At 36.1% G+C, this 134,693-nt stretch overlaps 5 protein-coding genes and 1 long non-coding RNA gene across 9 annotated transcripts; 2 read left to right on the top strand and 4 right to left on the bottom strand.

The window, feature by feature from the left end:
- Positions 1-1,391: 1,391 nt before the first annotated feature.
- On the bottom strand, positions 1,392-53,211 carry LOC100266285 (mediator of RNA polymerase II transcription subunit 15a). Of its 3 annotated transcripts, XM_010654630.3 has the most exons (13): positions 52,787-53,211; positions 32,502-32,571; positions 31,943-32,054; positions 31,217-31,337; positions 29,999-30,859; positions 22,533-22,619; positions 17,234-17,295; positions 13,235-13,309; positions 11,817-13,016; positions 11,358-11,696; positions 6,973-7,173; positions 6,771-6,859; positions 1,392-1,989 (listed from the first exon to the last, which is right to left on the bottom strand). In XM_010654630.3, the coding sequence occupies exons 2-13, from the start codon at positions 32,564-32,566 to the stop codon at positions 1,782-1,784; spliced, it is 3,420 nt and encodes a 1,139-aa protein (XP_010652932.1). In that variant the 5' UTR covers positions 32,567-32,571; positions 52,787-53,211; the 3' UTR covers positions 1,392-1,781. The 3 variants fall into 3 exon arrangements, with proteins under 3 accessions (XP_010652932.1, XP_002274141.2, XP_019076686.1); XM_002274105.4 differs by lacking the exon at positions 22,533-22,619 and having other exon boundaries at positions 52,787-53,208; XM_019221141.2 differs by lacking the exons at positions 32,502-32,571; positions 52,787-53,211 and having other exon boundaries at positions 31,217-31,362.
- An 11,523-nt stretch (positions 53,212-64,734) lies between these two features.
- Positions 64,735-67,371, bottom strand: LOC132254109 (uncharacterized). The gene is made up of 2 exons (XR_009466275.1): positions 67,274-67,371; positions 64,735-66,811 (listed from the first exon to the last, which is right to left on the bottom strand). It is a non-coding gene; the product is annotated as an uncharacterized LOC132254109 (long non-coding RNA).
- On the top strand, positions 64,964-79,335 carry LOC100264509 (beta-galactosidase 6). The gene is made up of 18 exons (XM_010654633.3): positions 64,964-65,128; positions 65,432-65,527; positions 65,617-65,729; positions 65,820-65,886; positions 67,095-67,187; positions 67,284-67,427; positions 67,585-67,679; positions 67,987-68,092; positions 68,283-68,367; positions 68,453-68,571; positions 68,672-68,836; positions 74,029-74,210; positions 74,389-74,480; positions 74,834-74,943; positions 75,047-75,154; positions 75,289-75,396; positions 75,606-75,751; positions 78,927-79,335. Exons 1-18 carry the CDS (start codon positions 64,964-64,966, stop codon positions 79,099-79,101), a joined length of 2,169 nt encoding a protein of 722 aa, XP_010652935.1. The 3' UTR covers positions 79,102-79,335.
- An 8,847-nt stretch (positions 79,336-88,182) lies between these two features.
- Positions 88,183-90,248, top strand: LOC100261123 (NAC domain-containing protein 2). The gene is made up of 3 exons (XM_002274141.5): positions 88,183-88,464; positions 88,907-89,181; positions 89,291-90,248. Exons 1-3 carry the CDS (start codon positions 88,299-88,301, stop codon positions 89,732-89,734), a joined length of 885 nt encoding a protein of 294 aa, XP_002274177.2. The 5' UTR covers positions 88,183-88,298; the 3' UTR covers positions 89,735-90,248.
- Positions 90,249-90,730: 482 nt separating this feature from the next.
- LOC100242231 (aspartic proteinase Asp1) lies at positions 90,731-94,843 on the bottom strand. The gene is made up of 8 exons (XM_002273952.3): positions 94,168-94,843; positions 93,146-93,263; positions 92,777-92,997; positions 91,976-92,200; positions 91,732-91,870; positions 91,380-91,580; positions 91,203-91,275; positions 90,731-91,104 (listed from the first exon to the last, which is right to left on the bottom strand). Exons 1-8 carry the CDS (start codon positions 94,359-94,361, stop codon positions 90,995-90,997), a joined length of 1,281 nt encoding a protein of 426 aa, XP_002273988.1. The 5' UTR covers positions 94,362-94,843; the 3' UTR covers positions 90,731-90,994.
- Positions 94,844-115,676: 20,833 nt separating this feature from the next.
- LOC100266331 (aldehyde dehydrogenase family 3 member H1) lies at positions 115,677-121,469 on the bottom strand. Of its 2 annotated transcripts, none has more exons than XM_002273694.5 (12): positions 121,286-121,469; positions 120,623-120,742; positions 120,282-120,522; positions 119,728-119,796; positions 119,509-119,605; positions 118,192-118,398; positions 117,335-117,450; positions 117,134-117,238; positions 116,887-117,059; positions 116,705-116,795; positions 116,287-116,436; positions 115,677-116,044 (listed from the first exon to the last, which is right to left on the bottom strand). In XM_002273694.5, exons 1-12 carry the CDS (start codon positions 121,324-121,326, stop codon positions 115,805-115,807), a joined length of 1,650 nt encoding a protein of 549 aa, XP_002273730.2. In that variant the 5' UTR covers positions 121,327-121,469; the 3' UTR covers positions 115,677-115,804. The 2 variants fall into 2 exon arrangements, with proteins under 2 accessions (XP_002273730.2, XP_019076808.2); XM_019221263.2 differs by having other exon boundaries at positions 121,033-121,420.
- Positions 121,470-134,693: the final 13,224 nt, after the last annotated feature.

Raw genomic sequence — 134,693 nt, forward strand, 5'->3', positions numbered from 1 at the left:
CGTAACCTCTTATATATATACTCTACTTTATAACGCCTATTTCAAATTTATAGAATTAAATTTTTTATTCATTCATTACTCATGTGAACAGAAAGAACTCATCAAAGCCTCAACTATGAGGGTGAACACACTATTTCCTTCTTCAATAATTACAAAACATATTTGACTAATTAATGTTTCTCTATTTTCTTAGACTAACCTTGAAAACATTATGCCCACTCTTGTTTTGAAGTTTTTTTAGGACTTTGAAAACGTTATTCCTATTAGTATTTTTAATGTTTTTAAAAAATAAGTCTAGCAATAGTGTTCCTAAGAAAAAGAACCCACAAAACGTTCATGAGAATAGCCTTTTGTGTCATAGCTTTGTTGGCAATAGCATTTTTGTGATAGGGCTTTTTATGTATAAAGGGTGTAACACCACAAATGTATGTCCTGCTGGAATGGTGAGTAATTGATGGTGGAAAAAGTTGAAGTGGCGGGTAGTGTTTATCGCATGTCCTACACTATAGCCCAAGGCCGTCAACAAACCTCAACTATATCATGAGATGCTTGAAGCCTACACATAAACTAAGGATGCATTTGGTAAATGGAAATATCAATGAAAATATTTGATTTTCATAATAATGAATTTTCGAATCTCAAATCTTCGAAGGAATGTGTGAGAATCTGCAGGGCTGCCTTCCACCTATCCCAGCTCACCACATTTCATTATGGTGATAAAGTAAGACGCATCAATGGCACTTCCTCTTTTGGTCGGATTATTATTCGTGCAGTGGAATCAAAGGGAGCCTGGTTCCTTTACCATCCTTGCATCCAATCCAACTATCACACGGTAAGATATCAATATTCTTAAAAAGGAAAAAATTATGGTAACATACCCCAAACTTTTGATCTGGATTGTAAATATATAATGAAATTTGAATCGCTGAATGGGTATTCAAATATATAAAACTATGTACAAAGAAATGAAATCATGATATAAAATAATAGAATTGAAATATAAAGCAATAAGAGCATATATAAGATACAACATAATCGTACACCAACTACAAAAACAGTAGGACCGAGATAGGACCAAGGCGCTTATGTAACACCCTCTAGTTGGTATTACCTTTTTGTAACATGGAAGAAGTACCTTGTCAGTAACATAGCCAAACCCTCTTAGAAAATTTTCTGTTGAAAAAGATAAACTGAGGCAGCCTGACATTGGGACACCTTCAGTTGCAACACACGCCATTTCGGACAAGAATCCCTGCACCAAATCAATTTTTCATATGCTGCGCTGCCATATCATCATATTCTTAGTTGGCCTTCCTATTTGGAACACCATAATGATTATCAAATCTTTTAAATGTGTCCAGTTCAAAGCTAGGCACAAGATTTTGCCAATATGTTCTAAGATTGTCTTTTATGTAGAGAGAGAGAGAGAGAGAGAGAGAGGAGCTTCATTATACATTTTCAAGTTTCTACCAATATATTTCTAAGATCATCCTTGGATGTACAACAAAACCAAAGAGAATATCCAAGGAAATCCAAGTTGAAACAGTTGGGTATACACACATGAGGCTTGTTCCTTTCATGGATATCAACTCAAATTCATCTTTGCAAATTATGTCACACCCCTTGTTCCATTTTGGAAAAGTAAGAACAAAAATAAAGGTGAAAAGGTAACCCAAAACAGTTCCTAAATCTCAGAAGGATTCTTCTATGGCTACATGGAGCATATCATATGGCTTGGGAATCTGGAAGCAATGAGTTGGCAACGCACTTACACACAATAATCAAGCAGCACTTAGACAGTTCTCCCATGTTCCGTAGGTCGTGCTGAAGCTCCCTCCACCACTCTGCTGTGCATACTCACAAATGACTGCACGTGCACAATCATCCCAAGTCCTTGCTATCTGCTCAAGCGATATTGGTTCCAGAATGTTCTCGAGGGAGGTGCTCAGCTTCAACTTTGCCTTTTCTGACAGATCTTCATACTGCCCACTGTCAAAGTGAATCAGAACAAAATTTTAGAGAGAGCTACACCAAAACAAATTGGGAGAGAAACATACTGCCAAGTTAAATTCTGGAATGATTCAGAAAATTTTCCTCATCCACTAGTAGTGAAAAAATTAAAAGACAATTTTATGAACTGTAGTTCAGAGATAAGTATTTTTATATTGTTTCTCAATTATTTGAAAGAATTCAAAATTACATAAACCATTCAGATGTATAAAAAATGTGATGGGTATTTGAGAATAATTAAACTGTTGATATTTACATGGTCAAACAAAACCAAATGAATGATCCAGATTAGGCACAAGGAGAGAATGAAATTGATGAAGCTTATGGGTACAAATAAATTAAGAAGGAAAATAAGCCACTAAGGAAACTCAAACCACTATAATTTTATTATCAAAAAAGCTAAAAATAAAAAAAAATAAAAAATAAAAAAAAATAAAAAGAAGATAAAGAAAGAAAAGAGAGAAAATCACTTTGGAGTACTTTTTGGACATCAATTTTCATCATCCCTTTGTTCTACTATAATTAAAATTAGATTTCATTTATCTTGTCTAAATCCTAGTTATCCTCAAATCTCCATAGTACTAAAATGAAGTTTACATAACAATATCAACCCTGTTAGCAGTTCATGGCAAACCCAGTTGAATCATCTTACATCTGATGTAAATAGGTTTAGGCTCAAAGCATACTAATACTCCTATATAGACAATTCACTTGTTGGCTTTTCATCTTTCTTGTGCTACTTACGACGCCAACATGCATGACCTTCTCAATACAAATATGGTATTCCTTGTAGATGATGATGATGACAATAAGGAGAAGAAAGGGAGGGAGGGAGGGAGGAAGAGCAGCAACTTCTAAATTGTGTGTGTAAGAAAACCCCCTCTGCAACCTTGTACTAATGAAAAAACCTGAGCAATACTTCATCTTAGCCATTGAATCAAACTAACTCCAACCATTAGTTAAAATTAAAACCTAACCAAAATGGCCAAGATATCCTTATTTAAGCACTTTTATAGTAACTAAACAGTACTGCTAGAGGGAATCATAACATACAGGCAGGCTACAAGAAGAAATTGCATATTGCTGTGCACTTGAGAAGTTCCCATGTTAATTGCCGGAAGAGCAGAAGCAAGTTGGCTGATCTGAACCAGGTTAAAGTAGAAGAGCCAGTTTGTGGGGACTGTCAATTAGATTCAAAATGCCTATCCAATTTGGTAGGGTTATATCATGCCCATTCTCAAATTCAATAGTAGGATTAGTTCAACTTGAGCAATTATTGTGTAGGATATCTCCCATGTAACTTCATGTTCTTCAAGAAATGCATCAAAAGCGTTCTATAGATCATATTAGAGACACCATCTTGCTGTATTAGAACCCTAATGCCTTGAGATCATTGTTTTCATACCAAATTGAGCCCATCATTCTTCAAAGAAAAGAGGCTGCAAAGATCTTTACAACCCCTCTGGTAAACCAACGAAAAAAATAAAGAAAAAACCTTATGAATAAGACATTCAATCAAACTATTTGGACCGTCAATTAAAATTAGAGGAATAAAAGTGGGATGGGAATCCCTCACTCAACCACCTGGAACAGTAGCATTAATAATATATTACAATACCACTGTAGTAAGTTGGAACCCCCCACTCTTTCTTTGTGTGTTTCTTTTTCTTCATTATTTGCCTTAGCTACTTCAAAGGAGGCTTGGATGGGGGACTTGTGGTCTCGCTCTAACAGTAGAGGTGTGTGGACTCCTGGATTCTCTAGGCATCTAAACGATTGAGAGATTGAGAATGTGGAGCACTTCTCGGCAAGACTACTTGTTAAGGGGCTAGTTGAGGGAGGAGGGGACAAGGTGTGCTGGTCGAATGCAAAGAGTGGAACTTTCTCTGTTAGGTCCCTTTACTCTAGCCTGGAGGAGGGGAGATCTAAGTCGTTCCTGTCTGGTATGTGTGGAATGCTTGGGTTCCACCTAATATGAGTTTCTTCACTTGAGAGGTGACTTGGGGAAAAGCTGACTCTTGATCAATTACAACGGAGAGGTTGGTCTTTCGCCAATAAATGTTTTCTTTGTTACACTCACAAAGAGTCAATTGACCACATCCTTCTACATTGTAACTAGGCAAGGGTATTGTGGCAGCTTTTGTTTTCTCTGTTTGGTATCCCATGGGTGATTCACTCCTCTATCAGAGACACTTTGTTAGGTTGGCATGGCTCTTTTGTGGGAAGGATTTTTAGATAATTTGGAAAGAGAAATAAAAGATCGTTTGGGAATGAGGAGCTCTCTGATCATAGACTGGAAGTCCTGTTTCTGTGTAGTTTGTATTCTTTGTCCAAGTTGTTTATAGGTGATAGATCGATATCCTTTTTTTATTTCATTGATTGGTTGGGTTCGGTTTGAGGGAGAGAGTATTTTTTCGTTTTACCCCTTTTTTTGGCACTTTTTTTGCGGCCATTGTATATATTGTGTGTACCTTGGTGTGCTTTTCAATTCAATTGCTTCTTACCTATCCCAAAAAATTAATAATAAAATATAAAAAAATATTAACCCACTCAAAGATGAAGAGCTCAAAAAATGCATACTAAATAATCTAAAGAAAACTTCATGTCGAGTAACAAAGAAAGTTGAGTTGCCCCGCTCAGAGAAGGAACAAAGAATTGGATCTAGGTTGTGTAACTTTGTAATGATGATGCATTTACCCTCTATTGTCAAACCTGTTTTCCACTTGACAAGATGCTCTCTCTAAAAAAAGAGTTTCAGGCTCCAATGTGCCTAGAATTTGTTGAACAAACAAGGCAGGAAGACTACACATGTAAGTGGTTGCGTTTGGAGGAAGGATTTCTCATCCTTCTTTGTATTTACTTATTTTATAGTATAAAAATGCTTCTGATTTAATATATATAATCCATCAGGACCTAGATAGTCATGGAGATCAAAGGTCAAGCATTGAGTGATAATATAACTTGGCAGGTCCAGCTTATAATCATTAAGTTTCACTTTTTGGAGGATCTAGCAATAACAATTCGAGTTAAAATTTGCTGCACAGTTCTAAAATAACCAAGTGGGTAAAGGAATGAATCCCTTGGATGCTATCCCTGAAGCCACCTCAAAAGTAAACAGCCCACCTATATGGTTCAACTGAATATATGTATTTTTTGCTTATGACAACACCTGATCACATCTCTGACCTTGCTCCTTTTCCCAATTCATGACACTCAACCTCTCATGTTTGTTACCATCAGAAGAGAGGTCCCCCAATATTTCAAAGGATAGGAAAGCTTAGTGCTACTTTGACCACATTACCCAATGTCCCTGCAATTAGTAAGTGTAAGTTTCCCTTTAACTTTTTGTAAAAGAACAAAACTTTATTAAACAAAAACACATCAAAGAACAAGAAAACAACACACCATATTTACACATACTATATTAATAATATTTTTTTCCTAAAACAAACTCAACTGATACTTTCCTGTGTTATATTCTCTTTATGCCCACAATTTCCTTGTTCAGATACTTTATCTACGAGCATTCTTATTCATTCATATATTCATTCTTTACGTACAAACCCTTTTCCTAAAGTGGGAACAGAAGGCACAGGCCAAGTTGGACGAGTATTTGCTTCAGGTAGTGGAAAATACAAAAAATGATAAAGGTTTGATGAATCCCTGTCCAGCATAGTATCTTCTGTAGTAGATGTTGAGATTTGAATACAGGAACATATTCATCGTATGCCCAGAATTAGGACAGACAGTGAGAAATTAAATGATCAAGAATTTGGAATATTGTGCATTGTAAAAGAAGATTCAAGAAAATTTGAGCCGAACAAATGCAACCCTTGTTTTCTAAAACATTATTTTTCTCTTCCTCTTTGAAACAGGAACGTGGAACAAGGAAGAGATGGGACTATATTTGCTTTTTGTTCCAAAGCTATTTACAATTTAGGGATTTGCAACTCAGGATGCTTGTGAACAATTTAGGAATTCACAGTTCAGTTGTGAATAATTTGAGAAGTAAACCAGATTACACCATGGGTAAAAGACTTTCCAACAAATCAAGGTCAGCTAGACAAACTAATATTTGATATAGGGATAAGAACAAGTCTATCAATTTTTTAGATAATGTTAGAAACATGTCAAAAGGTTAGGTATTTCTAAATATTTTCATAGTTCTAGAACAATTTGGGAAAAAAAAAGGCCAACATTAAAGGCGAAGGTTTGAAAATTTTTCATATGGACAAGGAAAACTTGAAAACTGTGTCTGGCCAAAAATTGGCAAAATTTGACAGAATGCAGATCAATTTAGATTAGGACACAGCCAACAATGTCACCTGAGAACTTTTGTGGAAAAAAGGGTTCACCATTGGTGTTTGAGCATTCAGAACAATGAGTGAGTTAGGTGCCTGACCCTCATGCACAGCTCAGCTTGCATGCACTTCCACTAAAGAACGGTAGGTCCCATGTTTGAGTACTGTGCTTATCCGGTACATGGTTCTTGGGGAGGGATCATGTTTCAATGGTTTCTCCCTTAGAGGGCTAGTGGGTTTCTTCATTATTGAGAGAGTGAGAGAGAAAGAGAGAGAGTGCAAGTTGCATTAGTTTGTGAGCTTCAAAAAGTTGGGTGTGGAAATGCATAGACACACTATCACAATGATGAAAATATGACTCCTATCCGAAGTGAACAAAGAATTGCTTCAGGTGGTGCATATGGTTTCTCCAGGAATAATCTGCATAAAGCATGAAACTAAAATACCACATTATCTTACCTTACATCCACAGGCAACCTATCCAGTAGCATAGGGGAACAACTGGGATAATTTGTGGGAACAAGCAAATGTAAGGGCAGAATTGGCATCTGCATAACAATACAAAGAAGGAAAAAGAAAAGTAAGACCAAAAATGAGTACAGGAGAAAAGAGTAATGTACATAATTATAGATCATGTTAAAAAAATAGTTTGAAAACACACCACTTTTGCTGAAGCTTGGTGTGACTTTGAGTTTGAATAGGCAACCACAGTACTGAAGGAACACTTGACAATGGTCCCTTCACCACCTTCAGTTGCAGCAATAGCTGCATTTTCTGTGATATCTTCATCACTGAGATCTACCACAGTGTCTACCAGTCGCTGATTGATCTCCCTTATTTCTTCCAAGAGGACATGATTGGCCTGAAACATGTAAAAACTTATTTCTTTTATAAAAACTCAAAGAGACATTCTAACCCAATGTCCAAACAAGTTTAAAGTGGGAGTTAATTTTCATGGTCACATCTGCCTTGTAGACTACTAACAGAAAGAAATTGATGAAAGAAATAATAGTAGTGCAGCACTAATTAAAAATTGCTCAAAAATCAACATTAAGATAGAATGTGATTTCTCCACCTCATAATTATTTCTAATATGAGATAAATCATAGCATGAATACTACCCCCAATCTGATAAATCTATCTAATCATGAAGCCATCATTGCCTGTCAATTATGAACACGTATACTGCCTAAACACAATTATAATAGTTAACGATTGAGATGCCATTTGTACCACAACTATATCTTACTTTCCCATTGTAGATGAAGATGAAAAACTGTCCCACAATCTTGATTTGTTTTCCTTTTTGTAGGTGAAAAGAGCTCCCATACATGCAGGCAATGGGAGAAGAATAAAATTTTGGCAAGATGTTTGATGCAGTGGTTCTCTTGTAAAGGATTCCTTTTCCTCTCTTGCTGCTGTTAAGGAGGCATGAGTAGTAATTTGCAGGAGGTTGTGGGCAGCTAGGTCCTTCAAAACGCATCTTTCTGAAGACATTTCTAAGATCCGAAGTTGGATAGCATCAAGTTATTTAGGAGTCTTCAAGTGTTTAGGAGGTGCAATCAGGACAAAGATAAACTAGTTTGGCAGGCTAGCAAGAAAAAAAATTGTCAGTATTTCCCCAAGAAGATAGTGTAAGGCTCTTGGGTTTCTTCAAAAGCGTCTTCATTTTTTTTTTTTTTTTTTTGATGTGCTGTGTGAGAGGGTGGTTGGCATATTATTGTTCTTTATAAAAGAATGTGGAAGAATCAACTAACCATGTTCCTACTATGAGCAAGCAAGGGGATTGTGACACCTTTTGTCCTCTCTTTTTGCCATCTGTTGGGTCCTCCTCCCTTAAGGGGTTGGCATTAAATTTTCTTGTACAAGAAGAGAAGGAAGGTTTGGAGAAAAACTTCTCTTTGTTTGTTTTGGATGATGTGTCAACACTCAGATCAATCTCTAAGGGACTCCTGTATTTGTACCCTCTTCCATTGGTCTTGCCAGCATCTTCAAGCTGGCCCTTCATCCTTGATCAACTTCATTAAATGGTTGAGCGCTAGGTAGTGGGAATGTTGTGGTTTGTGCTTGTCCTTTCCATACCTTTTATTTTTATTTTATTTTAGTTTTTGTAGGAACTTTCACGATTAGGAGTTGGAGGTGGTGGAATTGTTTCCTTAGCAAATTCAACAATGGGGGTTATAGGGAGGCTTTGGATATTTTGGTGTAAATATGTTCCAAAATAGGCAGCTCTCTGTTAAATCCTTTGGTAAATCACTATCAATGGGTCGCTCGATGGCTCCTTTATACTTCTGCTAATGAAGTATGGGATTCAGGGGCTAGATTGAAAGGCGATTTCTTTGTCCAATTGGTATTTTAAAATATTTTGATGACTGACCTATTAATGAAGAATTGGTCTCAATTAATTGATGCAGCTTGTTTGAGCAACAGGTAAACTGGCCTAACTACATTCTTATATATTGTGGGAAGGCCCATAATTTGTGGCACCTTGTCTTCTCCTTGTTTGGGTGCTCTTGGGTGTTGCCATGGCCAATGAGGGATCTATTGTTTGGTTGGCATGGTAGCTGTCACACCCCTGGTTATCTCACTTAATTTTTCACAAGTGTGCGGTGCTAAGGACCCGTCCTTAGCCAACCTTCCCTTCCCAACGTTTAGAAGAACATAGTAGAATATAGAAATAACAAAGCAACAGGGACACACGAGGTTACAGGAAAATCCTTTCCCAACTTGTATTAATCACTCTTACAAGACAAAATTACTTCTTGAACCAGAGTACAATGCACTCACCTAAGGCATACGAGAAGGAACCCTTTCCCCAAACTCTCTCTCTCTGTTTCAAGGCTGCAGGAGCCCTATTTAAATGACTCAATCTGCAGTTACAAATTTGAATTCCCTCAATTCAAATCTTGGAGCCAACTAGGTGGTCATGCAACTGGCCAGAACTGCTCTCAACTGCCCTGCATAACCACCCACCACCCCAGATAGTGGCCTGCACATGCCACCCACATGCACCAGCCATCATCCTTCAGCCAACTGCAGGTCAATGACGGCTTGACTTGGTCACTGGTTTGTCTGAGCTAGCTGCCACTTGCTAGCTGCACTGCCATCTCCTTCAGGTCTTGCTCGCCAAGCTGCTGGTGAGTCCCCCTAACAAGCCGACCCCTCCCCCTCAAGGCGCCTCTTGTGACCAGGTGCCCATCAGCATGTCTTTGATCAAGTCCCTCTGAGCCAGGCAGCGTGCACCACCCATCTGACCAAGCGTTTGGTGCATCAGTGTGCCTTCCTCACACTGATGAATGAGTCCGTGCCATGTCTAGGTGCCCATGGCTTGGGCTTGTTGCTTGTTTCCCAGCAACGAACCATGGCATTGCGCCCATGGTTAATCCTTCTTGGTGCACAAGGCATTGCGCCCCTGTGCTGTGCGTAGGCATCTCGGTGCGAGTCAGCTACTAGAGCCATCAGACCATGGCATTGCGCCCATGGTTTCATCAGCTGGCTCACCGCACAAGGCTTAGGCGCCCTCGTGCCTGCGCGGGAAGGGGGTAGGCCACACCAGGCCCCATGCCGTTGCGGCCACGGGGTGCACTGCACACATGTTGTGGAGCCCATGTGTGCTTGCTCGAGTTGCGTCGTGTGTCTTTGGCACGCCAAGGCCGTGCCATGGTGCCCCCTTGGTGCGGTCAAGGCTTCTCTTAGTGGCTCCCTCCTTTGAGTCACCTACCCCCCCCTTAAAGAGCAATACGGGCCGTTTTCATTGTTTCTTGAGGAGACATCAATATGTCTGAGGATGCATAATGGAATATAATTTTAATTATAAATTAAAATTCCAAGTCAGCCTTCATCTACACCACCTAAGTCAAGTGCGCGCGCGATGCCCATCTGGTGCGCACACGGTGCATGTCTGGCTCGTCCTCAGTGTGCGCGCGGTGCGTGTCTGGCCCTCTCGCTATGCTTGCTGGCTCGTCCGTGGTGCGCGCGTCTGGCTCGCCCACGGTGCGCGCACGGTGCGTGTCTGGCTCGCCCATGGTGCGCGTCTGGCTCGCCTGCGGCCTCTTCACATGGCTCCTGGAGTTTGAACCACCAAACCTCCAGGATTTCCCTGCTTTCATCCTAGGCTTTCATGGGTGCAAGGCCTACCCATGAGGCCTATTCCTCCATGGTTAAGTCAAGGGTCTAAGGGGCTGACAGTAGCTTTGTAGGAAAGAGATGATCTAAGGTGTAGATAAAGGCTCTTTTGTGCTTGTTTTGTATATTTGGAAGGAGCACAATTGAAGGGTGTTAGGACGCTAAATGCATCAATATGGCTTTAAAAGAGTCTTTCCTTTCTTTTTGACTGGTCTATGATTTTTTAGGGATGATAACTTCCTTTTTTAGGAATTCATTGGTGCTCAAAGAGGGTTTAGGCCATGTGAGGGCCTTTGCCTTTGTTGTTGTCTCATTCAGTTATTTGGCACTCTCTATGGTATATATACACCTTCTGTACCATGGTTTTACTCCTTCTTTTGGGCACCTTTCAACATCTCTCTTATTTGGCTATCAAAATAAATAAGTAAATGAAATAAACAACACCCATAGCAACCAATTGCAGAATCTGCTATACATACATATATATATATATATAAATGTTAGTGATTGAGGAGTACTTTTCCTATCAACACCTTCCAAAATCTCAAAGAAGAACAATGAACTAGCTATTTTATGAAGGCAAATGCATTCGTAAAATAGGCATAGAAAAGATGAATATGTTCAGATCCATAACTAAAAGATCATGTAAAATAAATGCCTACAACTTGGAGAGAACAAAGAATAAAAATCCAAGGTACTAAAATTAAAAGTTCAATTGAGTCTACGGCTCTTTGAATACCATATTTGCAAGACAGGATTTGTTTGGTGATGAATAATTCAGGCAAGAAAAACACAAAATGATGATGATAAAATCAACTTTAAGTGTATTGCTATGTTATATTGACACTGTTATTATTGCATGACATGATATGCTTGCCTAGTGCACCTGATCATGACAAAGTACAACAGCAGTTGCAATACCTCAAGCTTAGGTTTCTTCATGCGAAATGTCACACTCAACTCCATATCAGATGTCTCTGAATCAGTAAATCGCTTAATTCTATCACTTATGCCACCAGATAAAATCCTCAAGGGTGCTGTAGTTATACAGCGATTCACTTTCATTTTTCCAATAGTTCCATCTTGGTTGCCAAAGTCTCTTGCTTCCAAACAAACTTTGGTTGTTGCTGACACATCCTCACCAATTGCAGCTCCAGCCCCATTTCCTGACAACGATCCTGCTGTCCCATCAGTCAGATTAACAACTGACTCAATGTCATTAATAGAAGCACTCAATGCTTCATCTGACATTGATTTCACCTGAAATTTAACAATGATGCCAAGATTTTGTTATAGCTATCAGCAATTACCACCTAACAGAAGCAAAGAAGAGCATGCACCAAAATAATCAAAATGGAAAATGTATCAGCTTAGACTGACCAATTCAATTAAGCGCTGAAGAGGCTCTTCAAGCAAGGATGAAGATGATATCCCAGGAGTGCTGATAACAAGGGATGTTGCTGATCCCATTAGACTAGTTGCTTGTTGACCTCCAATGTCTCCAAGCATAGGATACTGAGAAAAGGGAGTTGAAGGAGAAGGCACATTGGACAGTGAGTCTACAACTTTCAAAGAGGTTTCAGTTTTTTTAGAAGAAACTAATATATTTTTCTGATCAATCTGTGGAGAACTTTGAGGAATCTGATCAGAAACAGGCTGAAGGAGTTGGGGCACAGAAACAAAGGAACCTCTAGACTTCAACTGATGCTGATTATAAGCCAAATGCTGACTTGCTGAGCAATGTTGTAGGACGCCTGGTGCAAAATCCAAAGCTTGCTTGACCTTTAACTCATCTTCTTTATTCATTGTATTCTGTGGCATTTTATGGACACCCAATTGTGCAGGTTGCTGCTGCTGCATGATATCTTCTTTCTTTTTCAACTGCTGCTGCGTCTCATGCTGTTGAAATTGTTTCATCATCTGTTTTGCATCTGCCATTTGCTGTTCTTTTTGTTGTTTAAGATGTATCTGTTGTAGTCTACTAGAATTCAACCTAAGGGGATGAGTATTGTGCTGTGGAATATTCACACTGTTTTGGGATAAAGATGTGTCATTCATTGATTGTTGGGGAGCACTTACAGGAATGTGTGGAGATCCCACAGAATCCTGCTGCAATGGTTTCACTGCATGTAATTGTTGTGACTTTGATTTGGTGCCAGACAGTTGTGGATTCATTATGTTTTTCTGTGCTGTTGCAACCTCAGATAAAGAGGATATAAGATCATTGTGCAAGTTGTCCACATTGTTTTTCTGCATGGATGATACAGTACTCTGTAACTTCATAGGCTGCAAATCAGACTCCACTTGAGGAGTTTGAGATTGTGACCGCACTGGCTGCAAGGAGTGCATATCAGGCATGGGAAGTTCTTCTTGCTGGACAGAAGAATCAGGCTTTCTGGATCCATTTGAATATAGAATACCAATTATACGATTCTCCACCTTCTCCAATTTCTCCTTATAAGCAAGTGAAATCCTACTTTTGGGGACCTGTAAAAATTTTATAAGAAACTCCAATGTTGACATTACGTCTTTTAACTTCCGAGATTGATCTCCCATTGGTTGTTGAGGAAGAGAGACAAGCTGGAGAACATTATGAAAGACATATTAACTCTTAATACCTAAAAAAAATAAAAATAAAAATAAAAATAAAGAAGAAGAAGAAAAGAAAAACCAAAAACAAAGCAAAAAACAAAAAACAAAAAACAAAAAAAAGGAGCAGAGGAAAGAAGAATAATTTTCATAAAAATGTGGCAAAGCATTTACACAGTGAATTGCAAAGGTGTATAGTGGTAGAGTACCTGCTGGTATCTAGCAGCAAACTTCTTATAGATTTGAATCAGTTCTGGTAAGTACATATCATTCATACTCTTAATCTGCAAGATACAGTCATCATCATAGTTAATGATTTAAAGCTGTTGATTCCTTAGGACCAGGATATTGAAAATTTTCCATATTACAAAAGAGCCTTGGATTTAATCAATTTTAGTTTTGAAAGGCTTGTTTCTATAGATGAAACTCTTACAAGTATTACCAATAATATTTTTTTTCTCCTGATCAGAGGAGCTGTCAATAATATTCAAGAGGCAATGAATGCATTTGGAAAGAATGTAAACACTTTATATACTGTGTTTCAAGTGCAGTTTTATTTATATTTGTAATCTTCTCTTTTTCATAGGTAAGTTGTAAATAATATATCATACAAGAGGCACCTATTAAAAAGGAGACACAACTTAATACACAAAGTATACAAGGAGTACCAAAACAACAGAAAAGAAAAAAGTTAAAACAGTTGCAAAGCAATGTCCAATTCCCCGCCCAAACCATCCATGAAATGTAGAAGCAATTGATTTACACCATCCAGAGGATCTTTTGAGATAATAAAAAGAGATTTTTCAAATGAATATTTCATTGTCCAATCAAAATGCTCCACTTCTTCAAAAGTCCTTTCATTTTGCTCTTTCTAAGCAAACCAAAACAGCATAACGCTCCATCCCTTTCTAGCAAAATCCTTTTTCCAACTTGGTAACAGGTCCTCTACAAAGTGCGGCTGGCCAATGCGAGAAATCACCTCCCAATGCAGCCCAAGCCAACAAACAACAACAGAAAAAAAAAAAAAAAAACAAAAAAAAAAAAACACGCGAAACAAAACAGGAAAAAAAAAACAAAAAACACTCTTCTTAGTTGGAAAATAATTTCCTTAAGAAATATTTGTTCTTGGATACAGTGCATATCAGCTTACAAATAGACCCGCAATGAAAAACCACAGAATGAATATGTTACAAAAACATCTCAACCATCCTCAACTCCCAATCTTGAGAACAGCTCAAAAACCTCAGCCACATGTAAGCCTGATGCATATCTTATCCTCACAAGTCAGCCACCCAAAACAATTTCTTTGCATCAAAATGTTAAGGTTCAAAAGCACTCTTTCAAGCAGCGCCCCTGTCCTCCCCCCACACACAACAACCACCCTTTTGAACTTATCCTCAACCTATTACCCTATGAAAAGATAGTTCTTGCTTAAATACATACCAACATATCCTAATAGCTCTCCAAAGCCCCATTCCCTAGGCCTTCCTCTGCTCCTAAGAACAATGACACACCTTAAATTTGACTAATAAACCTCCATAACCATCTTCTCAATAATGCCTTAATAAGCACTAACAATATACAAAAGCCCAGGACACTTTCAACTTGTCAAAACAAAAAGTCATTCATTTAACCAAAAGGATTTTCCTCTCCATTAACTCACCCCAAAAGGAAATTGCTGCCGAGTCTTTTCAAACCTAATTTGAATTGCCTATGGACTATAATAGAAGACATAGTAAATGGATAAACTAGAAAGGGTAATTTAGATGAGCATAACTTTGCTCAGCAGATAAGGCATTTTCCAAGAGGTCAATCTCCTATTAGAACACTCCTCTAAAGGTCCCAAATAACATTGGGCTTAAAAGAAAGCCTTCAATAGCAAGCTCAAATAGGTAGATGGTAAATTCCTTACACTAAATTGAAGCAACAACACCAATCAATATGCATTCATCCACATTTCCCACCATGCTTACTTGTATTCGGGGTTGACTTTAGGTCTAAAGCCTCAAAACATAGAGAAATCCACCTCTAATAAGAAAATTTGTCTTCACTTGGCCTATGGAAGGCAAAAATCGGGGCTTGGAACCATATAGGAGTTGTACCCACTCACATTATGTTTGCACGACTCAACCATGCTAAGTGAGCCCAGCACACATCTGCACACTACGTTCATCTCATTCACCCAAGCATCAACCACTTATGGCCAACCACATTACCCTTTTATGCATGTCATACATGCCTCCTCATCTCCCATTCGCTCTCAAAACAGCACGCGTGCCCCAAACCTCCAACAGGAGTTTCAGTTCCTTCTAAGACTATTGGAGATGTTGTTGACCACCCTCCTTTGGTACAAAGATGCATCACCAACCAAAGAAAGGCAAGTGCCCCATGCATGGCAGCCCATGTCCCTCACCCTTCAACCAATCAACACATGGGGGAGGCATAAAAGCAAGATTGGATAGAAAAGAAGGTAAGTGAACTCTCTCTCATTGCCTTTATCTTTCCTTTCCTTGTGTGAAGCTTGTGTGAAGCTTGACTTAGCCATTAGAGGAGGATTTCTGGGATCCTCCCAGATCTTCTTTTTGTTGTTAGGGGTGTCCTACATTGGAGTCTTGCAAGTTTTGGAAGCAAAGGATTTTACAGTAGCAAGCGGCCAAACTGGGCATATCGGAGCAACACCAACTGAAAAAAAGTATCATCAAATGCAAATGAGAAATCTCCAATCCCCTAGCTTCCTTTATGTCTACCTTAACCCATTGGTGAAACTACCCTCCACTGCCTTGGCAATAAAGCAATTTACAGCCTCCATCACTAGAATGAAAATGTATGAAGAATGAGGTCTCCCACTTCAAACTTCTTGAACTATGAAAAATATTAATCAAGTGTCATGTTTTAAAGAGCTCTAAGATTATAAGCACTTAATAATGTTCTCTTAACACCTTTAATTCTCAAAAGAAACTTTAATTATCAATATAAAAATATGTTATATTTTAAAAAACTTTCAAGATTAAATCTTAAATTATCTATCATCTAGCACTTTTTGTTTCTTCAAGCTTAGAAATAAATAAAAAAGTTATCTGCATATTTTTCACAGTTCAAATCTAGAAATTGTCTTTATAGATTACTGATAAGTTTAATACCATTACATTGGGTTGTAACTTAATTGGGCTAACTAGACCTACAAGCAAACATTGGCGAACCTGTTGTTTGATCAAGTTAAGGTTTGGTTTGAAGAACATATACACATAACAAATAAAAATAAATAAAGAAAAACCAAAGAAGAAGAAGAAGAAGAAAGCAAAAAAGCAAAAACTTGACCTCAATTCAATTAGGGTTTGGTCTAGTGACAAAAGCACTATTAGCCTAACCAATTTAATAATTTATCATCATATTTATGCTTATTATTTAGGGAAATTAGAAATATATTAAATAGGCACCAATGAGAAGAGGGGATGTAACTGATGGAGATAGGAAATGCAGAAGGCACATAAAAGGGAAAGCAACCAAAAAAAATAAGGACCCAAATTCAGCCTCACCCCTAATGAAGCTACTATGAAATCTAAATAGGACATATTTGTATCTCCTAACGACCCCTAGTTCATGGGAACAAGCACCCTGAGTAGGTTTTTCAAAGCTAATTTAGTTAGCTCCAAGTGGTTAAAAATCCTTCTATTACGTTCTTTACATAATGCACTAAAATAAACAAGATGGGTTTCTACTTCAAACTCTCTCATGATCCTTACCCGCAAAACTATGATGTCATCCATGCAACATATCTTTAATTGATTGAAGAAGCACCTAAGATAAGCCAAATAGGAAATGAAAGTGCATTTACGAAAGTGGTTAACTATGTTTTTGATAACGTAAAGGAAAGATTAGGCATTGCACAGTCTTTTTAGAACTTAAAGAGGCATTGTTGTGTAGCTAGTCCTAAACCATGTTTTCCTAAAACACCAGTCGAGCAAAGAGCACAATTGTACAATTGATAGGCATTGCATAGATAATAGCACCTAAAAGACATAATGATTGGATTTGATCTTCATTAACTCACCTTAAGCACAAAATAATTAAATTTGGTAAACATTCAAAACCATCAAAGAAGTATTGACATAATCATGCCACATATGGTATCTATGAAAAAACAAAGGTCACAAAATAAGGTTTAAGAAAATTCGTTGCAATATAATGTGGGGAAAAAAAAATATTACCTTTTGATAGACTTCCTCTTGCCAGTCACCTAAATTTGCATGCCTTTTCTCTGATGTGGGATCTAGTGCCACAAGAAATTAAAAAATATACACACTTTGTTTTGGATAAATTCTCAAACAAGAAATTATTGCAAATTTAATTTCAACTTCTAAAGAAAATGAAAATGTTCAAAATAGGAAGTCCTAATGAATTGATTTCCAACCCAATTAGTACATGATTACTAAATTACAAATTAAAAGAATAGCTAAGGAAGTTCTTTTGGGGTTAACTACTATTTAGGAAAAATTGTGGAGTCAATGAACAATAGAGAAAGATGTTTGTATGTGACATGTCAAGCTTTGCATACTTATGGTAACTTTACTCATCAAACCTTCATACGAATGACACCTTTGATTGTATCAGACTAATGATCCACCCAAAAACTTAAGTAGATAGGGAATGGGTTAAAGCATTTATATTAAACTAACAAAGTGTTTTGGTATAAGTAAACAAATCTGCAACTAAAGATGGAGCAAGTCTATAGAAGTTAAGTTAATTCGCCTAATTTATTCGAGAACTAGAAAGGGAGGCAAACAACCCCAATTTAGCCTATATTAATTGATATGAACAGTAAGAAAGAGAGCACAGAAAGTTGGCATTTTCTGTCAATTATAAAGGGTCTTCAAGCAAAGAAAGGAGTGAAAAGACAAGGAAGGAGGTATTGTTAGCTAATGAAGTTAAAGATTCTTTCTTGGAATGTTAAAGGGGTAAATGGAGAGAAACAAAAATTATAAAATCCCTTATCAGGTCTCAAAGGGTTGATTTGGTGTGCTTGCAAGAAACTAAGGCACAATGTATGTCAATTCAACTAGTAAAACATAGTGGTGGACAAATACTTAGACTGGGGAGCAGTGGGAACCAAAAGTACTGCTAAGGGAGTTGTAGTCGTTTGGGATAATAGGGCCCTTAAGCTTGTAGAGAAGAGGTGGGTGCCTACTCCAACTCCTGTTGCTTCAAGACCTACAAGGATTATTTCATTTGGTTTTCTACTGGGGTATATGGGCATGTGCTTAGTAAGGAGAGGGTGGAGTTTTGGAATGAACTGGCTGACATTCAAGGTCTCTGGAATGACCCTTAGTCAGATTTCCAAATGAAAGGAAGAATTGTTCCAGGAATTCTTCAACAACGAAGCAATTCTTTGAGATAATTAAGGAATAGAATTTGTGTGATTTGCTTCTAATTGGAGGACCATATACATAGTGTGAGGGTTTGAATAATCAGTCCCCATCAAAACAAGATCAGTTTCTTGTCTGAGAGGATTGGGAGAGTCACTTCAATGGCATTATTCAAATCCTGGCTAAGCCAGTCTCCAATCATGCCCCTATTTTGCTAAATGAATGTGAGGTGAGGAGAAAAACTCCTTTCAGGTTTGAAAATATGTGGCTCAAAGCACAAGGCTTCAGAGGGCAGAGTAAAAAGTGATGGACAGGCTATAATGTCAGAGGATCATTGAGTTATGTGATGGCTTGGAAATTGAAAGCTTTGAAGAAAGACATACAAGCTTGGAACAAGGAGGCGCTTGAGAATGTCATAATTAGGAAAGCAGAGGCTTTGAAGCAGATTGGCTATGGGATTTAAGGGAGAGGGAGGCTATCCTCAATGTCAAAGAAGCCAAAGATAGAAGGAGAGTTGTGGAGTGTAACAAATTGATTGTTTTTTAAAAGATTTCTTAGAGGCAAAAATGAAGAGAGTTGTAGCTGAGAGAGATAAGAACACTAGTTTTTTCTTTTTCTATAAAATAACCAATATGCGCAGAAGAAGGAACCATATAGATAGAGTTTGAGTGAACAAAGCATGGCTTCCTGAGGATTCAGAAATTAAGAAGGGGTTGCAAATGCTTTCCGTAGTCTCTTATCAAAGTTTAGGGATTGGAGACCTAGGATCACTAGGATGGATTTTGTGTCTCTTAAGAGTCGGACTCAAAGAGATTCCTTTCTTAGGGGAAGAAGTGTTTTCCGTCTTGTCATGTTTGAGTGGGGACAAATCTCCAGAGCTAGATGGTTTCCCCATGACTTTTTGGCAGAATCGTTAGGACTTTGTCAAGATTGAAGTATTGGGCTTCCTCAAAGAATTTTTCAAGTGGGGCTACTTTGTAAGAAGTTTAGTTGTTACGTTTTTTTGTGTTGATTCCTTAGAAAGTGGGCGTCAAGGATTTGAAAGATTTCAGGTCTATTAGTTTGATGGGAGGGCTATACAAGCTGGTAGTCGCTAATAGGCTGAAAAGAGTTGTGGCTTAAGTAGTACCTAACTTCCAACATGCATTTGTGAAGTGCAGATAAATTCTAGATATCTTACTGTTAGAGCCCATAGATTTAAAGCAAAATGGTAACATTATCAAAGTCATTTGTAAGCTTAAAAAAAAAAAAAGAAGGCTGATGATCATGTTAACCGGGGTTTCCTACTATTCATCATGGAGAAAATGAGATTTGGTCAGAGATGGATGGGATGGATAAGTGGTGCACATCTTCAACAAGTTTTTCAATCTTTGTTAATGGAAAGGCAAGGAGATCTGCTTTCTCCTTATTTATTTGTGTTGGCTATGAAGGCATTCAATCATCTAATTATAAAGGAAAGGGAAAGGGGTTTCATTTCTAAGTTCAAGGTGGGGAGGAGAGGCAAAAGGAGTTGAGGTGACCAATCCATTAAACACTAACGATACCATCATTTTTTGTGAGGTAAGCCAAGAGCAATTGTTGCATTTAAATTGGATTCTCATGTACTTTGAGGCGATTTTAGGGCTGAAAATCAATCTAGAGAAGAGTGAGCTTATCCTAGTTAGGAGGGTAGAGTATTTGAAAGTATTGGTGTTTGAATTAGGTTGTCAGATGGGTAGGCTTCCTTATACTTATATAGGACTTCCTTTGGGGGTTCAAGTTAAATCAATGACAGTGTGGGATGATGTAGTGCAAGAGAGATTTCAAAAAAGATTAGCCACATGAAAGAGGCAGTATTTGTCGAAGGGGGGAGGCTTACTCTAATTAGAAGAACACTTTCTAGCTCACTAATCTATTGCATGTCCTAATTGGTAATTCCAAAAAAGGTAAGCTTAAGGATAGAAAAGATTCAAATAGACTTCCTATGGGAGGGTGGAACTCCAGACAAAAAGCTTCATTTAGTTAAGTGACCAATAGTGTGCAGAACTAAGAAAGAAGGGGGTCTTAGCATCAAGAATCTTTCTATTCTCAACTCTACTCTTTTAGGCAAGTGGAGTTAAAGGTTTTCCTCAAAATGAGAGTCCTCGGAAACAGGTTATTACTAGGAAATTTAGGTAAGAAGAAGGAGAGGTTGGTGTCCCAGAGTCACAAGGGAAGGTTTCGGAGTGGCTTTGTGGTAGGCCACTAGGAGAAATTAAGAGTTTTTAAAAATAATAATTCATTTTATTCTAGGGGGTGTGAGGAGAGTAAGATTTTGGTTGGATAAGAGGTGTGTCAAGTCATTGCTAACAGAATCTTTTCCCACTTTATTCAGCATACCAAGCTTAAAAAGATGTGTGGGTGGCGGATATGTGGGAGCAAGAGGGAGGAGGGGTCATTGGAGCACATGCTTTCTTAAATAGTTTCATGACAAGGGGTTAAAGATGGTGAGGGCCTTTTTACAAAAACTTCAAAAGCAAGTGGTGATTTAGGACTCTAAGGTAGGATGCCTTGGTTAGATAGATTGCGAAGTTCTCAATTAAAGCATACTTTCTGCTAGAGATACTTGGAACTCATGGATTCTAACAAGGGTGAGATTTTTTACATGGGAACCAACCTAGGGAAGAATATTGACCTTAGATTAGTAGAAGAGGAGGAGTGTTTTTAGGGAATAAATGTTATTTGAGTAAAAGGGAAGAAAAATCCATTGATCACATTATTTTACATTGTGCATCAGTTGGAATCTTGCGGCAACTGATTTTTTTCTTTGTTAGGAATTGACCAGCTGATCCACTCTTCTATAAGATCAATGTTGTTCAGCTAGAACAGGCAGCACTTTGTCAGGGAGAGGTGGAAGAAAGCGTGGTTGGATGCCCCTTTGTGCCTTTTTTGAACAATTGGTGGAAAAGAAATGGGAGGGCTTTTGAAAGTATGGAAATTTTAGAATAATCAAATCCTATTTTACATGCAGTTTTTTGGATTATGTTAGGCACTTGATAGGAGAAACATCAATTCTATACTGGATTTTGTTGATTGGTTAAGTACAATGTAGGCATGGGAAAGATCTGTGCTTTTCTTTTTCTACTTTTTCTTGGTGCTCCTCATATAACTCTATATGCTTTGGTGTGCCCTTGTTGTAGTTCCTTTTGTGTCACCTCTTTTTATACATTTTATATATACCTTGTGTTTGTCAAAAAATGAATTAATAAGTGTAGAGAAGGACAAGAAATACTTTCCAAACATACAAATGTTGATCAAAAGTTGAGAAGGTAAATCAGCTCCTCAAAATGAACAGCAAAACAGCTGCATAACTAAGGATGTAACACTCAGGGTAAAACAATTGGCTATAAAAGAAACTTGTTGCTTAGCTCCTTCCTTAGCTAAATCATTTGTTTAACATGAATAGCTAAATGAGGAGCTCATGCGAAAAGCAACAGAAGTTTTTTTGTTAGGCAAGCAAAAAATATAATTTTTTTATAAGCAAGCAAAAAATATAATTTTTTTATAAGCAAGCAAAAATATTTTATAAGAGTTTAACAAAACGCACAACAAATACACAGGTTGTATATAAAAAACACCAACATACAAAATAAAAAGGCAAAAAGCTTAAAAAACAAAAGCCTTTACAAAGTCCCTAACCAATCAATAAAATCTATCATGGTTAGAGGAAAGCCCCTCTATAAACATCCTAACCCACAGCATAAGGTTACCAAGAAAATAGGATTTAAGGGTTTGATCAAACAATTCTTTGCTTCTAAATACTCTCAAGTTCCTTTTCTTCCACAAAGACCAAAAAACACATAATAGTATAATCCTCGATACCCTCTTTCACTTCTTTCCTAGAAAGGAACTGTCATCCCAAGAGGAACTTTTTTACTAAACTTAATATCACCCAAGCAATCCCGAACGAGGAGAACACCAAATTCCATAACACTTTAGCTCTAGCACAACATAGAAGGATGTGATCTATTGACTCTTCATATTCCTTGCAAAGAAAACATCGATTCACCAAAGACCATCCCCTCCTATGCAACCTATCCAACATCAAAACCTTTCCCCAATAGGCTTCCCATACCCTACTTTGGTCGAAGCCATCACATTTAAAATAACTTGACTAAAAGTTTACCTTTTTTTGCATCCATCCAATCCATCTTGTCCTCCTCATCCCTACTCATAGCCTTGGCCAAACAAGCAAAAATAATATTGACAACACCTAGTGAATAGGCACATCAAATTACATAAGGCATATATAAAGGGCACAAGAAAGAAAACATAAAAATGATTAAAAAAAAGAAAAAGAAAAAAAAAGAGGGGGGATAACAAAAATAAAAGCTAATCTTAGCCCATTTTCAACCAATTTACAAAATCAACCATAAAAGTAAAGGTCCCATCATGTAGCACCAAACCGTTCCCATACATCCACCACCCAAGCTTCCTTAGATAAAACAACAAGGGAAAAGATTCATTCAGAGAAAAAGCATCACTAGCAATCCTTCTAGAAGTTCACCATCCTTTCATTTCCCATAACAAAAGAAGTTCTACTATTGATAATACCCCACCTTCTCTTGATTGCCTTCTATAAACCTACCATAAAACCACCCCTCTTCTTCCCCAAAATTTCCTATAACAAGCCACTTCCATAAGGATTCACTCTTACAAGCATAACACCAATTCCACTTGCTGAAAAAAAGTCTTGTTGAGGATAGAAAGATCTCAAATACCCAATCCACCTTTCGTTTTCCCTTGTAGGTAATCAACCATTTCACAAAGTATGGTTTTTTCTCTAGAACTCCCCCTCTCCACAAAAACTCTTTTTAAATCTTCTCAAGCCTCAAACTCACCATCCTTAGAATGCCGAATAAAGATATAAAAATAAATGAGCAAGCTAGATAAGGTGTTATTGATTAGAGCAAACCTCCCACCTTTAGAGAGATATTGTCTTTTTCACATAGCAAGCTTTTTGTGAACTCTCTTTGACCAATCACAAACTAACAGTGATTTAAAGGAGGCAGAAGTAAGTAGTGGGAAGATGCCCTCCTTACAACCCAACAAACAAACTAACTCCTCCATGTTAGCTACCCACTTGACTGGAAATTAACTCACTCTTCTCCAAGATTTTACATAAAATAATCTTGAAGAAGTCAAGAACCAAACTCTTCTAAGACCCAATCTATGAACGCTTTCCAACTTAATGATATTATTTGTTGATTTCTGTGTGATTATCCCTAATTTGTTGGGATTTTGATTTTATATTCAAACCAGGATTTGTTTCACACTCTCTGTTTTGAGTTTTTTTTTCCTTTTCTTAGGCATGTATCTCCTAGATTGTAGCTAGATTTTTATTTGGCAGATTCAATTCTTAGCATATATAGTTTCGATGTTGTACATGCTCAATAGAGAAATATAGAAAGACACCAAGTTTCTACTTGTATTCTCCGGCGTCTGTTTATTTTTTGGGCAACAGGTGACTTGAACCCCCTGCTGCTATCTCGCCATGAATTGTCTTCTCTAATCTAGTCGCAATTTGTCCTAGGTTCATGAGTCCAACCACAATCCAATCCAGATGCGCGCTTCAATCCTATTACAAATTGATCCAGTCCAGACGAATCTTCCGGAATGACTACCAATAGTCAACAATTAGTCTCTGAAGTCAACTCTAGGTTGGAGACTGTCACTTCCAATGACCACGAAAGATTCGATGGCTCTTTTCTTCCCATCACAGGTCACGAGTTGAATGGGAATAATTATCTCCAATGGTCTCAGTCCGTTCATATGTATATTGATGGCAAGGATAAGGATGGCTACCTCACTAGAGAAATCATTCAACCCAAAAGTGATGATCCTAGATTCCGAACTTGGAAGACAGAGAATAATACGGTCAAATCATGGCTTATCAATCCCATGACCAACGAGATCGATGAAAACTTTCTTCTCTACAAGACCACAAAAGAGATGTGGGATGTTGTTAAAGAAACATATTCCACCAAAGAAAATACAGCAAAACAGGTTGATATCGAGACTGTTCTTCATGATCTCCATCAAGGGGATTTAACCGTCACCAATTACTACAATATTCTTGGTCGCCACTAGCAACAATTGGATGTTTATGAGGAGTATGATTGGAATTGCCCTGAAGACACTGCCAAGAATCAAAAGATTGTGGAGAAAAGACGGCTTTTCAAGTTCTTATTGGGCCCCAACAAGGACCTTGATGAGGTCCGTGGGAGTATCCTTGGTACCAAACCCCTTCCAACAATCCGTGAAGCCTTCGCAGAGGTAAAGAGAGAGGAGAGCCGGAAGAAACTCATGTTAGGCAAGCAAACTGCTGCAGCTACTACTGAGAGCTCTGCTCTTGCAGCCCGGGGTCAGTCCAGCAACAATGGAGGAAATCAATAGCAACTAAAGGGAAGACTTTGGTGTGACCATTGCAATAAACATGGTCATACAAAGGATGCATGTTGGGATATCTATGGTAAACCTGCAAATTGGAAACTGCGGTCAAATGGACATGACAATCGAGCGAACAATGCCACCACCTCTTCCACCTCTCAGCCCAAATCAAACCCGTTGAGCAAAGAGCAGTTAGATCTTTTACAGAAACCACTCCAACAGTCACAGCAACCTAAACCACCTCAGCCCCCTTCCATAATTGGTACTGGTTCTGTTGCACAAAAAGGTAATTTCTTGAGTGCTCTAAATGCTAAAAAAAAAAGGACAAGACCATGGATTGTTGACTCTGGTGCATCTGACCACATGACGGGAGATGTAAATGTTTTTGACACATATGATCCTTGCTCTTCAAATTATTTTGTCAGCATTGCTGATGGATTATTGTCCAAGGTTGTTGGTTTCAGTTCAATGGCTGTTTCAAAGGACTTAACTCTTCACTTTGTCTTACTTGTTCCAAATCTAGATTGCAATTTGTTGTCCATTAGTAAACTGACAAAATACCTTAAGTGTGTTACTAAATTTTTTCCTAATCACTATGAATTTCAGATTATGGATTCGGGGATGATGATTGGCAATGCTAAGATGCATGAGGGGCTCTACCTACTTCGAGCTAATGAGTATCCTAATCCCAATCATTCTCAAGCCAACAATTCTCAAGCTCATTCTGTTCAGCCCTCCATTTCTGTTCTTTCCATTCGTAGTGATAATAAAAATGATGTCATACTGTTGTGGCATTATAGATTAGGCCATCCAAATTTTGTGTATCTTGAGAAAATGTTTCCATCATTACTTAATAAAAATTCCAAGTCTTTTTAGTGTGAAATTTTTCAAATGTCTAAACATGTGTGTAATTCTTATCCTAACCAAATTTACAAGACTTCTAATCCTTTTTCAATGATACACAGTGACATTTGGGTCCCATCTAGGATCAAGAACATTTCTGGATCAAGATGGTTTGTCACCTTTATCGATGATCACACTAGACTCACTTGGATATTTCTCATGATGGATAAATCTGAGGTTAGCCAAATCTTCATAAACTTTCATAAAATGATCCCAAATCAATTTTTTGATAGGAAACAACAAAGAGATATATTGATAGAAAAAAGAAGTACAAGAGAAGCATGACGAATCCTCCCACTAAAGAAAATCTAAACTACAAGAATACAAAAACAAGAATATACAAAGAAAAAAAAGGCAAACTCACTAGGTTAGACCAACCCATTGGAGCTACATACTGCTAGCCAATCAAGTTGTAACACATTAAAGGGAATCCCCTTAAAAACCTTGGAACAAAAAACCCAAAGAGAAGCAAGGAAATAAATAGAATCTCAAAGATTCTCTGAATTCCTTGTTTTATCCTCAAATATCCTCGCATTTCTTTCCCACCACACAACCCAAATTAAAGCAATGCACGCAGTTTGCCACAAAACTATCCCTCTCTTAGATAAACTAAAACCCTTATAATTGATGTACATCATGTTGGAGATGCTCCTTGGGGGAACCCAATCCATCTTGGCTATCTGAAATAATCTATGCCACAACCCCATCGTCAAAGAGCAATGTAGAAAAAGATGATCTGCTGATTCTCCATGCATCATGCACAGCTTACAAATGTCAGGACTAAGAGCCTTGTAGGGTCTTCTCAATTGTATCAAGTCATTAGTATTTACCTTCTTGTGTGCCACTAACCAGACAAAGGACTTGACTTTGAAAGGGACTTGAGAATTCCAAACGAACTTAGTAGGGAAAACTGGAGAAGAACCTGAAAATTGGGACAAGGCTAGAAAGAAAGATTTGACTATAAAAAACCCTGAAAAAGATAAAGACCAAGATCTCGCATCTAAAACCAATGGTGATAAATGCAAACAATCAAGTGACCAAATGATCCAAAATCAATTCCAAGCCCAAATTCAAATCCTCAAGACCGATAATGGAAGAGAATACTTCCATTCTGCCCTAGGTACTTATTTGATGAATAATGGAATTGTACACCAAAGTTCATGTGTTGATACTCCTCAACAAAATGAAGTAACTAAGCGGAAAAATAGACATCTACTTAAGGTTTCCCATTCCATCATGTTCACCTCTAATGTTCCTAAGCACTTCTAGGGTGAGGTTGTTCTTACTACCGCTTATCTCATTAATAGAATGTCATCTCGTACTCTCAACTATCAAAGCCCTTGTCAAGTCCTTCTCCAATCCTAATCTCCTTCATTCCCATCAAAGTGTTTGGTTGCACTGCCTTCGTCCATATTCATTCCCAACATCGCTCCAAACTTGACCCAAAAGTTGTCAAATGTCTCTTCCTTGGGTATTCTCCAAGCCAAAAAGGGTATAAATGTTACTCTCCTACTCAACGGAAAATTTACATATCCATGGATGTAACATTCTTTGAAATTCAACCCTTTTACCCCAAAACTTTTGTTCAAGAGGAGAATGGACTTGGAGAATATCAGTTTTTGAACACAAATACTGATTTTCTTGATACAAGTTATGATTCTTCCTATCCTTCTTCATCTTTCCTTCCACCCGAGACCGAGACATCTTCCAATCTTCAATCAGAACCCATATTCGAGACCACACAGCCTTCACAATCTTCAAGTCCTGACCTTCCACCTGACCAAACTCAACATCCTGCCTCACCAGAAACAGAAAAAAAAAAAAAGGGGGGGGGGGGGGGGGGGGGGGGCTTAGAAGGAGGGGGAAATCCAAGTCCATCTGATGCAAAACCAAGAATCTAAATCGGATTTAAAAGATTATGAAAATTCAACAGGTAACACCACTGCTGAACCTCTTTTGGATGAAGTTTCTAATGATCTAGACTTCCCTATTGCTCTAAGAAAAGGGGTGAGGTCCTGCACTAAACATCCTATTCAGAACTTTGTGTCCTATAATGAGCTGTCTCCATCATATAGGGCATTTGCCATGAAGATAACTGAAGTGAAGGTTCCTACAACTATTCACGAGGCTCTCAGTCAATCAGATTGGAGAAAGGCTATTTTTTATGAGATGAGTGCCTTGGAAAAGACAGGTACATGGGAAATTGTTGATCTACCGAAAGATAAGAATACGGTGGGATGTAAGTGGATCTTTACAATCAAACATAGAGCTGATGAAAGTGTTGAAAGGTTGAAGGCACGACTTGTTGCAAAAGGATTCACTCAAGCTTATGGAGTTGATTACTAGGAGACATTTGCCCCAGTTACAAAACCCAATACTATTAGAGTCTTACTCTCTCTTGCTGCTAATATGGACTAGGCACTAAACCAATTAGATGTGAAAAATGCCTTCCTCAATGGTGACTTGGAGGAGGAAGCTTATATGGAGATTCCCCCTAGCTTCGAAGGAAACAATGACTTTAACAAGGTATGTAAACTCTGGAAAGCATTATACGGCCTTAAACAGTCTCCTCGTGCTTGGTTTGACAAATTCACAAAGGTCATCAAGAAGAATGGTTATACTCAACGTCAATCTGATCACACCTTGCTTGTTAAGTTCTCTATAGGAAGAAAAATAGCTATTCTTATTGTGTATGCCGATGACATAATTCTTACTGGAGATTATGATGAAGAGGAAGTTAGTTTGAAAAATCTCCTTGCCAAGGAATTTGAGATAAAAGATTTGGGTGATCTCAAGTATTTCCTAGGAATGGAAGTGGCTTGGTCTAAGAAAGGGATTTGTATTTCCCAAAGAAAGTGCATCCTTGATCTTCTAGAGGAGACTGGTATGCTTGGGTGTAAACCCTTAGACATCCCTATGGACTCTAATGTCAAGCTTGGCTTAGATCAAGACAGTCCTTCAATTGACAAAGGACAATATCAACAGCTCGTAGGGAAGTTGATATATCTTTCCCACACAAGACCAGATATCGAATTCTCTGTTAGTTTGGTTAGTAAATTTATGAATAATCCTACCAAAGAACACTTAGATGTTGTCTATAGAATCCTTCAGTATCTTAAACGGGCTCCTAGAGAAGGGTTATTTTTCAAAAAGAATCCTAACAGAGAAATTATGATCTACCTTGATGCAGATTGGGTTGGCTCTCCTATAGACTGTAGATCTACATCTGGTTATTGTTCATATGTCTGGAGCAATCTTGTTACATGGCAGAGCAAAAAGCAAACTGTTCTTGCTAGGAGTAGTACTGAAGCCAAATTCAGAGCCTTAGCCAATGGAATTTGTGAGGGCATGTGGATTATGAGACTATTGGAAGAACTCAAGTTTTCTATTGATAGTCCTATGAGAATTTTTTGTGACAATCAAGCTGCAATTCGTATTGCTAAAAAACCTGCTCATCACGAAAAGACTAAGCATGTGGAGATTGACTGTCATTTCACTAAAGAGAAGATTGATTAGGGGATTATCACTCTTGGATACATGCCAACAGCTCTTCAAACAGCTGACATCCTCACCAAAGCTCTTCCTAGGGTCAACTTTGAAGAAATGAAGTCCAAGCTAGGCATGCTAAACATCTATAGCCCATCTTGAGGGGGAGTGTTGATTTCCATGAGAATATTCCTAATTTGTTGGGATTTTGATTTTATATTCAAACTAGGATTTGTTTCCCACTTTCTGTTTTGAGTTTTTTTTTCCTTTTCTTAGGCATGTATCTCCTAGATTGTAGCTAGATTTTTATTTGGTAGATTCGATTCTTAGCATATATAGTTTCGATGTTGTACATGCTCAGTAAAGAAATATAGAAAGATACCAAGTTTTCTGCATTATCCTTAACCCTCTCTCTCTCTCTCTCTCTCTCTCTCTCTCTCTCTCTACAGTTTCTCTCGCTGTATGGGTCTCCCTATTCAGCCACTATCCTCTATCTCTCTCTCTGACCTCTCTCTAGGGTCTTTCACTCTCCCCCTCTAAGGGGCATCACTATCTCTTTTGTGATAGGTTTTTTTATGTTTTTATTTGGGGGTGGGGGGTCCCTCTTGGGGCTTGAACTTAGAATTGCCAACTTTCCCACCCCAACCCTTTGCCACTCAAGCGCAGCCACAGGGATCTCTTTGTAGCTCCTTTGAGCCATCCTTTTTCCCTTTCTTTGAGAGAAGGCTTTTGTGCTGACCCATGTAACCTCTACAAACTATATTTTCATGGCTCAAAGCAATTTCTTCTGTCGTGGTAGTCCAGAAACATTACCTAGTCGAACTAACTGCCGCTGCTGTTGCTTTGACTGGTTGTTTTGCTGGCCTGATATCAGCTGCAGCTTCTGCAAGAACGAATGTTTAGTCTGCTGGTCAACCAACCCATCTGGCTGTTCCATTACTGTTCTTTGATGATGAATAACAGGAGCCTGCAGTGGTTGTTGCTGTTGCCTGACAACTGATTGTGGATGTTGCTGAAGCGCAGATTTTGTTTGCTGTTGAACAGAAGACTGCTGACTCTGTGGAAGACCAGAACATGGGGCTGATTGTGTTACAGAAATATCAATGATGGGAGAAGTCTGTATAACAGATTGCTGAGAAGATAATAGCTGATTAGGCTGTAATAAGGTCTGCTGCTGCTGCTGCTGTTGTTGTTGGGCATGAGGAGTTTGAATGGCTGACTCTGTGATACTTTCCTGCTTGAATTTCTGATTCGGAATCTGATGTTGTAATTGCTGCTCACAACAAAATTGTTGTGGATTCTGAAATTGCCGCCAGGTCACAGGCTGCAAAAAATCTTCTTGTTCCTGCACCTGCCTCCAAGAATTTGCAGTATTATTGGAAGATACCCCTTGTCCCACTGACTCCATTACCAAGCTTGGTAAAATGCCAGACATGCTTTGTAATTTGACATCCTGGCCAACAACATTTGGCTTGGGAATCTTAGTTAAACTGGTCATATGAGGCACTACAGATGATAAACTGATAGAACTCTGTGCTCTATAAGATGCAATATTACTGTGAAGGTTCTGGGACAACGGTTCTTGGTGTGCTAGAGACTGATTAGCCAATGGAGCCAATGGAGCCAAAGGTGACTGCTCTTGCTCAAGGACTTCAGAATGAACACTGTGAGAAGCTATTCAAAATAAACAAGCAAAACAGACAAGAAGTTAGAGGAATGAAAATTCAGGTAAACATTAAAACAATGAACATGCAAATAGAGAAGCAATAACTTAGATCACATTGAGAAATTTTGGATTAAAACAAAATTCAATTATGTCATGAGAAAAAAAAAGTGCGAGGATGAATTATCCTTCAAAGGTAATGATACAGTCAAAACAGAAAAGAAGCAAAGTCAATATACAACCAAAAAGCCCAACTACACATCTACGATCAAGTGTAAATATGAAAAACAGATGACATAATCAATCATGAGTTAATGATGTTCCCATCAGCACATTTCTTAGGAACCTTCTATTTTTCATTTCACTACCTGGATCTGTGGAAATTGCATCAGTATCAACTGAGTTTGAAGGCGAAACATTAGCTGCAGTATTCTGAGGCGCTGTATGTATTGACAGCATCTTCACAGATATCCTTCGAAGATAATCCTTCTGAAGAAAGGTCAACAATTTATATCTACGGAAAAATGCACACATCATGAAGTATTAAACATGCGTGTGTAGTCTTTCTTATAAGCATAAAATAAATGAAAGAAAATATACAAACCAAAAAAACATGAATTAGCAACTACAAAACAGTTCAAAATCTTCGCATTTGCTGTAGAACATGTTCATAAAATGAGAATGAGGATGTTGAGAAGGAAGACCGGAAAAACAAAAAGTAAAAACAATAAATAAATTCATTTGTGAGGTAATGGATATAGTAGCATTTGAAATTGAAATTCAAGAAATAGAGTAGAGACCACTTGGCAAGTGCATCAAATACCAATGGTTGCACTAGTTAGAGCTAATATGGTTCAATAACTCAGGTTTTAGGCATGACAATGAAAAGGAGAATCCTGAGACGGTGAAATAAAATAAGGTAATATAACATACTTTGGCCCTGTGTAGATAGGAATTGGAAGCAAGTTCCTTGATGCAAATGCAATAATTAAGGCTTCCTTGAGTTGAGTGTCAGTTAAAAAAAAGATATATAACCAATTATTAAGGCAAATGACGATTACAGAAATGTGACATTGCCCATGTTATGAATGTACCTGGCTTGTAGCAGCGTTATAAATCTTTTCCTCAAACCGCACAGCAATATTCTTAACCTCAGATAACGCCTGTTGCTTAGATGATGGAAAATTCTTTACTAATGTACTCATTCTGCACATGAAAATCTTCAAGTTTTGAGTACGCCACTGGTTGTACTGGCATAGTGAATTAAAAGCAATAGGGTTTTTCTTCTATATTTAAAGAGGTACATAATAACTAAAGGATCTATAAATCTTCAATAGTTCAAAAACCAAGTAATTAAATTGCACAAATAAATACTTATGTGAGACCTTAATTGAAAAATAAAACAGAAATTACCAATATTTAATATAAAGTTTACAAATAAAGTAAAGATTAAAAAATAAAAATATCAGTAGCAAGGGCCAGTAATGAGTTATTATGCACACATGGTATTCTGTCTTTTGGTTGTTCAATGCCAGAAGGTGGGGTAGGAGTTCTCTCTCATAGACACCTTTTCTCAAATTGATGGAGTTGGCCTATGACCTTAGTTGTATTGGGTTATTTGAAAATCACAAAGTTAAGGGAAGAAATACTTACATCCTATTAACAATCCTTTCTCGAGCATCTGGGAGGAGTTGAGTTCTCCAATTGTTGGCATCCATGTTACCTTGAGTAGATCAAAAAAATAAGATGTAACAATTTTCCCAAAGAATTAATAGATGACATACAAATAAAACTTTTGCAAGAAGTATAAGCAATGAAATTTAGGGACTCACCAACAGGAGTACAATGATTACATAAGGGGAAAATGAACCATGAAAGAGCTCCAGGCTTCTAATGAGCAAACAAACAAATGTACAGAAATGGAACTCTTCATTGTGATTATTAGAGCATTCAGCATCCAAACACCTAACAGTACTCAACTTTCCAACAACCTAATAATTTTCAATTCAACTAGAGCTTTTGAATACAAACACATTTCTTGGACAACTACTCAAATTTTTTGAAATATGATAAACAGCTTTCTGATGATGCTAGAAACAAAATTCTCAAGCTCAAGGTTTCAATTTTTTCACAGTAGTACCCTTGTTGACTGCGGCTCTAATAATGACTAAATATTCTTCATTCAAACCCATATGGTGCTTAGCATTTGCTGCTGCAAAGTCAGTATCTGACTAGTAAACTCTAAATATATCAACTTTCCGAAAAGCTTCTAAAAGCTCTCAAGGTCACTAAATAACTTAACATGCTCAAGCTTTAAATCTAATTTCAATCAGCTTGAATATCCAGTACTTCAAATGTGAATATGGCAGTCTCCTCCAAGCAATTAGCAACAGTTTCATTGACAATAAATGAATACTAACAGAAGATTTAGACAATACCATATCTCTACTACTTATAAAAACCCGTAGTGCCTGTCCACTTGCTTTACCCAAAATACCAAATCATCTAAATTATTTCCAGCCCTATCTTCTCCTCCAATAATTAGCCATTTTTCACATTCTCCATGCTTTTATATCCTGCAATTTTTATAACCTACAACTTCTTCTATCCTTCTCCCATCTTCTAATTTTTTATCAAAAACAATAATGTAATAGAACAGAAAAAAACAAGTACATGAGAAGCATGAGAAATCCTCCTTGGATTTACAAAAGCTGATCAAAAAATGGAAGATTAAACCTTCTCTAACATTCTAATAAGACCCATACATCCATATAGAACCATCTAAGAATATTCAATATAAAAACCTTTCATCCCTCCATGAGGATTAACACATCTCCTTCGAATACAAATCAAAAAAAAATCTCTTCTCCTCACTATCCAAAACCTTATGACATGCACACCAAATGCCAGTCAGATTGAATAACATTGAGAAGAATGCCCTTAAGCGCCATGGTACAAGAGACCCAAAAAGACGAATAGAAACAAATTAGAAACTATAGTGTCTCTAAAGTCCTCTACTTGTCCTCGAAAATCATAACATTTCTTTTCCTCCACACAATCCATATCAGCGTGAGACAAGCGATTTGCTACAATGCTTGCCTTTGATGGTGTTCCTCAAACCCTTGTATGAGATAATCATTCATATCACATATGCTCGTAGAAGGAACCCAATCCAAACTGGCAATCTGAATATAGGTTGTGCCAAAGGCCCAAAGGCCCAAAGTCAAAGAGCAATGTAAAAAAAGATGGTCAATTGTTTCTCCACTCCTAATGCACAAAATGCAACAATCAAAGTTAAGGGCTTTGTAAGGTCTTTTTAACTGTAGTATGTCATTAGTGTTTACCCTCTTGTGTGCCACTAGCGAAGGAAAGGCTTTGACCTTAGATGAGACTTTAGATTTCCATAGAACTTTAACTACATAGGAAGGAACTGTGTCTATAGGATTGGACAAGTCAAAGAAAAAAGACTATCAAAAATAATCTAAGGAAGATAATGACCAAGCTCTTACATCTGGAATGGAAGGTGACAAGTACACACAGGTGAGAGGGGACATGAGTCCTTCAAGGCCCTCTATCTCCAAGTCATCAAGGTTAAGACGAAAACTAATTTTCCAAAACAAAGGGGAAGAAAAGTCAAGGATAGCTGAGATAGGAAGATTTCTAATTGTGACAACTCTAAAAGGGCTTGGACCACTTCTTGTAACAATGATGCTCAAATTTTAAAATCCAACCCAGAATTCTTCCTTAACTAACCATTACATCTTCTCCAAACTCTTTCCTCCTCATCTTTTTAATCCCCTAAAAAATACTCTTTCTTCAATTCGAGTGCCATTTTTTCTTCTTCAAATTTTTGTTTATAGACTCCCAAAACCGTATTCTCCCACTTAACTTTTGTAACCCCACATTTATTATCATCCCTGCCTCTTCCATAAAAGAAGTCGCAACTCACTTATTCCTCAAATCTTTGTAACCTCCAAAAAGTATTCTTTCTTAAATTTTTTTCTTTTATTTTTCATTTTCCTTTTGTTTAAAATTTTGTTATGATCATTGCATGGTCGGGATTTAAAGACTTTTAACTTGGACATAACTTTTTCTTTTGAGTTTAAGGATCATATTTTGATTGTTTTTGGCTTTTTTTTTATCAGAAACAAAATATATTGATAATAATAAAGGTATAAGAGAAGGATGAGAGGTCCTTCCCTCAAAATACAGATCCTGATCAAAGTAAGACTAGACACCCCTCTATATAAAAACTATACACAAAGACATCCCCCAACTATCTTAAACTTTTGTATCACAAACCAAAACCCAACTGAGTTAAATAACATTCAATGGAACTCCTTAATAGAACAAGAGGCCCAAAGAGAGAAGTAGAAGTGAAGTAAATCCTACAACATCCCTTCCAATCCCCACTGTTCCTCAAAAGTCCTAACATTTCTCTCTTACCACATAATCCACAATAAAGTGAGCCAAGCAATTTGCCAAAGACTTTTGCCTCTGATTGAATTTCTCAATCCTTTAAAAGAAATAATCATCATATCTCCAATATTCCTAGGTGGAATCCAATCCATCCTCACTAGACCAAAGAGCTTGTGCCATAGCCCCAAAGTTAATGGGCAATGTAGAAAAAGATGGTCAATCAATTCTCCATTTCCTTTGCATAAAATGCACCAATGAGGAGTAAGAGATTGGTAGGGTCTTCTTAACTGTAGCATGTCATTGGTGTTTAACTTCCTATATACTACTAACCAAGCAAAGGCCTTGACCTTTGAAGGGGCTTTTGATTTACACAATAAATTGGCCGAAAGGAACAGGATAGGATTTGAGAAATTGGACAAGGCCAAGAAAAAATATGTTAGTATGAATAAATCTGAAGATGATAAAGACCAAGCTTTTAAATCTACAGCAAAAGAAGAAAAGTGCACTGAATTAAGGAAAGACACGAGTCTTTCAAGAAGTCCAATTTCTATATCAGTGAGATTGCGACAAAAGTTAAAATTCCAAGAGAGCGGATAAGAATTACCAAGGATAACTGAGACGGGGTGATTTTTCACTAAGATAACTCTATAGAGACCTAGGAATTGTGAATACAAAGTTTTTGGCATGTTATGACCACTTTGATTTTGATTATAAAATCAATGCCAACAACAAACAAAATATGATCCTCAAGTGTTGCTATTCAAAAAAAAAAAGTTAAAAATAAAAAATTGATTTTGATTAAAGTAATTGTAGATAAAGAGTCTTAATACCTTTCTCAAATTCAATTACAAAGTCAATCTCATTTGTTCGTCTCTTCTCTTACAAGGTGCAATCTCAAATCTTATTGTTATTTTTGGCTAAATTGAAGATTTTTTTGTTTGGAATTTGATCATTTCATTTCAAATTGAGGTTTATTTTTAAAATAGTTAGTATGGTGTGAGGAAGGGAATCTCTAGTTTCTTCCAACAACATTTTTTTAGTTGAGGATTTGTCATCTTAGGACTAAGACTATGGTTTTCAATCAGATTTATGGCAACTCAGGGAAGATATGGAGAAGGTTTTAGTAAAGATGAGGTTTTGGCTGCAATTTCTGATTTGGGTAAGAATAAAATAAACCCTTGGATCCAAATGGTGTCAAATGGTTTTTTAGCATCACAGTTGGGATTTTGTTCACAGTGAAGCAATGAGTTTCATGCAGGATTTTTGCTCAATTAAATCTCCTAGAATGACTTTGAATGCTACATAATTTGTGCTAACTTCTAAAAAGATGATGTGGAGGATATGCAAAAACTTTAGGCCCATTAATTTGGGGGTGGGGGTGTGAATTCACATAAGCTTCTGGAGAAAATCTGGCAAAGAGACTTAAAAAAGTCATTAGAAAAGGTGGTCCAAAAGTTTCATGTGCTTTCATAGAGGGGAGATGGATTATGGATACAAAATTTTATAGCCACTAAAGCCATAGAATCTAGATCAAAAGCTCAAGCCCTTGTACACAAGATGGATATTTAGAAAGTGCACCACCATGAAATTCAGAGTTTTTTTGCTTTCAGCAAGCAGTAGGGGTTTGGGGCATAAATTGGTTGGTAGGATTAGATTTTTTATCTTTGTAGTTAGCTTTCTGACATTGGTTAATGGGAATCCCAATATTTGTATTTAGGGCTCAAAAGCTTTGAGATATTTTTTTATTTTTTTTTATAAGCAAATGATATATAAGAGCGGCCAATAGCCTCAAGGCATACAGGAAGTATACAAAGCTACCAACCCTCAAAACAAAAAACAAAACGAACCAAACCCTAATTGGAGGCTAACCACTCCAAGAAACCTATTAGGGAATTCGACTCCATTTCAATGTACACTTTAGCCCAACCCCAAATAATGTAAATAAGTGACGTTTTTAATTTCTGATAAGCCAACACCCCCCCTTTAAAAGCTAGCCTGTTTCTCTCCTTCCATATAGTCCAAAAAATGAATAACGGGATGGCCTTCCACACTTCTTTTCTTTTCCTCCCCACAAAAGAGCCTTTCCAACTACTAAGGACCTCATTTACAGAATTTGGAAAGACCCACTGTACACCACACAACGCAAGAATGATGTTCCATAACCCTTTTGCCACTGTACAATGAATTAATATATGGTTGATCGTTTCCTCTTCACACCCACACAAAAAACACCGATTAGGTAAATGTCACCCTCTTCTTTGCAGCCTATCCAAAGTGAGGACTTTCCCCCAAGTAGCTTCCCAAGCAAAAAAGGCAATTTTGGTTGGGACTTTGCCCACCCAAACATTGCTATGAGGGAAATCCAGCCCTTGAGAATTTGCCAACACATTATACGCATACTTGACTTTAAACAGCCCGTCCTCACCCTTCTTCCAGCAAACCGAATAGTCTTCCACAGTAACACTATAATCCCTCAACACAGCTAGAATATTGCCCACCAAGCCCACCTCCCAATCATTCAAGTCCCTTAACAACCCTAAGATCCACCCTCCTTGACCCGTATTCTGATCCCAGCATTCCTCCACTGTGACATTCCTATGGGCAGCCATGGAGAAAAGGTTCGGAAAGCCTTGGGACAGCACATTGTTCCCACACCAAAGGTCAGTCCAAAACCTTATTCTGTTACCTTTTCCCACCTTAAACCCCATATTTTCCCAGCACCAAGTGGATTCCTTCAAGATCTCCTTCCATACTCCAACACCGAACGCCCCATTTGCCTTCCTTGTCCTCCACCCAAACTCCTCTTTCCCATACTTAGCCTCAAGCACTTTTTTCCAAAACTCCTCCTTAGCACACGCGAATCTCCAAATCCATTTGCCTAGGAGAGCTTTGTTCAAAAGAGTAATTTTCCGTAGCCCCAATCCTCCCTTCTCTTTATCCGCGCACACCGCCTCCCATTTAACCAAATGACTCTTACTCCCCCCATTGGCTCCGCCCCACAAGAAGTCTCTTTGAAGCTTTTCGATCCTTCTTGCCACTGATTTAGGCATACGGAAAACCGACATTTGATACACGGGGATGCTGGACAGCGTACTCTTTATAAGAGTGAGTCTACCACCTTTGGATAGGTATTGACGTTTCCAAAGGGCGAGCCTTCTCCTCATTCTCTCCTCCACCCCATCCCAAACGGAAGCAGCCCTATTTGGAGCCCCAAGGGGCAGTCCCAAATAAACAGTAGGGAGCTGCCCTACCCTGCACCCAATTTCAGCCGCCATATCCAACACCCCATCCACCTCCCCTACCGGAATTACCATGCTTTTGTCCAAGTTAATCTTCAGCCCAGAGGCGGCTTCAAACCAAAAAAGGACCCAGCCCAAATGCAAGAGAGCCTCTTTCTTGGCTTCGCAAAAAACAATTGTGTCGTCCGCAAAAAGGAGGTGAGTAACTTTAACAGCCTGCTCTCTACCTCTCCAAATTCTGCAGCCCTTGATGAAGCCCCCTTCAGCAGCCCTAGTGATAAGCACACTTAGTACTTCCATGCCCATGATAAATAAGTAGGGGGAAAGGGGGTCCCCTTGCCTTAATCCTTTTGTGCTTGAGAAAAAGCCAGCTGGGACCCCGTTCACCAGCACTGAGTATTTGACAGTGGAGATACAATTCCACATCCATCCTATCCATTTTGACCCAAAGCCCATCTTTTGCATGACCTTTAGCAAGAATTGCCAATTGATGCTATCATACGCCTTCTCAATATCCAATTTACAAACTATACCTTTCTCACCCCTCTTTTGCCAAGAATCTATCACCTCGTTTGCGATTAGGGAACCATCAAGGATCTGTCTCCCTTTGACGAACGCGTTCTGATCAGGAGATATGACTTTGCCTATAACTTTTTTGAGCCTATTGGCCAGCACCTTAGCCAATAGTTTATAAAGGCCCCCAAGCAAGCTAATTGGCCTATAATCACCTAAATCCTCCACCCCCCCCCCTTTCTTTGGGATCAACACCAAAAAAGTATGATTCAGACTCTTGATGAAAGAGTTCTGATCATGGAACTCCTTGAATAACCCCAGCAAGTCCTCCTTGACAGTCTCCCAACTATTTTGCCAAAAGGCTATTGTGAAACCGTCCGGGCCCGGGGCTTTATCCCCATTCATCCCCATCAAGGCTGTGAAGATTTCAGTCTCAGAGAACGGAACCTCAATACCATCCGCTTCTGAGGGACTGATCTGGTTCAAAAGAAGGCCCCCTATATCCGCTTTCCAGCCCGGACTTTCCGAGAGGAGCTGCTGATACGCATTTGCTATTCCTTCCCTCATATCTTGATCCTCTGTGAGTCTCACCCCATTTATCATAATTTTGGACATGGCATTGATTCTCCTGTGGGCATTGGCCATACGGTGGAAGAACCCCGTGTTCCTATCCCCTTCCCTTAGCCATAATTCCCTAGACAGTTGCCTCCAGTGCACTTCTTCCATTGACACCCACTTTGCATAATTCTCCTTAGCTTCCTTCTTTTGGTTTAGCTCCACCTCTGTTAAACTCCTCTCTTCTTCCACAGAATCCCAGGACTCCACTTGCTGAAGGGCATCGGCTTTGTTTTTCTCCAATCTTCCAAAAACCTCCTTATTCCATGTTTTTAGCTGATGTTTCATCCCCTTCAGCTTAGTCGCCAATCTGTAACTTGGTCTGCCACTAGCCACTATCCATCACCACCACCCCTTTATCAGCTCTTGGAACCCATCAGCTTTGAGCCACATATTTTCAAACTTGAAAGGAGACGGACCTCTCCTTACCCCTCCCCCCTCTAACAGAATCGGGTAATGATCCGATGTTGGACGAGGCAGCCTTCTGAGCAGAACCCTACTAAATTGATCTAACCAGCAAGGGGTCTCTAGGAATCTGTCCAGTCTAGCCCTCGTTTGGTTGTTGAGCCCCCCACTCCAAGTGAAGGAGCCCCCTTGCAAGGGAATATCAACGAGCCCTAACTCGTCAATTATCTGGGCAAACCTCCTCATAGCTGAGGTAATTCTCCCAGTTCTATTTCTATCATCTAGGTACAACGTTATGTTGAAATCTCCTCCCAAGCACCACGGCTCCTCCCACAATCCTCTGATTGCCCCAAGTTCCTCCCATAAGCCCTCCCTATCATCTCTGGAAAAAGGTCCATAAACCCCCGTGAAAACCCAAATTGCACCATCACCCTCATTCCTGAATCTACAGGAAATAGAGAACTGACCCTCTTCCACCCCCAGAATCTCCAAGACCTTTTATCCCAACAAATTATGACACCTCCTGCTGTCCCCTTAGCATTCAAAACCTTCCAATCAAGGAATCTCCCCGGCCCTAGACTCCTCACTATCTCATCAGACATCACTTGCACCTTCGTTTCTTGAAGACAGAATAAATCCACCTTCTGGCTCCTGATCACTGACTTAATAATTTTCCTCTTGGGCCTATCATTCACGCCCCTCACATTCCAGCTCAAGATTCTTAAATTCATTGGACACCTACTTTCTGGTTCCCTCTACCCTTCATAGGGCCTTTCTTCTTGGCTTCACTCTCATAGTTAACAGAACATTCCAATCTCTTAAGCTCCCTCTCAAATCTTGAGGCCTCCAGTAGACCTTTACCTATGATCTTCTCCTTTCTTTTTCTGATTTTGTCCAAGAAGGTCAGGATTTCCACCTCCAATCCTTCCGTGGAGAAACCTAGGAATTGGCTGAATCTAAACAGACTACTCTCCTCCCAATTCAATTGGACCTCCTTACTACCCTCTTGTGGCTCCGTCTGGTCTGCCATCCACCCCGAATTTCTTCCCAAAGGCTCAACACTGTTTATTTCAACCAGATCCCAACAACCATTCCTTTTCTCTATTCGGTCCTCTACATTTGGATTACGGGCCTCACTTCCAATCACAACCCCCTCCCTTTGCACCCCAGAATGGTCATAACCCTCCTTTACCGGAGACCGACCAAAACAAAAGGAATTAAAGGAAGAAACCCCTTGTACCCTGAGACCCCCCAAATTTACATCAAGTCCATACCTTGCAGCTTCTTCCTCCAGCATCCTCTCTGTACCCTGGCATGGTGGGACCGTCTGCTGTCTTCTCCCCATCTCTTCTACTCTGTAATTGATGAACTCATGCTCCATGAAGGCGTTTCTGTTCTTAACGGTGAGACCAGGGGAAAAGGTCTTTAGGAGAGGCCCATTGTCCACTAAGTGGGCCTGATTGAGAATGGATTTACCTTTCTGAAGATGGCCCAGTCCATCTACTACAGCCCGCCCCAACTTTGAGGCTTGCCGCAACCCAAGCTGGTCCCCCATTGGGTTTAGAGATGGCCCAACAGCCTGGTCCATCAAACTGCTAGGACCCGCGGACCCAGCCCACGAATCGGTCCCCCGCAGCTGGCCCACATGCGAAGAGACCCTTTCTGCTGTACCTTCTCTCTGCATCAGACGGCACGTCCCATCTCCCACCTGCCTCTGCACCTCGATCCCCACACCCACCTTCTCCTTCACTCTCAGTCCCGCGCGTGGAGTTACATCACCACTAACCTCCTCACGTAGACGATCGTTCAGGCCGCGATTCCACCCCTCTTCATGCCTTAGCACCGGCACCGTCTCCCACCATAATGATAGGGAATAAGAAATCTCTTCAATCCCTATCACCAGCGATCCCGGTGTGTTCGCACCGTCCGATTTAATTAGGATCCTTGCCCATTGTAGCTCCTCCATCCTCTCCGTCTTTGGATCCACATCTAAGAATCCACCACATGCGTCTCCCACCCTTCTCAACACCGAAGGAGCCCAAAGCGAGACTGGAAGCCCCAAAATCCTCACCCACACTTCCCTTCTTATCTCTCCCTCTTCCATACACCCCGATCTTGGGTTCCACCTCTCTAGCCCCAGCCGAATACCTCCCACCACCTTGTCACCAGAAAGATGAACTCTTCTTGCTTCTTCCGCGAGCTCAAATTCCAGAAGAGCTCGCCCTTTACCCATGCTCGCAATCCCCATTTTACCTTTCAACCCCCAAGCCTTTGCCATTTTCCAACCCAGATTTTCCAAATCTTCCCCTCTTTCGCTGCTAGGGTTCCAGGTTCCAATCAAGCAGTGCTCCAACCTGCTAAGGTTTCTGCTAATCTCCTCGCGTCCCACCTCCACTCGAATGGGGCTGGGTTCCTTATCCCCCCAAGTTTTCACCATGTCCGCGAACGACCTTCCCTTCACCTTTTCCGGGCTCGGCCTTTCCGGAATCCTCATTCCTTCCTGAAGTACCTTTCTACCAGCGATGACACCCAACTGGCACAACGCTTCCACCATCGCCGTCCAACCCCCTTTACTCCCTTTGCCCTTCGGGATACAAATGCTGTATCTCTTCGATACCTCATCAACAACCCCTACCCGCAGGAAGCAGCCTGCCCTATTATATACGCGCACCATGGAGAACCTTCGGCCCTTCTCCTTCCATCTCTTCTCCCAGTTTCCATCCCTCCTATCCTCGATGCACTGTTGGAGGCCTTCCATGAGCATCCCTACACTGTTCAAGCCCATACGCACCCAAGACGATACTCCCTTCTTGCTTTCCCTTATGGTTAGGATTGTTCCTCCCTTTTCCACCATTTCCAACTCGAATGCCTTAGATTCCACTCCGAAGCTGATTGTCTTCCGTTTCCGCCTATTCTCCGCGCGATGCATCTTCCCATCGCTGTCGATCTCTGTCGTTCCCTCACTCGCAGACTCTCTCGATCTCTCTCTCTCGCTCACAAGCATTTTTAAGAATTCAAAAGCTTTGAGATATGGAGATCCACTAATGCCCTATCTACTCATTCTAGTGATGGAGCAATTGAGCTATTTTATGTCAAGGGCAATGAAAGGAGGTTTCATTAAGGACTTTAAGGTGGAAGGTACAGGGGTTTGTTTTGAAATGCCCCATCTTCAATTTAAAAATGATGTTCTAAAGTTCTATGAGGCCAACATATTCTATATTTGCCTACCATAAAAAAAAAAACACTTTGCAACCCAAATTCACAACCAAATACATTCATTAGGATGGAACTAGGGTGATCAATAGCTTCGTGGTAAATTTTGGGAACAAAGACAAAAGACAAAACTAGAGCATAGGATTTGAACAAGAAGAAAATCTATCACAAGATAAAAATTGAGCAATAAGGTATTGAAGCACAAGTACACTTATCTAATATTTACCTTTCTGAAGAGCAATTGGATGGTCAGTCTTCAGGCATTGAAGAAACTAGAACATGTTAGAGACTCTAAATTAAGTATTAAGGTTGAGATTGACCTAGCCCACTACTTTTAGGTGCTTTCCTTTGCTAATGGACTTGCTAGAGTTTGAGTTGTAATGTATCTGAAACAGTATTGATAGGGACAGGGATTGGAGAAGAAAATAACAGAATTTATCATCTAAAAAGGAAACTGCATTAAAGAAATAAGAAGTGCTTTCAAAGAAAGTAACAGCAATGCTCACAAAGAACCTTTAGGTAATGGGATCAAAGCATTTATAACTTTTTTATGTTAAAAAATACCAAGAAGATACATTTAATAGAATGAGAAGAGAAATCCTCTGAATGTGGATGAAAATTATGGATGAAGCAAACACAACCAAAAGTTCTTGATGGAGGTGAAAATAATGGAAGGTTCGAAAGTAAAATATAGGGTCTGGTTCTTCAAAACCATGGATGGCAATCAATTCATTAAGTAACAAGCAGTGAGAATGCCATCCCCGATAAGGTTTCAGCACCTTCATATGAACATAAATGTATAGACAATTTCTACTAAGTAACAATTCTTCCACTTGATAATACCATTTTGTTAGGGTGTATGTGTGGATTAAGTTGATCAACAAAATCCCCTATATGAGGGCCCATACCCACACATGGATTGGCAAATCATAGATCATAGGTTACAAATAAATAAATAGGAAATAAACAAACAGAAATACTTAAACTCAAGACCTCTAATTACTAGAGCTCTAACACCATACTAAAAGGGAAAAAATGTAAGAGAGAGAGAGAGAAGAAAAGAATGGAGATAAACAAATATGAAACATTACCTATTACTAGATGGTTCTCTCCTTATATATTAATAAAATTCAATTTATAAAGTTAAACCTTTAACTAACATAAGATATAGATATCCTTAATCTAACACTTAAGATTTTGAAAGGGGAAACTATTTTCTTCTAAGCGAGATTGGTTAAGAACCCTAAGTATGATTGCCTATGAACCTTGGTATGATTACCAAAGACTTCTTTTTCTTTTGCTTTCTTGACCTCTTTCATCTTATTCTACCATTCAAAAGAACTTTTATAATGCCAGGTATTAACATCTCACATCACATAGAGATGGTAGTGATAATGATAGTGGCAATGTGGCAACAGTATAGAAATACAGCAAAGTAATTTGCATTAATGGCAATATGGCAATGTGATGATGGGCTTCAAAGAGAGGATTTGAAAAATGGAATTAAAAAACATACAAACCACTTTATTGCATGAGATGGGAGAAGATGGAGCTATCAAGGGTGGAAGAAGTCAGTTTGTAGTGGAGTCCAAATCCTTTGAGATTTTGGTTAAGGATTTGGGAGGGAAGCTGAAAGGCTGCATTTGGGAGAAAAGCAGAGGTGTTTCCTCTTGGATTAGATTTGGGGAGGCTAGTTTATGTTGCTTACTAGAAGGAGTTGAAGCCTGTTGTAGAGAGGTTGATAACCGAAGTTGGATCATTGGTTGGATGGATGGGAACAGGAAGTATAGATTAGAGTGTCGTTTGAATAAGGCAGAAAGATTCATTCTTTGCTATGTTCATGATATTGAAGCAAAAAAATACAGCATTATTTTTCCAAAAGGGAAGGGACAGTCTAGTGGATGGAATTCTCTGGCCGAGAGGTTGAGAGGCCTTGGTGTGGCCCCAACAGGAGGTTTAAAGGTTACCAGTGGTCCTGAGGATTCGTTGAGGATGAGGGGGGGCTCGAAGGTTCTCTGGAGGGAGAAGGGGGTGGAGGTGAAGTCATTTGCAGATGCTGTTAAGTCAACCCCGGGAAGGGTAGGCAAGTCAGTTTGATTAGAGGTGGGGGAAAGAGAAGTGCGAGGAAGGTTAGATCAAATGAGACAGTGTCTGGTAGGTTGGTGGGGTATTAATTCAGCTTCATTACCTGAGCTGGAATACGTAAGGAGTTGGACTCTTCAGCATTGGGCTTTAAAGGGGAATCTGAGGGTTGTTGTGTTAGGCAAAGGTCTCTTGCTATTTGATTTTGAGTTTCCACATGAGGCTAAGCGTGTTCTAGCCAGAGGCAAAAGAAGTATTAAAGAAAATTTTATTATCTTGGATATATGGAACCCAGAGGTGGGGTGCCTTTGCAAGAACTCCAATGCTAATGAGGCTTGGGTAAGGGTGGTTGGGCTCCCACATCTCCATTTGTGGAGTCTTGAGGTGTTTAAAAGAATCGGAGATGGGTGTGGAGGTTTTGTTGCAATGGATGAAGATACCAGATCTTTGTCTAAGCTGCAGTGGGCTCGGATCCTAATGAAGCGCGCAGAAATGGAGTTTCCTAATTATGCTCATATTGTGTTGGGGTCGGGTTGCTATTCTTTTCAGCTTTGGTGGGAGTCTCCACCTTGGTTCACATAGGTGGTGCTAGCGGGAAGTTCCTACGAGGAGGGCAGTCCAAGGGTAGGAGATGTGAAGTTGGTAGAACTTCACGCATTGTCTGCTTTGGGAGTCAAAGGGAGAAGGTGGAGTAGTTGAGGTTGCAGCTGGGCGTACAGGACGTGTCGCTTGCTGGAGGTAACCCATCCACCCCTCCTGTTGAGGTCTCTGGCATAGAGAGTGATGTGAGGGGTAAGGTAGGTGTTTCTGTTGGTCTAGTGAGAAGGGGCAGGGAGTCCTCGTTTAACAATCTAGACGACTTTGTTTTAGGGCCAGAAGGACTTTATTGTGGGCCTAGTTGTGAGCCTAATGGTTTAGAACTTGGGGAGGTCCAAGGTCCTTTTAATGAGCTCCAAGTGGACTTGGGCCGAGTTTCCAAGCCCATTGATCTAAATGGATTGAAAGGTTGCAGCGAGGGGGTGACAGGTGTGGGCTTTGGGCCTGTTAGTGTTGACGCAACGGGAGAAGGGGCTTTAGATGGGGACAAGCCTCCAGTCACTCTTTCTAGGGCACAAAGTGAGCCTTCGATCAGCAAAGAAAGAGGCGTAAGTGGAGGCGCAAGTGGAGACGACGACCCTCTTGTCAGGTTGTCGAGGGATGCGTTGCCAACGGAGGCCTTTGAGACGACGGAAAGGGGATCGATGACAGTCGAAGCACTGCGCGAGGAAGCAGCCAGGTACATCGAATCTCTTTCTTTCCCTGTGGGAGGTCAGGAGCTCTCTTCCTCAACTCCTTCTTCTGGTTTCGGTCGAGCTATGTTGAACGAGGGGTCTTTCGGTGGTTTGGCCTCCGTGACTGACAGAGAGGAGCAGATTCCTCTGACTATCATTCTGGCTTATGGCAGCAATGGGGAGATGGCCTCTGAGGGGGAGAAGTCTGTGGTTGGAAAAGGTGTGGGGGGTGAGTTTGAGGAGTTGTTACAGGATCTGGAAGGGAAAGGTTGTCGATGGGACAACAGCTGCCTGGCGAGGTTCAGCAAGTTCCTGGGTTTTTCTACGGAAGGCTTTGAAGGTGAAATTTTGAATTTGCTTCTAAGGACCAAGAGAAGAAGAAAGCAAAATAATAAGAAGGGAACGTTAGGGTCCATTAAGTTTGACTGTGAATTGAAAAAATTAGAGTGGTCCATTAATTATAATGGTACGAGGAAGGAGCAAAGAGTGGATTTGGTGTGTCTGCAAGAGACTAATATTCAAGATATGTCCTAGGGGGTAGTTCACAGTCTTGGTGTGGGAAGATTCTTGGGTTGGGGTGCAGTGAGTGCAAGGAAGGCAACTAGTGGGGTGGTAGTTTTCTGGGATAATAGAGTTTTGGAGTTAGTAGGTATGGAGATGGGTCTCTTCTCAATTTTGTGCCATTTTAAAAACTGCAAGGATGGATTCTTGTGGATCTTTACGGGGGTCTACGGACCTACATTGAAAAGATACAGAGAACTATTTTGGGAAGAGTTAGGTGTCATTCGAGGGTTGTGGTCTGATCCTTGGTGTATTGGAGGGGACTTTAATGTGATTAGATTTCCCAACGAGCGTAGTAGAGTAGGAAGATTGTTTAGGTCCATGAGAAGGTTTTCGAAGGTGATTGATGAGTTGGCTTTAAGAGATTTGCCTCTTCAGGGGGAGCCTTTTACGTGGAGTGGAGGGTTGAATGGTCAATCCAGGTCAAGACTGGATCGTTTTCTGATTTCGGAGGATTGGGAGAATCATTTTAGCTGGGTGACTCAGTGTACTCTCCCAAGGCCGGTGTCTGATCACTTCCCAATTCTGTTAGATGGGGGTGGTGTGAGGAGAGGTCCAATTCCGTTTCGTTTTGAGAATATGTGGTTGAAGGAGGAGGGGTTTAAGGAGCTGCTAAAGGGCTAGTGGCAAGGTTTCAACTATAGTGGGTCTTATAGTTTTATTAAAAATTAAAGGCTTTAAAAATCAAGTTGAAGAATTGGAACAAGGAAGTTTTTGGAAAAATGGGGGAAAACAAGAGGTTGGCTCTGGACAAAGTGTCTTTTTGGGATGATCAGGAGCGGCTAAGAGTTTTAAACGAGCAGGAGTTAGAGGCTAGAAAGGAGGCCAGGGAGGATTTCAAGAAGTGGGCACTTATGGAGGAAATTTCATGGAGACAAAAATCAAGAGAAACGTGGTTGAAGGAAGGAGATAAGAACACAGGATTCTTTCATAAGATGGCAAATTCTAACAGAAGAAGAAATTGCCTGAAAAAGATTAAAGTTAATGGCATTTGGCTATTAGAAGATCAAGAAATTCAGAGGGGTGTGATGAGGGCCTATCAAAATTTGTTATCAGATCCTGGTGGTTGGCACCCTAGTATGAACAGTCTGGAGTTTGACAGAATTGGGGTTGAGGAGGCAGCTAGGTTGGAGGAGATGTTTTCTGTGGAAGAGGTGTTTTTGGCCCTTTCAAAGTTGAATGGGGACAAGGCTCTTGGTTCGGACGGGTTTCCCCTTGCCTTCTGGCAGTTCTGCTGGGACTTTGCCAAAAATGAGATAATGGGTTTTTTCAAAGACTTTTTTGAGAGGGGAAAATTTGTCAAAAGCCTGAATACCACATTCTTGGTTTTAGTCCTTAAGAAAGGCGGGGTTGATGATTTGTGTGATTTTAGACCCATCAGTTTGGTGGGAGGTCTATACAAACTGCTTGCAAAGGTCCTAGCTAATAGGTTAAAGAAGGTAGTGAGTAAGGTGACGTCTTCTACCCAAAATGCTTTTGTTGAAGGAAGGCAAATCCTCGATGCTGCATTAATTGCTAATAAGGCCATATACTCTCTGTTGAAAAGGGATGAAACTGGTGTGTTGTGTAAATTGGACTTAGAGAAGGCTTACGATCATATTAATTGGGATTTTCTGCTAACAGTGATGCAAAAAATGGGTTTTGGGGAGAAATGGGCTAGATGGATTAGGTGGTGTATTTTCATTGCTTCTTTTTCAGTTTTGATTAACAGATCGCCAATGGGTTTTTTCCAGAGCACTAGGGGGTTAAGGCAAGGGGATCCCCTCTCCCTTTACTTATTTGTTTTAGGGATGGAGGCTTTAAGTTGCCTCATTAACAGAGCAGTAAGGAGGGGTTTCCTTACAGGCTGCAAGATAAGGGGAAGGGGTGGCAATGGGATCCAAGTTTCTCACCTGTTGTTTGCTGATGACACGTTGGTTTTTTATGAGGATTCCCAAGAGCAAATGGCTTTTTTAAGTTGGCTGTTAATGTGGTTTGAAGTCATTTCTAGGCTAAGTATCAATTTCAATAAGAGTGAAATTCTGCCAGTGGGAAGAGTAGAGAATGTAGAGGTCTTGGCTTCTGAACTGGGCTGCAAAGTGGGAACTCTTCCTTCCACTTATCTGGGGCTCCCTTTAGGTGCTCCGCACAAGTCAATGGTGGTGTGGGATGGCGTGGAAGAGAGGATGCGGAAGAGACTTGCCTTGTGGAAGAGGCAGTTTATTTCCAAGGGAGGGAGAATCACTCTCATTCAGAGCACTCTAGTTAGCATGCCTATCTATCTCATCTCATGTCCTTGATGCGTATGCCAAGAGTTGTTAAATTGAGACTTGAGAAAATCCAAAGGGATTTCCTTTGGGGCAGGGGAGCGTTGGAGAAAAGGCCCATGTTCTCATAAAAAGAAGGGCGGATTGGGGATTAGAAATCTTTCTATCCTCAATAGGGCCCTTTTGTGCAAATGGAGTTGGCGTTTTACGGTTGAAAGGGAGTCCTTTTGGAAGCTTATAATTAGTAGGAAGTTTGGGGAAGAAGGTGGAGGGTGGAACTCCTGTGAGGTTAGGGAGGGCTATGGGGTGGGGTTTTGGAAGGAAATTAGAAAGGAAGGTTCTCTGTTGCTTAAAATTGTTTCCTTCTCTGTGGGGGATGGCAGAAGGGTGAGATTTTGGAAGGACATTTGGTGCGGGAACAATTCCATTTGTGAGACTTATCCATCTTTGTTTGCCTTAGCGGTCTCTAAAGATGCGTGGGTAGCAGATTATTGGGATTCTTTGGGGGAAGTGGGGGGTTGGATTCCCCGTTTCTCTAGACCTTTCAATGATTGGGAGGTAGAGGCGGTGGAAAGGCTCCTTTCGACCCTTCAAGGAAAGAGGCTAGCTGCTAGTTTGGAGGACAGAGTGGTGTGGAAAGTGTCAAAGAATGGGATTTTTTCTGTAAAATCCCTTTACAATTCTCTTAATCCTAGCTATGCAGTCCCGTTTCCGTGGAGCATCATTTGGAGCCCTTGTGTTCCTACAAAGGTGGGTTTTTTTGCTTGGGAAGCTTCTTGGGGGAAGGTTCTAACCCAAGATCAACTCAAGAGGAGGGGTTGGATTTTAGCTAACAGGTGCTTCTTGTGTTGTGTTGAAGAGGAGACGATAAATAACATCCTTGTTCATTGCCCCAAGGCGAGGGTTATGTGGGATCTTGTGTTTTCTTTGTTTGATGTTACTTGGGTTCTTCCGCTTACGATTAGAGACACTCTCTTAGGTTGGTTCGCTTCCTTTGTGGACAAGAAGCGTGGAAAGACTTGGCAGGCAGCTCCTCTCTATTTATTTTGGACGGTTTGGAAGGAAAGAAACAATGTTTGTAATCTCTTCTCTTGGGCTAAGGCTTGTTTAGAAGTAGGACCCCTTTCTTTAATTAACTTTGTTGATTGGTTGGGTTCTTGTTGAGGGCTGGTGAGTGCTTACCTTTTTGTCTTTCGTCTTTTGGTAACTCTTGTATACTCCCTGTATGCTTCGGGTTGCCGTTTAAGCACCCTTTTTCTAATATATCTTCTGTGGGTTTATCTATCAAAAAAAAAATGGAATTTAAATAAGGTATTTGAAAACTCTAAATGCTCTCAAGAATTTGAAAACACCTTCCCTATTGGGCAAACAACAAAATTTGCTTCAAAATGATTTAAAACTCCTTCATCCAAGGATTCCCTTTATTTATTTATTTTTCCCTCTTCCATCTTTCTTATTTTCCATTTCTTCAATTGATTAAACAAGGAGGATGAGGAGAGAGAGGTCAATACACATAAATTCACTTTGGTTCTTAATCCTCAAAAAGTTTGTCATTCCTACCAAGCCAGATCAGACAAAAGGTACCTAAGATTGTTCACCTAAGCAAACCTCTCCCCTATTGGCACCTCACGAAGCCTAAAAAGCAAGCAAAAAACATATCTGCAACCCTTAAGCACTAAAAAAAAAAACCCAAAAAGGCATCTAGAAAAATATCTAAAACTACACAAGTACTCAACCTAAAATTTAAGGAAAAAATTAACAAAAATCAACAATTTTATAAATTGGGAAAAACATTTTTTTTTTACCCATTTTTTGGGGGAAAAATCCAAAATTCTGACCCTAGATAAGGATCAAAAATGGCCAAAATATAAGCAATGCTTTCGGTTCCTTCTAGTATAAAATAGGCAAAATATTTCATTTTTTTATGAAAAATCCAAAATTTCACTCAACCACCAAAAGGTTGAAACAAAAAATCCAAATATCAACAATGTTTTTAAACCCCTTCTAGCATAAAATGGGAAAAGCGTTTTGTTTTGTCCTTTGAGGTGAAAAATCCAAAACTTCACCAATACTCAAGGAGTAAAAATAGGTCAAATATCAGCCATTATCATCCTCTTTTTTGGTGGAAATCTGATAATTCACTCATAATTGGACAAAAACAGTTAGTATTCTCAATTTTTTAAGCAAAAAACAAAATATCCACCAACACAACCAATAAATCAAAAGAAAAATTACCCAAAATACCAGAAATTATTTGATCTCTTCTCATAAAAAATGGATAAAACATTTTATTTTGCTCTTTCTTTGGCAAAATTTTGAGTGGAAACTTGCTTCCTCCATTACAAATTTTGCCAAAATACCGCAATATCTTACCACATTTAAGAATATCCTGTGGTGTATCCAATCGATAGGAAAAAAAATGAAGAATAAAACCTTAAACACCTCAAAAAGAAAAGTTTCAACAATTTCTTTTCAATTTAATCAAAACCCTAGAAAGACTAACATATCTTCAATAATCAAGGACCAAAAATATAGATAAATAAATAAAAGCCAAAATATTGGCAACTTTTTTCATTTGCTTTCCAATATAAAATGGGTAAAACATTTCATTTTGGCCATTTTTAAGAAAATCTTTTCAAAGCAGATTTTGGAGAAATCTTGATGGCATGCCCCCCACTCCACTCCCATTTTTCCAAAATATTACAAGATATTCCCAACTTTCCAGTGATATTTGTGAAGACAGAAAAAGAAAGTGTTGCTTTGAATGAAAACAAAAACCTGAATTCCATCAAACTTCGAATAGTTTATCATTCAAATTTCATGAGCTCCAAAGCCTACAAAAACGGAGCATCTCCAGAATACTCAATGACCAAAAGAATCAAAAACAGAAATATCAGCCAGTCCATACAAAATGGGCCATATCTACAGAAAAGGGCCCGATGCACCCCCATTTTGGCCCAAAAACACCCTCTAATGAATGAATAGCTGAAGAATTCCTCATTCCATTTCTCCAAATCAAAATCCAAGAAAGATAAAATCCAAAATTTCTACATTGCTGAAGTAACAAAAAAATTAAAATCGAAAAAAAACAAAATATCTGAAACATCGACAACTAGTCAATCCCTTTGCTCATATTCGGTCAAACATACGAATTCTCGCCAATTTTTCCAGCGTAAGCTCGCTGAAGCCCGCCCCAAATTACCCCATTTCCGCCTAGATATCATGATATTTGGCAGTATTTGAAAAAGAAAAAAAAAACAATTCGTTATCTTCAAACATAGAACCACGTATCCACTAGAGTTAAACAACTTGTGATTCAATTTCATCGGAATTATCAAAACAAACGGAGAGATTATCAAATGGCGAAACCGTACCTGAAAAAGCGATCACAATTTACTCGAAGCAGAAGAAAGAAAGAGAGAGATATGACGAAGACGAATCGTGGAGAAGTCCAGTGAAGGGAACCAGGGCAAGTACTCGATGACTCCAGCCAGCTTTGCTTCTTTTTTCTTTCTTTTTTTCCTTTTTTTCTTCTTTTTTCTCTTTTTTTTTTCTTTCATTTTGATTTTTCCAATTAAAACCAAAATTAAAAATTAAAACCCAATTAGAAGACGCCTAAATTCATCACACACAGCTTCAGTTATGACTCATTCCAAAACTGAGCACACTTGGGCTGCTTAATTTATAGAGAAAATTATGAAAATTTACTTAACAAAAAAAATAAATTAATTAGAAAACTAACCAACTTATAAAAATGTGAGATATTTGTCAATTGTTTTTCCTAAATAACTAAAACCCTTTCAAAGCCCAATAACCTAGCCCCCCATTGTCGATCTTATATGAGTCCCACTAACCCAATTCATACTGTATTTCATAAATACTATTGAATTATTTTATCTTTTTATTTGTTTATCAATTGTTCATAAATTGGTAGGTTTTGTTTATTTTTTTGTAATATTGTTAGTTAATTGTATATCAATTGGTTGATGAAATTTGACTCTTTGTGTACATTTTTCTCTCTATTTGTGAAACATGATGATATGTAGTTAAAATGTAATTTGAGCTCAAAATCCTTTTCAATTTCACATAAAAATCCTTACCAAGAAATAAAAGGAAAAAATTTTTGGATTTGGAAATAATTCCTAACAAAAAAAATGAGTTCATATAAATATATCGATCTATAAGTTCCTATTTTCGAAACAACCTCTTCACGAATCATTCCTGACATATGCTTTCCAAAAATTACAAAAAGTTCATTCTTAAAATGAACCTTTGATATGCAAAATCAAGATTTTGATAGTCTTGTAATTTAAATTGTTATATTTTGATTCTAAATTATTTTTAGATCAAGTTGGCCTTGGATTTGATTTGAATTGAGGGCATGTGGCTGTTGGGCTTACTTAGTGAGGCAAAAAGAAGTGTTAATGTTAAAAGGGGTTTTTGGCTGTTAGGAAAATAGAAGAAAATGAAAAGAAAATATGCATGTTATATTGGTTATTGAAGAAAAAATATATTACTAATTGTTGTATATATATATATATATATATATATATATATATGAGGTTAATAGGGAAAGTTGATCATTTGTACTTGTGTTCATGTCACTAAGGAGTTGTGTTTTTTCACAATTTTAGGTGTTTAGTGCGGTCAGTACAAAAGTTACATGAAGGATGGCATGGAAGGACAATAAGAGGGAGGTTGAAAGGACAATAGGAGGGAGGCTTGGAATGCAATAAACCAGTGGATGATGAAACACAAATAGGCAATCCTTTGATAGAGAATAAATTTCAATTAGAAGATAGTGACCCATTGGTCATCATTCTTTGTTTTTTAAGGTACAACTTATGAAAATAAAAGGGTAAATATGAAATTATAGTTTTCATAGATGATTAGAGTCATAGGTAGGTTTTCTTCTCTTTTGTTCTTTTGCTCTTTTGTAGGCTTAGCATAAGAGTGGACCGATAAAAACACATCTACCTTAAAAGCCTTTTTTTATATCTTAATATATTAAACTTGTTAGGACATTAAGAGGGTGTTTGTTTTTTTGGCTTTTTGCTCAAAGCAATTTGTTTTTAGAATTTAGGTTATTTGTTTTTCTACTTTTTTATGACTTATTATAAACTTTTTACTGAATAGAAAAAGTCAAAATATTTAGCTTTTTCTAAATAGAAAAAATAACATATTGATTTTTTTTTACTTTTTAATACTTAATAGAAATAAAATACTACAAAAACAAAGAACCTAATATTTAATACTATTAAGCATTAAGGTTCTATTTAAAATTAAGTAAAAAAAACAAACACCACCTAAATCTTGTTTTTATGTTGGCAATTTTGGTCCTATTTATGTTTAGCAATAGAAGTCTTTTTAGATAATGACTTGCTTTCCATTGAAAATTAGGGGTTGTTGTTCGTCTAATTGGGAAGTCATGGTATGTCTAAAGAGGTTTGACTTGTGGCAAATTAGGCTATATTGAGGTATTTAGAGGATTGATTTTGTTTTAAACTTAAAAGGTTTCAAAATTGACTTTTTGTAACATGGTAGGACAGCTCAAATGGCCTGGAGTGCTCAAGCGCTCAAGACCGCTCAAGCGAGCCATACCGCTCAAGTGCCCGAGGCGTTCAAACGGTGGGTGAGTTGGCTCGAGTGGTCATGCAGATTTTGTTGAGATTTTCATGTAAACATGATTTAGAACTCTTTCAAAACCAAAACTCTTAGGGTTTTTGCCTATAAATACCTCTCCATTAACTCCTTGAGGGTTAGAGATCGTTAAATGATTGAAAGAAGATCACATATTCTCTAAAGAGAAAGCCTAAAGTGTCACACCATTTCTAATCTCTCATTCAATAATTAGATCATTAAATATTGGTTTGAAGACTTTCCTTCCTTTGGCTAGGTTGAAGTGATCCACTAGAGCAACCAAGGGTTACTGCATCACAAACATGAATCAAGTTGTAAGTATTGGAGAGTAAGTCTTTAAGGTAAAATAGCTAGGTAAATTTGTGCAACTTGATTTCGTATAATGGATTTAGATTAGTAGGTCTTAGACCTCGTGGTTTTTTATCTCTACAGTTTGTATAGGGGTTTTCTACGTAAAAAATCTTATATCTCATTGTTTATATATTTTATATTTTATATTTTATATTTTGTTTGAATTGCCTATAATTGATAAAAATAAATCATCCCTAACATCTTGTAAGGTAAAAGAATTGAGTATAACATATAAATTTTTATTAAAAAATTTTAAATCACCCATTCATCCCATCTCTAAGTGTTTCCTATTGGACTTTTGGTTTTTTAATTGGTATCAGAGCGAGATAACAAATTGATTATTTATCCTATTGCTTAAAAAACTAATTTTTATTGATTATATTGTTCAATAATCAAATTTTTATTGATCTTGTAAGTTTGATATGGAACAATCTAAAAGTGGTGCTCCTTTGAATAGTCTATCCTACTTTGATGGGAAAACTACTCCCATTTGAAAGCAAGAAAGATGTTTTTCCTTACAATGCAAGGTGAAAGAGTATGAAATTCAGTTGAATATGGATGGGGACCCCCATTGATTCTTGATGCTCAAGGAAGATCAACAAGAGAATTGAAACCTAAACACAAATGGGACAAAGTCGACAATAAAGAGAGTGAAGTCAATGTTAGGGCTTTATTTAGTATTTTTAATGGAGTTTGTATAGATGAGTTTTGTAGGATAGAAAATTGTAAACGTGCAAAGGAAACATAGGATTTTCTTCAAGTCACTCATGAAGGTATGACTAGTGTAAAAATCTCTAAATTGCAAATGTTTGCCACTAAATTTGAGAATATTAGGATGCATGAAAATAAAAACTTTTCTTCATTTTATTTTGAATTAAGTAGCATTGTTAATTGTTTTTTTAACCTTGGAGAACCTATTCCAAATTCAAAGGTAGTTAGAAAAAATATTTAAATCTCTACTAGAGAGATTTAGACCTAAAATAACTGCCATAGAGAAGAGCAAGTACATCGATTCCATGAGAGTTGATGAACTTCTAGACTCCATACAAACTTATGAGATGACCCTACCTAGTTCTCAAAAGCCTAAAGATTCTACTTTTAAGGCCTCTAAGAATGAGGATAAAGATATTTAAATGTCATATGATATCACTAGGGATGAATTGGCATGTATGGCTAAAGAATAAATAAAGGTCATGAAATTTAACATAAGGTTTTACAAAAACCAAGAATCTGGAAAAGGAAAGAGAACAAATGAACAAACATTGAAAAGTCTTTGAATGACAAAGGACAAGGTTCCTCCAAAGGTAAGAAAATTTGCTACTTTAACTACGGAGGTTTGGGACACTTTGCTAATGATCGTCATAGCCCCAAAGATATCAAAATGTCTATACAAGAAACATGAAGTGACACAGACTTTGAAAAGAGTGTTTTCACAACTTCTGAAGATGAAATGTACAATCCTAATGACTTCTTAGCTTTTATTGCATTTGTGGAATTTGTGTATGATAGTGATTGTGATAGTGATGATGAGTTTATTGATGAAGAGGGATGAATTCTTAAGGAATCTTGTTGTTGAGTATGAAAAGCTAATTGAGAGTTATTTAAAATATCATGATATTCTTGAAGCTCATAAAAACAAGATTGATATGCTTAATGTAGAAAAAACTAATTTACTTGAGAAAATTAGATTTCTTGAGCTTGATCGTCATTTTTTCCTTGAAAAGAATAATGCTCTAACTTAAGAGATCAAAAGTAATAAGCCTTCTTCATCTGTGAATGAAATTTTTCATCTTAGAACTAAAGTGATTAATGAAATACTTGATAAATGCAAAACCCATGGTGATAAAAGATGTTTAGGGTATATCAACAAAGATGAAACTCCCTCTCATGGAGAAATTGTGTTTGTTAGAGGTAAAGATGAAACCCCTAACCAAACAACATCTCCTAAAAAGACAATACTATGCACACACTATAAGAAACCTGTACACTCTTAGTTTAGATGCTATACTAAATTCCTAGAAAGGTTTGAATCTCAAATGAATAGGCTAATAAAATGTTTTAACTCTCTTAAAAATAACATATTGAACAATAGGAAAGGGAATAAAACTAATCAAGAGCCTAGAAGTTAGCCTAGTTCCTTTAAGTCACCACTTAGGATAAACAAGTCTAGTTGAGAAATGATAGGGCTAAATGTCAAGTTGTGTTTAATGTTTTTAAAGTTAAATCTTCTAGTGAGTGGTGCTTTGATAGTGGCTACTTAAGACATGTGATTGGAGACAAAATCTTTTTCACATTCTTGAGAATTATAATGGTGAGACAGTTGTTTTTGGGGATGGGAGCTTAGTTCGTGTGCAAGCAAGGGAAGTATATCTATCCCTGGTTATCCTAAATTAGATGGAGTTCCCTATGTAGATAGACTCAAAGCAAACCTCCTTAGCGTTAGTCAAATATGTAACAAGGACCATAGGGTGAATTTTTTCTCCAAGACTTATGCGAGGTAGTCAATAAAGTAGGAAAAGCAGTTATCATAGGACATGGGACAATTGATAATTGTTATGCTATAAACCCTAAATCTAGAATGCCTTTTGTGTGTAATAGGGCAAAGCTAGATCCTATTAAGCTTTGGCATAAAAGGCTAGATCATATAAACTATAGGGACCTTGTACACTTAGTGTACACTAAAAAATTTAGAGGTATTATTAGACTTAGTGGTGAACCTAAACCCATTTGTGGAGAGTGCATAAAAGATAAACAAACTAAGAGTTCACTTAAAAATGTTAAGGGGATAAGGACCACTAGATTGTTAAACTTGCTTCACATGGATCTTATGAGTTCAATGTAGCTTGAAAGTAGAGGTGGCAAAAGATATGTCCTTGTGGTTGTGGGTGATTTTTCAAGATACTTCTTTGTGAGTTTTCTTAAGGAGAAATCAAAGGCCATGGAGAACTTAAAGTATTTATTCAATAGAAAACAAGTGGAAATAGGTCATCCAATTGTAAAGATTAGGAGTGATAAGGGGAGAGAGTTTGACAATATGGATGTTGACCTCTTTTCCAAGTCTAAAGAGATCAAACATGAGTTTTCAACCCCTAGAACTCCTCAACATAATGAAGTGGTTGAAAAAAAGAACATAATGTTACAAAAAATGGCTAGGGTAATGATTCATATGCATAACACCCTTATGCAATTTTGGGTAGAAGTTATAAATACAACATGCTATACTGCCAATAGGGTTTTTCTTAGGCTTAGAACAAAGAACATCTTGTGAATTGTGGACAGGGAAAAAACCTAATCTTAAATACTTTAGGACTTTTGGCATTGAGTGCTATATACTTAGGGATAGGAAAAACCTTAGAAAGTTTGATGTAAAATCTAATGTAGGTATCTTTCTAGGCAATTCTTCTACTAGTAAGGCTTATAAGGTTTATAATCAAAGTTCACAAGTCATCCAAAAATCCTCTAATGTGGTCATAAATGATACTTGGTATGATCAAGATATAATTGAGAGTCAAAGTTTAATCCAGGATTCAATTGAGGATAACCCTAAAGATTTGGAGATCACAAAAGATAATCCTAATGATATCCTTGAAAGAGACATGGATCCTAATAAGGATGATATTGTACCTCTAGATGACACTTTTGAAGAAATGAGGAAAAAACATAGATTTAGATTGCCTAAGAACCACCCAATCTCAAATGTAATAGGTAATGTTAATGAACTTGTAGTTACTAGGAGACAATCAAGGCTAAATGAGATGGGTCTTATATGCTACACCTCCCAATTGGAGCCAAAGAATGTGGAGGGAGCTGTAGGTGTTGAATCTTGGACTACCACATTCCAAGAAGAGTTAAATCAATTCACTAAGAATGATGTGTGGTACTTAGTCTCTAGGCCTAAAGAAAAACATGTTATAGGTAAAAAACAAATGGATTTTAAAGAACAAATAAGAGGAAAATGGGGTCATTGTGAGAAATAAAGCAAAATTGGTTGCCCAAGGACACTCATGGATAGAGGAGATTGATTATGAAGAAAAATTTGTGTTTGTAGCAAGATTAGAATCAATTAGGATACTTTTGGCAATAGCATACTCCTTGAGGATAAAACTTTACCAAATGAATGTCAAAAATGCATTTCTAAATGGGATTCTAAGTAAAGAGGTTTATGTTGAGCAACCTAAGGGTTTTGAGGATTCAAAATTCCTCACTCATGTCTATAGGTTAAATAAATCTCTTTATGGATTAAAGTAAGCTCCTAGAGTTTGGTATGAGAGGCTCATGACCTATCTTTTGGAGAAAAAGTTTGAGAGATGGGGGTTGATAAAACCTTGTTTATTGATAGGTCAAATGATGAGTTGTTAGTGACTTAGATTTATGTTGATGATATAGTTTTTGGAGTTACCTCTAGTGACCTTGCCCTTGATTTTGTTGAAGAGATGAAGACTAAATTTGAAAAGAGCATGGTTGGTGAACTAACCTTCTTCCTAGGATTTTAGATTAGACAACTAAAAGATGAAATCTTTCTTTCTCAATCCAAATATGATAGGGAGTTAGTGAACAAATTTAGTCCAAATCCACCAAACACTCTAGGACACCTATGAGCACTACCACTAAGCTTAGTAAGGATGCATTTGGAAAAGATGTTGAGAAAAAACTCTATCGGGATATGATAGGAAGCTTACTATACTCATAATGAGTCGTCTTGATATATCCTTTAGTGTTGGAGCCTGTGCTAGGTACCAAGCAAATCCCAAAAAGTCACACTTAACAACTGTTCAAAGGATTATTCAATATATAAATGGGATTCTTGATTATGGTTTGTGGTATCCCTATGATTTTTCTCTTGTGATTGTTGGATATTCCGATGTTGATTGAGCCAAAAATATTGAGGATAAAAAAAGCACATTCGATGCTTGTTTTTTCATTGGTGATTGCTTTGTGGTTTGGCTTCGTAAGAAATAAACTCAAAATTGGGACTACCTCCCAATAGTTTCTTAGGGCAAGCCACATGGTTTTAAATCTTCGGAATTCAAGAATCCAAAACTTCAAACGGATCACTATTTAGAGTTGAAACGAGAGTGATATGGTTGATTAAAACAAGGCTATGCAAAGTGCATGATAGCATAGTGACATAAACTTTGAGTCAAAATTGGGACTATTTGAAGTGAGTTTATTGGGGCAAGTCACACAGGAGGTTTTGAATATTAGGAAATTAGGAATCCAAAGCTTCAAACGGATTGCAATTCGGAGTTGAAACGAGGGAGTTATGGCTAATTGAATCAATGTCGCGTAAAAAATCATGCTATTACAAGATTACATATGGGTCCAATTGCCTTTAGTTGTTTGGGCTCATTTTTTTGGGCCTCTTCTTAGGCTCATTTTTTGTGGCAATCAGGTCTTTTAGGGTTTTTCAATTTTTACTAACCCTAATATTTGGTTGTAGTGCTATTTTGGTAATTTGGATTTTATCCATATTTAATTACCAAATATGCAACTGGATCCCTAAAGGCCCTATGAATTTTTTCTTTTATTATTCCCTTGTTTTTATTATATGTTATCTTGATTAATTGCATATGTGGCCTTACGATATTTTGGTATTCTTAATTGGAAATAAATTTTTATGCATTTTTTAAAATTGGAAAACTTATTTAAGTTAGAATGTGCATGGTTATAAAATTTTATTTTAAGAAAAAATAAATTGGAAAATGATTAAGAGTTTTCTTTTCTTTTTTAAATAAATTTTTATATATTTTAATTTTATTTAAAATCTTCTCAAATATTTGAGATCTCTAAGAATAAAATATTTCCTTTAAGGAAAAACTCTTATTTTTTTAAATCTTTATAAAGTAACATTTTTCATATTTTGCATAAAATTCTTACTTAAAGAAAATAAGTTAATTTTGGAAATCATGATAGATAATTTATAATTAAGAAAGTTACCAAAATAAGTGTTAAAACCTAAAGAAAAGTATTTTGGTATTCTTAGTAAATTTTTATGAGAAAATTTTTTCAAGACTATTTATTTAAATTGGTTGTTGCTAATAAGAATGTTAAATTAGTATTCAAAATTTTCATAAATTTTGAATAATTTTCACCTTAGCGATATTTTTTTCAAAATATCTACCGATATTTCAGATATATCTGTAAAATCGAAGTACCGATATATCCGTATTTACCCATATTTCAAACCATAGATATAATGCAATTTCTTTTAAAATTATTATTTTTAAGTTATTTTTCATTATCCTCTTTTAAAAGAATAAACTTGGCCTTCTGATCAATTTAAGATGATAAATACTAATCCTCATACTGCTATATCGCACATATATTCTCTGAGTGTGTTTGACAGTGATTTTAGGAAACGGTTTTAGTTTTTCTAACACTTAAATATAAAAAATTTCAAGTGTTAAAAAAATTATAATAGCTTCCTAAAATCACTACCAAACTTAGAGCTCGTTTGATAATGATTCTATAAAACACTTTTAATATTTCTAATATTTAAAAAATTTTATCATTCAAATGTTAAAAATGCTAGAAACGTTTTTGAGAATCACTCCTAAACGCACTTTTACTCTTGATTGTAACCATATGCATATAAAATGACAATAATGGTATGAGAATCTTGAAGGTTTATGTGTGAAGTCTCTGTTATTTGATTTCTTTCTTTCTTTTTTTTGTAAATGGATATTATTTATAATATTAATATAGAAAAAAAATGGCAATAAATGGAAAGAGAAGGCTTCTTTCTCCCAACACCTATGGACTTCATCTAAGATTTCCTGGTTGATGGATGGAGTGGGGTATAGTATACACATGGCACATAACTTTTTTTTTTTAAAAAAAAGGAAGAATCAAATTACTTCTTGGCCTTTGAAAATTGGGTTAGGTGCGAAGAACATGTGACTCATTGGTTGTTTCTTTGTAAGGTTGTATTTCTTGGTAATTATTCTTGAAAATGGCTCTCTAATTTAAATCATATTTGACAAATTTTTAATATAACTTAAAGGTATTTTCAATTTTTTTTTTGCAAATGTTTTTAAAGAATATTATATAAAAATAGAATAAGTTGAAAAAAACTATTTTTATATTTAAATTTTAAAGTAAAACACTATTAAAAAATGAATAGGGTTTATTTGGTAACTATTTTTTTTAAAAAAAATTTAAATGATTTTTTATTTATATTATCATTTTTCAAAACAATCCTTAGAAAACAAATTAATACAGTAGAAAATAATTAAAAGATAATATATAAAAAAAAATCATATTTTTTATTTTTTAAATGCAAAAAAAAAACAGTTTTTGATCATCTAACTTGTGATTTCCTAATTTTTTGTTATGAAGAATATAAAACTGTTCTTAACAACAACGGCCAAACAGGCCACCCTTAAGTGATATTTTTTAGGACAATTTTTAAAAACTTGACCAAACTTAAATAAGACCTTTTATTTTCCCATTTTTAAGTAAGTATTATGTGGTCTCTCTTTCAAAGACAATCTTGTTTGGAAAGTTTATAAAATTAAAATGAATACCGTAGATAGTGGGAGAAGCTTGGCACCTCAGCCACGCCAAGATGATGTCTTGCTGTTCAACCATCACCATCTCATGGAAAACAAGGCTCTGATTTTTATTTGATTTTTATTTTCATTCAAAGCCTACCTATTTTCAATGCATGTTCTATAAAAATAATATTGAAATTTTATGTCATTTTGACCTTTCTATTTTCTTGTAATTGTACTATTTTCTAAAATAAAATTCAAATGCTTCAATATATGACTACAAGAAACCGAGAAAATTGGATTTTGACTCACTAATTTGAAAAAATATTTAAAAAAGAATTCAAATATTTATAAATCAGTTTTATCATTATCTATTTAAAAATATTTTAAAATACATTAATTTTTTCATAAGTTATATAATTATTTTATGAAATACCGTTTTACTTGATAATATTAAATAAGTTTATCAAAAAAATAATTTATCATTTTAATTTGATAAAATTAACTTACAAATAAATATATTATAAATTTTTTATTATATAATATGAAATACAAATCATTATAGAAAAATTCTCCCTTAAGTAATAAATAAAATCTTCTAGTTTCCTAATTAATAATGATTTTATATCCTATATTATATAAATCTACTTATCTTCTCATTCTTTTAATAAAATTAAATAAAAATTTTATCATCTGAAATCAATAATAAAATTAGAATTTTAAAATTTTAAAATTACAATTATAACTAAAATATGTAAAAATTAAATACAAGTAAAACCAAAAAACTTAAAAATAAAACCAAAAACTTAAAAATTAAATACAATTAAAACTAAAATATTTAAAAATAAAATAAAATAAAACCAAATACTTAAAAATTAAATAAAATAAAACCAAATACTTAAAAATTAAATACAATTAAAACCCAAAAAAATTAAAATTTTAAAATATAAAATATTGATTCTTCTTGTATTTCGAGCTATTTCTCTCACTATCTATATATTTAACTTTAATTTTTTTTTTTTTTTAGTTTTAATTGTATTTTCAATTTTTAAAATTTCTTATTTTATTCTTCTCAAATTAATTCTCGCTGCACATTTTTTTTTCCATTGGTGTAATTAATGAAGCAAGTTAAAAAGCCATTTTAGAAAATGATTATCTGATTTATAAAAAAGTGTATCTATTTTAAAATGTTTTTAAATTGACAAAGATAAAACTATTTTGAATTGTTTTTTCTATATTTTTTAAATTAGTGAGTCAAAATCCACTTTTTCCTAAAAAATTTGATTAATGCATATGGAGTAAAAATAATTCATAAAGTTTTTGACATTTTTCTAAAACTATTCTAATTGCTTATAAGACCTATTGAGTAATGTTTTCAAAAACGGTTTTATAATAATTTTTAAAAACAATTTTTCAAGACCCCTATATAAAAATAAGTTTTTTCCACTTAATCTCTATAAACATTTTTATAAAAAAAAAAATTCAAAAACACCTTAAATTTGTTTTCAAAACAAATTCTCAACAAAAAAAAGGAAAAATTTTGTCAAATATCATTATTATAAATATTCATGTCTTCCTAAGCCTTTTTTTTTTTTAATTATATCAACCATAATCTATATCTAAATGCCAAATATATCATTTGTTGAAATTTTTCTTCAAAATTGATGAAAAATCCTATGTGACAAGCACACATAATCAGTATATATGGTGAATTTGAACATGCTCAATTTATCTTCATATTTATCACATAACTTTTTCTATCCATTTCTCATTGAAACTCTTGATAAAATGCTCTATTTGGCATTTAATTTAGGCATAATTTACAATTGATATTTAGGCATAATTAAAAAGTGACATTGCTTCAAAAAAAAAAAAAAAAAAAAAAAAGAACCAATAGAGGAAAAACAGGTATCCCAAAAGGAGTCAATCACATTATCTACCCATGTCTACCAGCAAAGCAAAACCTCAATCCCATTACCCTCTCTACCAACCTTGAGAGCATAAGATATATAACCATCTCCCTCTCCCTCTTCTTCTGATATCTCACAAGCTACATATAGGACATCCATGTTGCATTGGGTGTATTGGGTGGTGGTGGTGGTGGTAGCCGGGGTGGCGACATTCAAGGCTAGGGGAGCACAAGTCACGTATGATGGAAGGTCACTTATCATAGATGGCCACAGAAAAATTCTCTTTTCTGGTTCTATTCACTATCCTCGCAGCACTCCCCAGGTATTTACAGCTTTTCTTTCTCAATTCATAACTTTGTTTTTTCCTACTACTTTTGGGTGCCACTGTTTTGTTGCTTTCACCCAGCTAACAACATAGCATTTGATGGAAAGATGGCCACTGTTTTGTAAGATGTAGCATTAGAAATTTAATGGACCAAGCACACGCATGCAGCTTCTCAAGGGTCAAGACTCCCCCAAAGGATAAACAGATAGAGAAGTCTTTGCCCAATCTGAAAATACACTAGCCAAATCTAGGTCTTGTACGTTGTCTTTTATCAGTTAAAAATGCGGAAATGGTGTGCAGATGTGGGCGTCACTAATAGCCAAAGCCAAGGAAGGAGGGGTAGATGTGATTCAGACCTATGTGTTTTGGAACCGTCATGAGCCACAACCTGGTCAGGTCAGTAACTGCTAAGTACCAACACGCACCCACCCCTGCCCATCTCTCCCATATATATTAATGCTTCTGAATTGATGTTAAACCCGCAGTATGATTTCAATGGAAGATATGATCTGGCGAAGTTCATCAAGGAAATCCAAGCTCAGGGACTCTACGCTTGTCTTAGGATAGGACCCTTCATTGAGAGTGAATGGAGTTATGGGTGGGTATGAGACCGTTATCATATAGGCCCACCACTCCACACTTAAATAAAAAAGTGACTGAATTTTTTGTTCGATTTCTGGTTATGCAGTGGGCTTCCATTTTGGTTACATGATGTTCATGGCATTGTTTATAGGACTGATAATGAACCCTTCAAGGTATGAATATTTCTTCATTACAACATTACATGATGCTTTTGACATTGTCCATAGAACCCTCACACCATTATAACTCTCTCTTTATCAATGTAAAAATTAATAGACACTAAATACAACTATCAACTTTCATGCCATAATGTTCTAGAATATAAGGCACACAGTAGTAAGTGTTTGACCAATAAATTACATGACAGATCCAGATAACTAGATTAAATCCTGTATTGTTGGAACTTAAGCCCTTTTTTATTGCATCGATCAAGTGGGTGATGGCTAGTTAATGGATTGATATCAAACCTAGATTTGATGTTCTCGATGATCCATTTATTAGTGTGTATTTCCAAGCCATTCTTTGCATGAACTCATCAAATAATTGTACAAGTCCTGTTCACAAAAGGTCTTGGCAATATCTTCTAGTTACTTAAGAGACTTAATGCAATTGAGGTTTTTTGATATCAAACCTAAATTTGATGTTCTCGATGATCCATTTATTAGTGTATTATCAAGCCATTCTTTACATGAACTTATCAAATAATTATACAAGTCCTGTTCACAAAAGGTCTTGGCAATATCTTCTAGTTACTTAAGAGACTTAATGCAATTGAGGTTTTTTCCCTACAATTGTTGTGTTGTGTGTGCGCTTTGTTGCTTGTGCATCTCATGGGGCTTAGAAGGCTTGTAAACAATGCAGTGTGAAAAAACTTGGGGTGACATATAGATAGATGGATAAATTCATTAAAATTTTTCGCTGGTGGTTCATCCTACAAAAGTTCAAACATTATATTGTGTTCTTGATTTTAATAACAAGGACTTGAGGTTAACCTGTGTAAGAGGAACCAATTTGGGTACTTAATTTTAATAAGAGGGACTTGAGGCTAACCTAGGTAAGAGGAACCAATTCTTGGTTCACCTACTTTAACCACCTTGACTGCAAAACAAAAAATATTGTAGAAATTATTAATTAGAAAAAGGAAAAAACAGGAAAAAAAAAAAAAAAAACAAGTAGGTGGACTACACAAGATTTATTTGTATGAAGGTAACGAGTTGACAATAGATTTTTTCGTTTTTTTTCTTTCTGTTTCTTTTTGCTTCATATTTTATTTATGAATAGCCTAGATAAGCAAGCCGCAATGCAGTAAAAATCCAAGCATTTCTTTTGATTTCAGACTCAGGGATGCTAGTCATTTATTTTTATTTTTTATTTTTTGTAGTTTTACATGCAAAATTTTACCACAAAAATAGTGAACTTGATGAAATCAGAAGGTTTATATGCATCACAAGGAGGACCAATAATATTGTCACAGGTAAGGAAATGACCTTAGTAATATCATCAGTTCTCTTAAAGGAATATTCAACCCAATGAAGTGGTAATAAGACTTTACAACTTTACCTTCTTATAGATTGAGAATGAATATCAAAATATTGAAGCAGCATTTAATGAGAAAGGACCTTCATATGTCCGTTGGGCGGCTAAAATGGCAGTTGAGCTCCAAACTGGTGTACCATGGGTGATGTGCAAGCAAAGCGATGCTCCTGATCCTGTGGTTAGTTCACTCTGCTAGCAAAAGGAATCAAGGTTTCAGCACAAGTTAGGAATGTAGTTCACCACTTATTTTAGACCTTTTCATTTCATGTGTTGTGAAATGGCATCAATCTTTCAATGGCCTAAAGATTTCAGTTTGTCAAATTTTCAATTTGCAGATCAATACATGCAATGGGATGAGATGTGGACAAACTTTCACAGGACCCAACTCTCCAAATAAGCCATCTATGTGGACAGAGAATTGGACATCTTTGTATGCTTTAATTTTATCTTTACATTCTGTTTTTGGAAAGAAGAGACACAATTACTACAACATAAAGGAAATTACACCAACATAAAGGAAAAGAAAACAGTGAGAGAGAGAGAGAGAGAGAGAGAGAGAGAATTTTCTCCTTACTAATCTTCCAACAATCAAAACTAACTAAATTTCTTTACTAAACTAATTCTTGCTATTTATGTTGCATCTTACTTTACTCGTCTTGAAATATATTTTTATTTTTGCTACAAAATCTTGAAAGTTCACTTGCCTTAATTGAACTAACTGTGCAACTCTTTTAAAGCTATGAGGTGTTCGGGGGAGAAACATACCTAAGATCTGCTGAAGACATAGCATTTCATGTTGCACTTTTTATTGCAAGAAATGGAAGCTATGTAAATTATTACATGGTAAGTTTATCTAGCAGTAAGACCTACTTTATGAGAAACTTCATTATGTGTTGAAAGGGATTGTAATTTATATTGTCAGTTTCCATATGAATTCTCCACTATTATAACATAACTTCCACATATCATTTTGATTATGGAAAGAATTGTTTTAACAAACCATTATAGCATGAGTAACATTTTTATTCTATAGTATCATGGAGGAACTAATTTTGGAAGAGCAAGCTCAGCATATATCAAAACAAGTTATTATGATCAAGCTCCTCTTGATGAATATGGTGAGTGGAGATCATTTTTATCAAATCCTGCATTTTTTGGACAACCAAAATAAAAAGTAAACCATTTAATTAAACACAAATGTAGGTTTAATTAGACAACCAAAATGGGGCCATCTCAAGGAGTTGCATGCAGCAATAACACTTTGCTCTACACCTTTGTTAAATGGAGTGCAAAGCAATATCTCATTAGGTCAACTTCAAGAGGTGATTTCTTATATTTACTAATTTTTATAACTATTAAAAGTGTTATTGATCTAACATATAATGTGTAAGTAGAGAAAATTATCTGTTTATTCCAATACAGGCATATGTTTTTCAAGAAGAAATGGGAGGATGTGTTGCATTTCTAGTAAACAACGACGAAGGAAATAACTCTACTGTCCTATTTCAGAATGTATCAATTGAACTGCTTCCAAAGTCGATAAGTATCCTACCAGACTGTAAAAACGTGATTTTTAACACTGCAAAGGTATGTTCTAGTGTAATAGTTTCTACCTCTAAATACGAGTAACAGTTAAACCATGAAATAGAGAATTAAGGTCCATTGGGTAAAGTAATAATCAATGTTTAGGATCTCTGCATTTTTGTTTCTTAATCACTTTCCCATGATTTAGAATCAAGGCCAAACAGGCCAAAAGTAAAAGATCTAAAAGCAGTCAACTATGGAACTACCAGAACCTGTTTTGACCTTTTTGCCTTCTTTTAGTCTTTTTCTTCAATCATGTATGACAGATTTTTTTATATGCATTTGACTGCTGCTGGTTTGATTTTATAACTTTGGGATTTGCATCTTTTGTAACCAAGGCTAAACTATCTATCGATTAAGGCTCCATCATAACCCCTCTTTGTCCTTCCCCATGAATTATGGCAATTGTTTCATTGAGTGAAGGAACTTCTTCCTTTCCTAACACTTGTACTTGAACAGGATCGAACTCAATGTTCAATCTAGCAAGAAAGGTGTAAATCCTCTCTTTTTCCATAAAATTTTTAAGAAGGGTTGCATCATCACTGCACTTCATCTCAATATACTGATAATGGTCCAACTCTTGCCATAAGTTTTGTAGAATTTGGGCATATTCAATGATCGAGCAATTACCTTGTTTGGTTAATGAGATCCTTGTCTTAATCTCATAGATTTATGCAGCATCTCAGACTTTAGAATAGGTCTACTGCAGGAGTCCCAAATTTCCTTTATTGTTGTAAAAAACGTGCAAGTATCACTAACTTCTAGCATCATCAAATTTCATAATTAGGACATCATCATGGAATCTTCTTCATCCCATGCAACAAACTTTGAGTCCTTTGGTTTCAGTCTTCTCCTAAGAAGATGACTCAGTTTCCCTTCCCTTTCAAAAAGGTTTGAACAAACAAAGACCACTTCAAATAATTTTTGCCATTGAGATGTAAACCTAGTTGAATATTCTGCAATTCTCCTGTTGTAGTGTTGATGACATCATATGTTGATGTTGGACTAGAAACATGCTGATTAGCAGATTCTAAAATCTCAGACATTTTTTTTGGCTAAAGTGGAAGAAATCAAATAAGAGGTTGAGAAATGATTGCAGCAATGAAGGCCACAACAAGAAAATGAAGCAGAAGTTCTGCCAAAAAAACCAAAATTCTCCAGGTTTTTGAAAAAAACCAGCAATGAAGGCTGGAAAATCAATGATGAAGGCTGAAAAAATTAGAAACCCTGAGCAGCTTAATTTGGCTCTGATACCATGTGAAGAAAAATTGTATTTCTTACTCATATCTTGAAAGTATACAACCAATGAAATATACACACAACAACAGAAAAGAAAGAATAAAGAAGAAAGAATAAGGAGGAATCCCTACAAATCAAGGATTATATACATACATATACACATAACTATATATATATACACAGCTGCACACACAACCGTACAACTTATACGGTTGTATATTACAGCTATATATCTTCTACAGCTGCATATTACAACTATGATAATATTCGATAACTGTAATGATCTTCAACATTGATCATTTATGCTTTCTTTTATAGTCTAGTCAAAATTCAGTTAGATCCAATTTTCATGGGTCCCGCCATTGTTTTGGATTTTTTGGTGCTTCTTCAAGAACAATTCTCCATTTCAAGATCTATTAGGTTGAGATCAAGTTCACCGTCAAATTCATATGTCATACTCGTGATTTTATCCTCAAGATCATAGTTGAAGTAAAGGGTTTTACCAGAAAGGAGAAGAAAAAGATGGGAAACAGCTTGGAGCCTTAACACATGGCTGCTCATAGCCTACTTTTCTGATAAGTTCAGAAATTCCACAGCCATTCATCCATAATTTTTTGCCTATAGCCCATATAACTATGAACCGCATTAAACCTCACTGAGAAAACTTGGGATTCTAGATCAGGTTGTTTTTTTGGGAACATTAACCACACACGTGAACTGAAAAGCATGACAATAGCTACCAGCAATTCTAGTCTACATCAATTTATGATTAGCCAAAGAGTGATGGCTAGCCAGAAGTACCACTAGCAGAGTCCACTAAGTAAAATATGCAATTAAACAACGTAGGCCAAAAGGGACTGCTCTAGCTAAATTGATTCAAGGAGGTCAAGGAGGTCCAGGAAAAAACTCAACAATGGATAGGATATTCAATACTTGGAACATGAAATCATAACTATAATATCTAGCTTTGATATGTCAAAAGCTCTTAATATCATTCATTTGGGTGCCTGTGGCATTTGTCCACTCCCAATCTCTCCAATGTTCCAAGAACAAGCATGAGGATTGAACAATGGGTTATGAGCAATGATCATGCCTTTACATTTTAACTGTAATATGTCCAACCCATCTTGTAAGAGTCTTTTGCCTATTAAAAGGTCATCAGTCTAGACAGTCTGCCTACAAGATTCAGGAACTCTCCAGGAGTTGTATGTGGGAACATTTTCTTTGTTGAGAATCTTCTGCAGTGACAATCTATGTATTTCTAATAATTGAATTCTTTGACCACAAAGCACTCACTTCGATTGATTGTAAGTTAGAAACTCAGATCCCTCCTCATAACTGACCCCTTCTTATTCTTCTTCTGTCCTATTCTTCCATTTTTCTCTCTCTCTTTTTCTTTATTCAACTCCTCCATTTCATAGCATTCTGGTTCAGGTAATCTTCCCTCCTGTATCTACCTCATCAGCCTGACCAACCCTAGTAAATGACCTTAGTACCACAATTATGTGGGAATTCTTTGTATCCACCTCAATCACAAGGAACTCTCACTTGACATGAATGAAAAGACGAGTCAGTTTGGGTTTCTAAAGGAGGACAATGTCTTTGTTTTTCTTCTATTTCCAGAGGAAAGGATGTGATGACTTTACAAGGCAGGAAATTCCCCGTTGACTTACTGCATGTGCAGTTGGGGCTCTGCCGTACCTGTTTCCTAGGCACCCTGTAAGGGATATTTATCACATTAGCTTACGATTTTTGTTTAAGTATAATCTTGCTTTAGTGCTTAGTGGCATTACAAGTTAGGATGTCTTTAACCTTCTAAGGAGTCCCAAAGGTTTGGACTCAAATAGGCTGCCAAAAGACATACAAACTTAGCATTTCCATGGAAAGAGTCATGCTCCATTCCTGACCAGAATCACACTCACGTGAGATCTATCTCTAGTCTCACTAGTCCAATGCAGTGTCACAAGGACACTTCAAAGTCTATCTCTAGAGTTGAACATATGTCATGAAAAAGGTTTAGGAATGGGATGTACAGAACAAGCCTATTATTAGTAAGATAAATAACCCACATCTATGTCCAGAAAAAGAAAAAGAACAAATTATTGATTTTCTATTTCATTGTAGCAGATTTAGACTCATGTTGGACATAGTTTTATATCCTTGAGCTTGAATTAGGGGTTATAAGAGGAAAGGAAAATTATATCATTTGGATGAAATCCTCAATTTTACTCTTATATTGGTTCCCCAGCCCATTATTGATGCTTTCTCTTTTTTACTCATTAGAATATAGCATATAAAATAGAAAGTGTAAACATTTGAAACAGAAGAAAACCTCAAATTCAGAAAGTACCAACAGAAGTTAACAAATTGTACAATTAAGAACTTTCTATACTAAAAATAATTCCAGAATAACTATTTTACAAGTTAAAATATTATCTTCCTCCAAGATTTACTACAAGCAAATCAGAATTGCAATTGTGCTATTCATTTATTTACATATAGGACTTGGCAAAACATGTAGCATAAATGGTTTACTAACATGCAAAGTTAATTGTAAAAGCCTCGTTCAAATTGAAGTACATGTTATATCAACTTTTGATGAATGGGCTAGTCAGATGTTAAGGGAGGTTTTGATTAAAAATAGTAAAATAACTTGACTATAATCTAATCAACGGTCGAAATCCTTACTTAGATCGGTCGTTCATTATTATTTACCTACTTTGTAGAACCACAGAATAGTCTTTCTTAAACATTTTTTGGATTTAATATGGTAGATTTTACTTTATTAGGCTTACCACAGAGACCTCTACCAATTTATTAGTTAACAAAGATCATTAAACAATTTACTTTGAAGCAAATCATAGAGCACCCACTTATTTTTTAGATTTATAAATTGTACTTGGGTAGAATGCTTTAAATTTTCTGATTAGTTGTTACATGGTCCTTGGTTGGTTCCCCTTTCTTTAATTAAGCTTTCCTTTCCTTGGAAAATTAAATCAGAAAATTGAGCATCAAGACAGAGTTCTAATGTGTTAAGAAATATGTTCATAAAAGAATATTTAATATCAATACTCAAATTCATTTTTTGAAATGGTAGATGGTAGAATGTGTGTGTAAGGTTGGCAAATATAAAGGACATTGCTCTGATATTTTGGGCCCATTTATAGTGCAGATTAGCTCACCCTTTGGATAGTCAACATGAAACTCAAGCCACAGAGTCTTTTTTTCCTTTTTTTTTTTTTTTTTTGGATAGTTATACATGCATCACAGTCGTTCATCCAAGCCTCTTTGTTCTTAAATCATGAAGCATCATAGTACACACTGGAGCATTTTTATATATCATTATACTAATGGAAGGAAAAAGAAAGCCACCAAACTGACTATTGTGAAACAGGTTGATCACATTCACTGCAAGACTACAAGTTGAAGACCACATGTCCATAGATTGTGTCATGTTCCTTTAGCTTTAAAATTATTAAATATCAAGGTATGTGAACTAAAAGAAAAAAAATGCACTAACAAAAACCTTGAATTCATATCCGTTTCATAATACTGTTTGACAATATATATCTTAATGCAAACGTGCACTAGCATGACAGATGATCCTATGAAGCCTTTCCCAGTAGCAAGGGAGTTGCAAACAACCCAAGTTAGAGACCAATTTCACAAAGGCATAAGCAATTCACATGATGAATTAATTATAATTCAATATAAAAGTAATGTGAAATTCATTTGGTTAAATTTAGGTTTTCCCACTAAATTTTGTGCTGCATGCAAGGGCATGTGGGATAGTTTTAAATTTTTAATCTAATAACTAAAGCTTGTTCGAAAAACTTATATATATATATATAGTTTTTTACAAGTTTGTTATTATAGTAAAAATCAAGTGAATATTTCATACCTTTTTTCATATCAGAATGTTTCATGTAAAGCATTTTCTTTCGTCTTATGCACAGATAAATACAGGATATAACGAGAGAATTGCAACATCAAGCCAATCATTTGATGCAGTTGATAGATGGGAAGAATACAAAGATGCCATCCCAAACTTCTTGGATACATCACTAAAATCAAATATGATACTAGAGCACATGAATATGACTAAAGATGAATCTGATTATCTATGGTATACTTTTAGGTATGCTCCTCTCTTTGGCTGCATTTTATGCAAGAGTTAAACATACAGACACACATTAGGATACAGTAAAGTTCATCTTCTTTAAATCAATAAAATTAATTTTACAATCAGTAACTGTATTTACTACTAGTAAGAGTCCGTTTACTATTTCTGTTTCTAACATCACTTGGAAGTGTAGATTTCAACCAAATTCATCTTGCACTGAACCCCTACTTCATATTGAGTCTCTTGCACATGCCGTGCACGCTTTTGTCAACAACATATATGTGGGTAAGCTTCAATTATTCTTATTAATCCATGGGATTTGGGAAAACAGCATTACAAACCTAATGTAATGTTATAAGAATGTCATCTACCCAATATATCTAGCATATGTTAATTAAGGCTTAACCATAGAGTTGGGAAAATGATAATAATACATATGAAAGGATGTGTACAGACCAAAGAAACTTCAATTAGAAAACTTATAAAGAAGAAGATAGGTACTTATAATTTATTGGGGTTTGTATATGTACTTTAGTTTTTATCATAAGATGTTTAAATTTACTAAAATAGTTCAGACAAATGACAAATTCAACTCCCCATTTTAGCACTTTTGACAATCAAATATGTTGTGTCCTTAGGAGCTACGCACGGAAGTCATGATATGAAGGGTTTCACCTTCAAGAGTCCAATTTCATTAAACAATGAGATGAACAACATTTCCATACTCAGCGTAATGGTTGGATTTCCGGTAACATCTTCATGTCATACCTTTCTATTTTCAATTTCTTTTTTTGTAGATTACATTTACTTATAACATTAATTGAAACTTCTGTGTCCATGGTTGCATGAAGGATTCGGGAGCTTATCTTGAGAGTAGGTTTGCAGGATTGACAAGAGTTGAAATTCAGTGCACTGAGAAAGGGATTTATGATTTTGCTAACTACACATGGGGATATCAGGTTGAAGTCTTCTATCTAGAAGTATTTATATACCAATTCAACACTTTGCCATTATTGGGCTGTCTCTAAAAGGAAATGCATTGAAGGATGAAAAATAAAAACTAAGTTGTACGATTTGAATTGATTCATTGCAGGTTGGACTATCAGGGGAGAAGTTGCATATATACAAAGAAGAAAATTTGAGTAATGTTGAGTGGAGGAAAACTGAAATCTCCACCAATCAACCCCTCACTTGGTATAAGGTATACAAGTTGGCTCTTCACAAATAATGAGCAATGACTTCTGAAACAAAAGTAATTCTTAAAAAGTTGGGTCAGGTCTCATGGTTTTTTTTTTTTTTTTTTCTTTATGTTACTTTTCTAATCAAATTGTTTTAATGTAAGTCTCTATCGGTGTTTTTTGTTGTTTGATTATTCATATCCTCAAGCTCATAAAAAGATAAATTTGACAGATTGTATTTAATACACCTTCGGGAGATGACCCAGTTGCCTTAAATCTTAGCACAATGGGGAAAGGTGAAGCCTGGGTAAACGGACAAAGCATTGGTCGCTATTGGGTGTCGTTCCACAACTCTAAAGGGGATCCTTCACAAACACTGTAAGTAACTATTTTTTCTAGTCAGTATCATTTTTTTGGAAACCAAAATTAACTACGAGAATGAGAAAAGTAAGGAGAATAACTCAAGGGGAAAAAGAAACAAATAATTAGACAAAAAAAAAAAAAAAAATGCTCCCTCAAGCTACACAAGCTTTGGAGGGGTATAAAATTCATTCATCCTCTCTATGACAATAAATCACCTTTTGGGATTACCACCAAAAAATCTACTGGTCTCTGATTTAAAATGTCAAGCCGCTTTAAAAAAATTTAGTTTCCCTCAAACCCATCAAAACAGCTCCTAAGTCTACTCCTCAATTTGTTCTCAGCGCCGTCTCCTTTCAGATGGAACTGAAGATATTTGTAGCATCAGGTCTCAGAATTTTGTCCCTTTTTTGACCAAGTTCTTCACCATGAGAGCAAAGCCCCTTAATTGAATAAGCATCTAAGCAATACACTACCAACAAGGCCCAAACTACAAAGCAAAGATAATTCAAAAAGGAACATCAAAGCACTCAAATAAGCTAACAACAAACTGCAGAAGCTTGCACCCCAAATCCATGACCAAATCCACCAAGTTACACATTTTCCAACTCCCAATCATTTTCCTAGGTGTAAGCTTCAGTTTTAAAGGAGCCTCAATTCATTGATGAAAAGTTCCAGTCTAGAAGGAGCCTTAATTCATTGATGAATGCATCTGAAATCATTGAGTTCTAAAAAAAAAAAAGGCCCTAAAAAAATTAGAAATATAGAACATTGAAAACAGGAGATAAGAAATTGAAGGTCCTCTTAGCCACAATACGCTACAAGTTGACCTAACTTTCTGCACCTTTGCAAATAGCCTTTTAAAAGCTTTGCTTAGGATTACCAAGAGAAAAGAAAACTATGGATTCCCATACTTAATATTCCTCATGCTAGCTCCTGTTAAAAACTCAAAATTCCTTTTTTTTTTTCTGATAAGTAAAACAGGTGTTGTATTAAAGAAAAGGTATACAGGACGTATACATATACAAAAACCAATAGGAGCAATAACACAAACGCACCCTAAGGGGAACCTAACCAATCCACAAAATCTATCAAAGAAGTAATACTATCCTCCATGTAAACTCTAACCCAATCCCAAAATAAGTACAAAAAAGAACTTTTAAAAGTTTGATCTAAGCATTCCTTATCCTCAAAAGCTCTCCTATTTCATTCCCTCCAAATGGACCAAAAATGCAAAGAGGAGCACTTTTCCAAACCTTTTTCCTTTTCTTGCCAATCGGGACACCATTCCAACTTAGAATCACCCTCCTCATGGAAGAGTGCATCACCCATTGAATATGAAAAAGGGCACAAACCAACTGCCACAATGTACTTGCTTTTAGACAATGCAAAAGTAAATGATCTCCCGTATCCTCTTCAGCCTTGCATATGTAGCATCTGTTTGGCATCCTCCAAACCTTCCTTCTAAGTTGATCCTATGTCAAAATCTTAGCCCAAGTTGCCTCCCAAGCAAAAAAAAAAAAACTAGCTCTAATAGGGCCAAAGAGTTCCACACTGTACCGTGCAGGAAAGGCTCCACTCTCCTACTTGCCAGAGAGGAGTAAAAGGACAGAATTGAAAAACCACCATCCTTAGTCTCCAACCAAACCATGGCATCAAAAGTATCCAAAATGATGGAGTAGTAGCTATGCAACCTCCTGAATAAGGCATCTACCTCCTCTAACTCCCAATCATTGAATTGTCTAATAAACCTCGGTCCCTAACTACCCCCATCTCAAACATCTACCAATCAAGCATCCTTAAAGGAAGCCATAGCATAAAGACCCGAGAACTCATCCCTCAATGACATATCACCACACTATCCATCTTTCCAGAATTTTACCCAATTCCCTAAACCAACCTGAAGTCTTGTTTTATCTTTGAAGTCCTCCCAACCATGTCTAATTGCCTTCCATACTCCTACACCATACCTCCCTCTCACCTCATTTGTGCACCACTCCCCCTCCTAAATCCCATACTTACCAACAATTACCTGTTTCCAAGAAGGTTTCTTTCCATCACAAATCTCCAAAACCATTTACCCAAAAGTGCCTTATTGAAGAGAGAGAGGTTTTTAAAACCCAAACCCCCATTGTGCTTCTCCAAACACACAATAGACCAATTAACCAAATGAGACTCTTTCTCCAACTCCCCTCCTCCCCACAGGAAATCTCTTTGAATTTTTTCCAATTTAGCCGCCACTCTTTTAGGGATAACAAATAGGGACATAAAGTAAATGGCTAAACTAGATAAAGTGCTCTTAATCAACGTTTGTCTTCCACCTTTTAATAGATAATGTCTTTTCCACAAAGCAAGCCATTTTTTGAACCGTTCCTCCACACCTTCCCATACCCTACTAGACTTGTAAGGAGCACCCAAGGGGAGGCCTAAGTAAGTGGATGGAAGAGAACCCATCTTACAACCTAACACCTCAGCAAACTCCTCCAAATTTGGAACCTCTCCAACGGGAATCAATTCACTTTTCTCCAAATTAATCTTGAGACCCGAACAAGCGTTGAACCACATAAAAACCTAGCTCAAGTACTCCAAGTTTTCCTTGCTTGCATCACAAAAAATGAGAGTATCATTTGCAAATAACAAATGGGATACCTCGACCCCCACATCATTCCTCTTTTTAACCCAGAAGCCCTCAATAAAATTATGCGAATTTTCCACATGAAGGTATGCACTTCAATTGTCAACTCAGCCTCTACCAGCCAAATCACACCTTCAAGTCCTTTTAAAAACTGTATCTGTCAGTGTCTCTAATGCGAATTTTCTTGATTTGAAATTTTCAAAAACACTATTATCTTGCTTGCAGTTCTCCCATTTTCCATGTTAAGTAAAGGATTCGAAATTTTGCTTATCTAAGATTAAATTCATATGTTCACTCAAATGTGAGTAGAATTTTGTTTTTTGCTTTTTTTTTACCCACCATATGCCCAGAAAAAAGTACAAATAAGTTTGGAAACTGATAAAAATAAGTTATCTCTAATACACACACAAACACTATGTGTTTGTATCTCTATGTGGGTATTAGAGAGAGATATTATTATATACATGCATATAGACACACACACATATAGTGAATATGATTGAGAATAACAAAACTTCATCTTATTTTATTACTTACTGTAGCCACTTTTTTTCTTAGGTACCATGTGCCTCGTGCCTTCCTCAAAACATCTGAAAACCTTTTAGTTTTGCTTGAAGAAGCCAACGGAGATCCTCTTCACATTTCCTTAGAAACTATTTCACGTACTGATTTACCTGATCATGTTTTATACCATCACCTTCCTCAAGAAAAACAAAGGGTGCAAAGTGAATAATATGCATGCACAAAGTTGAGATTTAGTTTCATCCTAAAAGGATCGTCTTTAAATTTCTTTTACAAGCCTTGGAGCTAGTTATTGGGAAGCAGTCAACCCATTGACCAAGGAATAATAATTGATAATGTGAGTATCTATCTTGCTACTTGCTTATTCTAAATATATCAATAAAGACCGGTAACATGTATTTAATGTTATTTATTATCGTACATTTATAAAGAAAAAATAGTTCTATACAGGGTCTCATAATGAACATTTTGCACTTTCTTTTCACTGCATGTTAATAACATGTCCTGTACCAAAAGGAAATAATGTTTTCACAAGACTTGATTTATGTGCAACCTCACGCTTTGAATGATAATCAATATAATCACCTTGATTACTTCCTAATAAAAGTTTAAGATATTCAACAATTACTCTCTCAAGCCCAAAAAACTGAGAAAAAGCCATATAAAAAAACACCACTTTGAAACATGGAATAAGACTACCATGAGAGCATAACCATTATCTTGCAACAAGCTCCACCCCCTCCCCATCCAATTGCTACACTATTCAGCACATTTTCTTATATAAGAAACACATCATCATGTAAAGGACACAACTCCACACCAATAAAATTTGAACTTCAAAAATATCACCATACATGTCAACCATAATGGATTGTTGGACCCTAGTTAGAACAATTTAAATGAGATAATACAAATTTTCAGGATCCATGCAGCCATGCAGGGTTCACCACCAATGAGTTTTTTATTACAATTTTGAGGGTGGATCGGAAATGAACCTTCAAGTGATAAGGTGGCATGTGAACAAAATATATTTATAAAATTAAATTTGAGAAGATTTCATGAAGCCTGCAAGGAGGGATTGTTAGATTTAAATACAAACATAGAACATTGTGTTAGCTATCATGTTCTAACTCTCTTGGACAATATATGAGAAACCAAGACCATTTCAAGCTTTCATCATGCATGCATTTAGGAATTTATGAGTGATTTAGGGTTCTTTTGAATAAAACCCAGACCTTGCTAGGAATCCAGACCAGACATTTGATGGAGTGCCAAATGGGCCCCACTTTAGTAGCCCTTACTCATCAAAGGCTTGTTGTTATGGATGTACCAAGCTTCTAAGAAATTCAAAAGTTCAAGTTTTCCTCATACTGAGATTTCTTGATTGATATTTTTCCAAGAAAGAATAAACTGTAAACTAATGATCTTATATTCACATTTTTCTTCAATTTTAGGTATGAAATGTGCAAGATTACCAAATACACATAGAAGCACCACCACAACCATATCTATCTAACATATATGATAGTATATAAAGATAGTACGTACAGACATAACCAAACATTTGTTGATAGTATATAAAAATAGCATACATAGAAAGTTAGAATGCACTTACTTGTATGATGATTGCTCATCAATCTCAACCAAGTCTTCATATATTGCAAGACCACGTACATAAACCAAATTGCTTTTAAAATGTCAACTCCAAAATTGAAAACCATCAACCATAAAAAGTGAAAGACAATTATAGTGTCTTTATCTTTTTCTACATTTTCCAAACAACTGAATTAAGTGCACTATAATAAAGTGATCAATCCAGTCACCTTAACAAAACAAAGAGACTGAATTCACAACTAAAGGCAATGTAAATACACTATCTTTTAACAGATCTATTGATTCTTATATTAGCTACTCTAAGTGATGAACTTAAAACTTACGAGAAGATTGTCTTTGACATTAAAGGCAAGTTTGTCAACAAGAAGTGGATTGACATGTATCTTCATCTGTATACATTACTTAATTTTATATCAGTCAAAAAAGGTGTCTATAGCACTAAATTTCTTAGTTCAAAGATCAGTTTATTTTACACGACAACTCTTCACATCCAAAAAGCTTGAAACTCACAATTGATGGTAATTTCCAAGAACCAAGGAACAATATCCCACACTGTAATAAACCTTTACATGTTCTCCAGATCTGAACATACAAAAGAATAAAAATTTCTCATTTCCCTATTTTACATGCTGAGAAAATAATCATCTTTTGGACCTACCATAAGGCACTCACAGTTAAAGAGTTAATGATCAAAGATTCTAATCTAGAGCCAATCCACAAGTTGGCATGCTACCAATAGTATTAGCGCTAACAAAACGATGCCTTAGGTGTTGTTTGATTTATAACAAAACGTAGGAAAATTTAAAATATTAAACTTCAAACCACATGAAAAGATCTATAAAATGTTAAGACTATAATGAATGAAGTTCAATTTAAAGAAAGTATAAATCAAGACCAATCCCAGCCCAAAAACAGAGCAAAAGTACATGCGCAAAAACCAATTCCCACTTTCCAATAGAAACCCACATTCTGATAATTATTTCCATCATCACATCCAAAATGATCTGTATTTTATGCCATCCCTAAGCTCACCAACAAAACCAATCACAACATCATTCACATATCACCAAGTAATAGGAATAGAAACAATCGAGAGAAACAGATTAAGACCAATAGTGAGAATTCCCATTTATATAGTCCTTAAACACCTTATGCAAATCACAGCAGAAAGTAAGTCTTACGCACCATAACACGATTCACACAGTTACCACCAAAAACCCAACAATAAACTAAAACTAGAAGATGACCCATTAAAATAAAAATAAAAATAAAAATCTCCTAAAGAAGAACCCTTCTACGACCCCATTTGTAGAAAATCAAACTAAATACATTCAGACCCCTAATCAACCAAAAGCTAACCCAATGACCAAAAATCATAAGATCCATTTGGCACTGCAAAGAATACCCATAACTCCCATTCATGACAATTCAAAGGAGTTAAATTCTCATTCCTCAAACTAACTCCATGACCAAATTGTAGAACTCAACTGCCGGTTAAATAATCCCACAACCCCTTTCACTGAAGAGCAAACAAAACATATTCCATTCTTCATAAACCAAAATGAAATCTAAGACAAAATTGTAAAACACATTTTCCACTCAAATAATACCCACAAAACCCATCTGCAGAAAATCAAACAAACTATGCTCCAATCCCAAATTATATAAATACAAGCCCCACGACCACAACCCCAATCACAAACAATTCAGAACTACCAAATTCCCATTCCTCAACAACAAAAGCCCGATCTTCCCATTAACCAAACCTAATACCATTCTACCAAAATCCTAATTCAGCCTGACCTCCACTAACTGGTCATACCCAAAGCCAAGACAGTCACTAATAACCAACTAATCAGAAAGGAATAATTTTGGCTTCCAACTTTTTCAAAGTGTTTTTCTCATCTTTTAATCTGCTTTCAAGTCTAAAACTAAAAAATAACAAATGAAAATCCATATGCTAGCAAAACTTTTTCTTTATGTGATTTCTTTCCTCTTTCCTCATTTTTCTCATCAAGCGAATGGGATAATTTTAGCAAAGATGTTAATCCAAAGCCTTCTGGGGGTGGGGGGGCTACAGTGGGGTTTAGAATTTTGTAAAAATTCCATTCAATTTCTTTCTCTTTCTACACTTTCTCATTAAACAAACAGCATAAATTTTGGCAAATATATCAATACAACGCACATAAAAAGACTAATTAATACTAATTATTAGTTCATCAAATAAGAATCAAAGTTTGAGAAACAAAGGCCAACCCATAAGAGAAGCCATCGAAATTGATGTGTTTGGTTGGCAAGAAAAATTCAAGAAAAGTAAAGAATTTTGCGTTTCTGCTCTAATATCAAATAAGAGACCCACATATATTGTTTTCTTTGTAAAAATACACAAAAAGAAAAGAAAAGAAAAATGAATACAAACGAGCTTCTCCGCTCCATTTTCATTTCATTTCCTCTCTCATGAGTCTCATCCTCGGATTTTTCTGGCAACCAAATAGAGGCAAAAGCAAATGATCCCATATGACGAAAATAACCCTGGTCTATTTTTATTTTGTAGGTTAAAACCTAAAGGTACTGTTTGGCCACGAGAAAGTATTAAGAAATGAAAAGCATGTTAAAGGGAAATTTTTTTCATATTTAATTATCTTATAAAAAATATAAAGAAAATAAAAAATAATTAAAATTTTATTTATTTTTAAATGATTTAATTTTTATATAAAAATTTTAAAATAAATAAAATAATTTATTAACTTTAATTTTTTTTTTCTCTTGCCTTTTTTTTTTCCCTACTTTTCTACTTTTTTTTTTTCTTTTCTCCACATTTTCCCCCAAAATTCTCTACAACCAAACATGGCCAAAAGGTCACTAATATGGTAATACCCATATTTATACAACAAAATACCCATATTTATACAACAATACTTCTTCTTTCAACCGATTAAATCAGCATGGAAAATAAAATGGGTTATGGGAAAGTGTGAAAATTTTCCTATTTTATCTCATAATCCTATTTTAAAAAATTACCATCACTTGACTTTTAAATTTTTTTTATCTTTATCTTTTGGTAAAATATAAAAAAAAAATAATAAAGTTCTAATATTTTATAAATTAAAATTAATTTGATAAGATAAATTATTAATATAATTTTTAAATAATTTTAATTATTTAAATAAATTAATATCAATAGCAAAAAGTTGTCATCACAAATTTGCAATAAAATTTAAAAATTAAATCTCAAATAAAAATATTTTATATAAATCTGATAAATGATTTATTTTTTTATTTAAAATATAATAAAACATATTTTAATAAAATTAGTTTTAAAATTTTAAAATAAATGAGTATAAATATATTAAAGGAATTTAAGATAGTTTTTTCTATAAAAAAATTGATAAATATTATCTTTGATTATGTCTATGTCAATTATATTTAAAAAAATAACTTTAATATGTGTATTCTTATTTATTTTATCATTTTTTTAAAGTTTTTTTATGAATTTTGAATAATTTTAGTCTCATCGATATTTTTGTCAAAATATTCATTGATATATTTTTTCGATATATCAAGTAGATTCTATTTTTTTTCAAGTGTTGATATATTTGTATTTACTGATTTATTATCCATGTCTATACAAATAAAAAAAGTCGATTTGATCCAAAATTCATTAATTCAAATTTGTTGGAAATTTTTCAAGTGTTGATATATTAGAAATTTGTTGGAAAGAGATGGGTTTCAAATTTCAATATTAAAGTAATGATAGGCAGACCGCCACATAATTAGACTCCACCATTGGGTCCATCATCCATGCTTGATTGTGATATCAAATACTCTAGAACCAACCTAAAGACAAAAGGAATAGTTCCAATATTATCATTTTTTAATCATATGATGGGATAATTTGACACATTCAACTCTAATATAATCAATTTAAACTCAACCCGTCCTTAAAAATTGGATTTAGGTTGAATGTCTCAAAGTAGACACTGACTTAGGTGATGTTTGTCTTTTTTAATTAATTTTAAATAGAACTGAAAACTAAATAGTATTTAATAATATTAAGTATTATGTTGTTTGTTTTTATAATATTTTATTTTTTTTTAATTTAAAAAATAAAAGATTTGTTAGAAGTCATTAAAAAAAATAGAAAAACAAACAACCTCTTATATTTAACTTGAACCGATTATTATTTAATTTGGATTAAGTTCAGATTAATTATCTACTCATTTAGACTATAGTTTTAGATGGTGATTGAAATTTTTTAAATTAATTATAAATATAATTTAAAACTAAATAGTACTTAATAATATTAAGTTTTAAATTGTTTATTTTTTAATATTTTATTTCTATTAAATATTAAGAAGTAAAAAAAATTAATTGGTTATTTTTTAGAAATAAAAAAATTAAATATTTTGATTTTTTTACTTAATAAAAAAATTAAATAAATAAATAATAATAAAAATACCGTAATAATGTATATCCATTCATTTTCCACATTCTAGAATCATGGATTGGATTGCACTTGCAGCTTTGACTGGTTGGTGGGAGTGAGCCTCCGCATTTGGAGATACTAAATTTACCCCTTTTGGATGACAGGTTGCTTTGATACAAAAATATTTAAAATAAATAAATAATAATTATAAATAAATAAGTGGGGCTGAAGTGGGCAACATTAGATAGATGGAACGGAAGGTTAGGGGTAACCCCAAAAGTGGGCCCCTCCCACAGGCCACAAGTGGAGCAGAGTGGTCAAAAATGGCAGGCCCGCAGAAGCTTCCCATGAAGGAGACATTCACTTGATTCATTTCACTTGGACCTCCTTCTCCTTCCTCTTTTATCTTTTACTATAAAAAGCAATTATCTTCGTGATGTGATGTTTCAAACGTCAAACCCAACATTCATATTAGATATTACACATGGACCCCACGTCACTACCTCCCACCCAATCACAATTTGCCATCTCATACGCCTTGTCCTCCACTTAGGAAATGTATCGACTCATGTTTTCGACATGATCATCGATTCATCATATTCAAATATTTTGACAGGTATTATAGTAAATTTTAGTATAATAGAAACGAATGGAGATTAGTATTTCTAAGATAAATAAAATAATTATGAAATAAAAAAATATTATTAAAATCAAAGATTTTCCAGAAAAAATTAGAATATATTTTTTTATAAGAATTTAAAGATATTTTGTTGGTTTTTTTTTTTACAATATTCTAAGAACAAGAATGTTACGCTAGACTACAAATTAACTTCGAAAATTGTTTTTAAAATTTGAAAAAACCAGAAGAAAACGGAAGGTCACAACTCACAAGACGAGGTGGATAGGAATGGGCCCACAAAAGATGGATATGGTCTAGAAAATCCCTTCCCAAGTTGCTGAAATTCGTGAGAACTTTCCACATCCTTATCCACGTAGGTCATTGCCCGCGTCACCACACCCTAAACCGGTCACGTCATATGGGCCCCAACATATGCCACGCCACCATGGTCATCTTCTTCTTTGACTGTTACCAACCTCTCAATGCTTCTCGGCCGAAAGTCCAACCCACCTGTGTTCTCAATCCTTCCTCAGCCGATCTTGACCAAACTTTCAATTAGCTTTTTGGATAAATATTAAAAATTACATTAATAATAACATAACATAAGATGCCATAAAAAATATTATTTTCTCGTTTTTAATTATATTATATAAAATATTTTAAAAAATCAAATACAATTAAAATTAATTAAAAATTTAAATAATTTATTTTTTAATTTTTCTTCTTATTTTTTTTATTTACATTTTTCCAAACCAAACATAACATAAAACTATATTACATGCATGAAGTTTTCTTAAATATTAGTTCTAAAACGAGTGGGCATATACTTTGTGCCAATTCAGACATATCATTAGATAGATATTGACTCACTTTAGAATCCGAATCTTTCACATTAAAAACAATTTAAAAAAAAAAATATTCCAGCTGGAAAAAAAGAAAAAAGGATAAGGATGGCGAATTAAGGGAACCTTGATGAGCAAGAAAGATGAGAGATGACGTCATTCCTCGTACGTAGACGATGAGGAGCTGACGTGTAATTTAAAGTAGCTGTTAACCAAAAAAAAAGTTCAGATTCTCTGCATCCAACTTTCACGTAAGTTTCTACAATCGCCACCTACCTCTTAATTTTCTAGTCAAAGTCAGCAACCTCTTTTCCTAGAGAAAATAGAAGTATTTACCCTAATTCATAGCAAATATTTTCATTTTCATTAAGTGCACAAAATAATTGAGCTATATGATTAATAAATCACAATATTGAATATGAAAGTGTTAAAATGCTAAATTATTTAATTGAAAAAGAAGCTTTTGAAATTCCTTCTTTTTCCGTAATTAAACATTTTCTTTCAACATTTTAAAATCTAATTAATTTTTTCTTTTTCATTAATTTTTAGGCTATGTTCGGTTTCAAAATATATTAGAAAAAGAAAAAAAAAGGATGGTTTTTTCATGTTTGATTTATTATAGAAAATATAAAAATAAATAAAATTAAGTTGAAATTTATATATTTTTAAATGATTTAATTTTATTGTAATAGAGAAAAGTTTGAAGAAATGTATATAAATAATCTATTAAATTTAAATTTTTTTCCTTTTATTTTTTATTTTTTATTTTTTTTCTTCGTTTTTTCCTCCAAATATTTCAAAACCAAATATACCTTTAGGTTTCATGAAAAAATATGAATAGGTATTTATATCATATAAGAGTTATCATATACTTTTTTTTAGAAAACTTTTATAATATTTGAAATATATCACTTAAAGAAAACTTTATGTATATAATAGAGTTTTAGTATTTGTTTGATAATTGTCTTTTTAAAATAATTTCTATTTTTCAATGTTTTGAAAAATAGAAAAAACATGTATGATAATTAAAAATAATTGTTTATTTAAAAACAAAAAAATTATATTTTTAGAAAATATATTTTAATTATTTTGTTGTTTCACTCCTTTTCTATGATTATTTAAAAAAATAATTATATAAATATATAAAATGATTAAAAATAAAATATTAAATATAAAGTTTATTTTTTAAATATATTTAAAAATATTAAAAACATTTCAAAATTTTAAACAAATTTTTATTTTATAAAATATAATAAAACAATTTTTTTTAACTATTATTAAAATTTATTTTTTAAAACTATTTTTCAAAATAGTTCCAAACGTTTCCTTATATTTTATTTTATTATTTTATATTTTGATACCATATATTTGATCATAAACTTGCATGTCACGAATCAAAAGTTTGAGAATTCAAATGGGATAATGATAAAATCAGAAATAGAGATTTTCCTTGGTAAAAGGACCATGGACTCCAATCACATCAAAACCGCCAAACTTGATTGGCTGCAGAGAATCCCAAACCTATCCCTAAAAGAAAAACAACACGTGAGAAACAGCCGACTTACAACGCCGGCCCCTCACCCCCACAGCGGTCAACCATCCCCAAATTAGCCGTCAAATGCAGCCGACATCCCAGATGCCTCCAACTAGCTGACGCAAGCACTGACACAATCGTCCGCGCGTGACTCCCACACGTGTCAAGGGCTGCGGTCAGCTCGAGAACTCCCGAGTCTCACCCCCACGTGTCGAATTCATCCATCACCCTATAAAAATCCCCTCACCCAACCCTCAATCTCGGTTCAGCATTCGGAGATATCTTAGCATCCAGGAAAAGGGGGAGAGAAAAGAGAAAAGAGAAAGAGAAAAAGGGAAAGTAAATTTTAAGAATTTTCAAGAGGAAGAAGTGAATGATGAGCGGAGATCAGTTGCAGTTGCCGGCTGGTTTCAGATTTCATCCGACGGACGAGGAGCTCGTGGTGCATTATCTGGTTCGTAAATGCGCATCACAGAGCATCTCCGTTCCGATTATTGCCGAGGTTGATCTCTACAAGTACGATCCATGGCAGCTTCCAGGTATTTTTTTTATTCTCTTTTCTCTTTCTTTTTCAGATTTGGAAACCTTAAGTGTGAGAAATCCTGATTTGATGATTCGAATTCGATTCTCTGAAATGGGTCAGTTGAAATTTGAAATTAACTGTATTTATCAGAAATGAATTGGATTTATTTTTTAAAAACTATTTTCACGAATGATTTGGATTTTGATCCATTGGTTGGATTTAACTGGTTGAGTTGAGTTTCTTTTGAGAAATGATAAGATTTTTGCAAGTTTCTCTTCAATTTAGAAAATATTTTCAGTTTTCAATTTTTATTTTGTGACTTAATTTTTTTTTGAGATCGGTCGTTCCAATTTGCCTCAATTTTTGACAAATATGATCGAAACTCTGTAAATCGTCTCTCTAGTTCAGCAAATTTTCAGAAACTGAATTTGGATATTTTTGGAATTGGGTTTCTGCAGGAATGGCTCTGTACGGTGAAAAGGAGTGGTACTTCTTCTCTCCAAGGGACCGCAAATATCCCAACGGTTCAAGGCCTAACCGGGCGGCCGGATCCGGCTACTGGAAGGCCACCGGCGCCGATAAGCCCATCGGCCGACCCAAGACGGTCGGAATTAAAAAGGCACTCGTATTTTATGCCGGCAAAGCTCCCAGAGGTGTCAAAACCAATTGGATCATGCACGAGTATCGCCTCGCCAATGTTGATCGATCCGCCGGCAAGAAAAACAACTTAAGGGTACGATTGTAATTCTATACTACATTAAAGATATTTATTTATTATTTAAAAAAAAAAGAAAAAGAGTGATGGTTCTTTTTATTGATATATATTATTATTGACTTTGCAGCTTGACGATTGGGTCTTATGTCGAATATACAACAAGAAAGGCAGCGCCGAGAAACAGCACACCTTTGATCAAAAGTCAATGAAATATCCAGAACTTGAAGACCAGAAGCCAAAAATAATATCAACGGTTCAAAATAAAGTAGTACCCTCTTCATTGCCGTCCCTACCTCCAATGCCTGCGCCGCCAACAACCAATGACTACCTATACTTCGAGACATCTGATTCAGTGCCGAGGTTACACACTCACACAGATTCTAGTGGATCCGAACAAGTAATGTCACCGGAGAAGGAGGTTCAAAGCGAGCCTAAGTGGAATGACTTTGATTTTAGCCTCTATATGGATGGTTTTGCCAACGACCCTTTTGCCTCTCAAGCACAGTTTTCGGGAGACTTATTAACATCGTCGTGGCAGGACATGTTGATGTTCTCGAACAAGTCATTTTGATAAATATTCCGATTAGGAAAATTTGATCATCGTACGTCAAACCTAGAATATGAAGATGGTAGCTATATTGGTCTCATGATTCATGAAGTTGCTAACATGAGTTTCATTCATGGAAGATATGGGGATGATGGGATGAGAATGTGTTGGATTGGTCGTTGTTAATATGTACCATTGTAGGAAATTCTCACCTTTGTAGAATATAGAATAATAGTAAAATATTCTTTTTTTTTCATTTTACCAAATTTAATTGATGATGATGATGATGATTATAAAAAATGAGGGTGAAGGGTATATTGGGGATGGGATGGGGGGGATTAACGAGGGAGAAAATGACAAAAGTCAATATCTACCTTTGGTTGGTGTTGAAAGAGAAGGGTGCATTTGTTCTTCTTCAACAATGTTGATTCGAACAACTTGTTGAAAGATTAATTTTTTTTTTCTTTCTCATTTGTTGTAACACATCTCTTCATCTAATCAAATATAATATGAGGTCTGTGGACCACCCATTGCTCTCTCTCTCTCTCTCATGTGAAAAGCTTGAATTTGTGTCAAAGTCTTGCAATCTGGTCTAGTTAGAGGTAAGTTTCACGAAGTTTCGACTAGGTACGCAAAGAAATGTTTAAAAAAAAATTATATAAGAAAATATTTTAAAAACTTTTATCTACATGGGTTTATCCAAGACTTTGGTGGTATTTTTTTTAAAAAAAATTATTGAATAAAAAAAATTAAAATATTTGACTTTTTCTATTAAGTTAAAAATAACTTATTGATATTGATCAAAATATAACTAAAGTGAATTTATTATTAATAAGTTCAATTTAATTTAATTATATTTATTGATATGTTATTTTTAATTGAATAAAAAAAATCAAATATTTTGATAATTTTTATTAAATTAAAAACCAAACACACTACCTTCGTGAGCAATTAAATAATATAGTTTTTCCATCCAAAAACCCTCCCTGCCCTTGACAAGCTGAGCCAGGTTTCAAGGACTAATGCAAAAACCAGTACATATGCAGAAATAGATCCAAAGTAGTACTACATGGTTTATTGTTATTGTAAAACATCCACTATATTTATATATATATTTCCAGGACTATGATTCAGGGTATACCCCTTTACATCTTTTACCTAGTACCAGTGAATTTACACATACCATACAACAGCAATTCCCCTCCTTTATTTTACAGCATGAGAGCTTTTCTGCAGGAGAATCAAGAATGGATCCACAAGAATGATTCAACCCATGGGTGATTCTCATAAGATTGCAGCTTTAAACTTGGGAAGCCGATCACAATTTGTGGGCGCCCATCCAATCTGGTTCTTTTCATTGTCGTAAACCACCATTTTATCTTGCATTGATATGTCTAAAAAATGACAGAAAAAAAGGAAGGCCAAAGTGTGGGAATCAGAGTTCTAGCTTTCAGGTTATGGTGAGTAACTCCATACATACACAATTTCTTACCTCCTATGAGATTGAAATCTTGAAGTCCTGCTTCAGTGCCATTTAGAATTCCCAAACAAACATTTCCCTTCAACTGGGAAAATGGATTTTGTTAATTTTCTTAATATCAGGTGTATCTTCTACTCATAAGAGCAACAAATGAATAAAAGCGTATAGGGAATAGTGCAAGGTACTTACTGAGATTATAAGATATGATTCAAGGGGAATGTCGTACTGGGTTTTAGTTCTCCCACCACCTGGAAAGCTCAATGCTAAGGGCTTGAAGAATTTCTTGACATCACGAACGCTTTTGAACGGTCTCTTGCCTCTCCAGCAGAGTGGGAGTGTTTGATCATCTAGTGCCTCTCTTACAGGCTTTTCTGATAATTCTTTCCTTACCTAGAAGCATGAATGTTACAAGTATCATATGAATGAATCCAAGTGAAAGAAAAAAGAAACATCTGCTCTTCTGCATTTCCAGATGAGTAATGAGTGTAATATTCATGACTATATGACAACTACGGGAAATTTGTGAAAATCTGCAACTCACCAAATGGACTAAAGCTTGATAAGCCAGGGAATTGAGGTAGGTGTAAGAGCTTCCACTGTCAAAAGTTACTAGAAGATTCTTAAACACGGTTGTTTTTCCACCCAAAATAAGTTCCGCATATCCAGATGAATAATGAGTGCTGAATAAAACACAAAGTAACAGATTTGCCATTGTAAGTAGAAAGTGTGAGCTACAACCAAGAAAGAATTAAAATGGACAATAGGGGCCTGGGAGTGATTCTTACTGTTGGTCACGTAACATTGGTGTCCAAACTACACGTGATGAGTCATAGAGGTCATCCCCAAAAAAGAGAAATCCTCCACCACGGCTACTTACACAGTGGCCAACCACATTTCGTATTACACCCTGACTATGGAGCTGTGACACAATGCTAGATTTTCCCTTGCCAAGGCCAAGTACTCCATCTAGAGGATGATATGATTGACCTGGAATTTGATCATATCCACATCTGTAGACAAGAGAATCAGAATGCAGCATATGGCTAAGGCCAATTTTGTAACCAACTTTCCAAAAGCGTGATTTCTCTACCTTATTTCTTACATTTTAAGTGGCTTGCTGTCTCCCTATTTGTAAGAATCAGGACAGAATTCATTAATGGAAGGAACTATTTAAGGAAGAAACAGGTACCACGAGTTCATTGCTGTAGATTATTACAATCAAGCTCTATGGTCTTAGATCTTATCCCATCTAAAGTGGCTTCAAGAAATTTCATCACAGAAATGATTCATAGAAACAGTGGGAACCTATCTTTGATGAAAAGAGTTCTAAAAGCCTGAATTAGTCTGTTGGAAATCATCCTAGCCACTACTAAAGGCCACTCTTCTTAAGATGCCTCCCAGACTTTTCAAATTGCAACATGACCTAGAAACTTGTATCAAAATTCAGTATAACAGCTTATCTTAACTGTTTTATTTGAAAGAATTATTCATTGGGATCGGTTCTAGAAAGCCACAATTTAACGAGAGTGAAGACAGGAGTTCCATGACAAACAATTCAGATCAAGAAGGCAAGCAAAGATACCAACCCAAGGGCTAGACGAGGAGCAAGTCGGAGTCCATTAGTGAAATTGAGTGGAAAGACATCTTTCACAAGGACACCCAATGACGAACCACCATCTGCATACTCAACTTCGTAGTCACATTGCTCTGGATGCTCACATTTGTAGCCAGGAGGGTGAAGTGAAGCACACATGGGGTCCTTACAGATCACTAGATTATTGTTGGGCCGGTAAAGTGGGTGAGGCGCCTGAAAAAGAGAAGAAACAAAAATGAGGAATTCAGTAAGTTATCGATCAGAACACATCAAGTTGAGTTTGTGTAGCCTAAATAATGACATGTATAATTATGTTAAAAAAATAATAAGAAAACTGAAGAATTTTGTCAGGATGTTTTACCTTAGTGCAACGGACACAGGGAGCATCGCATTGGAGCCAAGAAAGGTCGCTACCGGTGTCTGGATCAAGAAAGTAGGGCTTCGGTGGTTGACCTATGCTGAGAGAAACATAGTAATACCTGCAGAAGAGAAAATGATTTCAGAATCATGCAACAGAGTTAAACAAAATTAGGGTTTCGAATGTGCAGAGGCCAATAGATGAGGCAACACAGTTCACACAAAATCTGTCATCAAATTCGGGCAGAAATGATGTCTAATATTAAAAGCACAAGCAAATGAATCTAACAGAGCATGAAGAATGTAAAGAAGATAAAAAGGGAAGATAGAGCTCTTCAGAGTAGGTATCCTAGTCCCAAAATTCCACCTCCAATTTTCATTTTAAGACCAAAATTTTTCATTTTTCCATTAGGGAAAAGGGTGGAATAGCCTTGACACCATCACCAACATCACACCTGCCTCTAAATGCGACATCATATCAAGACCACTTCCAAACTGCCATTAACTCTACCAATATAAGCACCACCAGCACTACTACCATCAACATCTTCCCCTATCCCAACCAAGCTCCTCAAAAATTACCATCATCGGTACCTTCATCATCATCTCCACTACCCCCTAAACCATGGTCACTGCCTCCACCTCCTCTTAGATGTACAGTAGTGCTGTGTTTTTCTCAAACAGAGTCAATAACTGCATTATAAGATTCTTTACATGGAAAGCTGACATTGGGTCAAGAAATTTCCAAGAAAATGCATGAAGGTTTCTAAGAATATGCAAAGCTTGAAACAATTCTTCTTCCAGTTTTTTTTTTTTTTTTTTTTTTTGGTACAACCACCATCGCCACAAAATTCTCTACCTCCACTTATACATACACAAAGATTAAAATTTTCAGAGACAAAGTCAATTGAGAACTTAAAACAACCATATAAACTGCGGTATAAGATTTGACACATGGGAAAATGACATGCAGGTCATGAAATTTTCCAAGAAAATGCAAGCTTGAGGTGAATTTTCTGCACATACCCCAAAGGGTAAACATTCCCATAAAGTGGAAACACAACTGAAGACTGAATAATATTGATCAACGATGATGATGCTGCTGGTTCAGGAAAAACTGCTTTCTTCCTCTTGTGCTGGTGATCAGAAGCAGATGACCAGCCAGACAAACCCACAAGCACCACGAGAACCACCAACACCCCCACCTTCCCAATCTCCATAATTCACTCCAGATGAATGAATTTGTGCTAACACCTAGACTTTTTCAAACACAAAAAACAAGCAAAAACGTCTCTATCTTGGGCTTGTCAGCTTGTGGCACATAGACTACAAGCTGTTTGACAAAATGCCTTAAAGAAAATGAAGATTGATGCATAGTATTATATCCATCTTCTTGTTGGCCAATGAGGCAACAATTGGATGTTGTCATGGAATATTGAGGAGGGTATTTACTTGGGAAGCAAGAATTAGATTGGTATATGTGTTTGCTTTGGTTAATTGTCTTGCATGGTACTGGGGTTTTACAGAACCCTTAGTTAACAAACTTGAAAGGGGATTTCTTCTACTGCATGGTATGGTAATGGGTTTCTATTCCTTTCCTCCTGTAGGATTGGAGGATTTTGCATATGGTGTGAATCCATTTCCTACTGATGAGGGAATCAATTAGTTGCCCTTTCAAAGAGCAACCTTAAGAACGGGGAAATGATGCTTTTCCCATTTGATTCCTCAATTGACTTTTTAGATATAAAAAGATCAATTTAGTTCAAACTGTTTTTAAAAATGAATGTACAACTTATATTACTAACTTGTTTTTAGTTTGTTTTAGAAGTTTAATATTATAAATCAAAATAATAAAAAATATGAAATATTTTTAAATCGGTTTTGAAAGTGAGAAATTAAGGCGATGTTTATATATATATACTTTTGTCATTTAAAAAAAGTCAAAATATTTAATGAAAAAATTGTAATAAATTATAAAAAATAAAAAAAAATGTTCGACCTTTTAGGGCTAGACACCATGGGTTGCAAATTTTTTCTCTATTTATATCACTTTTTTTTTTTCATGATTTTTCATTTTTAAATCACATCTATATTCTTTAAAATTGTTTTTCCACCATTTTTACAACAAGTCTTTTTTTTTAACCAAAATTTATATATTAATAAACTCTAAAAGATTTTTATATTCTATGTTATAAGGATTCAAACAAAATATATAAAAAAAATTCAAATTAGCTATTAATATGCCTATAATAGTCTTATGATATCAAATAAGATAATTTATTGCTAAGATTTGTAATTGGGAAGACATTAATTAAGAGAAAAAAATAAAAAGAAAATGAGTTTAGGGAGAGCCTAATGGAAGAATATTTTCAAATACACCAACTATCATTCTTTTACATAAAAATTACCACATTTTATATAAAAAATTTTATTTTTAAAAACAAAAAAGGTATCCAAACACTATATACTCTTTCATTTTATAAATTCAATATTAGGTCCCCTATTTTTTATTTTTAACAACAAAAAATAACAATATCTCCTATATAAAATGTGACAATTCTTAAAGACTTATTTTAAAAAGATATTAAAAATTATTTAAATAATTAAGATATTAAAATTTTTATATTAACTTAAACTTTATAAATTTTAAAAGTAATTTTTTTTAAGAATATAATGTAAATCCATAATTTTTATAAGTTTTGTTTATAAAAATGCTTTTAATCTCGTGATATTTGTTTTTGACTTAATAGAAAAATTCATAATATTTAACTTTTTTTATTCAACTAAAAATAACCATTTCATTTATAATTAAATTAAAGATAATAACTTTACTTAAATTATATTAATCGATATCAGTAAATTACTTTCAATTGAATAAAAAAAATTAAATTTGTAATATAATTTAATTGTAAATTTCTAATAAGATAGTAAACAAATAAAATTATACGATAATTTTGGAATTATACCTATTTCTATTTCTAGTTCTCATATAAATTTCCTTGAAATGACAATTGCATTATCCCATCATTGAAAATGACCAAATGTTTTGTCAAAGAGTATATCCATGAAAAGTTGACCACTTTACTTGAAAAGTTGATAATATTGGTATTGACAAATTGGGTTTATCAAAAGAAAATTCACCAATTCAACGCTAGAAATTTCCAAGAACTATCTGCATCAAGTCTCATTCACTGATTCAATCGTAGAAATTTCCGAGCAATTTCTTGGCGTCAACATCAGGCTTGTTTGGTTGCTGAGAATGTAGCTTCTCAAACATAAAAGCTTAAGTCAGTCATATCATAACATTTTTTATTCTTTTTTTTTTTCTTTGGTGTCAAAATCACTTTTTAGCTCTTTATCAATTCCATTAGATTCAATTCACATTGCATGAAGTGCTACAAGGAGGTCCTTTTAATCTCTGTCAAGAAAAGTGAAGAAAATTGAGGAAGTTGACAAGTGAGTTGATTTGAGGTAATGAAGGGTTCTAAAATCTCAATAAAGAGATTTATATTATTGAGATTATATGTTTGATTGGTTTCTTTTGATTTATTATTATTATTTTTTTAAATAAAAAAATTATATTGTATTTTATTTTGTAATGTTTAAATTAAAAAATATATTCAAATTTCATATTTTGAAAATAATTGAAAGTTCTTTTTTAACCTTGATAAAAATTGTTATACATGTTTAGATAGTCTAAAATTTTATGCAAAGAAAGAGATTAAAAATTAATAGATTAATTTTACTATTTATTTTTAATATTTGACATTAGAATTAAAAAACCAAGGAATAAAAAAATTACTAACTTTTACAAAATTTTTGCTTGAATTTTTAAATGGAACCTTAGGGTTTATTTAGTAATTGTTTTCGGAGGTTCTAACAAAACAGTTTTTGAAAACTATTATTTGATGTTTTGTAAAACAAAAATCTGTTTAAAAAGTTATAATGTTTTGAACTTATTTTTAATATTTTTAAATATGTATTAAAAATAATTTTTATCTCTAGTATTTTATTTTTAATTATTCTATATGTTTGTATAATTATTTTTTAAAATAGCTTTTAGAAAATAAGGGAAAACAACTAAAAGAATATCTCTAAAAACACCTTATTTGAAAATAATTTTTGGTTGTTAAACGTGTTTTCTTAATTTTTTTTTTGTTCTAAAGAACAGAAAACTGTTCTAAAAAATAGTTGCCACACATGCCCATATTTTTCTTTGTTAAACCAACCATGTGAATATTTCATCCATTCATATCATAAAATCACAACTAAAAAAAGAAAATCATGAATTTTTCACTTCTAGTTATATAATTATAAAATATGTATATATATGTAAAAAAAAAAAAGAATCAAAACTTTCAAATATATATAATATTTATAAAATTAAAAAAACAATTGATTTTTTTTATATACAATGCAAGTGATATGAGTATGAATGCTTAAACAATTCATTAACGCAAATGGGTTAATATAAGGGAACTAGAATCATATATTAATGATTCTAAATTCATTATATTATGTCATGACTTCTAGGGCTCTATAGCAATAATAGAAACGATGAAAGATTATGCAACCATGTTGAAGATGAATTAGAGTAAATTCAAGACAATTAAACAAAATTACTAATGCTTTGATACAATACTCTTGATTTTGAATTGAATTTTAGGCCAGTTCCTCAGAGTTTTTTAAGACAAGCCGCATATGATTTCAAAGCTTAAGACATCATAAATCTAATACTTCGAACAATGTGTGAAACAAGAGTTAGAACAAGGGAAATATGGTCTTTCGGAGTTAGGTTGCATTGGGTATAAGTCCTATTTCGAAACCCGTTTGGAAGAAGTGATTTTCATTTGGAACAGGAGCTTAAAAACTTCAACTGGCATAATAAGAATTCGAAATTCCAAGGGTTGTTTGCAATTGACTTCAAATAAGGCGAAAAAAAGGTCAAATTGGTAGAAGATGAGTTTGAAATTTAATGGGAGTTTCGAATAACTTCATTTCATTTCAATAGGGAATTTTGACTCCCAATAACACAAATTCATTTTGAACAACTGCACGATTGTTCCTCTTAACCATGCGCCTATCAAGTACTGCTATGAGTTCTAGTTGCACTCTTCCATCTTGTTGAATCGAGGGCAACTCAGTTTGATGTACATTTGTAGCTCCCAACTTCTTTTTGAGGCAAGACACATGGAAAACGGGATGGATCTTGGAATATGCTGGAAGTTTTAACTTGTAGGCCACCTGTGTCCCACCTTTTCTATCACCTTATAAGGACCATAAAATTGAGATGCAAGCTTCCTATTAGTGTGTATAGACAAGGAAGTCTGCTTGAAAGGTTGCAGCATGAGATATACCCAATCACCAGCTTCGAAATTCCTATCTGTCCTATGCTCGTTTGTTGCCTTCCTCATTTTGTTTTGAGCGTGCTGCAAGTTCTCTGAAGAAGATATACTGTTGTCGCCTCGCGTATCCAGTGGTCCACGTTGCTGCCAGATGGATGGACACGTGATTCTCAACACACAAGGGGTTCTTGATTCAGCGGTTGCACCTGCAAAAGGCATCCGGACAGGGTGTCCGGACGCACCCTCCGATGGTCTTGTTAGCCATGGTGAAAGAGAGATATATGAATCGGTTGGCCTTTTTCTAGGTATCAAGAGGTTACCAGAGGGGGGGGGGGGGGGGATCCTTTCTTCTTCGTGTGAAGGCATATATATACAGCTTTAGGGATACTGCTCCTTTCATTAATGGTGAGAAGATATTTTATGTTGTGATGATGATAATAGGTGTCAGTAGGAGCACTATCATCCTACGAATGGCTGTCAGAGACCATGGTAGGTGATGCGGCTGTCAGAGATCGTGGGAAGCGATTATGTAGAATGGTCGTGGGAAGTGACTTGCTGTCACTTCCTCTTGTCTTCTTATTCTGCAGGTGATGGGACGTGGGCCATGGCTGCTTGTTGTGATTGCGTGTAAGACTCGCTTTACTTTAATTGACCATCCAGACGATTTATATCCGGATGGCTCATGCTGATTATCCGGATGTGTTGTGGAGACTATCCGGATGTCTACGCTCTGCCAGCGTCGTTTGCTCTTCCTTGGATAGGAGAATCTGAAACATCGTTTGCCTTTTCTTGAGGGGGTCCGGATAGGATAACTGCACCATGCATATCTTTAGGGGAATCCGGATGATGATGGTCCGGCTGATAATACGTGCCACGCGTTACCATGAGCTGCGTGCCACGTGTTTCCCAAGGGGAGGGGTCCCTACATTGCCCCCCTTTTTAACTTGCCTATTTTGCCCGAAAAAATGGGCGGGTTAAAAATAACTGGCTTTTGAAAATTGAAGAGGTCCCTTCGTTTGACTGGGCCACGTGGCGAGTGGGGGTGCGGAAGCCAAAAAAGGCATTTATGACGAGCCGCCGACCCTGTGTATCCCCAGGCAATATGTCGTTTCAATGATAACATGGCTGTTGGTTTGGCTTTCCGAGGGGCTGTCCTGCTATAAATAGGGCACTGTACCTCTTTTTGCATTTTTCCTACTGCATTCTTTTGAGAGCCTTTCTTCTTCTTGCTTCTTTCTGCGTCCTTTACTTTTCTGAGAAAAACTTCGAACGGCCTCGTTTGTTTGCTGCTGGTGATTTTATACCGAGAGAGTAACCGTTCTTCTTCTTCAGAGCTTTATTTGGTACGTACCTCTTTGTTACTGTCATTCCTTTGGTTGCATTCGCTGGTTCTTTAAACTTGGTTTCTGGCTTGCTTGGGCATTATTTTGGACAAGTCGCTTGTAATTGTTGTTGCATGTTGGTATTTTGTTGGTGCTCGGGGGGGTTTTTGAGGGGTTTTTCTGACTGCTTTGGGTTAGGGTTTGTGTATTTTCTGACTGTTTGGTTTGAACCGTTTGCGTTGGTTTTGTATGTAGATTTTGGTTTGGCTTTGTGGTAAGAAATGGCTCCAAAAAAGACTGTTTCATTTGCCCGGGTCAACGAGGCTGGCGAAAAGGCGATAGACAAATTAGATGCGAAGGAGTTTCGGGAGCGGTTCTGCATCCCAAATGACGTATCGATAGGCTTGGTGAACGAGGAGGCGGCTATGCCTACTGAGAAGGGTGAAGAAAACGTTATCCTCTTCACAAAGGAACAATTCAACGCGGGGCTCCGGTTCCCTCTGCCGGCGTTGTTCAAGGAATTCCTCCACTTCTCTCAGATTCCACCCATCTTTATTCATCCCAACGTTGTCCGGGTGCTGATGGGATGCAGCATCATCAACATGCTGTACAGTCTCGACCTGACGCTACTGGAAGTGTTCTTTGTCTATTCCCTGAAGAAAGCAAAGACTGATATCTTCAGTGTGTCCGCGCACCTGCCCTCCCTTCAAATGGTGACAGAACTGCCAGATTCGACAAAGGGAGGGGCGAAGGGGCTGGTGGCGGTCGGGGGTGTATGGGCGGGGCTATCGCAGCATGCGTCGAGGCCTTTTTCTCCAAATTATACTTTAAAAATTCCGGGTAATCTTGTTTTGCGATTCTCTGTCCGGTTTTTACTTTGCTGATTTTTTTGTTGATTTTTCCGGACGGAATTCTCACCCTTTGTTGCTGACAATGCAGGTTTGGAATTGAGGGGCCACCTTGTGGATTGGGTGGAAAAGGGGTCCTTCGCCTGTGTCTGTAAATTATTCGAGATAGATCCCAAGGAGAGGGCCTACAAGACATTGCTTTCCGCGCGGAATTTGATAGCGGTCGTCCGGGAGCCTCAGGAATATGTTATCAATATTCTCCCCAGGAAACTGGCAAAGGATGAGATAGTGCCTGGGGAGCATTATACTGTGAAGGAGCTCCCCCTCTATCAGGAAGCTAAAGAGGCTGATGCTGAAAGACGGCGAAAGCTCTTGGAGGATAGAGATCAGAAAAAAACTGAAGGCACTATCCGAAAGGCTCCCGGACAGAAGCGTGGTCCGGACTCTCCTTCAAAGAAAACTCCAGGAAAGAGGAGGAAGCTGGTGAAGAAGCATGGGAAGGATGTGAAGGAACCCACTCCTCCCAAGGAGTTTCCCCCTCCACAAACTACCTATGAGGGGGAAGTAATGATAGAGGAGCCAGTAAACGCTGCTCCGCACTCTATCTCAAGCGGCCCCGGACGCATGTCGGGGTTGAATCATTCGGGCCCCTCCTTAGCCGCGGCTGCGCGTCTGGCTAACGTGGCTGAGGAAGCTGCATCTATCAACCGTCCGGGCAACCTTAATCCGGATGCTGATGCAGCTGAAACAACCCCGTTGGAGGAAGCGGGGGCAGAGAGCCAAAGTCAGCCTTTCGATGACCCGGATCGCTTGGCCATAGTCCCGGTGAAAGGACCTCCTTCAAAGAAGCCGCGTTCGACGCGCGATCTACGGTCTGGACTCCTTGGGCGGCTTGAAAAGCGGCAGCAAGAGATTGAAGTTAGCTGCGCTTCTGCCCATGACGCTCATCCGGATGGAGGCGAGGTGGAAATGGCAACTGAGACCTCGGCCGCCCCGGTAATAATTCCGGCTGAAGATGTATCCGGACATATGCGTCCGGACGAAGATGTGGAGGTCCCGGATCCGGGACAAGAATTACCTTCTGTTTCCTCATCTGAGGAGGAATCTGCTGATGATGCAGCTCCTGCTAGCCCTTTCAGCTACGCGGAGTTGGAAGTTAAGCTAAAGCATATTACACCTGACTGGAAAGCCATCAAGCCTTCCGCTAAGATGTTTGATATGATAGAAACGGTATATCGTTGTCTTGTGCTTTTGCTTTTTGACTCTTTGTTGCACTAATGTGTTTGTTGTAGTACGATTTATGTCTTTGCTTTTTTTGTTTGCGTGTCAGCTGGTGAGGGGCCTCCGCGGCATGGCTCAACAACACGATCTTTTTACTCAGATGCTGCAGACTGCAGACTAATGAGGACCTTCTCCTCTCGGCGCCAAGAGATTGAAAATCAGCTGCGTCTGAAAATGGAGGAGGCTGAGGCCAATCTAACCGCCATGCGAGAGGAAAATGAAGCCCTCCGGGTGGAGTTGGCTGAGGCGAAGAGTCGAGAAGAATCAACTGCGGGCCGCCTACATGAGGCGGAAAGTGAGGCAGCCCGGCTGAGGGATGAAGTGAGTCAACTCCGGACCGAAGTTTCGATTGAAAAGAAACAGAAGGAAGATTTGCAGCTGCGCCTGGATGTGCAAAAAGAAGAACTTGAACGGGAGTTTGCTGTGGAAAGGGAGGAACTTGCAGCGGATTACCAGCAACAAGTTGATGATATGTTTATCTTTGGGTATCGCTGCTGCATGAAGAAGAATGGTATCAAGCGAGATACCCCTTCGATTCCTCCGGGTGAAGAAAAGAAGCTCCACGAGAAGCCCGCTCCCTGATAGTTTATCTCTTTTTGCAATTTTTCTGCTGTAATTTTTCCTTCTGTATTTTTGTGGTCCGGAGGTCTCTTTGTAATTACATTTATTCATATCAATAAAAACACACTTCTTTCTCATTTGTACTTGTGTCTACTTTTTATTGATAGTACTGCTTTAAATTGGACACATTCCATGGTCTGAGTAACGGAGTGCCATCTAGCTTTTGTAAATGATAGGCTCCATTTTCGTTTGCCTTAGACACTATGTAGGGTCCTTCCCAATTGGCTTGGAACTTTCCTGCGCCTACTTCAGCAGTATTTTCAAAAACTTTTCTAAGTACTAGCGTACCATTTTTGAAGTTTCTGGGCCTGACTTTTCGATTGTAATGCGCTGATGCCCTTTGTTGATAATCTGCTATCCGGATGGCCGCGCTTTCTCTGACTTCGTCTGCCCAGTCCAAATTCCTTCCTAGTTCCGTGTTGGCATCTTCTTGTTTTGCTGCATCGGTCCGGATAGTAGGAAGACCTATTTCAGTGGGAATAACTGCATCCATTCCATATGTGAGGGCGAAAGGAGTGTTTCCTGTTGGCCGTCCGGGTGTGGTTCGATAGGCCCACAGGACGCCGGGTAGCTCCTCCACCCACTTCCCTTTGGCTTGTTCAAGCCTTTTCTTTAAGGCATTGATTAGAGTTTTGTTTGTGGCTTCCGCCTGCCCATTGCTTTGAGGATAACGCGGCGTGGAGTATGAATTCCGGATATTCAGTTCCGAACAGAAATTCCTGAATGCAATGCTGTCAAATTGTGGACCATTGTCAGCTATGATGATTTGGGGAATTCCAAAGCGGCAAACAATGTTCTTCCATACGAATTTGGTGACATCTTTATCTTTGATGCTTGCATATGCTTCAGCTTCTACCCATTTACTGAAGTAATCAGTGGCGACAAGGAGGAATTTCTTCTGGGCAGGTGCTGCTGGGAGGGGTCCCACTATGTCCATGCCCCACTGCGCGAAAGGCCATGGGTCTGAGACCGATTTCAATGCTGCTGATGGCATATGTGGAATGGGAGCGTATCTTTGACATTTATCACACTTTTGTACATATGCTGCTACGTCTTTCTTCATTGTTGGCCAATAGTATCCCTGTGAATGAGCTCTATGTGCCAGGGATCGTCCTCCCGTATGATTTCCGCATACTCCTTCATGTAATTCAGCTAGCACATACTGGGCTTCTGAATGCCCAAGACAGCGAAGATAAGGCCCTGTGAAGGATCGCTTGTACAGGTGCCCCCCGATCAGGGTGAAATGGGCAGCTTGCACCCGGTTTTTGTGCGCTTGTTTAGGATCTTCGGGTAAAGTGCCTGCCCGGAGATATTCTGCAATATTATGCGTCCATTCTTGATCATCCGTTTGGTTTGCCTTAATGGTGTTGCAAGTGGAATCTTCTGCGACAGAGGGATTGGCTTGCACATGTATGGGCAGTAGAATGACTTCTTTGATAGGAAGGGAGGCAGCTATGCCGGCCAAAGCGTCAGCGTGCCTATTGTCAGCTCGCCTAATTTTTTCGATTGTCCACTCGGTGAATTGCTGTAAGGTGCTTCTTACTTTGGCCAAGTATCGCGCCATGCGTGCGTCCTTAGCCTCATATTCTTTCTGGACATGTCTTACCACTAGCTGTGAGTCGCTGTAGATCCGGAGTTTGGAGACGGATAGAGCAAGGGCAAGGTCCAATCCGGACAGGATGGCCTCGTATTCTGCTTCATTGTTAGACGCGGAGAATCCCAGCCGGATGGCTTGCTCCAGATGTTCCCCAGTTGGGGACTGTAGTACGAGCCCAACTCCAGAGCCTGATGAGCGTGAGGCTCCGTCAACTCGTAGTGTCCACCACTCCTGTTCACTTGATTCGTGGTGCTGGTTGGGTCTTCGTGAATATTCGAGCACAAAGTCGGCCATTACTTGGCCTTTTTTGGATAGTCTGGGTTGGAATTCGATTCCAAATTCGCTCAATTCAATGGCCCATTGTAGCATTCGCCCAGTTAAATCTGGTTTGTGCAGAATGCTACGAAGGGGTTGGTCGGTCAGTACAATCACTGGGTGGGCTTGAAAATAGGGTCGGAGTTTTTGGGCAGCGCTTCGAAGAGCTAAGGCTGTTAGCTCCATTTTTGAATACCTGGTTTCTACATCTGCCAATGCCCTGCTGACATAGTAGACAGGTTTCTGCTCCTTTGGTGAAGGGCAGCGGAATAGAACGGTGCTGATTGCCTATTCTGAGACAGCCAGATACATGTATAACTTCTCCTTTGGGATGGGGCTGCTCAAGATGGGTGGATGCATAAGACAATGTTTAATTCTTTCCAACGCGTTTTGGCAATTGTCCGTCCACCCATGCGTTCCAGCTTTTCGTATCGCCAAGAAGAAGGGTCGCAACTCATCAGTGAAGCGGGCTATGAAACGCCCTAACGCAACGAGCTTGCCTGTGAGGCGTTGTAACTCTTTTTTGTTCCTGGGAGGAGGTGTCTCCATGACTGCTTTGACTTGATCCGGGCTGACTTCTATGCCTCTTTGGCTGACCATAAATCCCAGAAATTTGCCAGCACTCACGCCAAAGGCGCATTTAGAAGGATTTAGCTTCATGCCATACCTTCGTAAGAGATGAAAAACTTCTTGTAAGTGAAGATCATGCTGCTCTCGGGTTTTGCTTTTAACCACAATGTCATCAATATACGCTTCTACCGTGTGGCCTATTAGAGGTTTGAAGATTTTAGTCATCAATCTTTGATACGTGGCGCCAGCGTTTTTGAGTCCGAATGGCATGACTTTGTAGCAATAGAGGCCGTGTGGTGTTATGAATGCTGTCTTTTCTTCGTCATCCGGAGACATGGGAATCTGGTGATATCCGGAGAAGGCATCCAAGAAAGAGAGCATCCCTTGCCCGGAAGTGGAATCCACAATTTGATCTATTCGTGGTAATGGAAAACTGTCTTTTGGACATGCGTTATTGAGATTGGTGTAATCTACACAAACTCGCCATTTTCCTTCTTTTTTGGGTACTATGACTACGTTTGCCAGCCAATCCGGATAAGAAACTTCTCTGATGAATCCGGCTTCGAGCAATTTATCGATCTCGTTCCGGATGATTCTTTGTCTATCCGGGTGGAAACGCCTAATCCTCTGCCGGACGGGTCTGGCAGTTAAAAAGATGTTAAGCCTGTGAGATGCAATGGAGGGATGAATTCCCTTCATGTCAGAATGTGCCCACGCGAAGATGTCGTGGTTCTGTCTGAGGATTTTTTGCATGCCCTGAGTTTCTTCTTGTGTCATGAGGGAACTGATGTTTGTGAGGTGATCGCTTTCCTCCGAAATTTGGATTGTTTGTAAGGGATCTGCTACCGGGGGATCTTTGTCCGCCGGACCCAATAATTGCTATTGGTCGTGTGCAATGCTAGGTTTAGGGGGAGATGCATCCTCCTGGTTAGCGACTGCTTCACGTGCTATTTGATAGCACTGGCGAGCGGCTAACTGGCTGCCATACAAGTCAGTTTGCCCTTCGTTGGTGAGGAAACTCACCATTTGATGATATGTGGAAGGGATGGCCTTCATGTAGTGAAGCCATGTGCGTCCCAAGATGACATTGAAGGGTGATAACTCTTGTACCACTGAGAATTGCACGTTGAGAGTGACTGGGCCAGCTTGGATCGGCAGTATAATGTCTCCTAAGGACGTGGTTGATGATCCGTTGAATCCGGATAAGATTCGTCCGGGGTTTTCGAGACCCGCGAGACTATGTCCCATATGGCCAATGACTAATGCTTGCACCAGATCGGCTGAACTACCTGGGTCAACCAAGATACGTCTTACATCGAAATCTCCTATTTCTAGGGAGAGGATGAGGGCGTCGCGATGTGGCTGTAGCGTCCGGGTGGGATCTACTGGTGGGAAAATGATTGTCCCATCTATGGGGCGAGGGCCCTCTCCAGTAAGACCCGGCCGGATGGAATTAATGCGTTCGCGTATTGACGCGGCCCGCAGCAATTTCTGCCTTTTCCGCCTGGAATCGTATTCCTCGTCAGATGGGCCCCCGTTGATATAGTTTATGACAGCCTTGGGGGCGACTGGGGCCCTCGGGGCCCCAGAGTTATGATGTTGAGATACGTCCCTTCCTCCAGTATCTGAGCGGATGTACTGTTTTAAATGTCCTGCTTTGATGAGCCTTTCAACTAGATACTGGAGGGATCGACATGTCTCTGTTGTATGACCATGGTCTTTGTGGAAGACGCATTTCTTGCTGCGGTCTCTTATGGATGGGTCCGTTTCGAGGGGTCTAGGCCACCTGAAGTCGGACAAGTCTTGGATCATTGGGAGAAGTTTTTCGTATGACACGGATAGGGGTGTGATGGGTGGCCTATCCGGACGACTCGGCCCGTCCTGCCTCCGGTCAACTGGTTTTGACCGGTCCGGAGGTTTGGCATGTCTGTCCGCGTCATTTCTAGAAGCCCGTCCGGCAACCAAAACTTGCTGAGTGGCTGCACGTACGTCATCTTCGAGCATTGAATATTTGTTAGCACGTCTGAACAAATCGTCCATCGTTGTAGGAGGCTTTTTGGCCAGCGATTCGAAAAATGGAGTGCCTGGACAGATGCTTCTTTTGAAGATCTGTAGGACAGCATCCATGCTGCAAGCCTCTATTTGAAGTACGGCTTGGCCAAATCGTTTCACAAATTCCCTCAAGGATTCGTTGTCTTTCATTTTTATGTTGTGGAGGGTGCTGATATTCTGCTTGTGTCGAGCAGAGCACAAGTACTGTCCCACGAAAGCTTCAGAGAGGTCCCTGAAATTGTCAACAGAGTTAAGAGGTAGGTGATGGAACCATGAGAGGGCCTGCCCTTGAAGGCTGGCGGGGAATACTTTGCATAGCAATGCATCATTGCCAATATCGAGCGTCATAAGCTGTCGATAGTGCATGATGTGATCGAAGGGATCGTTGTTCCCATCGTATGTGGAAAACTTTGGGACTAGGAATCCCCTTGGGGGCTCGTAATGGGTGATACGAGAGCAAAAGGGCGTGGAGAGCATGTCATCCAGCCTTTTGCTGATGGAGCCAATGGGTGGCTTGTTTGGGAGGTTTCTCCCAGCTGGTCGTTCCACCAGGTGTGAGTGAACGTTCCGCATCGCTGGGGTGACCATGGGGTCACGATGCGGAGGTACGTTCTGCACCATGGGAGCGATCATAGGATCGGGGCGTGGCGCCCGGGTTGTGGCTACTGGTGGCCTTGATCTTCCAGGCTCTTGTGGGCCTAGTCTTGCGCGCATAGAACTTGACAACTGTGATTTTCTATCACGTTGTCTTTTTGCTGAAAAATGAGTGGAATCTGAGCTTTCCTCACGGGGAGCTCGAGGCATAGGTGTACGTGGCTCATGGGGCCCTGCGTTGCATGCTCCTGGGACAACTCCTGTTGACCCAGGATATATTGATTCTGGCTCTGGCCTTGAGTTTGCCACCTGGCCTCTTGAACGCTGACGACGAGGAGGACCTGATGTTGAGGCTTGAATGCGTAACACAGCGTTTTCTTCCCTTAACTTCTCCGTCTCCTGGAGGAGAGCTCTTAGCTGTTTTTCACTTGCCAACTGTCTTTTTTCGATGGCCTGACGCCATTCGAGATTATCCTCCTCCCCTCTACCAGATGATCGACTTTGGGAAGGTGTGGCCATCTTTGCTAGTAACTGAATAAAAAATAAAGTTTCCCACAGACGGCACCAATGTTGTCGCCTCGCGTATCCAGTGGTCCACGTTGCTGCCAGATGGATGGACACGTGATTCTCAACACACAAGGGGTTCTTGATTCAGCGGTTGCACCTGCAAAAGGCATCCGGACAGGGTGTCCGGACGCACCCTCCGATGGTCTTGTTAGCCATGGTGAAAGAGAGATATATGAATCAGTTGGCCTTTTTCTAGGTATCAAGAGGTTACCAGAGGGGGGGGATCCTTTCTTCTTCGTGTGAAGGCATATATATACAGCTTCAGGGATACTGCTCCTTTCATTAATAGTGAGAAGATATTTTATGTTGTGATGATGATAATAGGTGTCAGTAGGAGCACTATCATCCTACGAATGGCTGTCAGAGACCATGGTAGGTGATGCAGCTGTCAGAGATCGTGGGAAGTGACTTGCTGTCACTTCCTCTTGTCTTCTTATTCTGCAGGTGATGGGACGTGGGCCATGGCTGCTTGTTGTGATTGCGTGTAAGACTCGCTTTACTTTAATTGACCATCCAGACGATTTATATCCGGATGGCTCATGCTGATTATCCGGATGTGTTGTGGAGACTATCCGGATGTCTACGCTCTGCCAGCGTCGTTTGCTCTTCCTTGGATAGGAGAATCTGAAACGTCGTTTGCCTTTTCTTGAGGGGGTCTGGATAGGATAACTGCACCATGCATATCTTTAGGGGAATCCGGATGATGATGGTCCGGCTGATAATGCGTGCCACGCGTTACCATGAGCTGTGTGCCACGTGTTTCCCAAGGGGAGGGGTCCCTACATATACCATTGTATCTTTATCTTTCAAGGCCTGGTCCATAGCTGCCACTGAAGTTTCCCCCGGAATGTAGGTGGTATAGGTAGGGGGCTGCCTACCATAAACTACGTCAAATGGGGTCATTTTAGAAGAAAAATGAAACGAAGTGTTATACCACCATTTTGCGAGTGGTAACCACTTGCTCCATTCTTTAGGCTTATCTCCACACATACACCTTAAATATTGTTCCACATACTAACTATTTCTGTTTGGCTATCAGTTTGCGGATGATGTGAACTACTCATTAGTAGTTGAGTCCCCTGTAGTGTAAAGAGATGCTGCAAAAAGTGACTTGTAAAAATTCGGTCTCGATCGCTTACAATAGTCTTTGGCAGCCCATGTAACTTGAAGATGTTATCCATGAATAATTGTGCTACATCTTTAGCTGTATAAGGGTGCGCAATGGCCAGGAAGCGAGCATACTTAATCTATCCATGATCACCAGTATGACGTCCTTACCATGTGATTTTGGAAGCCCTTCTATAAAATCCATAGAGATATCTGACCAGATTTGATCTGGTATTGGTAGTGGTTGCAACAATCCAAGGCAAGCTATATTTTCAGCCTTATTTCTCTGGCATATATCACATTCAGCTACAAACTTACAAGTTTCTTGCTTCATCTTTTGCCAATAAAAAGCCCTCTTTATCATTTCTAAAGTTTTTTTTTAACTCTGGATTGCCCTCCAGCTGCTCCACTATGAGCTTCTTGTAGTATCTTCATTTTAAGCTCAGTTGTCTCCCTAACCAAAGTCTCCCCTTCTACCTCAATTGCTCATTTTCCTAAGTAAATTTGGAATGCAATGTCGGACATGCTTGTATTTTTTGAATGAGTTGTTGTATCTCTTCATCTTCCTTTCACTCATTTTGTAACACCTAAAGCCATTCTGCTACTGGGAATGATATGGCTATAAGGAATGCTTCACCTTCTTTATCATGCATGAACTGCCTCCTTCTCCTTGCCACTCCTATAGATAATCTCATAGTCGTATCCCATCAACTTAGTAAGCCATTTATGCTGCATTGATGTAGAGATTCGTTGCTCCAATAAATACTTCAGGCTTGAGTGATCGACGACTATCTTGAAGTGTTTTCCAATTAAGCAAGGCCTCCACTTTTGTACAGCTACAACAACAGCCAACATCTCTTTTTCATATGTTGAAGGGCCAAGATTTTTTGGTGATAAAGCTTTACTCATGCAGGCTATGGGCATGCCTTCTTATAGTAACACTGCTCCTACCCCATTCCCAGATACATCGTACTCTTATCACAAAACTTCTTTAGACGTTTGGCATGGTTAACACCGAAGCGGCACACATAATATTTTTGAGTTGTTTAAATGAGTCTTCAGCTTCACTAGTCCACTGAAAGTTATCTTTCTTCAACAAGGAGGTGAGTGGTTGACTAACCTTGCCATAATCCTTGATGAATCTGCGATAGTACCCTGTTTGTCCCAAAAATCCCCTCAAGGATTTGAGTGAGTTAGGTTGGGGCCACTGTAACATGCTCTGAATTTTGGTCGAATCTGTGGCTACTCCTGCTTCAGAAACGATATGCCCTAAAGGTTGTTTTATGGACATCGGACTCATGTACTCTTATTTGGTGATATCCTGATCTGAGATCCAACTTGGAAAAATACCTTGTCCCAAACAATTCATCCAACAACTCATCAATAATAGGGATAGGGAACTTATCTTTAATAGTAATTCGGTTAAGAGCCCTATAGTCGACACACATTCTCCATGTATTGTCCTTCTTCTTGACCAAAAAGCACAGGCGAAGGAAAAGGGCTCACGCTTCTTCGTATAGTACCAACTTCAAGCATTTCATGTACTACCTTTTCAATCTCGTTTTTCTACACATAGGGGTACCTGTACAGTCTAATATTGGGTAGAGACATACCTAGTTCCAATGGAATTTTATGGTTGTGTGCTCTTCAAGGTGGTAGACCTTGAGGTTCTAAAAATACCATCATGTATTGTTGCAATAGTTGAGCTAATCCCTCAGGCTCTTTTCCTTGCTCTTTGACTATTTTTTCCTCCTCTACTTGTATAGAAAAAATTTGAGTTGTAGATGCATAAGATATTTGCCTTAAATCCTTTTGAATCTGTTTTCCTGAAACTAACTTAATGGGGCTTGTGGTTGCACCCCTCAACACGAATTTTCTTCCCTTAACCATAAATTCCATTCTCAAATTCTTGAAATCCCATAGTATGGGTCCCAATTCAACTAGCCATTGAATTCCCAATACCATATTGCACCCGACCAAAGGTATGAGCCTTAAATCTGCTTGAAATTCCTTCTCTTGCATGTTCCAAGTCAATTGCCTACAAATTGCATCACTGGTGATTTTAGTTCCGTCTGTAACTGCTACCTTCAAGGGGTTGGTAGTTTGTATTAAGCATCCTGTTCTTTTGGCCACTATAGGATCAAGGAAATTATGGGTGCTTCCGGAGTCAATTAGTATGGTGAGGGCTTTCCTTTTTATGTTGCCACGGATCCTCATGGTTTGGTGAGATGTGGAACCAGATATAGCATTGAGTGACACCACTAGATCATCCTCCTTAATATCGTTTTCAACTTCACATGTCGCTTTTTCTTCACTTTCATCACCATCTAGCAAAAAAATCTGCTTCCTTTTACACTTATGGTCAGGCTTATACTTCTCATTGCAATAATAACAAAGTCTTTTTTTTTTTTTTTTCTCTTTTCTCTTGCATTTCTACAGTTGAGATCCTCTTGATGGGAGGTAATTGACCATTCTGGTTCCCATAGTGTTCCTTGTAATTCCTCCATTTCTATTAGAGCCCTTGACTTTTTTGAGGATTGCCTCCATTGTCCCTTCTTGTAGCAAGGCTAACCCAATGATTTGGGATAGTGTGCTTGGGTGAAGCATGGTGACTTGATTTTTTATTGCCTCTTCCAAGCCACTAATGAAACATTGAACAAAAAACTCCTCTGATAACCCACTAGTTATGGCCATCAACGCCTCAAATTGCTTTTGATATGCCCTAACCGTAGAAACTTATTTTAGTTTGGTTATTTGTCCAATAGGATTATCATAAGTACTAGGGCCGAACCTAGAAATCACATCTATAGAAAACTGTTGCCAATGGATCTCTTTGTCACTAACTTCATACCCTTGAAACCATTCTAAGGCTCTTCCCTTTAAATGTAAGGAAGCTAATCCTACCTTTTCATGATCTCCAATTCCATTAATTTTAAAAAATCTATCACATTTGTAAATCCACCCACTTGGATTCTCATATTCAAAAGTTGGAAAATTGAGTTTGGAAAACTTGGTTTGAAGGAAATTCATGCCTTATGAGTGACAGCCCATCCCATTTCGGTTGATTCAAGCACCACCCCCACTACCTAACTCCTCCTTTCTAGAAGTCATATGTTCGATTTTTAGGTTTATTGCTACAACATTTTTTGATAATTATGATAAAGTAGCTGCTTGTTTATCCGATGAGTCCTGCAACTGCTTAACAGTATCTTCAAGTCTTCATTGTCCTTACAATCTAATCCCTTTCGCCATGATTGGTGCCAAGATCGTGCTCTAATACCAATTCTTGTAGCCCAAGAAGAAGATTGCAAAATTGAGAGAATGGAGAGAACAAATTTTTTATTAAAAATAATTCATTATGCCTTTTTCCCATTACATTCCCCCTGTTTATATAGGCTACGAAATAGAAAGCAAATAGAAACTCATCCTAAAAGAAACTACTATTCCTAAGGATTCCCTATACCAAATAGAAACTAATTAAAATAGGAATTAGGGACCTAATAGAAGTCAACTCAAAATAGAATTATTTTGGTCATAACAAAATCATGCACTTCCAAGCACCCAAACTCCGATCTTTGGACCTCCCAAGCACCAAGCAAACTTGAGAAGAGTTAAAATGGTTTAGGATATATGATGTCCTTTAAGGGAAATTCGTGTGATTTTGGAAAAAAATTTCACTAGTACATTTTTTTTAGTAATTTAAATTCAATTGTTTTAAGGAGAGAGAAAGAAAGACTAGACAAAAGGAAAGTGATTGGACTCTTGTTTTTCAATTCTTTCTTCACTAAAGTTTAGTTTTGTTTATATTTATTTCCTTTTCTATTTTATTTTTTTGGTAATCGAGTGTTGTGAGAAGAAATCCTCCACCATGTTTAACTAACTTAATATAAATTGGAGAAGGTAGTATGAAGGTGAAGAATTCAAAGGAGTAACAAAAACACAATAATGTATTGATTTTTTATTTTTATGTTTGGATTAGGAAGAATAAATCCTCTATGTTTGTTTGCGTTAGATAAGGTGTTGGGATAGGGCTCTTAAAAGCATGACATGATGTAATAATAAGTGAATTAATTTTTTTTTAATCCCATTTATGCATTATATATGTTGAGTTTAGACCCAATATTTCTTATATTGTATATGCTTTGGTTGCATTAAAAGTTACATGAAAGATCCAAGTTATGGGTTTATTCCAAGTAGATTGATGATTTGTTCACAATTGATTCATAGATTTAGACAATCCATTTAAGGTTGTAGTGCACCACCTCCTAATTGGAGAGGTAACTGGTATTGATTATTGGAATAAGTTTTCCATGATGAGTGTACTAGAGTGTATGGTTACATATTGAATAGGACCTATAGTGAGTTATGACATTGACTACCAAGTAGTCAAGACCTAACCAAGCTACTATATTGTATAAGCTCTCAAACTTAAGAGGGTATCGAGCTTATACTAAAGTCTTCAATGTCTTTGACCTACGGGTGAGACCCTAAGATGATCATATATTCCCTATAGATTAGGTTATTGTTGATGAAGACTAGTGACAATGAGTATTTTCAATAGAAACATAATGATATCTCATGAAATTGAGATAGTGTATCCCTTTGGATGACCTTAAGGACATTTGATTATGAGATCTTTGACTGTAGTAAATTCTTTAGTGAAATGTGACATATGCTCTTTATGAATTATAGTATTTTAGTTGATCACATAATAAAAGGATTTATGGTTCAGGGATTCAAGAGGTAATCTTAAAAGGTTAACACATACCTCATTAGATTATAGACACTAATTTATGATAAGTCTACATACAATGGATAGTAGGTCACAAACTCGAGTTCTTGCATTTCATTATAATATACATAGGATATTGGAGTGCAATTGACTATTTGTAGTGCGATGTTAAATCAATTTCATAATTGAATTTTGAGGGAGCTAGTATTTTCCTATGAGCTCTAGCGATCCCTATTCAAGCTCATATTCCTTGATTGGTTTATAAGGGTTGTATGAATTTTTAATTCACTTGTGTGCATAAGAGCATTTTGGTAAATACGTAAGATTGCAAAGGAGTTTGTGAATAGTCTCTCTAGACTAAGCTAAATAATTAATTGAAGTCTAATTGGACTAAATGATCAATTATGATCATTTTTGGACTAGATTAACTAACTCAAGTCCAAGGTGGGTTCGAAACATTAGCCTATGGGAAACTTATACTCTCTCAAGGGTTAGGGCTTCAATCTTGCTTCCTATCCACTTTGAGAAAGAGAAACTTAACTTCCATCTTTTTTAAGATCTCTACCATCTCAGTGTTTGGATTCAAGGAGGAGTTATTGGGCGGAAGACTCTATGTTTATGAGATCTTCTATGGATTTAACACTTTTTAAACCAACAAAAATTGATCTAAGAACATTTAAATCTTAGTTATGATATTTAATTTCTAGATCTATGGTTATTGAGAGTTTTGATTTAAGCAAATAACTAATCTTTTTAACCTCAAACAATTAAACACATTAGTGTTAATCCCAGAGAATTATTATAACCTAGATACTACAAGTTGTAGTAATCCTATCTCTAGTGTTTCTTAACTTGGGTTATAATTTAGGTTTTAGTATTTTAATTATAACAAATTTGTAGTGAATAAGATTCTTTTATTTATTTAAAGTCATAATTGCTTTGACTATATCTGAAATAAAAATAAAAATTGATGCAATAGGAAGTCTATTAAGACTTGAGTAAAAAATATGGCCAAAACCAACTCCATTAAAACAATTAGAAGAGAACTAGAGGTAGTAAATTATCCTAATTTGATTTTGGTTTCTTACTAGCATTTGGTTGTTTTCTCAAGGGTACTAGTTATAAAGGAATCCGCATGAACTTTTACTATTTAATATGCAATATCTCAATTATCCCTTGTTATGTGTTCACTATATATATATATATATATATATATATATATATATATATCCAATATGGAATATTACAATCCCTTTTATCCAGACAGTCGCTATATCCTACTAGATTGTTGGGCCAAATAGTTACAAGCATCTCTTATGGGGTTGAAGAAATGTAATCTCACTTTGAGTTAAATGATTGACTTTGATATTTTTTGTAATGATTCACTCGTCATATAGATATTATTTGCTTTGGAACCAATGAACCCTCATGATTGAAATACATCTACACAACTACAAATTATCCACCACAATACAGCGTTAGGAACTTAATGATATATCACAGGGCAAGTTAACCTACTAGATATTCATTGTTGACTCCTTAGCTTAAACTTTTGATCAGGTTGATTGCTAAACAACCGAATAATTCCATGAACCATAGCATAAGAACTTCACATTCAAATATGTAAACCCTTTACTTCTCTTCAAACAGTACTTAAAATACCAAGAAATTAGGAAATTTTCCATTCAATATTATACCCTCTTCCTAACTACTCAATCTTTGGAGAATCCAAGCAAGGCAAGAAGAATGGAGACTATGTTGCCACTGGTCAGAGTCTTCAATAGTTTTAGCTTTCCAGGTGTGTATGGTGGGTACCTTGCTGGTGATTCTCCAGTGAAGCCCCTGTAGAGAACTGCCTTCTTGTGGCTAAATGCATCAAAGGAGAACTTGCCATGGTATGAGCCCATTCCGCTCTCCCCAACTCCTCCAAATGGTAAACTCGAAACAGTCAGCTGCATCATGAAATTTGCAGGGAAAAGAAAACCAAATCACAAACTGGGAACAATGAAGAAAAATCAGGTGCTAATGAGTCTGCATGAATGTCATAGCGTATTCATGAATGCCGGCAAGTATCTATGCATGCATAGAAGTGTACCAAGATTAATGTATGCTAATATGGACATGTTAACTTCATGTATAGACTAAAGATATGGGGGATATTCCATGTGAATTCGAGGGAAAGTGTGGTCATCACATGTAGAATGGTGTCATTGATGAGCATTCCTCCTGCAGATATGTTGTTCACAAAATCCTTCTGCAGCTGTTTGTTTTCAGAGAAGAGATATGCAGCAAGAGGCTTTGATTTTGAGTTAATCACGTCAAAACTCTCTTCTAGATTTTCCACCTGTTACAAAGGGAAGGAAATTAAAGATTGAATTTGTTTTCAACATTTCATATAGATTGCGATTATTCAAGGCAGAATGAATGACTGCAATAGACATTTTTTTGTAACGCTGGGCTAGCACATTTTTCTTTATGCTTGCATCATTTAAAGTATTGAATCAAATTTATTCTGCACCAAACACATACAAAAATGATCGCCCAAAACCACGTCTTTGGAAAAATTAACCTCAGTAAAAAATTGGTTTTCTAAAGAAGGTTTCAGTTCTCACAGTGAGGATGGGAAGTAATGGCCCGAATATCTCCTCCTTCATGATCTCAGTGTCTTCAGGAACATCCACCAAGATGGTTGGAGCTATCTTTCTGCAAAGAATAGCAAGAATGGAAGTTTGGGAAACTTATGTTAGGATGGATAAAAAGTTGAATACCTCATGGGGACAGACATTGAACTCACAGTTGGTTCTCATCACTTTGTCCACCAATGATGATCTTATCAGAGACCTCATCCTCATCTAAGAGCCTTGTCAGGCGTTTGAAGTGCTGTACACTCACAATGCGGGACATGTCTTCTGATTCAATTGGATTTTTCCCGAAGAATTCCTCTAGCTCATGTCTCAAAACATCTATCTATTTAACCGACATGAATCAAGAAATGACCCAAGAAAAAAGGAACATTTTGTTATGCATTAAGCAAAACATACCAACTTTGGAGCAAAATCTTTTGTCGTGATAATATAATCAGGAGAAATGCAAGCTTGTCCGTTATTGCATGCCCACTTTCCTGCTATTAATCTCCTCGCAGCAACCTTAAGATCACAAAGATAAAACTGTTACAGCTCAAAAATGAAGTACAAATTAGAAACATAAGTTGACGATGGCCACTGAAAAGCAAAGCTTCTCACTTGTAAGTTGACATTGGAGTCGACAACAACAGGGCACTTTCCTCCAAGTTCCAAAGTTACGGGTGTAAGGTGCTTTGCTGCCGCAGCCATTACTATGCGTCCAACTCTTGGACTACCTGCACAAATTGAGGAATTATTTGATAAAATCATATTAGCATTACTAAGAATCAAACTAGATGCATTACTTTATGTGTTTGGGAGACTGGAAAGAACATAAAACTGAGGACTAATTCTTTGACACACTCTGCAGTAGAAAATCAGAAGGTGGTCCAGGTGAGAAAAGATTAGGGGATTGGACTCATACAATGGTCTTAAAGCATCTAGAGAGTTTGATAACTAGAGTTGCCTTGTTGTGGCTCAAATGGATGCATCTGATGGTTCTCAAAACCTGAAGTGCATGGACCATTAGACCTCCAAACAAGTGCAGCTAGTGCTGGAGGAAAATACTCAAGATAAGGGGCAATGCTTAAAGCAGAATAGTGGTGTTGAAAGAGAGAGAGAAAACCTTAATTCTCATTCATATTGTTAACTTCTTACAATAGGGAAATATGTATACAAGGCTAGGTTGACCTAACTACCATATATGTGACCTATATTAAGAAAGGAAAGAAACTTGTACACTTTAAATACATTATATTCAACAAGTGGCAATGACATACATTGTCTTTTCTTTCAATAATTGGCTTCCATTTTCTAACATTCATTAACACTATAAGATATCACAGGATTGAATGAAATTGGGATATATTCAAAAGGAGTTTAGTGACATTATTTAAACATTAAACTTTGAACATGTTCACAATCTCTGGAATTATATCAGGTAAAAGATTATGAAAAATTGGTGAAAGGGTATAAACCTGTGTAGAATATTTTGTCCCACTTCTGCTCCAATAAGGCAGTTGTTTCAGCCACAGCCCCCTCAACAACTCGTATGGAGGAGTTGTCTAGATATTCCTCTAATAATTTTGAAAGCAAAGTCGATGTTGCTGGAGCTATTTCTGAAGGTTTTAGAACTACAGCATTGCCAGCTGCTATAGCTCCAATCACTGGGTCAATAGATAGCACTGGAAAGTAGAAAGATCATATCCTATTCTTGTCAGAAGGAGTTCGATTCCAATACCAGAAGTTAAGACAATGTGAGTTCAGATAAAATAATTCAAGAAACAGATTGGTATTTCATGGCAGTAGAAAAGAAAACCATACATTGGCTTTTTGCAGTGACTAACGTATGCTTTAAGGGTTGTTACTTTTCCGGAGATACAAACAATGGAAATGTAACAAACTATGTATTTTGGAAAATGCAAACAACTATTATAGAAGTTGTAGTACCTTATTGTAATACTCTGCAATTCAATCTTTTCCTATATTATAGAAGTTGCTTTGGGGAAACTAGTGGGTGCAAAGATCTGTAAGCAGAAAATGAGTGTGACTAGAAGGCTTAGTGTTCCAATAGTCCAATGAAAAGGTGAGAGATTACAAATGGAATGTATGCACTCTGAAGTCTGAACCATTTGCTGATTATTGGGATCAACTTGATAAACAGAAAGACTCAGGTTGTGCATGTGATTGTAACTGAGCTTGTTATGTATTCTCACAGTTGGAAAGATTGTTAGAAAGTTAGTAAGTTGTTAAAAGGTTTGTTGCATTAGTTAAATGGTTACTATATCTACCATATAAATATAGTGCAGCTGTAACTTACACTGATGAATAAATATAAAAGTTCATTTTCTGGACCAGTTTCTTAGATCTCAAATCTTTCATAACTGCATATCATGGCAGCTGCATCGGGAAATTGACAAGTTCAAAGATCTATAAGCAGAAGCCAGATCATTACAGGCTTTAAGAATATCTGATGCTCTAAATTACCAACTAAAAGGTGACAGCCTAGCAAAATGGGTTCTATGCACTCCCAAGATGTTTTCAGAAAAAAGATTGTCTTGTAATTAGGCATCATTGGGATAGTCTAACAGCTAAAAAGAAAAATCAATTTAGAAATACAAGGCACACAAACATCAGCATTGACCATGGTAGAGGATGCATAATACTAAAAAAAAATGCATTAAGAGTATTTTTCTCAGAGCTATATGAACTATTCAAATATAGCTTGCAACATGCTAGATATGATTGGTTTTCCTAGATATGAAGTTGTGTGATACCAGGGTTGCCTTACATACACAAAGGATAATTCCATGTTGAGATGACCAACACGACACCAAGAGGTTCTGACACAATTTCTGCTGATGATGGATATGTTGTCATTGAAGTTTTGGCCTGAAAATGCGAGGAAGTTTGCATAAATTATACTAAGACATAAAATTACAGTTTACAAGGGCAGCTGAAACCACACTACTTGTTATTATTCCTGGCTAAAATAGTGGTTTGACACTAATTACCTTCTCTGGCTTCATCCAATGACCCAATTCTTTGAGAGCCAACTTACACGCGCCTTTTGACATTGAAATCTGCAGTAGATGCCATATTAGAAACTACCCAATTCATAAGTCCACAATATTTAATATAAGCCATATATTTAAGAACAAAAACTATTTATTTGAGTCATAGGAGCAAAAGATCTTGGAGAATATTTGTCTCCACAAGAAAAGAACACGAGGAAGATCTTCACCACCTCCTCCACAACATGATGAATTATTAATTAGGATCTATTGCTTTCCTCTCAAATTTGTTTTGCTGCATATCCCTTAGCTGGAAATTTCTTTGCTTATTTGGTACTGGTGATCAAGAAGATCCACAACAAGGATGACTAAATTATCTTTTTGTAGGTTAATTATGTCTGTTTGATTGCCTAGAAAACATAGGAAGAGAGAAGACTTGGAAAATCTTTGAATCCTAAATTCAGCAAAATCAAACATCTGCAAATTTGCATAACAATAGAGAGCAGTTATATGATAAAATCTAATGAAAGTAAAAACAGGAGAGGGTGCAATACCTCAGACACAAAAGCCTCAAGTTCGGGTTTGGAAAGATCCTCATGAAGAGCCTCAATGATATCTTTCTCCCGCTCATCAATCATCTTCTCGATTCCCTTCAACTGTGCAATTCTCCATTCATAGCTCTTTGTCTTACCAGCATTGAAGCTCCCTCTGAGCTCCTTCACCAATGAAGCAGCACTTTCAACATCGAACACTTTCTTTTTTTCATCTGCCATCACTGCTAGAGTTGCTGAGCAACTGCAACCAAAAGTACAAACCATAAAATTAAGACCAAAATCAATACTTGGATATCATGTCGAACAACCTAATTCACTCAAAAGTCAAAGTTGAGACTTACATGAAAGAAGAGTGTGTAAATCGAAGGCGTTTCCGTTTTTTGAGAACTGGTATTGGTAATGGGGGGTTTCTCTGTTTTGGAAACTGGTTTCTCAAGCTTCTTGTGTAGCCACCATCAACACTGTTTCAAAGGAAAAGTGCAAGAAAAATCAGAGTAATGCTTTTCCCTGGTTCTTCTTCTTCTTCATCATCATCATCATCATTATTAATATAAATAGTTTATCATCTACAATATATGTTCTTAATTAAGAAAATGACAATAATACCCAATTAACAATGATTGACGTTGTACACGAATCTTATATTTCAAAATAAATATTCATAAATATACTAGTTCACGGGCCTGCAGAAAAGGCACCAAACAAACAACAAATTTGCCAAGCATCTTTTTTGAAACATCTAAAAAGATACCAAGTATCGAAAGTTCTGAGCTCTATCATTTGTGCCAGACAGACAATACAGGATACACACACTTGAAAGTTGAACCTTCCAAACCAAAATCAAGTGAAGAGGAGTTTAATTAGGAGAAAGGGCATGTGGGTTTTCTCATCCAAATCCAGAAACATTAGAAATCAATGGAAAACAGGAAATACTGATGTGGGTCAGGAGCAGATTTCGTGGGAAGAAGGAGGAAGCAATACAACTGCATCAAAAGAAGAAGTACCTGCAGACGTGGAAAAGCTCAGGGGAAAGGCTTCTCATCATTGTGAGTTGCAGAAAGCAGATGCACCCTCCTCCGCCTTTGAAGAGAATGGGTGGGTGGATTGCATGGAGGAAACCACTGTGATTTTACAAACATGGGAAAGCGGATGGGCTGCTTTTATTAGTGTGCACGTTTAAAAGAGATAATGTTAATGGTTTTGGTTGGCTGTTAAGATTTCATACATCAAATGCCTTTTCTTTTTTTTGAAAATAGAAAAGACAAGACGTTTAGTCTTGTCACGATTCAATGAATATAAAACGTGGCCCTCCGGAAATACCAATTCCACTATTTGGTTTCAGACTGTCGTTTCTTATGTCAATTTTAACATCCCATATTAAAAGTATGCTTTGTTATATTTTTACAGGTCTCTTAATTTGGTTCCTATTTTTTTTTCTTAATATTTTGTTTTTAGAATTTTTGCTAAGAATTTGACAAAAAATTATTTTAAAAAAAATTGGTTTAGCATAAAAAAATATTTTTAAAAATATTTTTTTTATTTTTATAAAAAGGAAGAAATAAGTGTATTGGGTTTGAAAAAAAAATACATAAAAATAATTAATTAATATTAAATTCATTTTTCCATTTTAACTTTTTCTTTTAGATTTTCCAACAGCCAAACATAATGCAAAAGAATAAATTCAGTCATAGCCCATGTCATTTTCAAAAGATAACTTTATTTTGTAATTTATAATAATTTCAAAATTTGTTAATTTTAGGGAAGGCTAGCAAGATGTTTAAAAAAGAAACAGATTGCGTGAGAAAAAGGGCAAGTCAGGTTCATTTTTCGGCCAAGACAAGAACAGGTACTTGTAAATGGGCAAGTGAGGCTTTCCATCGCCCAACATGACAAGTACTTGTATCGGAAAAAATGGGTAAGTAGGGCTTTCCATGGCCAAGACATGAAGAGGGCTTGTATGGGAAAAATGGGCGAGCCGGGCTTTCCATTGTATTTAGAAGATTAAAGGCATGTAACAAAAATAAAAATAAAAAAATTATCAATGTTTTTACTATCATACATATCATTGATGAAAAAAGTTATCGACTCGTGATTTATTGATAAATCTATAGTTGAACTGGTGACATCATAAATAAATTATTAGATATTTTTAAAATTAAAAAAAATAATAAAATTTTAAAATATATATAAATAAATTAAAAATCAATAATATTTAATTTTTATCTTATAAATGTATAAATATTTTAAATTTTATTAAATCAAATTTGTATAATATTTAAATGTGAATATATTGAAATGAGAGAAAATTTAATTATTTAATTTTAAATAATTATAAAATTTTAAGAAAGATTATATTATTTTTATTTAATATTATAATTTTTTTAGTAAAAAATATATTTATTTTGTTTGCTATGTGAAACAATAATTTGGATATAACTTAGTGGTGTCTCGACTCATTTAATGAGCTTAGGCCTCGAGGTGGGATTTTAAGGTGAAAGGAGGAGATGGGCGGGGCCCACTTGAATGAATAAAAATGTATTAATTTAGTGTTAGTTTGAATATATTTTTTATTCTCTATTTTTAAAAATAGAAAGTGATGATTAATTTTATATAAAAAATAGAAGCTCTTATTCAAAAATATAATTTTACCTTATTATTTGTAAAATTTTAGAAATTTGATACAGTCAATTTTTAAAAATAGTTTTTAAAACCATTACTTTTTTATTTTTATTTTTTAGTGTAAGCTTCTAAAAGTTTTTGTATCTTATATAAAAATTAATATTATTTTCTAATTTTAAATATAAAAAAAAATAGAAATGTATCCTAATGGATACTTACTTATATAAGATGATTGTGTTAATACAAGGGTTTTTTAAATGATACAAGTCTAATTTTGTGGATGGTGAATGGAAAAATTACAAAGATCATAGAAAAATAACAATAAATTATGGATAGCAAATCTTATTAAGAGTAGATTTTTTAACTCCTTAAATTGATAACTTGATGTTTATTTACAGGGAATTTTAAATAAAAATCAACTTAACCACATGGCATGAGTGTATAACCCACCCTTACAAACACCATTAGGGATGACAATAGGATGGGTTTGGGACGGGTCACCTCCATCCCAACCCCGTCCTATTTATTTAAAATAATTCTCATCCACGTCTCATTTAAAAAATTAAACGGTCTCATACCCGTCCTATTTATTTAAAATTGGTTTAGCATAAAAAAAATTTAAAAAAATATATATTTTTTATTTTTATAAGGAAGAAATAAGTGTATTGGGTTTGAAAAAAATACATAAAAATAATTAATTAATATTAAATTTATTTTTCTTTTTCTATTTTTACTTTTTCTTTTAGATTTTCCAACAGCCAAACATAATGCAAAAGAATAAATTCAGGCATAGCCCATGTCATTTTCAAAAGATAACTTTATTTTGTAATTTATAATAATTTCAAAATTTGTTAATTTTAGGGGAGGCTAGCAAGATGTTTTAAAAAGAAACAGATTGCGTGAGAAAAAGGGCAAGTAAGGTTCATTTTTCGGCCAAGACAAGAACAAGGCCTTGTAAATGGGCAAGTGAGGCTTTCCATTGCCCAACATGACAAGTACTTGTATTGGAAAAATGGGTAAGTAGGGCCTTCCATCGCCAAGACATATGGGAAAAATGGGCAAGTAGGGCTTTCCATTGTATTTAGAAGATTAAAGGCATGTAAAAAAAAAAAAAAAGGTTTTATCAATGTTTTTACAATAGTACATATCATTGGATTGAAAAAATTATCGATTCATGATTTATTGATAAAATCTATGGTTGAACTGATGATATTATAAATAAATTATTATATACTTTTAAAAATAAAAATAAAAACAAAAATTTTAAAATATATATAAATAAATTAAAAATCAATAATATTTAATTTTTATCTTATAAATGTATAAATGTTTTAAATTTTATTAAATCAAATTTATATAATAATTAAATGTGAATATATTGAAAATGAGAGAAAATTTAATTATTTAATTTTAAATAATTATAAAATTTTAAAAAAGATTATATTTATTTCGTTTGCTATGTGAACCAAAAATTTGGATATAGCTTAGTGGTGTCTCAACTCATTAAATGAGTTTGGGTCCTGAGGTGGGATTTAAAGGTGAAAGGAGGGAGATGGGCGGGGGCCCACTTGAATGAATAAAAAATTATTAATTTAGTGTTAGTTTGAATATATTTTTTATTTTCTATTTTTAAAAATAGAAAGTGATGATAAATTTTATATAAAAAATAGAAGCTCTTATTCAAAAATATAATTTTACCTTATTATTTTAAAATTTTAGAAATTTGATACGGTCAATTTTTAAAAATAGTTTTTAAAACCATTACCTTTTTAGTTTTATTTTTTAATGTAGGCTTCTAAAAGTTTTTGTATCTGATATAAAAATTATTATTAGTTTCTAATTTGAAATTAAAAAAAATAGAAATGCATTTGTAGACCCCATATTTTGGCTCATGCATTTCCACTCGATGACAAACTCAATTTTTTATTTGAAAATAATTTTATTTATTAGAAAATGACTTGAAGTCGCCACTTATTTTTGTTTTATTTTTAAGAGGGTAAACAAAATAAGAAAAAAAACTCTCAGTGTGACTCCTTATTTTGGAAAAGGTGGTCTATGAAAAACCGGATCGGGCTCGGGAGTCAGGTTACTTATCAGGAAGGTACGGTAAAGACCGTAACACCCCTCTAGGTCCCTAAAGTCGGGTCTTTACTAATAAAATGAAGCTGACGTGGCAATTAATAGGAAAATCAATGGATACTTAAATCTATCATGCACATACAGGAATCAAAACATGCATAGAGAATGACTAGAATGGGAGTAGATGCGTACTTAGGCCATGAACGAGCAATACGCTATCATAAAAATGGGGTCAGTGTACAATAAAGAGCACAAAACATATCACATGCATCACCAAACAGAAATTAAAATTGTTCGAGGGAAAACTGAATTTTTGAAATTCATTTGAAAATTGGATTTTTAAGAATTAAATGTAAGAATAAAAATTTTAGAAATTAAATTTGAAATAAATTGAAATTTTGAAGAATTACTTAGAGACGGAATTTTACACAAATGAATAAGTGAATAAATAAATGAATTGAATAATAACAATGATGAAATAATAATGATTGGATAAATAATTGTGAAAGTTAGAGTTTTAGAAATTGGAAATTGAATTTAGAGATTGGAAATTCGAAAGATTATTTAGAGATGAGATTTTAAATATATGAATAAGTGAATGAGTGAATGAATGAAATAACAATAATAATAACGGTTGGATAAATAATTGCGAAAATTATAATTTTAGAAATTGAAAATTAAATTTAGAGATTGGAAATTCGAAGGATTATTTAGAGATAGGATTTTAAATATATGAATAAGTGAATAAGTAAATGAATGGAATAATAATAATAACGAAAATAACCATTAAGCAAATGAATGTGAATAGTGGGATTTTTGAGATTGAAAATTAGATTTAGAAGTCAGATTTTTTAAGAGTTGAACTTTAATGATTTGAAATTTTAAAATAAATAAATAAATAAATAAATATGGAATAATAATAATAATAATAATAAATAATATTTAAACGGATGAAAGTGAATAGCGGAATTTTTGAGATTGAAAATTAAATTAGGAAGTCAGATTTTTGAATAATTGAACTTTTTCGGAATTTTTAAAAGGAATGAACAAATAAGTAAATGGAATTATAATAATAATGACCAAAATAATATTTAAATGAACGAAAGTGAATAGTATAATTTTTTAGATTGAAAATTAATTTTGGAAGTAAGATTTTTGAAGAATTGAACTTTAATGATTGGAATTTTTAAAAGAAACGAATAAATAAATTTGGAATAATAATAATAGTGATGAAAATAATAATTAAGCGAATGAACGTGAATAGTGGAATTTTAGAGATTGGAAATTTGAAGAACTATTTAGAGATGAAATTTTAAATAAATGGATAAGTGAATAAGTGAATGGAATGACGAAAATAATAAAGATTGGATAAATAAGTGCAAAAAGTTGAAATTTAGAGATTGGAGATTGAATTTAAAGATTGAAAATTTGATAAATTATTTAGAGACGAGATTTTAAATATATGAATAAGTGAATAAATAACTGAACGGGATAATGATAATAGCGAAAGTAATCATTAAACAACTGAATGTGAATAGTGGAATTTTTTAGATTGGAAATTAAAATTGGAAAATGGTTATTTGAAAAATTGAACTTTAATTATTGAAAATTTTAAAATAAATTAATGGAATAATAATAATAATAATAAAAATAATATTTAAATGAATGAACGTGAATAGTGGAATTTTTTAGATTGAAAATTAAATTTGGAAGTCAAATTTTTGAAGAATTGGACTATAATGATTAGAATTTTTAAAGGAAATAAATAAATAAATATGGAATAATAATAATAATAACAAAAATACCGTTTAAACGAATGAACGTGAATAGTAGAATTTTTTAGATTGAAAATTAAATTTGGAAATCAGATTTTTGAAGAATTGGACTTTAATGATTGAAAATTTTTAAAATAAATAAATAAATAAATAAATAAATAAATAAATAAAATAATAATAATGAAAATAATATTTAAACGAATGAACATGAATGATGGAATTTTTTAGATCGAAAATTAAATTCGAAAGTCAGATTTTTTAAGAATTGAACCTTAATGATTTGAATTTTTAAAAGAAATGAATAAATAAATATGAAATAATAATAATAATAACAAAAATAATGTTTAAACGAATGAACGTGAATAGTGGAATTTTTGAGATTGAAAATTTGAAGAGTAATTTAGAGATGGGATTTTAAATAGATGGAGTAAATAAATAAATGAATGAAATAATAAAAATAATAATGATGGGATGAATAGTTATGAAAATAGGAATTTTGGAAGTTACGAGGATTTGCTCCAGGAAGTCACCGGCGTAACCTTCAGACAGGTTGGTGGCCATGGCTGATGAATGGATGGGAACGGAAAATAGATTTTCCGACGAGAAGTAAAGAAGAGATAAGGATGGTTTTCGGGTTTAGCAGAAAGGTTAAATGATTGGAGAAAGAGGTCACAGAAAGGTCATTCGATAAATCAAAAAGAGACATTTGGGAAAAGAAACGAAAATGAACCCGTGAAATCCACATTCAAATCAAAATAGGAGATAAAAGCAATACAACATTACATCCATACTCACACAATCAAACAATGCTTAGAATGTGGCAGAAAAAATGAAAATAATAATAATAATAATAATATAGAGTGACAAATAAGAATGAGCTCAAAAGCTACAACAAACATACTTGGAAGTACCTCCCTTAAGCCGGAATCTTTGAGCTCCAGGCTGCTCTCTGTTTTCGCCCTCACTCCCCTTTAGCCAAAATCCTTGAGCTTCAGGCTGCTCTTCATTTTCGCCCTCACTCCCTCCTCTTTGTTGCTTGATCCCCGTGTCCTCCAAAAACCCTCAACCTCAAAACCTCTTGTCTCAGCTATACCCACTCCCATGTTTCTCGGTCAGCCAGCATGGCCCCCTTCAACCACTCGCATGGCCAGGCATGCCCTGGGCCACCTGTCCATGCGGCTGTTTTCTCGGCATAAGGAGCGCCCCTCCCTCCCTCCCTCCCTCCCTCCCTCCAAAAGAAAATGCCAAGAAAAGGAAGCCAACGACCTTCTCCTGGGCCCTCACCAAAAGGGGTCTATAGTATCCAAATGGATACTTAGTTATATAAGATGATTGTGTTAATACAAGGGTTTTTTATCCCTCCCTCCCTCCAAAAGAAAATGCCAAGAAAAGGAAGCCAACGACCCTCTCCCGGGCCCTCACCAAAAGGGGTCTACAGTATCCAAATGGATACTTAGTTATATAAGATGAGTTAATACAAGGGTTTTTTAAGTGATACAAGTCTAATTTTGTGGATGGTGAATGGAAAAATGACAAAAATCGTAGAAAAATAACAATAAATTATGGATAGCAAATCCTATTAAGAGTATATTTTTTAACTCCTTAAATTGATAACTTGATGTTTATTTATAAGGAATTTTAAATAAAAATCAACTTAACCACATGGTATGAGTGTAGCAACCCACCCTTACAAACACCATTAGGGATGACAACAAGATAGGTTCGGGACAGGTCGCCTCCATCCCAACCCCGTCCTATTTATTTAAAATAATTTTCTTCAACATCTTATTTAAAAAATTAAACGGTCTCATATCCGTCCTATTTATTTAAAATTGGTTTAGCATAAAAAAAAATTTAAAAAATATTTTTTTATTTTTATAAAAAGGAAGAAATAAGTGTATTGGGTTTAAAAAAAAATACATAAAAATAATTAATTAATATTAAATTTATTTTTCTTTTTTCTATCTTTACTTTTTTCTTTTAGATTTTCCAACAGCCAAACATAATGCAAAAGAACAAATTCAGTCATAGCCCATGTCATTTTCAAAAGATAACTTTATTTTGTAATTTATAATAATTTCAAATTTTGTTAATTTTAGGGGAGGCTAGCAAGATGTTTTAAAAAGAAACAGATTGAGTGAGAAAAAGGGCAAGTAGGGTTCATCTTTCGGCCAAGACAAGACAAGTACTTGTAAATGGGCAAGTGAGGCTTTCCATCGCCCAACATGACAAGTACTGGTATTGGAAAAATGGGTAAGTAGGGCCTTCCATCGCCAAGAGATGAAAAGTACTGGTATGGGAAAAATGGGCAAGCAGGCTTTCCATTGTATTTAGAAGATTAAAGGCATGTAACAAAAAAAACATATCAATGCTTTTACAACTGTATAGATATTGGATCGAAAAAGTTATCGATTTATAATTTATTAATCAAATTTATAGTTGAACTGGTGATATTATAAATAAATTATTATATATTTTTAAAATTAAAAATAATGATAAAAATTTTAAAATATACATAAATAGATTAAAAATCAATAATGTTTAATTTTTATCTTATGTATGAGTATAAATGTATAAATGTTTTAAATTTTAAAAAATCAAATTTGTATAATTTTTAAATGTGAATATATTGAAAATGAAATGAAATTTAATTATTTAATTTTAAATAATTATAAAATTTTTAAAAAAATTATATTATTTTTATTTAATATTATAATTTTTTTAGTAAAAATATATATTTATTTTGTTTGCTATGTGAAACAATAATTTGGATATTGCTTAGTGGTGTCTAAACTCATTTAATGAGTTTGGGTCTGGAGGTGGGATTTTGAGGTGAAAGGAGGGAGATGGGCGGGGTCCACTTGAATGAATAAAAAATTATTAATTTAGTGTTAGTTTGAATATATTTTTTTATTTTCTATTTTTAAAAATAGAAAGTGATGACAAATTTTATATAAAAAATAGAAGCTCATATTCAAAAATATAATTTTACCTTATTATTTTTAAAATTTTAGAAATTTGATATAGTCAATTTTTAAAACCATTACTTTTTATTTTTTATTTTTAATGAAAGCTTCTAAAAGTTTTTGTATCTTATATAAAAATTATTATTATTTTTTAATTTGAAATAAAAAAAATAAAAATGTATCCAAATGGATACTTAGTTATATAAGATGATTGTGTATACAAGGGTTTTTTAAGTGATACAAGTCTAATTTTGTGGATGGTGAATGGAAAAATTACAAAGATCATAGGAAAATAACAATAAATTATGGATAGCAAATCCTATTGAGAGTAGATTTTTTAACTCCTTGAATTGATAACTTGATGTTTATTTACAGGGAATTTTAAATAAAAATCAACTTAACCACATGGCATGAGTGTAGCAACCCACCCTTACAAGTACCAATTTAGGGATGGCAACGGGGCGGGTTTGGGACAGGTCAACTCCATCCCAACTCGGTCCTATTTATTCAAAATAATTCTCATTCCCGTCCCACTTAAAAAATTAAACAGTCCCATGCCCACCCCGTCCCGCCTGGTTTAACTTTTTATTTTTTTTGAATTTTTTTATTTTTTAGTTACTTTTATTTTTTTAATTACATTAACATAAATATATTTTATAAATAATTAAATTATTATATTTTTATAACTTATTTTATTATTATCTATATATTAAAAATAGTAAAATAAAAATTAAATTAAATTAATTTTATATATAATCGGAGTGGGCGCGGGGAGGGACAAGACAATACCCGAACCCACCCTGAGTATTAAAAAAATTTCCAAACCCATCCCAAACCCGTTTAGTTAAAATTGAAACTTGTCTCATTAAGGACAGGACTGGTACCTGAAAAAACCCACCACATTGCTATCCCTAAGCACTATCCATGTAAGACAATGTCTCCTCTCTAGTTCGAAAATTGAAGTGGACATACAATCCTACAAAGGAAAATTAACTTATAATTGGAAATCATGTGTCAAAGCAACATAAGGAGACATTTTAAGTGAGTAACATATTCATTACCCCTCCAAGATACAAAATTTTGAGTACATAACAACTAGCCTTAGCATTCAGTTTACAAACCTTGAACATATGCAAGGAAATGACAACATGCCAATAGTCTATACTAAAAAGAGACAAAAAGAAATAGGCAACAATAGCTACATGCCTTGCTGTTACTGGAAAACCTGCATTACTTCGTTCCCTGACCTTAGATCTCATAAGGTGTAGGCAATTTATTCCTAGACTCTCTAGATCTAACACAATAGAAAATATGACATCAAAAACTATACTAAAACCGGATCTAGAGATATAGAAATTATTTCTAATATGATCCACACCAAGAAACTAAGAAACTTGTGGATCAAGAATAACTATAAGATCGTCTGGAAATAGATTTATATACAAAAAAAAAAAAAAAAACTGTGACCCGTTGTGTATATGGAAGCAAGAACCTTGGTATAAGTTCAAAGAGTTCTAAAAAAACCAAAGAGAATTTTCTCTCACAAAATGGTAAATGATTTTTTTTTTCTTCAATAAGCTAATGACTATTTAAGTACAATGAGGTCCATGAATTTGACAACTAGAAAATCCTCAAATATGTTGCTTAGGATTTGCAGATAGCTAGAAAAGGAAAATTAAAATATCTTAAGTTGAATTCTAAAAATTGAATCTAATATTTCCTAAAATCATGTATACCCCAAAATAAAAGGAAACAAGGGAATTTCAAATTCCTTCATTCCCCATATAATTTGAAAATTAAAAGGCCAATAAGGAAAGTATCTAAATTGGCATGCAAACCATACAACTCAACAATAAAATATAATAATAAATAAGAAATGTAATTTAACTATCTTAAAAATATTGTTTTTAATTGAGCCAACCATTCTCTTTGATGAGTCAAAATTAGGTAATCACCAATTTAGAAAAGTTCACTTAATCCACACAATTTGTGAGTTGTTCTCTTTGAGGGATATATTCTTCTAGATTATTCAAAAGCTTGAATAATGGAAATCCAACCTTGTGGAACATGTGGAGCATCTTCCTTGGGCCTCCACGAATTCACCTTAACCCAAATGTTTTGAATTAGTCTATTGAGAGTTTTCTTGAATTTTTTAACTTGAGCCATTGTAATTGGACCAACTAGAACTCAAATAGGATCTACATTCCATTTGTTAGTCATGCCCTCATCATTTCCCTCCCCTTAAAAGGGATTTGTCCTCAAATCATCACTTACATCAAAGGGACTTAAATCAGTAACACTGAAAGTGGCACTAACATGGTACTCACTTAGCAAATCCAACTTATATGCATTGTCATTGATGCGCTCAAGGACTTGGAAAGGTCCATTTCCTCTCGAAAGTAACTTAGATCGCCTTTGTGCTAGAAATCTTTCTTTCTACATATGCAACCAAACCCAATCCCTGGGTTCAAAAATCAGTTGTCGTCGCCCTTTATTAGTTTGTTTTGCATAGTGCTCCATTCTCCTTTCAATGTTGAGTCTTGTTTTCTCATGTATCTATTTAACAAATTCAGCCTTTTTCTTTCCATCTAAGTTAGCACGTTCAGACAAAGATAATAGCGTTAAATCCAATAGAGTTACATGATTAAAACCATAAACAAATTCAAATGGTGAAAACTTAGTAGTAGAATGAATAGTACGATTATAAACAAACTTAATGTGTGGTAAACACTCTTCCCAAGTTTTTATGTTCTTTTTAATAATAGCCCTCAACAAAGTAGACAAATTCCTATTCACTACTTCAATTTGACCATCAATTTGTGGGTGACAAGTAGTAGAAAATAACAACTTAGTTCTTAACTTACACCATAAAGTCTTCCAAAAGTAACTCAAGAATTTAACATCTTTATCCAAAACTATTGTTCTAGGCATACCATGTAATCTTACAGTTTCTTTAAAGAAAAAATCATGAACATGTGAAGCATCATTGATTTTGTGACATGGAATGAAATGTGTCATCTTGGAAAATCTATCTACAACCACAAAAATTGAATCTCTACCACATTTAGACATAGGCAAACCTAACACAAAGTCCATTGAAATATCAATCCAAAGCTCACTAAGAATAGGCAGTGGCATGTATAAACCATGGGGTTGCACTCGGGATTTTGCTTGCCTACATGTGACACATCTACCACAAATTCTCTCAACATCTCTTTTCATGTGTGTCCAATAGAAGCGTTCTTGCAAAATGACTAAGGTCTTAGCAACTCCAAAGTGTCCCATTAACCCTCCACCATGGGATTCCTTTACTAACAAATCACGTAAAAGAACAATTCGATGCACACACTTTATTTTCCTGAAATAAGAAATCTTTGTGCCTAAAGAACTTACCCACTGCGTTTTTCTCACAAGCCCGAAACTCCTCACAAAAATCGTGGTTTAAAGAATACAATGCCAACACCCCTGCATGGGTCACCCTCATCAATCTGTTTCTATGTCAAATTCATGTAGCAATTCACTTCCACACAATGTCGAACCATGATTTTCCATACATAGCTCGTTGTCATGGAAGGTTAAGCAAATGACTTGCTGTACTTGAGAAATGACGTCAAAGTTTCGCCTGCTGGCTTCTATAACAAGCTATTTCACATTAGAAATGATAGTGCATCCAAGTGGGTCCAGGTCGCCTGTACAATCTCGCGAATAGTAAACTAGCTTAGAGGTAATGCTTTCAATTCCATTGACTTGTAATTCCAGCCATGCATAGGATTTGAAGAAAGAAATCTGCGTGTAAACAAGCACCAACTATAGAGCAACCAAAGTAAACCAAGCTACTTAACTTATCTTCATGCGGGACAGACAATATTCTATTGGTGGAGTGGGCCAACCTTCTCTTTCTCATTTTCTTTACTAGAGACATGGATTACATTCTGAAATGCATTCATTGGTTCTCATACCCTCAGATTTATCTCCCAGGAAAAAGTCCCTCATTCAGTTTCCTGAGCTATAGTCCATTTTGGTGATTACTCATATTCAACTCCAATAGCATAGATGCATGAACCATCAACATACATGAAATAACATCAATGCGCCGGGATGGATGTCACCACCTCTGGGTAGAGGAAAAAAAAAAACAGCATCTCCATGGACAATGAAACAATGACAGTCGAAACTCAAAGATTATACCCATAAGAAAACCAATGGCAAAGCCGACAAACCCTTCTTCTTGGGGATATAAAAATGGTCACTAGAGCAGGCAATGGTGTTGTGGCATCTTGCTTGCCCTTATGATTCTAGCTGAGCATGAGAAATCTGCATACATGGTGTGCAGGACCAAAGATGCAGGACATAGGGAAGACCAAACTGAAGTTGAAACAAAAAAAAAAAAATAGAGTAAACACGAACAAAGAGAAAGACGAGAGAAATGCAAAGTAATCACCAAGCCATGTTCCATAAACAGAAAGACAACATACTTATATTGAGGATGGGTGAGAATCGTCTCCAGATATTATCGTGAAGTTTTTTTTTTTTTTTTTAAACAGAGTTCAAACCAATCTTAACAAAACCAAACAAAAATAAATTATGAACACACTATAAGCAATCCTAAGAAAACCAAAAATCAACAAAAGACTCAAAATGCATGACCTGATATCCATACCCAAATATCAACGGTAAGCAATATAGGCCTTTGATGGCTACCAAAACATCTAATAAGTCTCAACAGTAGCAAATTAAAGAAAAGTAGAAAGAAGCAGATATTTTGAGTGAAGAATTTACTTCTCAGAAGATGTCAGCTAATGAATTTCCTCTCCCTTCCTTCTTACTCTCTGCTCAGGCCTCCGCCCCTATCCAAAACCTCTTCTGTTTTCTTCTTCTCTGTTCCTCACCGATACTCACTACAACTCCCCTTGTTTTTTTGTTATATTTTTTTTTTGTCTCTCTTACTTTGTTTTTGCTCTTAAAATCCCCTC

Source organism: Vitis vinifera, chromosome 7, assembly GCF_030704535.1.
Source record: "Vitis vinifera cultivar Pinot Noir 40024 chromosome 7, ASM3070453v1".
NCBI lineage: Eukaryota > Viridiplantae > Streptophyta > Magnoliopsida > Vitales > Vitaceae > Vitis > Vitis vinifera.

Bases quoted from the DNA above. Each gene is read 5' to 3' on its own strand.
- LOC100266285 (XM_010654630.3), bottom strand. From the start codon at position 32,566: ATGGATGCCAACAATTGGAGAACTCAACTCCTCCCAGATGCTCGAGAA. The intron at 17,296-22,532 runs GTAAACTTTTAG...TTGTGGCACTAG, and splicing joins TTGGATGGATGCAAAAAAAG to ATCCCACATCAGAGAAAAGG. The intron at 6,860-6,972 runs GTGTGTTTTCAA...ATTGTTATGCAG, and splicing joins ACCAAGCTTCAGCAAAAGTG to ATGCCAATTCTGCCCTTACA.
- LOC100264509 (XM_010654633.3), top strand. From the start codon at position 64,964: ATGTTGCATTGGGTGTATTGGGTGGTGGTGGTGGTGGTAGCCGGGGTG. The intron at 68,093-68,282 runs GTAAGTTTATCT...TTTATTCTATAG, and splicing joins GCTATGTAAATTATTACATG to TATCATGGAGGAACTAATTT. The intron at 75,155-75,288 runs GTTGAAGTCTTC...GATTCATTGCAG, and splicing joins ACTACACATGGGGATATCAG to GTTGGACTATCAGGGGAGAA.
- LOC100266331 (XM_002273694.5), bottom strand. From the start codon at position 121,326: ATGATGAGAAGCCTTTCCCCTGAGCTTTTCCACGTCTGCAG. The intron at 117,451-118,191 runs GTTTATACCCTT...CAATTTGTGCAG, and splicing joins GGACAAAATATTCTACACAG to GTAGTCCAAGAGTTGGACGC. The intron at 116,045-116,286 runs GTGATGACCACA...TTCATGATGCAG, and splicing joins TCAATGACACCATTCTACAT to CTGACTGTTTCGAGTTTACC.
- LOC100242231 (XM_002273952.3), bottom strand. From the start codon at position 94,361: ATGGAGATTGGGAAGGTGGGGGTGTTGGTGGTTCTCGTGGTGCTTGTG. The intron at 91,871-91,975 runs GTAAGAATCACT...TGTTTTATTCAG, and splicing joins CCAATGTTACGTGACCAACA to CACTCATTATTCATCTGGAT. The intron at 91,276-91,379 runs GTAAGTACCTTG...CCATTTTCCCAG, and splicing joins AATCATATCTTATAATCTCA to TTGAAGGGAAATGTTTGTTT.
- LOC100261123 (XM_002274141.5), top strand. From the start codon at position 88,299: ATGATGAGCGGAGATCAGTTGCAGTTGCCGGCTGGTTTCAGATTTCAT. The intron at 88,465-88,906 runs GTATTTTTTTTA...GGGTTTCTGCAG, and splicing joins CGATCCATGGCAGCTTCCAG to GAATGGCTCTGTACGGTGAA. The intron at 89,182-89,290 runs GTACGATTGTAA...TTGACTTTGCAG, and splicing joins GCAAGAAAAACAACTTAAGG to CTTGACGATTGGGTCTTATG.